General features: G+C 35.3%; 9 protein-coding genes and 1 pseudogene across 13 annotated transcripts; 5 read left to right on the forward strand and 5 right to left on the reverse strand.

Annotated features, from left to right (window-relative positions):
- Positions 1-16,586: 16,586 nt before the first annotated feature.
- LOC127809998 (uncharacterized) lies at positions 16,587-17,060 on the reverse strand. The gene has a single exon (XM_052349212.1). The coding sequence runs from the start codon at positions 17,058-17,060 to the stop codon at positions 16,587-16,589; it is 474 nt and encodes a 157-aa protein (XP_052205172.1).
- A 4,063-nt stretch (positions 17,061-21,123) lies between these two features.
- LOC127809999 (uncharacterized) lies at positions 21,124-21,561 on the forward strand. Its single transcript, XM_052349214.1, has one exon. The coding sequence runs from the start codon at positions 21,124-21,126 to the stop codon at positions 21,559-21,561; it is 438 nt and encodes a 145-aa protein (XP_052205174.1).
- Positions 21,562-26,680: 5,119 nt separating this feature from the next.
- On the forward strand, positions 26,681-27,958 carry LOC127810000 (uncharacterized). Its single transcript, XM_052349215.1, has one exon. It carries the CDS (start codon positions 26,681-26,683, stop codon positions 27,956-27,958), a length of 1,278 nt encoding a protein of 425 aa, XP_052205175.1.
- Positions 27,959-34,571: 6,613 nt separating this feature from the next.
- On the forward strand, positions 34,572-45,135 carry LOC127809737 (uncharacterized). The gene is made up of 6 exons (XM_052348769.1): positions 34,572-34,784; positions 34,872-34,934; positions 43,396-43,443; positions 43,550-43,603; positions 44,600-44,657; positions 44,777-45,135. The coding sequence occupies exons 1-6, from the start codon at positions 34,692-34,694 to the stop codon at positions 44,815-44,817; spliced, it is 357 nt and encodes a 118-aa protein (XP_052204729.1). The 5' UTR covers positions 34,572-34,691; the 3' UTR covers positions 44,818-45,135.
- Positions 45,136-45,953: 818 nt separating this feature from the next.
- LOC127810002 (uncharacterized) lies at positions 45,954-52,442 on the reverse strand (annotated as a pseudogene).
- A 7,325-nt stretch (positions 52,443-59,767) lies between these two features.
- LOC127810005 (uncharacterized) lies at positions 59,768-61,390 on the forward strand. The gene is made up of 4 exons (XM_052349220.1): positions 59,768-60,042; positions 60,123-60,255; positions 60,345-60,638; positions 60,935-61,390. The coding sequence occupies exons 1-4, from the start codon at positions 59,768-59,770 to the stop codon at positions 61,388-61,390; spliced, it is 1,158 nt and encodes a 385-aa protein (XP_052205180.1).
- A 10,285-nt stretch (positions 61,391-71,675) lies between these two features.
- LOC127809736 (uncharacterized) lies at positions 71,676-86,941 on the forward strand. Of its 3 annotated transcripts, none has more exons than XM_052348765.1 (7): positions 71,676-71,822; positions 84,605-84,727; positions 84,815-84,877; positions 84,972-85,019; positions 85,125-85,178; positions 86,470-86,527; positions 86,649-86,941. In XM_052348765.1, exons 2-7 carry the CDS (start codon positions 84,635-84,637, stop codon positions 86,687-86,689), a joined length of 357 nt encoding a protein of 118 aa, XP_052204725.1. In that variant the 5' UTR covers positions 71,676-71,822; positions 84,605-84,634; the 3' UTR covers positions 86,690-86,941. The 3 variants fall into 3 exon arrangements, with proteins under 3 accessions (XP_052204725.1, XP_052204727.1, XP_052204726.1); XM_052348767.1 differs by having other exon boundaries at positions 71,677-71,822; positions 84,619-84,727; XM_052348766.1 differs by having other exon boundaries at positions 71,692-71,818.
- A 739-nt stretch (positions 86,942-87,680) lies between these two features.
- LOC127809735 (uncharacterized) lies at positions 87,681-93,649 on the reverse strand. The gene is made up of 7 exons (XM_052348764.1): positions 93,315-93,649; positions 92,615-92,740; positions 91,595-91,795; positions 89,562-89,658; positions 88,604-88,707; positions 88,298-88,349; positions 87,681-88,147 (listed from the first exon to the last, which is right to left on the reverse strand). The coding sequence occupies exons 1-7, from the start codon at positions 93,536-93,538 to the stop codon at positions 87,923-87,925; spliced, it is 1,029 nt and encodes a 342-aa protein (XP_052204724.1). The 5' UTR covers positions 93,539-93,649; the 3' UTR covers positions 87,681-87,922.
- A 2,528-nt stretch (positions 93,650-96,177) lies between these two features.
- LOC127810366 (ATP synthase subunit beta, mitochondrial-like) lies at positions 96,178-99,025 on the reverse strand. The gene is made up of 9 exons (XM_052349805.1): positions 98,579-99,025; positions 98,237-98,312; positions 98,073-98,161; positions 97,854-97,971; positions 97,668-97,771; positions 97,421-97,579; positions 97,052-97,276; positions 96,646-96,957; positions 96,178-96,489 (listed from the first exon to the last, which is right to left on the reverse strand). The coding sequence occupies exons 1-9, from the start codon at positions 99,023-99,025 to the stop codon at positions 96,379-96,381; spliced, it is 1,641 nt and encodes a 546-aa protein (XP_052205765.1). The 3' UTR covers positions 96,178-96,378.
- A 2,607-nt stretch (positions 99,026-101,632) lies between these two features.
- On the reverse strand, positions 101,633-115,062 carry LOC127810686 (uncharacterized). 3 transcript variants are annotated; one of them, XM_052350282.1, is made up of 7 exons: positions 114,918-115,062; positions 113,960-114,137; positions 104,667-104,717; positions 103,152-103,396; positions 102,325-102,459; positions 102,162-102,227; positions 101,633-102,074 (listed from the first exon to the last, which is right to left on the reverse strand). In XM_052350282.1, the coding sequence occupies exons 2-7, from the start codon at positions 114,126-114,128 to the stop codon at positions 101,997-101,999; spliced, it is 744 nt and encodes a 247-aa protein (XP_052206242.1). In that variant the 5' UTR covers positions 114,129-114,137; positions 114,918-115,062; the 3' UTR covers positions 101,633-101,996. The 3 variants fall into 3 exon arrangements, with proteins under 3 accessions (XP_052206242.1, XP_052206241.1, XP_052206243.1); XM_052350281.1 differs by having other exon boundaries at positions 113,960-114,190; positions 114,918-115,055; XM_052350283.1 differs by having other exon boundaries at positions 113,960-114,194; positions 114,918-115,003.
- Positions 115,063-121,896: the final 6,834 nt, after the last annotated feature.

Raw genomic sequence — 121,896 nt, forward strand, 5'->3', positions numbered from 1 at the left:
GTACAGCTGTCGACTGGGCTGAGAAAATCGAATCGACGTTAGAGATATCTGAAAAGGTCAACGGAACGTGTCAAGGACTAATATTTTAAGTATAAAACAACCCTTAAGCGATTTCAGGTTAAATTAAATGGATTTAGGGTCAATTTAACCAGCCGGGGCTAAGTGCAGTTTTCTAAATCTGCCAGAGGGAGGTCAAAACGGTAATTTTTCAGGAATTTCGAGGGTCAAACGAGATGTGCTAAGCTTGAGGGACTTAGTGGTATATTTGGATTTATCAGGGGTGTTGTGAAAAGGGCAGAAGTGTCGTTTAAAGAAATTGGGGGCCAAAGTGTAATAAATGGAAAATGATGGTGTGAACGCGAAGGAAGGTGGCCGCCGCAAATCCACGCACATGGAGGCCAAATCTGGAGATTGGACGGCCGAGGGAGGTTCGGGGGAGGTCTTATACGGCGATGGGATGCTTGGGGTCCAAGTTGAGGCCGTTGATTGGCCGGAATTCGATCGGTTTTTGGGTATAAAAGGGGCCGAGGGTTTCGGATTTTGGGGCGTGAAATCGACCTTGTTTTCGAATGATTTTGGGAGATTGATTAAGGGGTTTCTGATCCTTGTGTCAAGGAGAAGAAAATGGGAGTGTTTTGAAGCATTTTGGATCAGCTTAGAGGCCAAACGAGGCTTGGCCGAGAACGGGTGGCGGACCGCCACTGGCCGCCTGTAACTGCCCGTTTGGGGCGTTTTCCGGTGACGTTTTGGCACGAAAATCATGCCATTAGGATCGATTCTCCAAGGGCTTCAAGGGGGTATCTTTTGTTTGGGCATCGGAGACGTCGACGGCGGCCGGAAAATTGGAGAAGATGGTGGCGCGTGGCTGCACGCGCCAGCCTTCACGCGCAGCCACGCGCTAGGCGCGTGAGAGCGCGTGCCAAAGGGTAATTCAGTAATTTTAATTCCAGTATTTTTGTTAATTTATTTGAGGATTTATCATGTTGAAACATTTTGGAAAATGTTTGAGGAAATAATTATTTTGGAATTATCAAGGAGTAAATTGGGAGAAAATAGAGAAAATTAAGGAAAAATTGAGGAAAATGGATTTTAATGCTTCCTCAATTAAATATGATATTTAGGAAGTATCTTGGCTGGAGGTTGAGCACAAGTTCAAGTATTTGGGGTTTGGCACGTAAATCGAGGCCGTGCACGAGGATCGAGGCGATCCGAATACGTTCGAGGTGAGTGGTTTGATTCCAACTTTTCCTTGTCTTAGAAGTGTTTTAGGTGCTTGTGGTGAGTTCTAGTGAGCGATTATACCCTCCTAGACATAAATTGTTGTACAAGGCTTTTACTTATGATCATTGTGTCGATATTTGCTTCATTGCATTAACTGTTTTATTTTAAAATGTTGGTGCATGGCGTGTAAATTTTCATATCATTTGGGGTCAAGTTTAATTGCATCGTTGGGTCCGTATGGGGCGGGATGGGGTCTGCTTGAGATTGGGACAATGTTAATCCAGGTGAACGGGTGTCATACTGGGGGCACTCGAGGGAATAATGTTAAACCAGGTGAACGGGTGTCACGACGGTGCACCCGAGGGATTAACGTTGGACCAGGTGAACGTGTGCCACAGTGGGACATTCGAGGGATTAAGTATGTCAAGGTGATATCTCGAGTTAGACATGTTTTGCATGTTGCCGCTTGTCTGAATGTGCCATGCTCGTGTGTCTCTCATGCATTGTATAATCTGTTTCTATACCGTCACTTAGATGTTTTATCATCTAACTTGGGCTATGCCCCTGGAACGTTTAATGTTCCAGCCAGGAACTGCTGCGAGGGCAAGGATGTGGCCGGTTGAGGCCCAATGGTGCTTAGTTTGTTAAGTCGTTGTAGCGTTTGGAGGATTTAATATGCATTTCAGGTTGTAAATGAACAGTTGTATAATAACAATTTTATCATTTGATCTGTATTACATATTTTGCTATGGAAACACAATGTAAGAATTATGGTGTTTTGGTATTAGTGTATCCGCTGCGTTGTATTAAGACTCGTTTAGTTTAAGATTATTGATCTTGATAGTTAAACGGGCAAGACTGGGGTTCGCGGGGTTTTGTTTCTGCATGTGAAGATTGTTCTTGAAATACCGCGCGTGTTGAACTTGAAGAGGAAAAAAAAAAGAAATCCCGAGAATACCCTTATAGTGACACGCTTGGCGAGACGGGGTGTTACAACTTGAGTATGAAATCATGCTTTATTTGCTAAAGGATCATCTTGCTTTTTGAAGTTATCTATATGTAATGATCCTATGTGATTACAAGTATGGCTAAAATTATCAAAAGACAAATGCATGTTCTTAAAGCTTATCCTTTAATATGTCTTGCATTAAATTTGCCATAACTTGTTTAGATTTATGTTTTTGGATGACCACTTATTCTTTGAACATATATATATGAGTGCATGTGGTTCATTCCTCAAATTTATAATCATTGTCATATTTTACTCTTGCAAAAATCATTCGAATTGAGACAAATTGCTATTCTATTTTTATATGAAAAATGTCTCTATATCTTAAAATTTCCCGTATAAGTTTAAAGGGGAGTCTTTTTCAAAAAGAGTCTTTCTATTTGCTTGAAATGATCTATTTCACTCCTATATTGATCATTTAATGTATGTGCCTCTTATATGATGAATGGCTATGCATTTGATCTAGTGCTTTGATTGTTTAAATATGAGTGATTACTTGAAAAGGTATAGATTGGCTCTAATATGATCATGAGTATGCAATATGGTATGAAATTTTTTCAATTTTTGGCATCTCATGAATAAGGCTTCTGTATATGGCATGTGCTAAAAAATCTTCTATGATATTAATAATGTCATCTTAAGGGGGAGCTATCTCTAGTTCTTAAAACTATCTTTACTTGATTATGATTCATTTCTATTGAAAAGATTTTGGTTTAAGGGGGAGATTATTTATTTTAAGATTTGTGAAATCGTTTGAAATATTTTTATTTAAATATGAAGTTTTTCAAACAATCATTGGGGGAGAGTTTAGAAGGGGGAGAGAGATTATCTTTTGATTCCAGGAAGAGTCCATTTTTTCAAAAGACTTACCTTTTGGATTTATGACAAAAAGGGGGGGAGATATATGTTGAAATTGATTTTAAGTTTTGTCATCATCAAAAAGGGGGAGATTGATATTTTACTCTTGTGTTTAGTTTTGATGATAAAAAATTTCAAATGTATTTTTTTCTCAATCAAAGCATATGGTTTGGAAACAAAAATCAATTTCAAAGTGCTTTGTTAAAATGATCTATGATCTTTTATATTATTTGGAGATTAGCATAAACAAGTTTTAAGATCTAAAAAGAATCTCCTTGAAATCGTTGGTCAAAATAATTCTAAGGCAAAAGACCAACTAGAACATGTTTTTGAAAGTGTGTTCATTTTAGAAAGTGTTCATTTTAGAAAACTATCTCCTAGTATTTTGATATCTAATATCTCTTGGTAATGAATGGTTTTGATAAATGACTATATGAAAATCAATTTCTACTATGTGGATTATATGAATGAGAAAATGAATTTTTAGTATATAAGTTTTGAAGCAAGATATGAAAACTTATAGAAGAAATATTGAGTATGGTTGAGAGTGATTTAAAAAACTTGCTTGTTGAGAGTGATTTGTTTCAAAATATACTTTTGATGATCTCAACTTGCTTTCAAAATAATCAAAATGAGGATTCAAAAGAATCAAATGAGGATTTGATAAATTTTCAATCTTTTCAAAAAGATAGTCGACTATGTTTTTTATTCTGTTGACTATGCCTCAAAATAGTCGACTATTTTGGTTGTTCTGTCGACTATTCAAGGCATCTGTCGACTATCGAGTAAGGATAGTCGACTATGACTTTTGGTCTGTCGACTATTGTTGTTCATAAAATTAAAAAATTTCTTCATATTTCTGCATCTGTCGATTATACAAATGTGTCTGTCGACTATTGTAAATTTTGTGTTATAAGATAGTCGACTATTCGTTTTGTCTGTCGACTATTTCTTGCTTTACTTGTAAAAATAGTCAACTATGCATTTCTTCTGTTGACTATTTCTTTTTGCATAAAGCTCCAACGGCTATTTTTTCAAATCCCAACGGCTCCAAACGGCTATATTTCTCTTCAACTTTGTGGGACACTTATATATACATGTCATAGATGATTAAGAGAAGGCTAATGGACGGGAATGAAATTATTTGAGCTTACTGTTATTCTCATTTGTATTTAAAATCGTCTGTGCTTTAATTTTCTCTCTTCAAGACTTCGATCTTCACTTGTAATTATTTACTTCAAGCCTTGTATCATTTTTGAGAGATCATTGTAACTAAGAGTTGTACTCTTAGATTCTCTATTCGATTGTTTGTATTTTTCCTATCAATAGCTAGAGGGCCCATTAAATTGGGAGGTTGTATTTCCTAACTTGTGTAGCTAGAGGGTCTACTTGTGTAAGTAAGAGGTTTTAGTGAATTGGTTTAAAATCCTTAGTGGGAGCTAAGGTAGTAGATTAGGCTTGGTTTAAGCCGAACCACTATAAATCCTTTGTGTCTTTTATTCTTCTTGCTTTACATTTATCATCTCATATGTTCTATGTTTTAAGTCACTAAAACCTCAATTGGGTCAAAAAGTTTTCAAGTTTCTACCAAGTTTTTAATTATACCAATTCACCCCCTCTTGGTGTGTGCCATAGCATCTCCCGTTCTAACATTACACGCTCAAGTTGATTAGATAATTAGATAATTAATAAATATAAATTATAAAAATTAAATATTTAATAAGTTATATTTAAAATTCAAGAAGGTGATAGAAATATAAAGTTTGGAGAAAAAATATGAGTTTGGCGGAGAAAATACCATCTATAAAAAGCATTACTGAGTGTCCAATATCTACAGCTAATTAATCTTTATTCTAATGAACTTCCAGCGCATTATATACATATAATATAATATGCAGGGGATGTTTTGCTGCATTTAATATATTTTATTTTTTTAATTAATAAATATTTTAAAATACAATACATTTATTACAAATTAATAAAAATAAAATTAATTAAATATACCTTAACTTATCTTAACAAATACCATATAAAAACAATCAGTAACAAAATCTCATTATAATACAATAAGGTCAAGCCCATAATTTTTTCATGAATTTTAAATCTGATATATTAAATATTTAACTTTTATAATTTATATTTATCGATTACCTAAACAGATTTAAAATAATGTATGAGTTATATGTAAGGTGAGTTAGAAATAAGAAAAAAAGAAAAAAATAATAATAAAAGAACCGATTGAACTGATGTTTCATTTTGCCATTCCTTTCGTCTTTGACTGTTGTCTTTGCTCTCATCTCCCATCGATCGGAATGGAAGAATTGAGTCTCCCATCAACCATTGCCATTTCGACCATTCCCGACCCTTCATTTTTACTCCGACTAACGATTGGCGAGTCTCAATCAACTTACCATTCTTTTTCTTTGATTGGTGACCAACGACCAATATATCATTCCCCGTTCTCTCTGCTCCGATTGGCAACTTATGAGTCACAATCGACCTACCATTCTCCTTGCTCTTTGCTTCGACTGATGACACGTAACCTACCCACCATTCTTCATCTTTTTTACTCTAAGTGGTAACTCACAACCTATCTATTGATGAGTTTATAAACGGGTGGTCGTTAGATGTGGTATTTTGTTACTTTATTTTCATATATTTAATGACATGTTTATTACACACTTAATATTAATTAAATAATTAGATAATGAATAAATATAAATTATAAAGGTTAAGTATTTAATTGATCAAATTTAAATTTTAAGAAAGTGATAGATTTTCTATGTAAAATTTAAAAATAAAAATTTGAATTCTACCTATTATAAATAACTAGTGTTCACCCATGTAATGCATGGGAGGTGTAATCACAATAAATTTATAAATTAAAAATGAAACTCAAAATTTTAAATGACTAACAAAATTAATCACTATAATTTTTTTTCTATACTTAGTCTCTCACCAAAATTTAAGTTTAATTAATTATCCGTTATTCAATGTCCTAATGGAAAACATCTTAATTCAATATACTATGATTCAATGTGATAAAGAAGAATTAATACATTAAGTAGGTTGTTACATTTTTTTAACAATTAAGCATCATGTTAAGTACGAAAATGATTGAAATAAATATTTTAATCTTAATTTGGTTTCTTAAATATTTTGTTGAGGGTAGTTTCTTAATATTTAATAAAGTATGATAATTTAAACTAAATAGGGTAATATTTATATAAGTTCAATGTATAACAAAACAATTATTGTATTTATGATTATATGGTAATACTAATTTGTTAATATATTATAAAACTATGAATATATAAATATTAAAATTATAATAAGTTCACGTTATGTCATTTTCATCTCATAAGTTCACTTTTATTAATATGTTATATAATTTACAATATATAAATATTATAATAAAAAAATATTAAGAATATTTGTTGTTCACTTTTATTAGAAGAACAAATCATTAATCATATTTTTATCAAAGCAAAAATACATTGGAACATAAAAGGTAATTTTGGGTATGATAGAATTAAAGTGATAGTGGAATTAAAGTGAGAGATAACATAGATGAAATCATCTTATATGAATTGTCAAAAGGCATCATGATAAATTTTTTTCAATTTTTTTTTCTTGCTTCACAATGTTTCTCTCTTGTTTTAAAAATACTTTTATTAAATTCTAGAACGTTATATAAAATAAAAAATCTTGACATAAACTTTCTATTTATACACAAAAACTATTATATTGGAACAATAAATCATTAAATATTTATATTAAATTAAAGATATTGATTAATTAATTATTAAAGTAAAATTATTTATTATATTATATATTTATTTATAAATTATAAATATAAATTAAAACTCCTAAGCGTAAAGAAGCACAGATTTTTCCAATGCATGGGTTTTTCAATGTTAATTAAAAATTCTCTTGAAATTTTTAATTTCTGCTATTGAAAATTAATTTCTACAATGATAACAAAACATTGAAAATATAGATTTTGACCTTTTTTTTTCACAATGCATTAATTTTATTCTATAGTTTTGAAAATATGATATATTAAATCTTAATTAGTGTTGAAAAATTCATGCTTTAGTTTTAAAAAATACAATATCTTAAATCTTAATTAATATTAAAAAACCCATGTATTAGTTTTGCATTAAATTAAAGGTAGTGATTGATTAATTATTAAAGTAAAATAATTTATTATATTATATATTTATTTATAAATTATAAATATAAATATAAATTAAAACTCCTAATTGTGAGGAAGCATGGATTTTTCAAATTCTTTATAAATAATATTTATTTAATTAGTAGTAAAACGGTTTAAAGTACTTTATTTTTCTGTATTATTATTATTATTATATATATTAATTCTTTATAAAAGATCTCTAATTGCTTTGGAATAATAATTACTACATGTAAATTATTTTTATTTTATACAAATGAACGATTTTTTATGACTTAGTTAATAGTTTAAATTATCTATTCATATTTCTCGAAAATAATATTTATTTTTGATTGATTGAGGAATTAATAAAAAATAATATTATAAATATTTTTAATTAATAATATTTATAAAAAATAATACTTATTTTTAATTAATTAAGAAATTAATTGATGAGAAGATTAATTGAGTTTAAAATTAAGTTATAAATGAATATTATAAATAGTATTGAAAACCCATACTTAATTTTTTACTTTAATTATTAATTATTACTATATTTAATTTCATGCAAGTTTTGGAGGTAAAAAAATACTTTGGCAGACTATTGGAGAAAAAAAAAATACTTGGCAAACTATTTAATAACTAAATATTTATATACACATAATAATGCATTGAAAAATCAATATGGAAGTGATCTTTTACTTGCAACTTGTGTAATTTCTTGATGTATATTCATTCTTGAGATTAAAAATGTAGTGGCCCACTACCGGATAGTCCCGCTAGCATAGGATATCCGAAAGGAGGTCATCACAAGTGTGATATAGAACAATAACATACAACACCATAATACTATCCTTAGATAAACTCAGCGGAAGCTAACATAAAGGTTTACAACATCTTAGACCATAGTCTAAACAAAATGAAATACAAGGGCACTAACAAATTTTACAACATAAAATTTCCTCACATTTGCCCTCATCACAAATGCTAACATAGACCATCTAATTTGGAAGGTCTCTGTACACTTCTAACCCTGGGCTTTAGCCCTACTGGGCTCGCCCTCAACCACTGCTTTACTTATACCTGGAATGACATGAGAGTAAACAAGGTGAGCCACAAGGCTCAGCAAGTGTATTTATAAAGCATGGAGATATAGAATCAAAGGCAGGGATAATCAAGATAGAATAAATAACTCTATGAGAAGATATTAGTATAACGCGACTCATAAGTTCTCTGTTTACATTAATTTCCCATGCCGTGATTATTACATATATTATGCACTCGTTCCCATGCTCATGCATATGCACCAATAGTAGGGAATTTTTCCGCATAATTCTCAAGGCTCTGACGGCCTATATATATATATATATCCATTCATGAATATATATGCATCATGAAAATACATCAACAAATGATAATAATTTGAGCCATGCCTTCTGGGTTGATGGCCACCTCACCCGCGTCAAGCGCTCATAGGATATCCTTTCTCACCCACGGACTTCGCCGTCGCGCAAAATAATAGGTGCGCAAATCAGTATAATCATGCATCACATATGCATATCCCAATTTCATGTCAATCCTCAATGATTAAGAAAAATCTCAAATCATGCTTAACATGCACAATTAGATAAATTAAAGTGTGCACCATCTTATGATCACATGGTAAATTTTAATACATTTATTTACTCATACTTATAGAAATGTCCAACCAATATTTACGGTATATTTTTACCCCAAAAATAATCTCAAGGAATCAAAATTTATACATGCAAGAAACACCAAATCTTGCATGACATTAGACCCTAATGAATAAATGTCATTCCTTAAGAAATGTAGGGTGACACAAAAACCCTATTTAGATTTTAGCAATGTTCATCAAGAAAACGAATTAATATTCCAAGATTTATCGAAATAAGGAGAATAAAACCCTTTTATCCAAAAATGAGGGTTATCAAGAATAATTCAAAAAAAAATGGAAGAACTATACAAAAATCATAATTTTAAACGTAGGGAGGATAGACTACATAGGAGGAGTTGAATAACAACATATTTTAGAAATTTTCAGATTTCAAGCATATTTTCAAAAATCCAATCCGGGCTCAATATTTGGTCAAATACCACAAACGATATACCAAATCAAATCCTAATGAGTCTAGTTTCTGGAACATCAACTGGATTTGAAATCGGAAATAACCACAAGGAGATATTCCACAAAAACCGAAACAAGGCAGAATTTGTATCAGTAATTTACAGAATTCTACATAGAATTCAACAAGGTTGTTATGGGTACAAATCATAACCAAAAATTTCAAATCTTATACCGAATCGAATCCCATGATGTCTATTTTATATAAAAATAAATGGATCACAATTTGGATATAACCACAGAGCATTATACCCCCAAAACCGAAGCAAGAACAGATTCTTCAAAAATAGAGCAGAAAATTTCCAGATTCTGGGCAAGAATTTACAAGGATACTGTAGGCTCAAAACGCAGCCAAAAATTCTAAAAAATTTACCAAATAAAGATTATCAAGTCTAGTTTATACAGAAACAAACGGATCTTGAATCGGATATAACCACAGAGAGTTATACCCTAAAGAGTACAACAAGGTCAGTTTACTCGAAAGCAGTAAAATTTCCAGATCTTAGCAGGGATTTACAAGGCTATAACATGATCAAATCTTAGTCAAAAATTTCGATTCTTGTATCTAAAATGAAGCTTAAGATGTCTAGTTTACAACCCAACAAACGGATCTCAATTTGGATATAAACACAAGGAGTTATAGACCAAAGAACATAACATGGTCAGTGAATTTGAGAAAAAGAATTTAAGAGCAACAACTTAAAAATGAAGGAAACAAGCCTTCTAAGATGGAAACAAGGTTGAAGAACTTGCATTAAAGATAAACAAGAGAAGAAGAACTTACACAATCATAAGGAGAAGAAGAAGAAGAAGAAGATCTTGCGTATGAAACAAGAAGGAAGGGAACTTACCTTAGATGGTTGCAAATCCAAAGAGATGAAGACATCCCTTGAAATTGAAAATTCCATGGTCTCCACTTAAAGCTTCAATGAAGAAGAACAATGGAGGAAGAAGAGACAATCGGGAGAGGGAGAAGAAGAAGGGAACAAGAAAGTAAGAAGAAAGAAAAGGAGGGAAAAAATGTGGGAGACTTGTCTCCCAACTCCTTTCAATCCATCTCCCTTTTAATTTTCTCTAATTTGCCCTTTATACTAACACACACAATTCAAATATCTCTTACCCATTTTGGTCATTTTACCATTTTCTTAATCTTTTTTTTCTTTTTAATTAAGATACCATTCTCTATGCCCATAGCCCAAGCCCAAGTCAAAATATATATATAGCCCAAGCCCAAGTCAAAATATATATATAACCCAATCCAACTAAGGCCTAATGGACTTTTCTTGAGATTTGGGTTCAACCCAATTCATTTACACTTAAGATTTAATTATTTATCAATGGTCTAATTCAAATAAGGCCCAAACCCATTTAGCCCACAACTTTGAGACTTTTTCACACCAAATATTATTTTCATTAATTTACCCCCATTAACAACTCATATAATATTTTTAACAATTAATTAATAAAGGCAACAACTCTAATGTGCAAACTAAAATACCCATAACACCTAGACCCACTAACGGGTCGTTACAAAAAATTACGTACATACATTTGTATATTAAACTACTTAATTGTGTCCATAACAAACTATTTATGAACTAAATATTTAATATACACATAATAATGCATTAAAAAACTCATAATTAGTATTAAAAAATTCATGTATTAGAAAATTCATTATTAATTTTATAGTAATTATTAATTATTGTTGTTTTTAATAATAATAATTTAATTATTATTTATGTAAGTTTTGGGAGAAAAAAATTCTTTTGCAAACTATCATACTCTATTATGTGTATATATTAACTAAATATTTAATATACACATAATAATGTATTGGAAAACCCATGATTAGCATTGAAAAACTCATGTATTAGAAAATTTATTATTAATTTTACAGGAATTATTAATTATTGTTACTTTTAGTAATAATAATTTAATTATTATTAATGTAACTTTTTGGGAGAAATTATTTTACAGATTATCCTACTTTATTATGTGTATATTAACTAAATATTTAATATACACATAATAATGCATTGAAAAACCATGATTAGTATTGAAAAACTCATGTATTGAAAAATTTATTATTAATTTTACAATAATTATTAATTACTGTTACTTTAAATAATAATAATAATTTGATTATTATTAATGCAAGTTTTGGGGAGGGAACAAATTCTTTTGTAGACTATCCTACTTTATTATATATAACATTAACTAAATATTTAGTTAATATTACACATAATAATGTATTGAAAAACCCATGATTAATATTAAAAACTCATATATTAGAAAATTTATTATTAATTTTATAATAATTATTAATTATTGTTACTTTTAATAATAATAATTTAATTATTATTAATGGAAGTTTTGAGATTTTTTTTTTTTTTTTTACATACTGTCCTACTTTTATATATATAAAGATAATATTTATTCTAAAAGTCGGTCCACAAAGATCACTTTTACACATATATTTACTTTGCAGGTAAAAATAATCTTTTGATCACTATCCTGTCATTTTTAAATTAATATTATATATTTATTGTTGGGTAAATAGATAAAAAAAATCAAATCTTTTTGTGAATTTACAAATTTATGTAAATGTTTTAATTTTAATAATTATATTTTAATAAATTTAATTAAGTATAATTTTATCTAACACCTAAAATTAATTTAAAAAATATACGTTGACATGACAAGTCACCTGTCATAAAAAAAAATATGAGTGGGACAGATAATGTACCGCATTAATAATAACACATGATTCTCAAATTAATTTTAAGTATTGGATAAAATTATATTTAATTAAAATATAATTATAAAAATTAAAATATTTAAATAAATTTATAATTTTGCCAAAAAAAATTAGGTTTCGTTTTGCTATTTACCCTTTATTGAAAGGGCACATACATTATTGCGGCCCCATTCTTTATGTCAAAATTGAATAAGAACATCATTTATATATATATTTCTTTATTTTCTTAAAAAGCCATAGCAACATTCTAACATGGAAATAGCCCAGGTGCAGACAATTTCCTATGCTAATTGACAAGCTTATTTGACTTTAATGCCTTGTACAATGCACAAGTGAAAAGTGAATGAATCAATCATGCACAATTAATAATCATTCTTTTCAACTTATGTAATCAATTTCAACACATTTATATTTCGACATCTTAATCGTGTATTTCGTGTTACGTTAAAATAATCATGTTCAAAAATATTTAAATTTAAAATTTATCAAGATATACAAATAGACTAATTATGACTTATGAGTAGAAGTCATACTTTATTCAAGTATATGAATAAAATGAAATGAAAAAAATTTAAATCTAAATCTAAATATGATTGTTGTATATATTTATATAAAGGTTTACTATAACACACCCTAAGGGTGGAGTAGGATTCAAATGATACATAAGGGTTATGGAAATTGTTATTTAGACACTTAATAAGTAATATTTATTAGATATATTATAATGTATTAATATAAAAGAGTCATACTAAATTTTATTTTTAAATGTTTACATAGCACTTTGGAAACGTTATTATTCTCTCTTGAAAAAAATGAAAAGTAAATAAGAGTAGTGTAAATTCACAGTGAGAAATTGTAATAATTGGTGGCGGCTTCACTTCATGACCACCCTCAAAGCATCTGTCTTTATAGAATTATTATAATATTATTATTAAGGGCAGTCTTTCGTATAATAGATAACATATAATAAAATATATTTTATTTTTAAGTAAATTGTATTTATTATTTTATTAGTTGATAAAATATTATAATAATGAATTTATTATCATTCAATAAGGGTATTTAGTAATTAAAATTAATGGGTGATAAATATGTTTTGTTTAAAAAGAATACATTTACTATACTATAATTATTGTGATTAGAGTAATGACTAACATTGTTTGATATATTATGCGCACTTAGTATACTTTTTAAAATATATTTACTGTATTTTATTTTAAGTAAAGTATGATAATTATATATTATTTTCACCACTGGAATATTCTTATTAGTTAGTAAAATATTTTAAAATATGATTATAATTAATACAATTGTTTAATATTAAAAATAATATATTATCATTTCACTTTGTCTAAAATAAAATATAATATATGATCTAAAGACAATCACTATTAGGTTGCACGAAGATGAAAATGAAAATAAAAAAATATTTTTAATATGAAACGAAAATGAAAAAATAAGGTTGCGTTCTCTCTACTGTTTTAAAGTCATTCTTAGTTTTCAATTTTCTAAAAAAATGAAAACGCATTTTCTTTACTGTTTTTAAAAATACATTTTTGAAAATAAAAAAAAATTGTAAAGAAAACTAAAATTAACAAAAAATTGTTTTGAGTATTTTCATTCAAAACAAATTCTAAATTCAAAACATATTTATTTATTTATTTATTCATATTTTATTATTATAATAAAAAAAATTATAAAATTTATTAACTTTAAAATGTATATATATTTTTAATAATTTATAAACATTAAATATTTTTAATTTACTAAATAATCAAATTTATTGAATAAAATATCATTAAAAAATTATTTTCAAAATTTTAAAAGAACGTATTTTCTAATTTTTTGTTTTGAGAAATAATTTTTTAAAATGACAAAGAAAACGCGTTTTTAATTTTTTAAAAATTGACTATCAAAACAGAAAATTAAAAATAAATTCAAAACTCAAAATTAAAAATTAAAAAGTAAAGAGAACGTAACTTAAATATTTAAAAAATAATAATAAATAAAAATCTGAGTAAAGTATAAATTTAAAAAATAAAAATACAATTTTTAATATAAAAAATAGTTGAATTTAATAAAGGAAGCAATTGGAATTGGAGGAGATGGTTCTCCCGCGTAGGCTAATTGGAAAAGTCGATTGGATTGAGAAAGAGACATGTGAGGGATGGGCTGTTGTAGAGGCGCATGATTGCGTCTGGGGGCTTGATTAAATCAAAGGAAGGGAGAAAAGTCTCCTCTTGGCCGCCGTGTTTTTCAAAAAAATATATATCATATGTATTGCGCTGGATTTCATGGACGGACAAAACTGCAAGATGAAGGGTCCGTTTGGCTAAGCGGTTTGATCACGTTTAAGCTATTAGTATAGCTTTTTCACTGTCAAACTTCTTTTATTAAATGTTTGGCAAACTCAAATAGCTTAAATGCTCAACAGCTTAAACGCTCTTTGAATAGCGTTTTCAAAAGTTCCTCCCCCTCAGCTTTTGCAAATCGCTGTGGGAGAAAACGCTACGTTGACCATGGAAATTACCTATTTATCCTCAACCAAAACATCTATTTCCAACCAATATCCTTCATCTTCAACCTCTGCAACCAATTTTCCACTGCCACTGTCGCCCGTCGCCATCCGCCTCACCATCGCCCCCACCGTCGCCTCCAGCTCCTTCGTTGCCATCGTCGTCGCCAAGCTCGGCCGCCGCAAGTCGGCTTCTTCACCGCCATCGCAAGCCCAGTTCGGCCGCCTCAGTCCCGCTACCGCCATCGCCACCTCTGCTTCCAGATCTGCCACCGCATGCCACCCAACGCCGTCGCATCTCTACCACCTACTTCACCTCCTCTCGCGGCCGTCTCCTGCGCCGTCGCCGTCCCCTCCTACGCCGTCACCCATCTCCTTCTCTGTTGACGACCTCCTTCTTCAGTTTTTCACTGTGTACATATATATATATAACATATAATACTATATATATATTATAGTTCGTATATAACATATATTATATATAGTAATAATTTTATACATAACATATAATATATATTAATTTTAATAAAATATATTTTTGAAGAATCTAATATAATATATATTTAGATTTTTATGAATTAAATCCAAATTTATACATAAAATTTAAAAATTATATATTTTTAATTATGTTTTATAATTTATTAACTGTAAGTATTTTAGCTATACATCAATTTAATTTTTTTTTTAAAAATTATATTTTTTAAATTTTATCTACATTATTTAATATCATATCTATTTTAGTCTTTTTGTCAAATTCTAGTAGCTTATCAGCTTTTAAAAACCAAACACATAATTTTACACTAATAGCTTAAAAGCATATTTATCCAAACATATTATTGGCTTAAACGCTACTTAATTTAAATGCTATTACACAACTTAAACACTACCCAACTTTTCAGCTATCAAACAAACGCCAAGCCAAACTAAGCCGAAGAAGACGGAAGACGGGGGGCGCTGGAAAATTTTGGGAAGAGGACGCATGCACAGTACAGTGCACTGGAGAGAGACGCAAAGATTAAGTTGCTTCATGGGGTGCAGCCGAAGATGCGCCGAAAGTTGGAGGTGGCGCGCGGCGAGGAGGTTCTTCGCACAACCTTCGGAGAAGAAGAGGAAAGTAAGGAGGGATGAAGTGAATCCGCAAGGTAACTATGATGCTAAGTTTACCAAGAATGTCCGCGGTTGGAAAGAGCTGCTTGATCTCACTGTCAAGAAATCTACTATTGTTCCAATTTCGCTTGACTTAGTAGTTTTGTCCTAAAAACAAGTTTTTGATAATTTTTTGTAATTGGTAAAACGCCTATAAAATGTTCCGCAAATTACAAAAATAGTTTAAAAAATATTTTGAGCCGTCTTTAATCGTTGTTTTCAAAACGGAAAACAATTCAGAAGCACCAAAATAATGTTTTTGAACTATTTTCGTGCATCATTACGATGGTTATACAAAAAAATAGTGATGTTAGTACCTTTAAAATTATGTAACACAAAGTATTAAAAGGACAAAAGCACCTTTATTGTTGCACTAATAACCATCATCATGATTCATGAACCCAAATAGAATCAAGAACGACAAAGAAAATCCTAAATATTGACTCTTCTTCGCAGGTAGTCTCCTTGTAAAGACCAAACTCAACAAATCAACAAAAACATATGGATTGAACAAACGAACCTGATTATATATATATAGAGAGAGAGAGAGAGAGAGAGAGAGAGAGAAGATAACTTGAGAATCCAAAACTCACTTGAGTTTTTGATTGAGTAGCTAGAGACTTTATGAATTCAATCCAATTTCAACAAATCAAACCTAACTCACTAGATGTTTGTGTGGAGCTAGCCAATATATAGAAATATATTCATGTATAGATCTCATTCATGTGTATATATATATATAGTTGCATGCACGATCTAATTGATGTGAAATCCAGGAACAAGAGCGTTAGCCATCTCCATGGCGTGGAACAGAAGCCAGTAGGCTGAAATGGGGACACTCAAAGCTACCATTGCTGCCATCCCAATGGCCAAACACGGCCTCGTATTCATCAGCATCAATTGCAGCCACCCCATGGCTTCACAAACATCTTCACTGTAACGCTGTGATCCATAGTATTCCTTCTCCCACTCCGTCCACCCCGGCGGCGCATGGCTCCTCTCCGCCCACTCCATCTCCTTAATCCGCATCCGCAGGACGATCATGTTCTGGTCCACCACACTTCCCCCGCGATGCCCGTCTCTTCCACCTTCCATTTCTGATCTTCTCGCGCTGACCACAACCCTTTTTCCTGGCGGGAAACTCCTCCGGCGAGCTGGCGGCTCCGAAGGAAACCGCCGCCCGAGGGGGGACCTTGAGGAAGGGAGGGGTGTTGCTGGAAATCCTTCCATGGCTGATGATTGATTGTGATTCCTTAAAGTTAATGGTTAATGCTCTGTGAGGTGAGGATAGCCATAAATAGAGAGAGGCGTATATATATACATATTTGTGTGTGTGTGTGTGAGTGCGCGCCTTTGACCCGTCAAGTAGTCGGTTCTGAAAAACCTAGAAAAGAAAAAACAAGGAAGTGGTCGGTTGGAATCTCTTGGTCTTAGTGTTATTTCAAAAAAATAATATATTTAATATAAAAATTCATATTTAGTATACTACTCTTGGATATATATATATGACACATTCAGAGAATCATTTATATCCAGAGATTTGATTAATTATTATAGATTAATTAAAGCACAGCAGCCATCAACTTGCAAATAATCAATATTAATATATGTATAGTAAGAGAGCAATTGACACAGACGACCCTTCCTTCCGGAATGTTACTGTAATTAATATTACATCTACTCGTGAAGAACTGATTAAGGAAGAATATTGACCAATTAATATTGTCTCAGGGAACCTCTTTTGGTCACGGAAATGGTATTTAGACATTTTTAATTAATGTGTAATAATTTATTAAATATTTATATTAGTATAATATAAAATATAATTATTGTTATCGAGATAGAACAATAAATTTATACTTGTGGAAAGTTTTTGTCAGACTTCAGTCTCCAAAAAACTTGTATAGAAGATAATTAATAGTGTGATATGTCTCTAATTATATATGCGGATTCTCTGATACTTAATTATGTTAGTTTTATTGAAAGAGTGTGATGTTTTAGCAGTAAAAGTGTAGTCTTAGCATATTTTGATTGGAATACTCACTTTTTATTTATAAAAAATACTAATGGACAGAAGAACACTCTCATCTTTTGGGATAATTTTGTTCTAGATTAATTTCTAAACGATGATTTCAAAGGTGAGTTGTCCTATATGTTGCGAGGCCATAATCTAGAGGGTCGCCTAAGGTATTTGGGAAAACCTCCCAAGTGGGTCTGCTATCGATTGCTCAGTGGAAGAGATCTCCCCTACCACCTTTTTTGGACTTCTTTCTTTTGAGTTTGTATTGGGTTTGGGTGTATTTTTTCAAGTACATTATAATAAGCATTGATCAATTTCAGGAGGCCTCCTATTTTGTATCTATACTCTTTTATAGTTAATACTTTTATTTATCCTGTAATATATTAGAGGGTGTTTTTTCAAGATAATATATATTTAGAGAATATTTGACATTTTTTATTATTTAGCTAACTTAAAAGAGTTTATAAGACAAGAATTACATTATAATTTATAAGCTTAATTTTTTAATAGCTTTTCTCAAAAACTATTATGATTTAAATTAATTATAAAGTGATCTAAATCAAATGGAATTGGAAGTTGGCCTTTCCCTCGTACTAATCGTCCATATAATTCTCTGATTATGGTTTACTAATGACTCCAGATTTTGCTAACCTCAATTTGACGTTAGGTTCAGTTTGACCTAATAAATTTTTTATCTGAAATATAAAAATATTATTAAGAGGGAGAGAGTAGGCCACTCAGCACGTGTCAAATCCTGCCTTCTCGGCGAAGAATATGCACGGGCACGCGCACGCGCATCAGCCGCGAATGCTTACAGTTACACGCATGCATCTCTCACAGAACCCTCATCTCACAGAAAAGGAATCACAGTGTTCAGCCATGGAAGGATTTCCGGCAACCCCCCTCGCTTCCTCAAGGTCCCTCGCTCGGCGTCGGTTTCCAGCTGCGCCGCCCGCTAGCTGGAGGAGTTTTCCGCCTGGAAAAAGGCTGTGGTCAGCGCAAGAAGATCAGAGATGGGGGGTGGAAGAGACGGCCGGGCATCGCGGGGGAAGCGTGGTGGACCAGAACATGATAGTCCTGCGGATGCGGATTAAGGAGGTGGAGCAGGCGGAGACCACCGGGGTGGACGGAGTGGGAGAAGGAATACTATATATGGATCACAGCGCTACAGTGAAGATGTTTGTGAAGCCTTGGGGTGGCTGCAATTGATGCTGATGAATACGAGGCCGTGTTTGGCCATTGGGATGGCGGCAATAGTGGCTTTGAGTGTTCCCATTTCAGCCCACTGGCTTTTGTTCCACGCCATGGAGATGGCTCACGCTCTTGTATCTGGATTTCACATCAAGTAGACCTTGGATGTAACTATATAATGTAACTTATTTTTCACAATAAATATTTTTTTAATTAATCATAAAATTATATATACCTTAACGTGTATTCAAGATAACCGTTACATTACTTCCTTTACTTTTCAATTACATGTTGGTTTGTCTAGGCCAGCAAATCACTAGGGCTGATCAATTTAACTAGATAGTATTATAATGATAATTCATTTTGTAATATAAGAGAATTCATTATTAATTTCTCTTCTATGAGGGGTTCTATTTGTATACATAATATACTATATATAATCACTAATCAAATGTAAAAATACTATTTAATTATACCTAATAGCCTAATTTCTTTGACAAATATTGAAGTTTAATTTTTCAAACAAGACTAATATAGTAAGACCCAATTACACGATTGAGTTTTCAAAATATAAGGATCCGTGTTCAGATTAATACGATACTGACATATTACTCAAGTTTAAAAAAATTACTAAATTCTCTAATCAAGCCTCAAAATATTATATAAAATCTTATGCAAAGTGATTATATGAACTTATCGCTTTGCATTAAGGATCAAGGACATGGTGACTAATAGTGTGAGCACTGACTTGGTGTACCTACTTGTAATTATGCATTGCATTTGGAGTATAAAAGTCTAATATCTTGTCACTTTGCATGACATATTATCCGGACCTAGCTAGGCTATAATATTTTCATACGTTAAAGTGTTTCGGCCACAATGATTACGTCCTAAATTGTCCCTTATAATCGTCATCGTCGCCGCAGTGGCCTAAAACTTTGACTCTTTTTGTCCATTTGGGTTGGCGACAACTATGTTGCTTTCACTGGCCCAATTCTTTTGTATAGAAAATGTTATTTCTTGAGAAATAATTAAGGCATTGTCCTTGGCACTTTATATTTATAAAAGTAGTATTGGCATATTGTTTTGGCAAAAGATTTTGTATTGTTTTGTATGATAATATATATTATTTTAGGTAATAGTATGTGAATAACATTTGTATACTTAATTTTAATCAGAATAATGTGATTTGTTAATGAAAATGTATTAATTAGAAAAAAAAACATTCACAAAAACTTTTGAGGGTTTGCTTGGTGATTAGAGATTATAGTCATGTCCTTTAATTAATTATGATTACCATTAAAATTTATTTGAAGCGGGGTCATGTACAAATTTTGATATGTTAATTTATTTGGTACGTGTGATTTATAAGAGCCACAAGTTTTTATATGAGTCGGCCATCTTTTAACACCATGGGGCTATACACTTATGTCATCTCAAAGCTCATAAGTTCTATAATCGAGTTTTGTGGCCCTTACATGTTTTGGTAACTTGTGCATTAGAGAGTCTATTTAAAAATAGTCCCAGACTAACACAATATTTTGTACGTTTGGTATGAGAATAAGTGGCATCAAGGGTGCGATTTTTTACACCATTAATATCATTTGCCCACTTCTTCAAATATGTAGATCGTATATATATAGGGCTTCAGAATATTAATTAAGTCATAATAAAGCTCGATTTTGGTGACCTAATTAAACTCATGATCTTGAACTTAATTACAAGATGCATAATATATGCTTAACACACACTCAATGCTACTTGGCATCCAAGAAATATCCACCAAGGTGCGTTGAGTTATTGCTTTGTGAACACGCGGACAAATTCTGATGCCTTCCTCTGTAAACTAATTGCTTCCATGGCGGCCTTCCTCGCTATATCACAGGCGCTCTACAGCAAGGCGTACACCGTTTGACTTCACATGGACAAGCCCTATAAAGCTTCCTCTGTAATTCAAGATCCTCCACCATCACCACAATCAACTTCCATATATTCTCTAGCAAATCAAAACCTATCCTCTCTAGATAATTTGCTCCACTTCTAATCACTAAAAGAGATAGAAAAGGGCAAAAACTTCTCTAGATGGAAGGAATCGGAGCAACCTTCTCCCCCTTCGGGAAGCTCCCCGGCCGGTGGTTTCCGACGGAATCCTCTCGCCGACCCCTAAGGAAGTTTGCCATTAGAGCGGAAAGGGAAATGGACGGCCGGTGGGACTACAGCGGCAGGCTGGTGGACGAGAACATGATCGTCCTCCGGATGAGGCTCCGGGAGATGAAGATATCGGAGTTGAGCCACCAGCTTCCGGAGAGCTGGACGGAGTGGGAGAAGAAGCACTACGCGCATTACAATGAAGCCGTTTGTGAAGCAACAGGGTTTCTGCAGTCCGTTTTGATGAATACAAGGCCGAGTTTGGCCTTAGGGTTGGTGGTTCTCATTGTTCTGATCCTTCCCTTTTCGACCTTTGAAGTCATTCTTCGTGTTCTAGAGCTGGCTGAAAGGGTTCTTTTCTCTGGGTTTTGAAAAGCGCTTTATATGGCCATGGAACTGGCTGAAAGGGTTCTTTTCTCTGGGTTTTGAAAAGCCCTTTATATGGCCATGGATTCCTTTCGTTCGTGTGAGAAAGCTGTTCAAATCAATCAATATTCTCCGAGAATAGCCGCCATATATATCTATCATGAAGATCAATTTCTTGTTTTCTCTGGGTTTCTATATCTAACCTTGGATCGACACCAGAAAGTCTTCTGCAAAAAATCTTCTGTGTTCTTACAGCTTTTATATATATGTTTCTCATAGAACCTGTATCTGTAACCCCATTTTTTGTTTTGTTCTTCATGTCTTCGTCTTCTTCTCTGCTTGTTCAAGGGCCTTAGGTTGTGGTGTTTTGGTGTTCCCTTCCGTTGGTGGGTAGTTGTGTTCTAGATGGGTTTACATTCCCCCCTTACAATTATGTATCCTTTGTCTTTAGATCTTATGATTTTAGGGTTTACATTCCTTTTCTATAATTATGTATTCTTTGTCTTTTGATCTTATGGTTCGCAGCCCTTAGATCCATGAGCTTCTATAGTGCCGGTTATCGTTTGGATGATATTCTTTCAGTTCTTTCCTGATTCCCTATTGGGCTTTTGTCCGTTCTTTCAATTCTTAATTAGTGCTTTAGATTAATTAACAATACGAACAAAATCGAACCAATTGAAAAAAATAAAAAAAATTAAAAATAAATATTATTCAAATAAAAATAAGGTTTATTACTAAATTAAAAATTTGTTACTCGAATAAAAATGATATTACTCGATTAATTTTTTTATTTGAGTAAAAAAAATATTTTGGTTGACTCAATTATTTTAATTTTTTTTAATAAGGAGATCAAACCAAATCGAAATAATCGAAAACTCAATTTTAGAAGCTGAACCAAACTAGTCTACAAATTCAACAGAATCACATCGTCAATTTTAACTTATTCAATTTGATTATTTCGGTTTAGCTAAAATTTTACTCACTTCCATTCAAATAATGACAAAAGTAACTTCATAAATAATTTGATATTGCTTAATCTTTTCATATTTAGAACTTCTCTTCTTAATTTACATGAAGTTAGGTGAAAATTAGGCAATAAAAACCGGCAAGACATGCTTTCCTTCAAAACGTAGTTTTTTTTATTGATAATTATAAGAAAAATATCAAAATCAAAGTCAATCTAAAAGATTGCACAAAAGAAATTAGCGAAATATGAGGTCAAAACCAACAAAACACAGTATTAACATTCCTCTAAAGACCCAAAACCTAACCTACAATGAGAACAAGCTGCCAAAACTTGGGACCGAACCTTTAATGAGACTATTGGGAGACTGTATATAAAGATGATGGAGTGATTGGACCCAACATCTAAGGATTCGAAGAATGTGGAAAAGAAGGTTAATTTAGGATTAAAAGAGAATTATAATACATCAATCAATCTTTCTTTTGATACCACCGTCCTTATCCCTCTAGAGACTTAATTAGAATGCATCTCAAAAGAAGGATAATTTAGGATTGAAAAGAGAACTAGATTACATCGATTAATCTTTCTTTTGATATAATATTTGCTTATTAAATGTATTATCACTTTAACAAGCTTTAATTATTTTTTTTTTCTATAAGTGAGTATTTTATAGAATAAAAACTCAAAGCATCAAGTATTATATGACTTTTGATGTGAATGTTAATATTTGTAATGTTAACACTTGATTACTCACCAAATAAAAATTAGAGAGAACCATAATCATCTTCACATATTATCTCTCACCAAGCATATATAGGTTTTTGATGTGAATGTCAACATTTGTGATAAATATACCCGATTACTCACTTTAAATAGTTAGAGAAGACAATCAACATTTTTTGCAACCGTTAATTCATTAATATCCCTAAGTATTATTTTGGTTTTTTACGTGAATGTTAATATTTGTGATACCAATCCCTGATTACTCAACAAAATAATTATTTAGAGTGCAAAAATAAATTATTTTTTATTTAATAAAGACTTACATATAGTTTAGATGTTGATGCTTTCTCACACGAATACTAATCATGACATCAGTTCGAAAATGAATGTTAAAAAAATAATTTAAAATAAAAGAAATATAATATAGAAACATTTTAATTTTTTTTTATATAAAATAATTTTTTAAAAATATTTTATTACAATTTTTAGTAAACAAATGGTGAAAAATCTAATTGGGTTTTGTTGTCTTATATTATTATATTATTCAAATTTTGAATATATATTGAATCTCTAATTTTAAACATTTTGCATAAACAAACATGAATCAAGTTAGGGGTGTGGCCGGCTAGGCCACTGTGGAAGAGTTTTAGAATCAATCAATATCTACTTGAAGACTGGATGGATCCTCGCTAATCACTCATGAGACCCTCGATGTTTAAGTCAATTTCGTGCCTGAACTATGAAGTGTGGAAGGAAATAGAGTAGTGAGCGTACTTTTGATGGAAAATGATTCTCCTTTTTATAGGGGGAGAAGATTGACAAGAGGAATTAGAGCCACAATCTTTAGCAAGCATTTCAGGCTACATTCCAAATTTATATGTGAGAATATCAAAGCATGAGAGTCTTCCAAATAGCAATAGTTGAGTAATTAATGAATTCTCGGCCGAAAGGTCTCTTAATGGCATGGAGAGAAGCTTTTAAGTGAGATCACTCGACCATACCAATTCTCAGGTGACCTTACTAGCCTCTTAGCCACATCAGTCCCTCAACCAAGTCTCTCACAGGTCTCTTGTGAGTCTCGCTTTAGTTTCTCACAAGCCTCTCATTTAGGTTTCTTGGTCACTTGGGGTGATCTCTCTTAGTCTCAATCACCAGATGACTTCATAATACTCCTTTGACTTGTTTATGTAGATTTCTTCTTCCAACAAGTTTTTGGACTTCTTTCTTTAGGTTTGGACTTACTTTTGTGTTAAAGTCTTAACGTTTGGTAGAATTGGTTTTTCTATCTATTCTTCTCATCAAGAGAAAATCTTTCTTCTCATCAGGAGGAAATCTTTGTAGACTAATATATATGTTTGTTACAGAGATACTATATTAAAGGATTACATCAAGGCATATCAATCATGAATCCTAAACTTATTCCCTTCCATACATATCTCCTATCCATACATATCTCCTATAATTTTGCTAATCACAAGGAATTCTTATACTCGCGCTAACACTTTGGGCGTGAAGTATATGTGGATAATATAGAAGTTCCCTTTTCCTCTCTCTATTTTGCACAAAGGAGGAAAACTCTTGTTCTTATATATACCACGGGTGAATCCTTGCTGTTTGCATTTAAGATTGCAAATAGAGTAATTTTTCTATCCCATTCAGGATCAATGACTTTGCATGGAAAAGATCCCATAATAACCATATTTATTTTCCAACATGTCATTAAAAAGTGAGGAGGTAATGGCTACAAGTCAAATCAACTCTGTGCTTGGGAGCATTGCTTTGAGGCATCAATATTTCATGCTTAACAGAAGGCATGTTAGCGGATAAATTCCAAATATGATGCAGATATGTTTCACTTAGTAAAGGGACTTGAGATATGCTGTTGTTTCCTAAGTTTTCCTTCTGATGTGGCACCAACTGAAATTACTAAGATATCCCTACGCGCTGATAGTCTCACCTGCCACACAGATCACCTGAGAGACCGACACGTGGCAAGTCAACACTCCGGAGCGGAGCCCTAGAAATTCGGGCCGAACCGCAAGACTCGCTCCAACCTAACTGGGATTATCGGAGGTCGTGCCCGCTCATCTCGGGTACCCCAAAACAGGTTCGCCTATAAAAGACAAGGACTCTCGCCAGGTATATTCAAGCTCTACAGCTCTCTCATTTACTACTACTCGCATTTACTCTACTGATTTGAGCGTCGGAGTCCACCCCGGGGGATCCTAGCCCCAGCCCTCCATTGTCTTGCAGGTTCTACACCCGAGGTCCGACATCACCAAGTCAGAGGTACCATTCCCGAGGTCCAGTCGCAGAGGTGGCACGTGGTGGTCGGTCCCAAAAACCATCATCATTTGGCGCCCACCACGGGGCCGACGTCCATACTCGCTAGCCTCTTCATTCCCTACCTCGCGCTTCGGGCTTCAATTCCTCACCTCGGACCTCAGTCTTTCCGAGAGTGTCAAACGACTTTCACTCCTTGCCACAACTAACCACATGGCTCCCCGAAGAGACGTGACTTGCAGTCAGGTCGGAGCCAATCTAGAAGCCCCGCAACAAGGAGAGAATCCACCACCTCTAGCCAATCCCATGCCGGAGGACCGACTCACCAGGTTGGAAAACCAGGTCCAAAAGCTAACTGAGTTGTTGACTGGTTATCTACACCAGACTGAACAGCATCGTTCGCATGTGCCCTCTCAGTGGGCGGAGCATCAGTCACCTCCTCCTGCTCGGGAGCCTAGTCAATCCCGCCAGACGGGTCAGGAAATCCACTCCTCTGAGGCGGCAGGATCCACTTCTGCCCCCTCGCGAGAAAAAGGGACTTCGTAGGAGAGAAGATTGCGTTTCTTAGAGAAGCAAGTCCAGGAACTCAAGAAGGGAAAGGAAGAGTTGCTCCACCTCGGCTCTAACCAACCATTGAGTAAGGGCATCATGGCAGAGGTTCCACCGGAAAGGTTTCGTATCCCATCCATCAAGCTCTATGATGGAAGCACAGATCCCTATGATCACGTCGAGCTTTTCTCCTCTCACATGCTGGTGCAATCGGGGTCGGACGCGATGTGGTGCCGGGCATTTTCGGCCACTTTGGGAGGACATGCCCGGACCTGGTACTCCTGCCTTCCCCATCGTTCCATCAACCGCTGGGAAGAGTTGAAGACCTGTTTCTTAGCCCACTACGCTCCTTTGAAGCGCCACCGAAAGTCTTCCATGGCTCTGGTGAACATCAAGCAGAACCAGGGTGAATCCCTAAGAGATTTCGTGGCTAGGTTCAACAAAGAGGCATTAAGTATCGATGAGTTTGACCAGCGAATCGCAATGGTGGCTCTTCAGAATGGCTTGAGAGCTGGGCCATTTGCTCAGTCCTTAGCCAAGACTCCACCTCGTACTTTCACAGAGGCCTTAGCCCGGGCTAATAAGTACATCAACACCGAAGAGGTGATGAAGGTGAAGCGGGCGGAACAACCTGACAGGAAAGAAAGAGAAAATGAGAAGAAAAAATCGTCCCCAGAGCAGAAGACGGACTATCGCCCCTCCCGAGCTCCCGATCGCTCGAGTTTTGGGGGTGCACGTGGAAGCCTGGTGAATTACACTTCCCTCAATACAAGTCAAGCAGAGATTCTCCTGGCATTGGAGGATAAGAATTATTTACGGCGTCCTCCCCTGCTGAAATCTCCACCCAACACTCGAAGCAAAAAGAAGTATTGTCGTTTTCACCGCGACCACGGCCATGATACTGAGGATTGCATCCAACTGAAAGAAGAAATACAAGAGCTTATCAACCGAGGATACCTCCGGGATTTCGTGGGTCGAGGAGGTACGAGCTCGGGTAGGGTAGAATCCAAGTCGGAGCATCGAGGGAGGTTTCCAACTCGAGATCGCTTTCGAGAGCGAAGCCGAACACCGCCCCGGAGAGAAGGAAAGCAGCCCGCCGAGGAGGGGGGACAGAAGTTTATCTTGTACACGCTGGCGGCAGGGACAGTCCCAGGGTCCCACTCAACTGCTCCCAAGAGCACGGTAAAGGAAGGGGTGGTCATCACTTTCTCTGAGGAGGATCTTCCGAGTTATCCCAGCTATTCGGACCCTCTGGTGATCACTGCTCAAGTGGGAGAGTGGGAGATGAGGCGAATCCTCGTGGATCCAGGTAGCTCTTCAGAGATTCTCTACAAGAGGGCATTCCTAGGGATGGGGTTCACGCTTGATCAGCTGAAGCCAGTCCGTGTCCCATTGGTGGGTTTTGATGGAATGGTGATCCATTCTGAAGGTTTGATTCGGTTGCCCCTGACAGTTGGTAGTGGTCCTCATAAATCCCGGGTGACGCTGGATTTTTTGGTGGTAGATGTGCCCTCGGCGTACAATATGATCCTTGGTAGGTCTGGGCTTAGTGCTCTGAGGGCAGTACCGAGTACGTATCACATGGTGTTGAAATTCCCTACTTCGGGAGGGATTGGCAAGGTAAGAGGAGACCAGCGGCAGGCTAGGGAATGCTACGTGGCCTCATTGAGTGCCACTATGGCCAAGGGGTCAGAGTTAAACTCAGGACCGAATCAGGAGGTGGTCCCTCAAGCTGGTCAGGGCCAGATGGAGACAGAACAAGTGAGAGACCCAAGTATAGGAGCAGGTCAGAGGTCAGTAAGGGAGGAGGGACAGAATTTCGCTGCCCCTCCCACTGTGGTTACTAGTTTCATCTTGGAAGGTCCGGAAGAGCCTAAGACTTAAGAGCCAGTGGATGAGCTCGAGGAAGTCCCACTGGGGGAAGAGCTCGATCGGACAGTGCGAATCAGCGCCAAGTTACAGGAGCCCTTGAGGTCCGAGATCCTTTCACTCCTACGCCGATATCAAGATGTGTTTGCATGGTCTACCCTGGATATGCCGGGGATAGACCTAGCGATCATGACACATCGCTTGGGGCTCTACCCGGATTGTGTGCCGGTAAGACAAAGGAAGAGGAAGTTTGCCTCGGAGCGGGCTAAAGCTATAAAGGCGGAGGTGGAAAAGCTTATGGAGGCTAATCATATTCGGGAAGTCAACTACCCAGAGTGGTTAGCCAACGTGGTTCTTGTCTCCAAGGGATCGGGAAAATGGAGACTTTGTATTGATTTTAAAGATCTTAACAAGGCTTGCCCGAAAGACAGTTACCCTCTGCCCAGGATTGATGCGTTGATTGACGGAACAGCGGGGTGTCAGCTAATGAGCTTCCTGGATGCATTCCAGGGGTACCACCAAATCCCACTACACCCTGAAGATCAGGAAAAGACCGCCTTCATCACGGATAAGGCTACCTATTGTTACCGAGTTATGCCCTTTAGGCTGAAGAACGCTGGAGCTACATATCAGAGGTTAGTCAACAAACTGTTCAAAGCTCAACTCGGTCGAAACATGGAGGCTTACGTGGATGACATGTTAGTCAAGAGTCTATTGGCTGAACAACATCTGGACGACTTGGAGGAGTGCCTCAGAACCTTACGCCAGTATCAGATGAAGCTCAACCCGGCCAAGTGTGCCTTCGGGGTTACAGCTGGTAAATTCTTGGGGTTCATGGTGCATTACCGGGGAATTGAGGCTAACCCTTCGAAGATAAAGACCATACTCGAGATGCCTCCCCCTCGAAGTATCAAGGAGGTGCAGAGGCTAACCGGGAGGATAACAGCATTAGGGAGGTTCTTGTCAAGATCTGCGGAAAGACAGTTGCTATTCTTTAAGGCCTTGACTCGAGTCCAGAATTTTGCATGGACAGAGGAATGCCAGGAGGCATTTGAGCAGCTGAAACAATGTCTAGTCTCCCCCCCAGTCTTGGCAAAACCACAGCCAGGAGATTCACTATATATTTATCTAGCTGCCTCGGATGAGGCTGTCAGTTCGGTTTTGGTACGGGAGGAGGACAAAATTCAAAAGCCGGTCTATTATGTGAGCAAAAGGTTGGCCGGCGCTGAGATTCGTTACACTCCAACAGAAAAGTTGGCCTATGCCCTAGTCATCTCCGCTCGAAAGTTGAGGCCTTACTTTGAGGCACATCACATTATCGTCCTATCAAGTCAGCCGCTAAGGCATGTGCTGGGAAAGCCGGACTTGTCGGGGAGGATGCTCAAATGGGCAATAGAGCTGAGTGCTTTCGACATCGACTATCAACCTCGGCCGGCCATCAAGGCGCAGGCTCTTGCCGACTTCATCGTGGAGGGTACCCTACCAGAGGAAGCAGACGAAGGGATTTCCCAGACTTGGACTCTCTCTGTAGATGGCAGCTCCAGTGTCGGAGGCAGTGGCGCTGGATTACTACTGCAGGGCCCCGATGGCAATGCTTGGCCGTATGCCCTCCATTTCGAGTTCAATGCCTCTAACAATGAGGCCGAGTATGAGGCGCTCATTGCCGGGCTCAGACTAGCGGAACAAATGGGAGTTAGGGATCTGGAGGTATATTCTGACTCGAATTTAATTGTGCAGCAGGTCACAGGAGAGTTCGAGGCCCGAGAGGACGTCATGGCCCAATACTTGGCGATAGCCAAGGATCTTATGGCACGATTTCGGACAGTGAAGATCAATCATGTCCCACGGGCACAGAATGTAGTGGCGGATGCTCTCTCGAGGATAGCTGCTTCTTCCTTCCCTAGGAATTCCCGAGCTGTTTACATAGAGTCGTTGCCCCAGAGGAGCATAGAGACTGAGGCAGAGCAGCTTTGCGTGGAAGGGGTTGAAAGTTGGATGGATCCCATCGTAGCACATCTGACCAAGGGATGGCTACCCGAGGAGGAACAGGAAAGTCAAAAACTCAAGCGCCAGGCTGCCAAGTTTCTATTGGTGGGATCAGACCTTTATAAGAAATCCTTCACTCAGCTGCTGCTGAAGTGTGTGGGACCGGTCGAGGCCGACTACATCCTAAGGGAAATCCACGAAGGGATTTGCGGCAGTCACATCGGAGCTCGGTCTCTCTCCCAGAAGGCACTTCGGCAGGAGTATTACTGGTCGACAATGATGAGCGACGCTGGGCATTTGGTCCAGACTTGTGAGAGATGCCAAAAAACTTCCAACCTGGTTCACACCCCAGCAGCTGAACTCACCCACCTGGCTTCGCCTTGTCTGTTTGCCAGGTGGGGAGTCGATATCCTCGGGCCTTTTCCACTAGCGGCTGGACAGAACAAATACTTGATAGCAGCCATCGACTACTTCACTAAGTGGGTGGAGGCCGAGCCTGTGGCAACTATTACAGGACGGAGGGTAAAACAATTCCTTTGGAAATCCATCGTCTACCAGTTTGGTATTCCAAGGGTGCTAATAATTGACAATGGCACCCAATTCAAAGACCGATCAGTGCAAGAATGGTGCCGAGAGTTGGGGATTAAGCAACATTTTACCTCGGTCGCCCATCCTCAAGCTAATGGGCAGGTAGAGCTTACGAACAGGACCATTCTGCAAGGACTCCGAGCTCGGGTTGAGAAGGCAGACAGTCAATGGGTAGATGAGCTCCCCAGTATACTATGGTCTTATCGAACCACACCGCGAACGGCTACAGGAGAATGCCCTTTCACATTGTGTTATGGCTCGGAGGCTCTCATCCTTGTCGAGATTGGGGTGAGGAGCTACCGAGTGGAGCATTTCGATCCTGAGATTAACGAGCAAGGGCTAAGGTGCAACTTGGATTTGATGGATGAGCTCCGAGACCTGGCACGAATTCGACAAGCCGCATATAACCGGCGCATTGCTAGGTACTACAATCGACGAGTCCACGCTAGGAGCTTCATGCCAGGAGATCTTGTTCTACGACGGTTCGACGTGAGTCATCCTCGGGACATGAATAAACTAACTCCGAATTGGGAAGGGCCGTACCGGGTGGTGGAATCCCTAAATATCGACTAGAAGACATGGAAGGCAAGACCCTGAAGCATACTTGGAATGTGCAGAACTTAAGGAAGTTTTATCAATGAGCAGGGGAATTCCCTGAATCTCTTTGTACTCTTTTTCTTTACGACTAATGGCAAGGCTTCATATTCTCTTCATCTAATAGCAATTTTCCAAAGGATTATACTTCGTCGAAGAAAAATCCAAGGGTCACGAGCCCTAGGCCGTCCTCATAAGTGGACTAAGGGCCATGGAAAAAACTCTAGCCAACACCCTCCTTCGCGTGGGAGTGGTTAAAACCCAAGGGTCACGAGCCCTAGGCAGTCCTCAAAAGTGGACTAAGGGCCATGGAAAAAACTCTAGCCAACACCCTCCTTCGCGTGGGAGTGGCTAAAACCCAAGGGTCACGTCGAAAAAAAATCCAAGGGTCACGAGCCCTAGGCCATCCTCATAAGTGGACTAAGGCCCATGGAAAAAACTCTAGCCGACACCCTCCTTTGCGTGGGAGTGGCTAAAACCCAAGGGTCACGAGCCCTAGGCCGTCCTCAAAAGTGGACTAAGGGCCATGGAAAAACTCTGGCTAACACCCTCCTTCGCGTGGGAGTCGCTAGAATCCAAGGGTCACGAGCCCTAGGCTGTCCCCAACGGTGGACTAATGGCCAAGGAAAAATTACAACACAGCACCCCCCTGATTGTTGACCTAGGGAGAACCAAGGGTCAAATTCACCCTCGTCAACTATGGAAGGGATCGAGGTTCAACTAGTCTCAGTCCATATGTTCGCAAGCAAAAGATGAACAGTCAAAGTGAAACGGCACTGTATAAAAACGAGATGATTCAATACATGATAATAGAGGAAGTACAAAAGGCCCTAGCTAGAAAAAAAAAAAGAAAAAAAAAAGAAGAAGAGCTCAAGCATCAGGAGGCGCATCACCATCGTCGGCCATCTCCGAGTCCTCCATCCCGGCCACAATCTCCGCAACAGACCGAACAGTGGACATGTCCAAGTCTGGATGAGCTCGTAATACCTCTGTCTCATGAGCTTGGAATCCCTTTGTCCAAGCGTCCTGCAGGTTCTTCTGGAGGAACTCCTCTACCTCAGGAAGCTTGATGGGCTCGGCATACTTGCGCTCGTATTGGCGAATGACTGAGTTCGCCCGAGATAGCTTGGAGCTCGTCCGAGATAGCTCTGCCTCTAGCCCCTGAATACGTAGGTCTGAAGCCTGCTGCTGGGAGGACAACTCATCCAAGTTCTTCCTGTGGCTCTCCAGTAACTCGTCCCTCTCCTACAGCTAGGTGTCTAGTTCCAAGGTCTTCTTGGAAGCTTGAGAGAAACGTCCGAAAAAGTCCGAAACGAGTGTGACCACCTACAATGGGCAAGGCAAGTAAGGACAACATAGATGAGACTGGAGGATGTTGATAAAGTATAGGTGATTACCTGGGCCGGATACTTGCACAATGTGGCTTCTATGGCCTCCGAGGACTGCTCGGCCAACACCTGACGATCGGCGAGAGTGGCAAAGTGGTGAATCATACGTCTTGCCACCTGAGTGTTCTGGCTGAGATCGCAGCCTTTCCCCCCGTAAGAGCTGGGGCGCCCTCGTCCTCCACGGGTCTCCGTTTGTTCTTCCCCCAGATGAAAGCTGTGCTCACCATCTCAGCTGCAAATGCGCAAACAAGATATTAAGGGCAAGAAAAGCAAGTTAGAAAAGTATGAAAATAGTGGGAAAATGACTACCCAAAGTGACATCAGGCTCGAAGCAAGTGTGAGTGGATAAACCCCCCAGGTACAAGGTACGATCACATATCAGAACCCGAGCGCTGATAGGGTTCAGCTCTCTCAAGATCTGAATATTGTGAAGCTCGTCATGCGTGATCCTGCGACTACGGACCTTTGAGGGCTGGAAAGCCCACTCAACTGGCACCCCGAAGCTGACCCCCCGGTCTTTCAAGCCAGCAAAGAAAAATCTACTCTTCCATCGTTTTACCGATGTGGGGTTATCGACTACGAACTGACGCTGGTTGAGGGGGGAAAAGGAAAATCGAGGTTCAATTTTGCTAATGGAAATTACTTTGAACATCCTAAAGAAAAGTTTAGCAGTGGGCCGAACCCCCCGGCCCTGGCCGACCTCGGCCAGGCCGAGCCAAGCGCTCGGCCGTGGCCGAGGGGCTCGGCCTCGCCGAGATCTGGCGAGGCCGAGCATGGCCTAGCCAAAGCTCGGCCAGCTCGGCCATGGCCGAGCGCGGCCGAGGTCGGGCCAGGCCAGACCAGGCCATGGCCGAGGCGGCCTGGCCAGGTCGACCTCGGCCAGGCAGAGGCGCCTGGCCGAGGGAAAATTTGATCCCTTTAAAAAAAAAAAAAAAAAAAAAACAAGCAAAAAAAAACCAAAGGGAAGAAAAGATAAAAAATAAATAAATAACAAATAAGGAAAAATAAAAGAAAAGGAGGATGGGAAAGACTAACCTCAAGGAGATGAATGCTTGTCTTGAAATAATAATTGTGGGGTGGGGCCTTAGGGCTTATATAGAGGGGACCTAAGGGGGGAAAAATTCAAAATGACAATGTTTCCCTCCAAACGAGTTTTTCCCTCCAATCAAAACCCATCCCTATAACCTCAAGGTAGTAAATGGGATTTTCAAGCACTAATCTCAACTTTAAAAACACTCTCGTGCGTCTTGGTAAAAATCAACAGTCAGGTAACCTACTCCTCGACCCAGCATGGTTTTCAGCTCGGCTCAAGGAGTGGGGGGCAAGTGATGTGGCACCAACTGAAATTACTAAGATACCCCTACGCGCTGATAGTCTCACCTGCCACACAGATCACCTGAGAGACCGACACGTGGCAAGTCAACACTCCGGAGCGGAGCCCGGGAAATCTGGGCCGAACCGCAAGACCCGCTCCAACCTGACCGGGATTATCGGAGGTCGTGCCCGCTCATCTCGGGTACCCCAAAACGGGTTCGCCTATAAAAGACAAGGACTCTCGCCAGGTATATTCAAGTTCTACAGCTCTCTCATTTACTACTACTCGCATTTACTCTACTGATTTGAGCGTCGGAGTCCACCCCGGGGGATCCTAGCCCCGGCCCTCCATTGTCTTGCAGGTTCTACACCCGAGGTCCGACATCACCAAGTCCGAGGTACCATTCCCGAGGTCCAGTCGCAGAGGTGGCACGTGGTGGTCGGTCCCAAAAACCATCATCACCTTCCTATTTCTTTTTTCATTTGTCCTCTAAACTTGCATGTTCTATCAATTTATCTTCTAAGTCACACACAGATGTTCATTGCCCATGTAGTTAAATAGTGATGTCAATAGCATCAGGTGGATTAAGAGTTCTTGTAAAAAGTAAGATTGACTCTCTTCTTTAAAGTGTGTTGATTAAGGTAATTAAGATTCTAAGTCTTCTAAATGTAGCCCTAAACTATAGGCAGTTATAGGATGGTGTCTGTTTAAATTTATTTTCTAAATAAGCAGTATCTAATTGTTTTCATAATTTGACTGGTAAGTGATTGGTGATTGTTGATCTTCTTATGCTGCAGCATTCATGAGAGCAAATGTTTAGGGAAACCAATGGTTTATACTGTTGCAGCTGCTATACAATAGGTTGCACAAGGACAATATGTCTGGTATGGAGGATGTCAAAGATCAAGAACGTGTGGGTGAAGATGTCCCAGAGGACTCTGAAAAGTCCATGCCCTCATCCCAAGAGGAGGTTGTTTCTATATACTAGCTTTCTTCATTTGCTTTGTACTGTTCCAGCAGTTTCTCATTTCTTGTACTGGAATGTTGTTTCCCATAGGATGAAGCTGTGAAGAAGAAGCATGGAGGAATTATGCCTAATAAACCACCACTGATATCTAAGGTAATATCTTGTTTATTTATTTTTAGAAGTCTAGGGTAGCATCCTAACTCAATAAATATAACAGCTTTTTTCTCACTATTAGAGCATAATACATCACATCTAGATAAAGGAAAAGTGTCCATTATTGAAGAAGGATGATTTCCATTTTTCCGTTATTTACATTTATGTTTTGCCAAGCTGTACAGAGGGACAATAATGTATTTTTCCTTTATAAGTTGTTAGAAGATTCTTTTTGTATTTATATATAAATGACTAAGTGTATAGTGTTTCTCTCCACTTTTTGGATATTTTCTTCTCTACATTCCTTGCTGTTCATTTTGTTACATAGTATCAGAGCCGCCCTCGATCCAAACTTCTCACCATGGCTAACGAAAGGTTTCTCAATTTCTCAGATCCTTTCAACCCATTTTGCATCGACAACGATAACAATCCCGCTGCTGCCTTGGTTTCAGATCTCTTGATTGCTGACAATTATGTCAGTTGGTCTCGAGCTGTAAGTCGTGCTCTTCGAGCCAAGAACAAGCTTGGTTTCATCAATGGGACCATTTCCAAACCTCAAGATGCCACTGATCCAATTTTTAAAGCATGGGAACGTTGCAATGATTTAGTCGTCTCTTGGCTTCAAAATTTTGTGAGTTCTTCTGTTAAATCCAGCCTTGCCTTGGTCTATGATTCTCGCACTCTCTGGCTTGAACTTCAGGACCGTTTTACTCAACAAAATGGTTCTCACATATTTCAACTCAAACGAGATCTTGCTAGCCTTTCTCAAGGTCAAGATTCCATTAGCACTTATTTTGGCCGCTTGAAGATTTTATGGGATGAATTGGCTATCTATGACCCTATACGTGTGTGTGATTGTGGCAAGTTGAAGGTCTTAAATGATCGATATGATCGTGATTGTGTCATACAGTTTTTAATGGGTTTATCTTATTCTTATTCCCCTTCCAGAGATCAGATTATGCTTCTTGAACCCCTACCCCCTCTTAATCGAGTTTTCTCCATGATTCAACAGCAAGAACGACAACGTCTCTTGCTTACCCAACCCTCTAACTCTGACCTCATGGCCATGATGGCTAAAACCAACCCATATTTTTCCAAATCTGCCCAAAAATTCCTTAACTCTGTGGCTTAGAAACCAACTCGTCCTTATTGCACTCATTGCAAAATACAGGGTCACACTCTTGAGAATTGATTCAAAGTAGGAAATGCAACCCCACCTTTGTGTACTCATTGCAATATGTCTGGCCATTCTGTTGAGAAATGTTACAAATTAAATGGATACCCCATTGGCCATAAGCTCCATGGCAAGAACAAGAAGTTTGTTGCTGCTACTATTGCTCCTTCTCGAGCATGTTCTACTGATGATCATGATGAAGAATCCTCTGAGACTATAGCTCTTACCAAGGGACAATATAATCAGCTTTTGGCTTTGTTGCATTCTAAGGACACCAGTTCAGCCATGGCCACCATGTTTGTTACTCAACCTTCCCCATCCTCACAGCATGTCACTAACTCTAAAGTCTCTGGTATGGTTCCTTGTTTATCAACCCCAATACACACCACCCCTTGGATAATAGACACTGGAGCAACATATCACATGATCTGTTGCCCTTCTCTCTATTCATCCATTACGGCCACTGTATCTTTTTTAGTTAAATTACCTAATGGTGCAGCTGTCCCTATTACTCACATTGGTGTTGTGCACTTATCCGAGAATTTAGTCCTTCAAAATGTGCTTTGTGTCCCCTCTTTCAATTTTAATTTAATTTCTGCTCAACGACTTGTTATTCATTCTTCTTGCTGCCTTATTTTCTTTTCTCATTCTTGTTTTGTACAGGACTTAGCATCTTGGACAACGATTGGGATGGGTGAAGTGAGGGATGGTCTGTATCATCTGTTGCGATTTGTTGTGTCACTATAACACCCCAATTCCCGGGAGGGCATTACGTAATGTAAGATTCTGGGAATATATATATTTTTTCCAAATAAATAACAGAAACTCAACATAAACTGTTCCCCAAAGATCCCGTTACATCTTCTCAGTATATCAACTATGAACCATCAATAAACTAAGAAAGGTTTACCAACACAAATGCGGAAGCTAAATCGAACCTTAACAGGTCATAACCGAAACCACTTTATTTATAATATAAAGTTGCACCAACGCTTACATGATGTTCTCAAAATAAACAACATAACTAAAAGGACATAATATAAAATATCCTCTAATCGCCATCACTCTTCGGCAATTCCTTTTCCCTTCGCACCACTGCCTTCACCTGGAACGTTTGAATATTCCAGGGACATAATCCAAATTAGATGCTGAATCATCTAAGTGAGAGTTCAAAATCACATTTTTCATGAATGAATGCAAGGCATGAAATAAACCAATACACACGGTAAGCCCTAGCCCAAGAGAATCCCACGCGCTTAACCCTACCACGGGAAAAGAGCAATCTCTCTAAAAGCTATGCCACCATACCGACTCGACGACACGACGACGCGATGCGATTCTAGCTTAAATGGGGCTGCCAACGCATCTCACCAGAATACGTTCCCACCTTAAGCATCTAGGAACCACCATGCAATCCCAACTCCAAAATTTTACATGGACCACCTAGTCATCCTAGTGCAACTTCCCTGGCCAAACAGCCTGGCACGAAAGACAAGGCGGCTATCCTGACATGCACACCAGTATCAGATACCCCTATTATTCCGTCACGCCCTTAGAGAATTACGGCTACACTATCCAGACAACATTCTAGGCTGACATCCCACATGAACAACACAGTATGGACCACCTAGTCATCCTAGTGCAACTTCCCTGGTCAAATGACCCGGCACGGAAACCAAGGCAGCTATCCTGCAATGCACACCAGCATCAAATACCCTTATTATTTCGTCACGCCCTTGGAGAATTCTGGCTATACTATCCAAACAACATCTTAGGTTGACATTCCATACGTACACACAAAACTCAAGACAATGCCATATTTCACAATTCAATGCATCATATAAACAATATTTTATAAAATGCAATGCACTAGTTTAAAACGTTTAGGGATGAACTTCCCTCATAAAAACCAACCGTCACCGGTTACCATTTCAATGCACAAAACCATTTTACATGAAACCACACACATGTTCAGATAGAACAAGCACAATAAATCAAGTTTTGGGGGCAAACACTCACCTTGAACAAAACTCAGAACACCTTAAATCTTGTGTCGAACCTCGACTTTTGTGTAACTCCTCAAGTCTTTTGACCAAACCACCTCCTTACACGCCCTCATGTGCTGCTCAAATGTTCTGTGCATGTGATGCTTTGCATATGCTTAAAAAGCCCTTTATTCACTAAATCCGAAGCACTCTTATCTTGCATGAACTTCTCAAAATTTCGAATGAGAGAATCCTTAGCCATGAACCCCTATTTATAGGTTTTGGAAACTTAGCCACCAAGAAACATATATTCTGCAATCATTTCAAATCTTTCAAAATCTTTTCCAATCATTCCAAATCTTCTAATATCTTCTGCAATCATTTCAAAATCTTCTAATATCTTTTGTAATCATTCCAAAATCTTCTACTATCTTTTGCAATCATTTCAAAATCTTCTAATATCTTATCCTTAAAGTTATCATAAGCCTTCATCTTATCTTTAACGTCATCATGAGCCTTCATCCTTATGAGGATTTTCTTGAATCTCCCAAATGCCCATAATAAAAAGGTTTTAATAATTACACTTTTGCCCGAACTTTTGGATAATTGCACTTAGACCCTTTTCAACATGATCCCTGAACTAATTTTTAATTGCATTTTAGTCCTTGAAGAATGGGTTAATTACGCTAATGCCCCTCATTTTTAGGTAAATTATACTTTTACCCGAATCTCAAAAATTACATTTTTGCCCCTGGCTCAAAAATTAAACTTTTATCTCCAAACATCCATAATCCCTTAAAACATCCTATTTACTCAAGTATTTGAATTTAAAAATCTCGAGTATTACATCCCTTACGATCATTCGATTTTCTCAACTTGATAGATAGTTGTACCGAAAACTGTTTCCGATCCCATTTCTTTCATCACCAAAAATCATAACTCAAATCACTCGTCAATACCATACCATTCTCCTTGGCTATCTAGGGTCTGGGGTACTCCTTTCGTCTAATTCGACAATTACTAAACTAAATTCTCAAACTAATTTTCAGTTCTTTGAACTTACTTGACACTTTGCAACATGGGGTATTACAGAACCCCTATTTATAGGTTTTGGAAACTTAGCCACCAAGAAACATATATTCTACAATCATTTCAAATCTTCCAAAATCTTTTATAATCATTCCAAATCTTCTAAAGATCTTCTGCAATCATTGTAAATCTTCCAAGATATTCTATAATCATTACCAAATCTTCTAAGATATTCTGCAATCATTCTAAATCTTCCAAGATATTATATAATCATTACCAAATATTCTAAGATATTCTGCAATCATTCTAAATCTTCCAAGATATTATATAATCATTGATATCCGAATCAAATTTTTATCCAAATCAAGTCATATCAAATCAAATCTTATCCAAATCTTATCTTATCCAATCAAATCTTATCCAAATCTTATCCTTAAAGTCATCATGAGCCTTCATCTTATATCTAACGTCATCATGATACTTCATCCTTATCTCTAAAGTCATTTATGAGACTTTTCCTGAATCTCTCAAATGCCCCTAGTAAAAAGGTTTCAATAATTACACTTTGGACTGAACTTTTGGATAATTGCACTTAGACCATTTTCAACATGGTCCCTGAACTAATTTTTAATTGCATTTTAGTCCCTAAAAATGGACTAATTATGCTAATGCCCCTAATTTTTAACTAAATTACACTTTTACCCGAACCTCAAAAATTACGATTTTGCCCCTGGCTCAAAAATTAAACTTTTATCTCCAAACATCTACAATCCCTTAAAATATCATATTTCTTCAAGTATCTAAATCTAAAAAGCTGGAGTATTACATCCCTTACAATCATTCGATTTTCTCAACCTAGTTGATAGTTGTACTGGAAACTGTTCCCGATCTAACTTCTTTTGATGCCTAAAATCATAACTCGTATTACTCATCCTTACTATTCCATTTTCCTTAATCATCTAGGGTCCAGGGTACTTCCTCTGGTCGATTCGAAAATTAGTTAACTAAATTCTCAAATTGATTTTCAGTTTCTTGAACTTCCTTAACACTTTGCAACATGGGGTATTACAGTCACCCTCAGCTTTGGTTGAAGTTTTACCAGTTTTTCTTCATAAAGACCAGCTTCTTAGTGCTTCTGTCACACACAAAGATTCCACTTCTAATTTGTGGCATTGTAGACTTGGGCACATTTCATTTTATAGACTTCTTTTAATTGATGATCCTCTTGTAAAACAGAACTTGAGTTCTTCCAATACATCTCCCTACTGTGTTTGTCCTTTGGCCAAACAACATCGACTTTCTTTTCCAATTTCCACCACTAAATCTCTTCATGCTTTTGATATTGTTCATTGTAACATCTGGGGTCCAGACCCCACAATTGCCATTGATGGTTCTCGATTTTTTCTTACCCTTGTTAATGATTTCTCAAGAACCACATGGGTCTACATGCTCAAACATAAATCTGATGTGAGATCTTGTATTGAAAGTTTTTACTACTTAATTGAAACTCAATTTCAGACCAGAATTAAAATGTTCAGAAGTGATAATGGCAAGGAATTCCTTATGATAGATTTTTTTAAATCTAAGGGTATCATCCACCAAACTAGTTGTGTTGAAACTCCCCAAGAAAATGGGATAGTTGAGCGAAAACACCAACACATCATGAATGTGGCTAGGGTCTTAAGATTCCAGTCCAATATTCCACTTAAATACTGGAGTGATTGCATCCTCACTGCTGTTTACATTATTAATAGAACACCCACACCATTACTTCATAATAAAACTCCTTTTGAACGTCTTTTTCATAAGCCGCCCATTTACCATCATATGAGAGTTTTCGGATGCCTTAGTTTTGCTTCCACCTTATCTCATGGAAGAAAAAAGTTCAATCCCAAAGGTAGGAAAAGTGTGTTTCTGGGTTACCCTTTTGGAGTGAAAGGCTACAAATTGTTAGATTTACAAACTGAACATATTTTTATTTCTCGAGATGTTATGTTTCATGAAAGACTTTTTCCATTCAATACAAGCATCTCACTTCCTGATACATCTCCTCTTCCCACTATCCCTCTCATCCCACCCACACCTTTTAATTTTCCCTCACAGAACTCATCTTCACCCCCTCCTGATCAGCATTCAAGTACCTTTCCAACTCTTTCTCCCTCTTCCTCATCACTTCACCAATCTGCCATTCCTTCCCCACCCCCACCGCCTCCTCCTTTCCCTCGCAGGTCCACCAGATCTAGGCATACACCCAAATTTCTGCAGAATTTTCATTGTCAACAGAAGGCCCTCACTTCCTCCAACCAACTGTTGCCCAAGCAGCTAAGTCTTATACAAGGTACTTATTTCCCCCTTGCTAATAACTTATCTTATCATGTTTTTTCTCCTTCTTACCAAGCTTTCTCCACTACCATTTCCACCCATTTTGAACCACAAACATACACACAAGCCCTCAAACACCCAAGCTGGTGTCAAGCCATGGATGTAGAACTGGCTGCCTTAGAAGCTAACAACACATGGCAACTTACAGATTTGCCACCAAGAAAAGTGCCAATCAATTGTAAATATATTTGCAAAATAAAGTACCATTCAAATGGGTTTGTTGAGAGATTGAAGGCCAGCTTGGTAGCCAAGGGCTACACACAACTTGAAGGGATAGATTATCATGAGACATTATCTCCTGTTGCCAAGTTAGTGACTGTGAGATGCCTCTTAGCAATTGCTTCAGTTAAGGGCTGGCATTTACATCAGTTTGATGTAAATAATGCTTTTTACATGGGGATTTACATGAGGACATTTACATGAAGAAACCTCCTGGTTATACCAAAGGGACACCTACTTAAGTCTGCAAACTCCTAAAAAGTTTATATGGCCTCAAGCAAGCTTCAAGATAATGGTACTCCAAATTTTCTCAATCCCTACTTGAATCTGGTTTTTCACAATCCAAGGCTGATTATAGCCTCTTTACAAAAGGAAATAATGATTCTTTCACAGCTTTACTAGTATATGTCAATGACATCCTTGTGGCCAGCAATGATATTGATTCTGTCAACCAGTTGAAAGTCTTCCTTGACAACAAATTTAAGATAAAGGACCTCGGCTCTTTGAGGTATTTTCTTGGCATTGAGATTGCACGCTCCTCTAAAGGTATCCACTTGTGTCAAAGAAAATACACTTTGGACATTTTAGCTGATTCTAGAAATTTGGGCAGCAAACCTACTAAGGTTCCCATGGAACAAAACATCAAGTTAACTCATTCATCTGGCCAACCTTTATCAGACCCGAGTGTATATCGAAGATTGATTGGTCGCTTCTCTATCTTACAATTACTCGACTTGAAATTTGTTATAGTGTGCAAACTTTGAGTCAATTTATGGTTGCCCCTACTGATATTCATCTCTGTGCTGCTCAGAAAATTCTCAAGTATCTCAAAGCTACCCCAGGTCAGGGGTTACTTCTCCCCAGCTCATCCTCACTTCAGCTTATTGCTTTTTGTGACTCAGATTGGGCCTCATATCCCGACACCAGACGTTCAGTCACTGGGTACTGCATCTTCCTTGGTTCATCATTGATTTCATGGAAATTGAAGAAGCAGTCCGTTGTTTCTCGATCTTCAGCCAAGGCTGAGTATCGATCGATGGCAGCTACATGTTGTGAGCTCACCTGGCTACGTTTTATACTTTCTGCTTTCCAGGTTTCTCATTCTCAACCCGCTACCTTGCATTGTGATAACTAAGCTGCCATCCACATTGCCGCCAACTCTGTTTTTCACGAGAGGACGAAACACATTGAACTTGACTGTCACTTGATCCGTGACAAAATTCAAGAGGGTAGTATCAAAACGTTTGATTTTCCAACTTCCAAACAGTTGGCTGATCTTTTGACTAAAGCTTTGCCATCTGTTGTTCTTCACTCTCACTTATCCAAGATGGGAGTTCTCAATCTCCACTCTCCATCTTCCCGGGGGGGGGGGTTGGTATTGGAGCATAATACATCACATCTGGATAAAGGGAAAGTGTCCATTATTGAAGAAGGATGATTTCCATTTTTCCGTTATTTACATTTCTGTTTTGCCAAGCTGGACAGAGGGACAATAATGTATTTTTCTTTTATAGGTTGTTAGAAGATTCTTTTTGTATTTGTATATAAATGACTGAGTGTACAGTCTTATATATATCAGATCTGAGAATTTCTTTCTCTCCACTTTCTGGGTATTTTCTTCTCTACATTCCTTGCTGTTCATTTTGTTACACAAAAGCACATTTGATATGAGGACCATGAACGGGCTTACTTTGACTCTGCTGATTGGGCTCTGGAAAAGGTAACTTTTTCTGTAACTCTACCCTTTTACTTTGCAGCTAGAGGCTTATCGCATTCGAAATGCCTGCGCCAATTTAATACCATTCAATCTCCCTGAGAATAACAAGAAGGTGGATGAGAAGCCCAAGGGACCCCTTGAGAAACTTCGACCTAAGTTACAGGTAGTCATGAAATTTTATTTCTTTTATTTAAAATCTTGGTTGTGCTATTTGCCTAAATTACCGGTATTTTTATGATTTTTCACTTAAGGGGTATTGATGTCTTGCTAACTGGCTGAAACTTGTTGCAATTTACACACCCTACAGCCAAATAATTTGGATATATAACAATCACCCTAGCGTGCCTTGAGAAAATAAAATGTCAAAATGATGGAGAATGTTATCCTGGAACTGGGAAAGTTGAGATTGGTGAAAGAGGACATAATTCGCTACCAATACAAAAGAAGAGGATAGAGAATGGCAAATAAGCCTCTAACAGTGAGAAAAGCATGATGAAAATAAAATAAAACATCCTCTTATACTCTCTCAAAGCCACCCAGACAAAGGGCTCCGGCTACAATGGGCTGTTTGTAGCCTAGCAAATTGAATTAGGACTTACAAAACCCAGAGCTAATTCCAGTGTATTTGCTTTCACTTTGCAATTTACTCGGAACTCATAAAATGCCATCAATTACATCGTTAGATCTTTATTTTCATTATCTCCGAATAAATAAAATGGAAAATCTCATCCACAAAATAATAATAATAACTAAATAACTAGATCTTCAAATTAACTCGTTGATCCAGAACATTTGGATTACTAAGTTTATACTTGGAACAAAAGTTTCTCAATCAAAAGGAAAATGAATGCCAGAAGGGCGTTTTGCTTGGGAAAAGGGTTTGGCTCTATTGAATGCTATTTAATTTTATCCATTGAATTAAAACAAAAGTTGAGGTTTAGACTACCACAAAAAGTAGTTGGCAGTCTGCTTATTCAATCTCTTTTAGCTTTTCGGTCAGAAGGCAATACAATCTTCTTTCCATCTGCTAGAATTAGAGCGTAGAAGTTGAATAGCTTGGTGCAGCATGCCTTTCCACCTGTTGATACATTAAATTGTCGAAATAAAACAGTTTCAGCCACAATCTTACGATTTGTTTGTTTGTCTCTCAATCTTCCAGCCAACACAGCAGCAAACGCAATATCGGAAATCGCCTTATGCGCCATCAGATGGCGAAGGTATGCGCAATGCTCAGGCTGTAGCTGCCATAAAAATTGTTCATTTTATCGAGCCTATAAACATAATTTTTTCATTAGAAAAGCAAAATGCTAACTGTAACACATCACCCGCCTCGTAGGAGGGAATGCTTCACCGGAGGATACAGCTGCAAATGAATGAGAGGCCGGATGTGAGTCCATTGACCTTTGCCTGGCGAACAATATTGATGATTCGTCATTATATCGGAATAGAGATATAACTTGTCAAACTTTTTTTAATTAAAATATGAGAATTCATTTGCAAATCGCCACAGATAATGTTATTGATGTAGAACAAGGAACACAAAGGGCCATTCCTGCTCACCTTCCACCATTTCCACCATCATTCATAAGGCCATTCCTACTCATCCACCTTCTCTACTATTATTATCTTGTGATATTGTATTTTTCCACTTAAGAGTATTTTATTTCCCTTATTGTAGTATAAATAGGAGATAACAACTTCATTGTAAGCATCTCATTTTCTCTTGAATCAGTTTGTTCAATACAAGTGAGTTTCAGAAAGTGTTCTCTCATGCTCAAATTCTATATCTTAGGATTAGCCATCCCAAATAATGTTTTAGATTAGAAATTCTTCATGGTGTGGTTTCCAACCTCACCAAAATTGGAGAGTTCTTCTATCCAATCCGCCCCTAGGCCAGTTATTTCATCTTTACCTCAAAGACCAAACCATATCCAAGTGATGGTTTGAGATGACAACTTAATAAGACAATAAATATATTTTTTTGTTTTATATTCATTTATTCAATAGTTAAAATTTCCATCATATGATATGAATCACATTTAGTATCATCTATGTACTGGACATTTTCCAGAAACACATAAGAAAAGAATAAACAAACCCATCGCACCTCGTAACATCACAATTCGGACACTGATGAAGAGTCCAAATTTGAGAGGCCAACAGCAGTCAAAAGATGTGAAATATGCCCATTTCAGCCCCTTCTCGCTTGGCCTGCAAAATTCTCAGATCATTATCCTAACAATTTTGCTTCTTCTCCAAAGCTTCCATCGAGTAATGAATTAATTGTTCTGGTAACACTGAAAAAACAAAATGCTTCAAGGGAAACAAGAACAAAGGATATGTTGGCAGGAACGACACCTCGAGAGAACACAACCAAACATGATCAATCCCAGTCATCTCGATCAGTAGGTGCCATAATATGAAAGAAACGCAAAACAACTATATATCATTTTCTCCAAACAAAGGTCAGATTTACAGAGCAGAATACTCCTTCAGCAGTGTTTCATTGACGGTTAGATCAGTTCCAAGAAATGCATCTTCATCTTGGGTAAATCAGAACCTTCTCCACGTTGACCCACTTCCTTCCATGATTGTTGTCCATACACAACTTCAAAGCATAACCGAACAGTTGAAAATGAGCTAACTTGACATGGAATTTCGGGATTCCAGTTCCTCATGAATGCTACAGTAGCAACACGTGATCCCACCGATCCTCCAAACATGAATGTTGGATACGAACGAACATAATCAAGGTAGCGGAATGGAGCAGGATCTCCTCCTGCCTCTTGGTCCCCCAAGGTCCCAGTTTGGGAGGCAACGACTTTTCTTTCATTAAAGGTGTCCACTTCTTGCACCAATTCATCTTTTGTACTATTACAAGATGTAATCACCTGCCAGAAGTGGCTTATTATTTCTTAATCCATTAAGCAGGACAATAGTACCTTTGCTATGATACAAGGCAATTTCAACTGAAAATTACGTTGTAACTTCAAAAAGGCTCAACTTGAAAGGTAAATGAATAGTTATTGAGATGCTCACTAATACTCCACCACCAGGTGCAACTAAACTTGAGACCGAATCCCAATACATAATCCTAAACGTCAAGAATAAAATCGATTAAATCAGAGGTGCAGTCTTTGATGCATTGTAGGTTAACGAGTGTTGTGTGAAAAACACTATTAAAAGGTTGAGAATAGAAGAAAACCTCCATGGGTCATTGGAGGGATATGCAAAGAAGAGACTACTTTGTTTTATGACTTACGTGTCACATCCAGCTAATACAATAAAATGGAATGGGCATTCATATGTGCTAGGTGAATGTGCAAATGCAAGCAGGATGCTAGTTGACCTTTTGATAGGGCCATCAGGATGCAGTCCAGTAGCATCTAGGGTCCCCTTATCCAAGACAAGTTAGTACTTCCTTTCTATCTTTGTCTCAAGAACATCATCAACCTGGAACCAAATCAGTAACCGCAAAATTACATTCATAAAAAAATCATATGAGGCATGGAATGACAAAGAAGGACCACAGGGAAGACTTGCACAATTACATCAGGAAAACTGGGCTGACAGAGAAATCAAATTGCTTACAAAACCTGAAACATGATTATCTATTATGACACAAACAAGCTTTGCTCTTGTGGCTAACAAGAGTTGAAAAAAGTAACAAATACCTTGTGTAACCCAAAAGGGAATTCAAAAATCAAAATGAAATACAGTAGCCAGCTTTTTAGCACAAAAAGACCAGCCTAACAATTTGAGAGCAAGCCAAGTATGATGTGACAACCATGATGATAGGCCTAGTTACTATTCATCATCATTATCATCACAAACCTTAATCCTCCTAAATGAGATTGGTTACATGAATCCTACCTCTCCACTTATCTCTATCCATAGCCATCTCCTAGTAAGGCCACTATATTGCATCCATATCTAAGGGCTTCTCTTCGGTCTTCCTCTATTTCTTTTATAACAAACTTTCCATTTCATCCTTTATAAGATCCTCATCTCAGTTAAGTTCATATTTTACAAGTAGTTAGCAGACCAACATTCTAAGCCATGGAATAAAGATTGTAATTCTAGTCGTCCCAAAAGACACTCATTTTACCATTAAAAGGATGTTATAATCACATAAATACTACACACTTTTCCATTTTTGCTATCAAGCCTTGATTCTATAAGTAACATCCTCAATAATCTCTCATTCTTATACAATAATTGATCCAAGATACCTAAATTAATCTTTTGTAAGCATAATTTGATCCAAAATACCTAAAAGCTGTCTTACCATGAACTTAATGTTGGTGAATCCATTACGATCAGCAAGGCTTCGAGCAAAGTCAATGGCACCTTCACTGTAATCAGTTCCAGTGAGGTCTGAGTACCTGAAACCAAAAAATCACAAAAATTAGTACTTTTGCAATCTTAATAGAAATGTTAATCAGAAAAAGGTAAGAATTGAAACTAGAAACTGGCCCGGGTGCCGGGGGGGAGGGGGGGGGGGGGGGGGGGGGATTGATTATACATCTACTTGGGGCATATACTTCGTAGACATATATAATCAGAATGTTGTTCTGCTAAAACTATTCTGTATGCCAGTAGAAGTTACTAACAATGTCCACTGAACTAAACCAATCAAAATGGAAAGGTCCTAGGGCGAACTCAGGAAAGTTAACCGTGATTCACATGCTGGCTCCATAATTTGGGGGCGGGAAGGGTAGGGATGTCAACTCAGTTTTATGCATCTAGTACCTGCTTTAGATAAGAGTGAGACTGTTTATAATTTAGAAGAATGAGCTAAAAGGAGCATGAGTCAGACTCACCTAGTGGAATTAATGCTTGATACATTGTTGGTTATTAATTACATACAAGGAACAAGAATATCATATTCTTGAATTTACCTAGAACTGATACCTATCTTAAGCAACCTTTCTCACATCTTTCCCTACCCAAAAGGAGAAAGCCATTCCAACAGAATGCCAAAAAAGATGCCTCCTATGAACTCTACCGGTAGATCCCTCCCTCAAAAAAAAAAAATAATAATAATAATTCAACCCACCAAGGTTGTGTCCAGTGTTCAAGGATTTGGAAGAGCATGGGACACCCTTCACTCAATTATTGATGTCACATAACCACTACAAGAAATTCTGGATTTAGCGACGGATTTTTAGCGATGGATATTTCTTTCGCTATTTTGCGACGGAACAGCGACGGAATTGCGACGGATTGCGATTATTTTTTTTTTCCACAATTAGCAACGGGTTTTAGCAACGGAAGAAATTCCGTCGATAAAAAAATAATTTTAAATTTTTTTTTGCGACGGAAAATAAAATCCGACGCTATTTTTAGCGACGGAAACATATTTCCGTCGCTGAGTATTAATTGTAATAAAAAAATGAAAATTAAATTTTATCTAGCGACGAAAAAATTTCCGTTGCTATTTTTAGCGACGGAAATTCTTTACCGTCGCAATATTTTAAAGTAAAAAATAAATGTTAATATTAGTTTAAATAATTAAAATAAAATTTTAAATTTAATTTATTTATTATTAAAATTTAACGACGGAAAATAATTTCCGTCGCTAAAAGTAGCAACGGAACAATATTCCGTCGCTAGAGTTTAATAATAAAAAATTATTTTTAAAATTTTATTTTAATTGTTTAAAGTAATATTAAAATTAATTTTTTTATTTTAAAATTTTGCGACGGAACCTTGTTCCGTTGCTACTTTTAGAGACGGAAATTATTTTCCGTCGTTAAATTTTAATAATAATAAAAAACATAAAAATTAATTTTTATAGAGCGACGGAATTATTTTCCGTCGCAAGATTTTAAAATAAAAAATTAATTTTAATATTAGTTTAAATAATTAAAATAAAATTTTAAATTTAAAAAAATAAAAATAAATAAAATTAGCGACGGATTATGATTTTCGTCGCTGATTTAGCCACGGATTGAATATTCCGTCGCTAACATTAATTTTTATTTTTTATTTTTTTAATTTAATTAATTTATAAATATTTAAATTTGGAATGAATATTTAAATTTACATTTAACCATGAGATGAATATGAAAAAATTAATTTATATAATTTAAATGAATATATTAATATTAAAAATCATAATATTGCTAAATTCTAACTATATCAATTAAATGTATAATAATTAATTATTTATAATATTTATTAACTGTGTGTAAAATGTAAACAAATATTATATTTGAAAAATAAATAAAAAGTTTAAAAATCATAATATTATTGAAATTTTTTTATTTTAAATTTTAGAAATCATAAAAATGAAAAAATATTGAGAGATTACATTATGTAGAAAGGAGTCTAAGAGTTATCTTGTCAATCTCTTTCTCTTTATAAATATGAGAATTTTTTGCAAAGTTAAAAAGTTTAAAAACCATAATGAGCATGTTTTTTGTAGCTTAAAATTAGCTGTAATTTTTAACTTCTAGTTTTAAAAAAGTGGTAATGTATTGTTTGTTTTAACTTGTAGAATTATAACTTATACCTTCTACTAGGTTTTAGAAGGGGTACAAGCTGACTTTTTCAAAGTTAGGATACTCCAACTTGTACATCTTTCTAAGAAGTTGCAACAAACAAGTTCACAATTTATTTTAAGTTTTAAAAACTATAAACTAAGAAGTTATGAGGTATAATTTCTTTAATTAAGCTATAACAAATAGGGCCAATATATGAACAACATTGTATCTTATACTTAATAACAGTATCATATGTCACTATCTAATATAAGTGTTATATATAAAACATTAATGTTGATCAAGAAAAAAAATAAATATATCTCTTTATCATTTGTCCTCTCTAATTTTGTCTTTGAATTATAGATGAAATTCAACAATCTGAAACCCATTGTGTTGATCAGATGGGTTCTGTCATTAGTATTGTTCTATTCTATAATTGAGAATCCTAAGTTTAGTTAAATTTTTTTTAAATATTATGTAGATTTCGTTTAATATAATTTTTATTTATAGAAAAAATAAATTTTTAATATAGCAAACTATTAATAAATATTTCAATATATTAATATAATAATTTAAATTATTTTATTATCACATTTTAGATAATTACAGTAAGATTTTATTTAAATTATTTAATAATAAAATTATATTTAAAATACATTATTTTTATCAATTAAATAATTATTATTATTATTTTTATAAGTTATATTATTTTTTATATAATTAAAATATTAAAAATAAATAAATTCAATAGGCGAGAATTTATTTTAATAATAAAAAAATAAAAAATACATTTTTAGATAGAGACGGAATTTATTTTCTATAGTTAATTAGAGATGAAAATAAATTCTGTCCCTAAAGTTTAAAATAAGAAAAATATATTAGTTTAAATTAAAAATAATAATAAATTAAATTTTGCAACAGATTTAATATTTTGGCACTACTTTTAGCGACGCAAAACTATTTTTGTCGCTAAAAAATTAAATTTTAATTGTAATTTTTTTGCTTTTCAAATATAGAGCCGGAAAGTTTTTTCCGTCACTAATTTTAAAAATAAAAAATTAAAATTTAATATTGATAATAAAAAATAAATAAAAAAATTTAGTAACGAATTGTCTGAGTTCATCGTTGATATAGAGACGGAACTTTCAATCTGTCGCTAACCTTAATTTTTATTTATTTATTTATTTAATTTATAAATATTTAAATATATAAATATTAAATTCTATAAGAAATTTAATATATTAATGTATATTTAATTAAAAACTTTTATAAATTTTTTTTTTAATTATCTCATGTTATTAAATATTATATCTTCGTTGTTTTGTTATGCATCGTTTGACCTCTTTGTTTGTATGATAGTATATCGTTAGTTTTAAATATTTATGATTTTTAATTTTATTTTTGTTGTTTACTACTTTATTGAATCAAATCAAATTAATTAAAATTCGATATAAACTCTTTGTTTGTATGACAATATATCGTTAGTTTTTAAAATGTATTATTTTTTGATTTCTAATTTTATTTTGGTTTTTACTACTTTATTGAATCAAATTAATTAAAATTTGGTATAATCAAATTCATTGAATCAAATTAATAAAAATTATCAATTTTTTAAAAAAATTTGCTTCTATTCAATTAATGTTTTTAAAAAAAATTAGTTTTTGTTTTCGATTATATTTTTTAATTAAAAAAATCGAATCGATTGGATTTTAAGACAATGATGTTTTTATGATAATAAAATGACGTCGTTTTTGGCCTATCATACAATTTTTCAGTTTATTTGATTTTTTAGCTTATTTGGTTTATCGGTTAATTAAATTTTAATTAATTTTTTTATGTGTTTGTTCGGTTTATTGAATCTGTTTAGTTTATGTAATCTATATTTAGTTTTTTCTATCTAATTTAGTTTATTGGGTTTAATCTGTCAAGTCAATTTAATTTAATTTCTCAATTCAATTTATTAATTTTTTGATTAATTTGATAATTAAACCGATCACGTTCCCCTAATAATGAAGGAATATGAAAGAGAAAATAATCAAAATTTTCTTTTTAAAAAAATTAAAGACTACTCAACATTCAAAATATATTAAGAATATTGTTACAATATTTTTAAATTTTTTTTATCTTTAATAAATTTTTTATTAAAATAGTATTTATAACATATCAAATTAATTTATTATAATTATTAGATTTATAATATAAGTATTTTTTAAATTAATATTAATTTAAAATGCAATGATTTAAATTAATTTATTATGATATTTTAAATGATTATAAAAAATTATTAATAAAATGATTTAATAATTATCATAATTTTAATAATTTTATTCATTATTATAAATTTTATTAATTATATAATAATAATTATTATTTTTTAATTATTTTAATAATTTATTAATAATTCCCCGCCTCTTTCACCAATCCCCGTAAAACCCCCTCTCACCCCCACATCCCTCCCCCCGTAAACCCGCCCCCTGCGACGCCGCCCCGTCTCCCTCTTTCCCTCCTCTGCATCGCCTGCGTGCCCCTTCTCCTCTCTCTCGTTCGATCTCGCACTCGCTCTCACCTCTCGCGGCTGGCACTCGCACTCGCCCTCGCCCTAGCTCACTGTCTCCCCCTCTTTCCCACGTACACTGCCTCTCGCTCTCCCTCTCTCTTTCTCTATCTCACCCGCGGCCGACCCACCATCGTCGCCCACGGTGCATCTCTCTCTCCCTCTCTTTCTCTATCTCACCCGCGGCCAAACTACCCACCCCATCGTCGCCGCCCCTCGCCCGCCCCCTTCTCTCTGTCTCTCTCCCTCTCTCCTCGCCGCGTAACCCACCCACGCCACCGTCGCCGTCCCTGCATCGTCGCCCCTGCTGCGCACCACCGTCGCCCCCCGCCACGCCGCTGCTGCCACCTCCAAAAGGTCCTCTCTCTCTCTCTCTGTCTATATATATATATAGATGGATTTATTTGCTTCATTTCTGTATTTGGTGTTAATTTAATTTAGTGTTAGTTTAATTTAATTTTGTGTTAGTTTAGTGTAAATTAATTTAATTTACTGTTAGTTTAATTTAATTTAATTTAATTTAGTGTTAGTTTAGTGTAAATTAATTTAATTTTGTGTTAGTTTAGTGTAAATTAATTTAATTTAGTGTTAGTTTAATTTAATTTAATTTAGCCTTAGTTTAGTGTAAGTCAATTTAATTTTGTGTTAGTTTAGTGTAAATTAATTTAATTTAGTGTTAGTTTAATTTAATTTAGTTTATGTATATAGATATGCGTGTTAATTTAGTGTATTTGATTATGTTTATGTGTGTATCTAATTTTGTATTTGATTATTCATTATGTACATTTGATTATGTGTATCCTATTATTTTGTGTATTTTTTATAGTGTTTTATGTTTTGTGTACATTTGTCAACTTTTGTGTCTTATTTACTTGGAAGATTTAAAAATTTGTCAACTTTTTCTTATAATATCACTGCAAGATTACATCCTTATCAAACCCATCTTAGAAGTTCTCGAAAGAGTATTCATTATGCAAGCATAAAAATTTGAGAAAAAAAGAATAATTAATACATCAAAAAAAGCATTAAGTATGTAAATTTTAATAGTATTATAGAATTAATACATAATTAAAAATTAAATGTAAAATTAATTAATAAATTTTAAAATATATTATAAAATTATTAAAAAAGTTTGATATATATATTTTTAATAATTAACACTTATTTTTCTCGAGTTTTCAGTCAAGTGTATATATATAATATGTTGTATAAAAATAAAAATAAAATAAAAAATGAGTATGATATAAAATGAAAATAAAAAATTATTATTTAAAAAATAAATATGTGAATAAAATTCATGAATAAAAAAAAAGATTTTTTTTTAAATATAATTTTTAATATAAAAATAATAAAAAATAATTATTTAATTCAAAAATAAACATAAAATATATAATATATTTAAATACATTTTTAAAAAAAAAAATTTGAGTGATAGACAAAAAAATATTTTATCTATTCATAGATAAAAATATATTTTTAAATTACAAAATGATCATAATTTTTTTTTAAATTATAAAAATAGTCTTAACGTTTAAAAAACAAAAATATTTTACAAACGTGGAAACTAGAAGTTTCCGTGTACCATACCATACGCATACATATTTTATGTTTGCAGTGTAAGTGATTTGATGGGAAGTATTTTTATTATTTTATTATGTGTGTATAAAGTTGCGTGTGTGTTAATGTATATTTGATTATGTATACAGATATGTGTGTTAATTTAGTTTAGTGTAAATTCATTTAGTGTTAATTTAATTTAGTTTAGTGTAAATTTAATTTAGTGTTAATTTAATTTAGTTTAATTTATGTGTACAGATATGTGTGTTAATTTAGTGTATTTGATTATGTGTATGTCTATATCTAATTGTGTATTTGATTATGTGTATCCTATAGGGTGTAGTTCATTTATAGGAGAGATTTTGTAGAATTTTTTCTAAAAATTATATTAAATAAAAAAAATTAATTAAATATTTTTTAGGTATTTAATTAAATTTGTTGGAACTTAACCTTAGATTCTCGTTCGGTGACTTCCTCGATGGAGCGAGGAGATCACTGAATTGTCCAGTTGGACAGTCTGGAAATTTGATGTCGTGTTGTGTGCCCAGCGAATACGCATTAATTTACTCATGCATGGTACGAAAATTCAGTAGCATTTCTTGTTATTCTCCGGTTGCATATAAGAATATGTTTTGATTCATGCAATTGACTCAAATTGAGTTTAACTTGTATGAATCAACACATAATCTTTATCGTGCATCTGGAGAACTGTGCTGAGATGCTGCCGAAATTTCGTATCGTGAGTAAATGCGTCCGCTAGTGGTCATATCACGATTCATTTCCGGATGGGATAGGTCTTAACCTTCAAATTTTAAGGAGGAGTTATAAGGAGTAGTTCAGTGGAATAATATTAAAACAACTCAAATAAAAAAATATTATAATTATAATTTAGTAATTTTTTATTATTTAATGGTACAGGAAAAAAATGAGATCAGATCGTCAGTGGATGTATATCAGGCGTAAAGAGGATGGTTATGTTTCTACGGAATTTATCAAGGGTGTTGAGAAGTTTGTTAATTTTGCTAAGAGTCAACCAGAGTGGATGGATGGGAATAAGATTAAATGTCCTTGTAATCAACCAAAGTGTAGGAACACGGCTTTTCGTGACCAGGATACCGTGACAAGTCACTTGCTCACCAAAGGTTTCGTACCGGGGTATTATGAATGGACACTTCATGGGGAAGTTATTGCTACGGTAGATTCGGTCGATATGTCTTACTTAACATCAACACTTGAAGCAGAGTCAAGCAACTTATTTGAGACTATGGTAATGGATGCTGCCAGGCCTGATTTCAATCCAAATATGGAGGAGGAACCTCCAAATCCGGAAGCTCAAGCATTCTATGACATGCTTAGTGCTGCAAAAAAAGAGTTATATCCTGGTTGTCAAGAGCATACGTAGTTGTCGCTTGTTTCTAGATTGCTTAGCTTTAAGTCAGAACACCATCTATCTGAGAGGGGATTTAATCAACTTTGTGAATTACTTAAGGAGGTTCTTCCTGAACCTAATACGGTGATTAATAATTTTTACAGTACTAAAAAACTGGTTCGAGGGTTGGGCCTTCCTGTTGAGAAAATTGATTGTTGTAGAAATAACTGTATGATTTTTTGGGGTGATGACAGTGATTTAACAGTCTGCAAGTTTTGTCATGAGAATCGGTACAAGCAAGTTGATCAAGCTGACAGTAGCAAACGACAAAAAACTTGTATTCCTTATAAGAAGATGCATTATTTTCCTTTAACTCCTCGGCTTTTGAGATTGTATGCATCTAATTCAACAGCAGCAGAAATGAGGTGGCACGCAGATCATGTGGTCGAAGATGGCGTCATGCGTCATCCGTCGGATTCCCTTGCGTGGATTCATTTTAACCAGACTCATAAAGAATTTGCTGCCGAGAAAAGGAATGTCAGACTTGGTCTTTATACTGATGGGTTTAAGCCGTTTGGTCAATCTGGGAAGCAATATTCTTGTTGGCCTGTCATTGTTACGGTGTATAATTTACCACCCTGGATGTGTATGAAGGATACAACAATGTTCTTAACAGTGCTAGTGCTAGGACCAGAGAATCCTAAGGCAAAACTTGATGTTTTCTTACAACCCCTTATTGCAGAGTTGAAACATTTGTGGGATGTTGGTGTGCATGCATATGATATCTCATTGAAACAAAATTTCCAACTGAGAGCGGCTTTGATGTGGACCATTAGTGATTTTCCTGCATATTCAATGCTCTCGGGGTATAGCACGGCAGGAAAGCTGGCATGTCCTTATTGCACGATTCACTCGGACGCATTTTACCTGTCAAAGAGTCGAAAGATTTCATGGTTTGATAACCATCGAAAATTCTTGCACCGAGATCATCCGTATCGACGGAATAGGTATGGATTTCGCAAAAATACTTTGGTAAAAAAAACACCACCTCCTGTACTGTCTGGACCTGAGATACTTGCTTCCTTGGACGAGTTGGGTTTAGTGAAGGCGACACAACCCAATGCTGCACAGACTAATGCGGATAACAGTCATGGTAGTGGTTGGAAGAGTAAGAGCATTTTTTGGGATTTGCCTTATTGGAAAACTCAACTTATTCGACACAATTTGGATGTTATGCATATAGAGAAAAACGTGTTTGAAAATGTGTTCAATACAGTGATGAATGTACCGGGCAAAACTAAGGACACAGTGAAGTCGAGAGAAGAGTTGAATCAATATTGTCGTCGCATTACTCAATCAACTTTTACTCTGAACAAGAAAGAAAAAGTTGTCATGTGTGCGTGGGTAAAAAACTTAAAATTTCCTGATGGGTATGTGTCGAACATGGCTAGATGTGTTGACACAAAGAAGCTTAAGTTGTTTGGGATGAAAAGTCACGATTGTCATGTGTTCATGCAAAGGTTGGTGCTCATTGCATTTCGAGAATTACTACCGCAAAAAGTATGGGAGACATTGACTGAGTTGAGTCTTTTCTTCAAAGATTTGACATCGACCACTATTACAAGTGAGCATATGATGAAATTAGAGAACGACATCCCCATCACTTTGTGTAAGTTGGAGCTCATATTCCCTCCAAGTTTCTTTGACTCTATGGAGCATCTTCCAGTCCATTTGGCTTATGAAGCAAGGATAGCAGGTCCAGTTCAATATCGATGGATGTATCCGTTTGAAATGTACTATTTATTAGATTGATAATTTTTTTTCCTATTTTATAAGAAACATATTTATTTTGTAGTTCACTTATCTAATTACTATATACATTTTATATAGATACCTTGGAAAGTTAAAGAAAACAGTTAGAAATAAAGCTCGAGTGGAAGGCTCTATTTCTAATTCATACGTTGTGGAAGAAGCGTCATTGTTGTGTTCTCATTACTTTTAGGACCATGTTGTTACAAGGCATACACGAGTGCCGCGCAACGATGCTGGTGTTGTAAATGAAGTGGATGACCAGGAGGGGAAGTTATCAATTTTCAAGCATTCTTGTCGACCATTTGGATGTAAAAAGTCACGAATGTTATTCGGTGAAGAATATGATGTTGCACACAGATATATTTTGATGAATTGTCCAGAAGTTGAACCGTATCTGCAGTAAGATTTTGCTAATTAATTGTTGTTAATTTCTAAATTATATTTAAATTGAATAGTCTAATGTAGTTATTTTCATTTTTCTTTTTAATTTTTCAAGAATTTATGATGCTGAGCTAAGGCAACGTAATCTCGGCATTGGCGACCACATCATTGAACAATTAACAAATAAGGAATTCCTTTCCTGGTTCCATAATTATGTGAGTTGATTAATTAAAATATTAATTTCACTCAATTTCTTATATAATTATTTCTTATATATCTGTCTTATTTAATAGGTTCGCGATCCTACGAACAATGTGACAAATTCATACATAAGGGATCTCGCAAAAGGACCTTTTAACACTGTTACAACGTACCCTGGCTGCTTTGTTAATGGATTTAAATTTCACACGATTAGCCATGGTTCGAATAAAGGCACTATGAATAGTGGCATGTGCGTTAAAGGATCCAACTACGATGATCCCAAGAAGGACTATTATGGTCGGATAACATAAATTATCGAGCTTGAGTATCCTTCAGTATCATCATTCAAGAAAGTTGTATTGTTCAAGGGTGATTGGTTTATTCCAACTTTGAACGAGGGGGTGAAGATTCATCATGCATATAAGATCATCGAGGTCAATGAAAAGAAGAAATGGAATACAAACGAGCAATTTGTATTAGCTTCTCAAGCGATTCAAGTATATTTTTGCGAATATCCAAGCTTGAGGCGTAACAAAAGCGATTAGTTGGTTGTAACAAAAGTCAAATCAAGGTTCATAGTAGAGGTTCCACAATCTTTTAATAATCAAGAGGCGACCCTTCCACGTGAAGCGTTGCCTTACCAAGAGGATGACGTGGAACTACACGATATCGCAGTTGATGATGCCCAAATCCTTGAGACAGTGAATGATGGTGACCACGCTGATTTAAATGATGAGCCAGTTATGGAATCAGAATTTGATGAAGCTCCAGAGTTGAATGATGAGCAAATTTTAAGATTTGATTCTGAAGATAAGTCTGAATCGTATGATGAGCAAGTCTTGCGATTAGACTCTGAATATGACTCTAAATCAGAGGATGAACAAGTTCTTTAATTAGATTCTGATGACGACTTAAAATCTAATGACACAGATGTAGACTTATATGATAGTGATTAGAGGTGAATTTTATGATTTAAATACTTATGTTTAATTATTAATGATATTGATTTTGTTAATTGATTTATTTCATTATAGGTACTAGTTCACCTCCCGTGCGATGCACGAAAGTTCATATATATTGAATTTGTTTAAAATTAGTAACCTCACAATCATAAATTCTATCTACAGTCTACAAATTTCAAGAACTACACATTTTTCACAAACTAATAACTAATTTAACATATGATAAATATAAATAGTTTATACAAAATAATAAATAATATGACAACATATAATAAATTAGTAACATAAATAATTAAAATATAAAATATAATAAATTTTTCAAAAAAAACATGACAACATATGATAAATATAAATAGCCTATACAAATATTAATTTTGTCAAAATAACTTAAATAATTTATTTAAAATAATTCAATTTTACCTAAATAACTAATTTAACATAACCTACAAACTAATTATTTTTCAAAACTAAGTAATAACTTAAACATATATAAGATTTGTATTTTTTTTGCATGGTTCTGAAATTAATTAAGGGTTTTAGAGTTTTGAATAATGGCTTTATTGAGAGAGAATGAGAGGTAAATTACAGGAAATAAAATAAAAAATTAAATTTATTTTTTTAAAAAAATTACTTGGTAGTCGGTATTTAACGGTATTACCTGATATCTCAAGATTTTTGTCGATTTAAAAAAATTTCATTTTTTTGTAATTTATTTTAATTAAAATTTTATGTTATTATTTAAAAATTAATAATATTGATTAGATCTTACTTCTTTATATACTAACATGTTTATACATTCTCCAAATACTATTTAATTATGAAAAAACTATCTACAGGTTTCAAGAACTACACGTTTTCCACAAACTTATATTTAATTAATGATTTATAAAAAATTTATTTTGGGTAAGAATGAAATAAATAAAATATAATAAAATATTGAAATAGAAAGTGGAAATGGGCGAGAAAAAATTTTGACGGCATTTTCGTTATAATATATATATAGATGACAGGTGTTAGAGGACGATATCGTGCAGGACGCAGTGGTTCTAGACCTAACTCGTCTGGGTTTACTACTGCTTCCACCTCATCTACTGCAGCACCACATATTTCGGGAGATATTTCACCAGCCTCCCTCCCATCAGCATCTCCTGTTGCTACTCCTGCAGTTACTTCTTCACCGACCCTTCCTGCAGAGTCACCAGTACATCCATCATCTCACTCGACTGCCAGTCATTTTACATCCGACCCATTACATGTTATAGAGCAAGATGGCGATGGGTAACTTTAATTTTTTTTAATTTTTTTTTACATTATGACATGTATTAATTTTTATACTAATTATTATTATTTGTATACAGAAGCATCTTTTGTCGTACAATAAATATCTCCCATATTATATCGACAATCTCCAAGAAACGTCTTCATAAGGAAGGTCATGTTTGGAAAGAAGTGCCTTCGGAGATAAAGGGCATGTATTGGGATGAATTTGTGGTATTAAATTCAAATTAATAATATATATATTTCAACTATTAATGTAGAAATGTTTAAATTATTTAATCTTTTTTTTTTTTGTTTTACAGAAAATTTTTCAGTGGGATCCTGCAATTGATGCATTAGTGAGAAGAGAGTGGGCACAAAAAGCAGCGAAACGATATATCGACAACATTCATAAGTGGCATGCCAATGGAAAACCGATCTTTGTGCCAGATGATGTTTGGGATAGCTGGATGCAGAAATGGGAACAAGATGAAGCTTTCAAGAAACGGTTTGCACAAGCATCGCTGAACCGTTTGAGTGAGACAGGTGGCCTTGGGGCTGGTCCTTCCCGTCATACTGGGGGTTCTATATCTTCAGCAGAGCATAAAAGACGAATGGTGAGAAATTTAATTTATTTAATTTGTTAATATTTAAATTTTTTTTATTAACATGGTTAATTTTATATCATTTTTTTTTTAGACACATGAGTTTGGGAGAGAGCCTACACTGATTGAATTGTTTGAACGAACTCATTCTAAAAAATCTGAGGAATGACAGATGGTGTATGTTAACAGACGTTCTTCGAGTGTCGCTGTAAGTATTTTTTAATTGTAAGTAATATCATTTTTATAATTAACATAAGTTTTAATATTCATAATTGGTTTATTTTATTTTCTTCATTAAACTGTTGTAGGAAATGTATGGACAGTTGCTAGAGCAAGCAACTCAACCAAATGAAGGGTCTGAGGAGCCTCAGCAGCCAGATTGCGATCAGATATTCATCCAGGCTGCTGGGGGGAAAAATAAGAAGAAGAGGATTTACGGCACGGGATCTTTATCCCAATCAAAATTTTCTGACGTTGGCAGCTCATCCTCTGTCTCATCTAGTCTTAATGAAAACCCAGTTATACAAGAAATGACAGAGAAATTAAAAGTGCAGTCAGACCAGATAAATTCGCAGGCGGAGCAGATAAATTCACAAGCAGAGCGGATAAATTCGCAGGCGGAGCAGATTAATTCGCAAGCTCATGAGCTGAGCGATGTTCGACGACAGATGTTTGAGATGCGATTTTTGATTGAACAACTTACTGCATCTACTCGTGGTATTGTTCCTTCTTCTTCTTCTTCTCAGCCACAATCGACTTATTAACCTGACTCACCTAATGTTGATTATGATTTAGATGATTAGTTTTTGCAGTTATTTTTATGTAACGATTGGTATGTAACAGACAATTATATTAGCATGTAATAGACAATTATTAGTATCTTGTTTGAATATTAATTTTTATATTATAAATATAAATTTTGGAATTTTTATATAATTTGTTTAATAAATAATTATAAATAAATTTTAAAATTAAATAATTAAATTAAAATTAAAATTAAAAAATGTATAACTTTTAGCGACGGAAAAAAATTGGGTCGCTAAAATTTTAAAAAAAATTAATATATTGCGACAGAATTATTCCGTCGCAATAAATTTTTAATATATTTTTTAATTTTTTTAATTTACTTCAGCGACGGAAAATTCCGTAGCTATAATTAATTTAATAAAATTAAAAAAATTAGTAGCGACGGAATTTTCCGTAGCTATAATTAATTTTAAAAAAAATTCGACAAATATTAGCGACGGAAACTTCCGTCGCTATATTAATTGAATAAAAATATTCTAAACTAATAGCGACGGAAAATTTCCGTCAATATAGTTAATTTAATAAAAAATTTAAAATATTATAAATTTCATAAAAAAATTCTAAAATATAGCGACGGAATAGTCCGTCGCTAAAAAGAAGAATTTCTTTTTTTTTTTTAAATTGCGACGGATATTTCCGTCGCAGAATTTAAAAAAAATTAAAAAAATTCTTTTTTTTAATTAGCGACGGAATATTCCGTCGCTATATTTTAAATATTTTTTTAAAAATAATAGCGACGGAATTTTCCGTCGCTAATAAAAAATAATAATTTAAATTTTTTTTTAAATATTGCGACGAAAATATTCCGTCGCAATTTTTTTAAAAAAATACATTTAGCGACGAAAATATTTCCGTCGCTAAGACGTCGCTAAAATAGCGACGGTTCCGTCGCAAAGAAAATTTAGTGACCCAGACTTTAGCGACGGATAGTTTCCGTCGCTAATCCGTCGCTAAAAATATTTTGCGACGGAATTTTGAATTTAGGGACGAAAATATTCCGTCGCTAAATCCCGGAATTCTTGTAGTGTTAACCTTTGCATCATAAGAAAAAGTTAGATGGAAAATGGTAAGGAATCTCCAACATGTTATGCTTCAAAACAGCATCTGCAACCACCCCACCCCAAGACAAATATAAATAGATAAACAAACAAAAAAAGCATTGCATACATCCTCAGGGCATCATGTTGTGGTGGAAAATGATACTAAAGCCAATTTTTGGTCATAACATATGGTGGAAAATTTGCAAAAATATTATTCTTCTTCCTCAGTCATCCCTAGCAGAAGAAGTTTGTCAAATTGCCAAATAGCAACAGGCAAGTAGATGTGCCAAGGTGTCAAATGGAATGGTCAGACAAGACAATAAACATATTCTAGGGCAAGGTTAAAAAGGCGTTGGTCAATAGACAACTACAATTCACTTTCTTAAATCATTTTTCTTATACATGGTTGCAACTAGCAATAGCTCTCTAGCCTTGGCTTACTAATCCAGTCTGGCAGACTCTAAGCCTTTAGCTTTATTATCTCTGCAATCAACAACATTGTAAAATACATATAGCCTTTAACTCCTTCACGATAAAATATATTGTTATCCCACTGGCCTAGTATGCGTGCATGCAGTAGATATATGTCCAACATTCTAATTGATTTTTACCTTTTAAGAGGCCAGGGTCCCCGTCAACCACAAACTCTCAGCATTAGTAAAGTTCATAACATCCGGTCTACTAAGCACACCAAATTTCCCACATCAGAATATATGGCGGTTATAGTTTCATACAAATTTTTGTTTAAAATTTGAGATAGATTTTGAAACGGATAAATTTTCATCTAAGATTTGAATGAGATTTTGAGACAAAAAAATTTACGTCTCAAATTTGAGATAGAATTTGAGACGGGTATGATTTTTAGACAAAAAATTATCCGTCTCAAATTTGAGAAGGGTTTTGAGATGAAAAGTATCCATTTCAAATTAAAGACAAATTTTGAGACGGATAATATCTGTCTTATATTATATATGGATTTTGAAGCGAAAAATTAAACATACTTTGAAATTAAACTTTAAAAAAAAGATTGAGATAAAAAAAATTTCGTCTCAAATTGGAGACGGATTTTGAGGAGGAAAATTTTATAAAGTTTGAGATAAATTTTATATCCATCTCAAACATTATATGAATTGAAAAAGTTATTTTATAAAAAATTAATTTTTTTTATAAATATACCCCAAAATTAAATATATTTATTAAAATTAAAGTCTAAATATGTTTATTTAAATTCTAAATATATAAATAAATAAATTTCATGTGCATAAAATATAAAATTAAATATATATAAATGTAACTAAATAAGAAAAAAATTAAATTAAAATATATATTAAATGTATAATAATTTATAATTGGTAATATTTATTAAATGTATAGAAAAAGAAAAAAAAAAGGAGAGGAGAGAGAGAATGGGGTATTTTTGCAATTTAAAAAAAATAGTGTGTGAATTATATTTTGTTTATAGTGAAAAATATACTAAAACTGAATTAAATAGTATTTAGATAATATATAAACACTATTTTTAAATTAAAAAGATTATATAAATATTCTTATATTGATGATAGAACTACGAAAAATACATCAAATTTTAAAATATTGATATATCACACAATTAACACTACAAAATATTAGATAATTTGCTTAATAATCAATTTTCTTTTAAAAGTTATTTGAGGAGAATTTGCTTTCGAAATTATCCTAAATAATAACTTAAATTCATATGGTCGAGATACATGAAATGTAAAAATATAATATAAATGAGTTTAAATTATTTTTTGAAATTGAATAAGAATATGAATGAAATTATACGTGCTCCATTATGATCATTAAAACAAATATTGGTTAATTATACATTAAAGTTAACATTTCATGTACTTATAAATCTACTATACTCACATATATTTATATGAATATTCTAAATGATAAATTAATTTTTTGATCATAAATACTTAATTCATGTTGAATAGATTTAACTAATATCATTAAATATTATAGATACATTATGATATTATTAATATTGCATAACAATTTAATTAGGCTTAGGCTGGTACTCTACTCATTGTTTTCTTCTATTGTTTCAATTTCGATTGTTTCAATTATAATTATAATTCATTTTATAATCTTATTAGTTGATAAAATAGAAAAAAACTATATGATTTGTTAGAAAATGGCATGATACCTATTTTTTTTCTGTATAATAGGATTATAATTAGTTATTCGTTGGATTTATTTAAATCATTTTCAATTAAGTAATTTATATAAATTATTAATTTTTCTTTCATGGAGTTTCTCCATTATTCATATCATTCCGTATTTCAAAAATATATGCAAAAATGGCAACAAATACTAGTATTTTCTTAGTACATCACACATTTTTAAATCAATCACCAACTAATTTTAAAGTGACACATATATTATTATTCTATTAAAGCATTTTAATTAATCATAAGAATTGTATATAAATTAAAACTTGGAGAGCTACTAGATTATCGGAATGACTTAGCATCACTATAAGAATTTAGGCTTGTTGTGATAAATTAATGTCACAATAACTATGAAAATTGTCACAATATATTTATTGTGACGAAATTGATTTGTCACACATTAGTCACAATAAACTTGTCTTAATAAGTATATTATGACAAAATCGAGTTTTATTATAATATATCATCAGTTTTATTTGTGACAGGAGTATTTTGTCACTTAAAATAACTTATTATAATAAATTATTTTGTTGTAAAAAAAGGTTTTTTTTGTCACAATAGGTACTATTTAGTCACAATAAATCCAAATGTTAGATACAAATCATATGTTTTATAGTGAGACAAAGTGTATCTTGTGACAAAAATATTTTGTCACAATTTAAATAGTGACAAAACTTATTTGACACAATTTTTAATGTGATAAAATTAATTTTGTCAATTATTTAATATTGTGACAAATATTTTTTTGCTAAAATAGAAATAATGACAAAATTAATTTATAAAAAATATTCAATAGTGATAAATATTTTTGCCAATGTCTCAATAGTGACAAAAATATTTGTGTCAGTAATTAGTACAAGTGACAATTTTTTTTCGTAAGAAAATATTAATATTGATGAAATTATTTTTCATAAAATCATAAAATGTGACAAAATATTTTTGTCAAAATTATAAAAGGGTGACAAATATTTTTGTCATATTTTCAATATCTCAATAGTGACAAAAATATTTGTGTCAATAATTCACACAAGTGATGAATTTCTTTAGTAAGAAAATATTAATACTAATGAAATTATTTTATCACAAAATTGAAAAATAATTTGTCACAATTTGACTAGCGACAAACCTTTTTTTTCTGTAAATTAATAGTAACAAAACTTATTTGACATAATTTTTAATGCAATAAAATTAATTTTGTCAATTATTTAATATTGTGACAAATATTTTTTTGATAAAATAGAATAGTGACAAAATAAATTTCTCAAAATTATTAAATAGTGATAAAATATTTTTGTCAATGTTCCAATTGTGAAAAAAAATATTTTTGTTAATAATTTACACAAGTGACGAATTTTTTAGTAAAAAAATATTAATACTAATGAAATTATTTTGTCACAAAATAGAAAAACGTGACAAAAATATTTTTGTCAGAATTATCAAAAGGTGACAAATATTTTCGTCATATTCTCAATGTCTCAATAGTGAGAAAAATATTTATGCAAGTAATTTGTAAAAGTGACAAATCTTTTTTGTAAGAAAATAATAATAATGGTGAAATTATTTTTTCCACAAAATCATAAATAGCAACAAATATATATTTGTCAACATTATTAAAGGATGAAAAATATTTTTGTCATATTCTCAATGGTGACAAAATTATTTGTATCAATAATTCTAAAAAGTGATTTTTGTCCAAAAAAATGGTAAAAGTGATGAATTTTTTGAAAAAAGTGATAATTTTTTTGTCAAAATTTGAAAATATAAAAATATTTTCCAATAGTCTAATAGTGACAAAAAATATTTTTTCCATTTTTCATAACTATAATAATAACAAGTAGTGACAAAATTTTTTTATTTAAATTGTTTTTAGTAATAAAAGTCATGTTGCTTAATTATTTTTAAAACAGATTTTGTTCATTCTTGTATCAATTTTTTGGGGTCTTTTTCTTCATATTCAAAGTATTTCTAACGTACCATCACAATACAAATGCAATTTACTTTAACATAAACTAAAAATTAAATAAAGGCTTAAAATATAATAGAATCAACAATGCTGAATATAATCAATAAAATCAACATTACACATAAAAAGAATCCAAAATATGAAAGTCATCATTTCTAAAATAAAATCAGTGCTCCAAAAAACTACTATTTTAAATCCAAAAACATAAAAATTAAATAAACTTACTTGGCACCAAACATCATTGATCTTCATCCACTTGTTGCTCCATAATTCCACTTGTTGTTACATAATTTCAATCTACCAAAAAAAAAATTTTTTATTAGAATAAATAAAAATTAAATAAAATTGAATTGAATAAATTACTTAATTAATAATTAAATTATATATTTGCCTTCATGAAAAGAAGCAGATAATGTATTCGTTTCACCACTTTGTTCATATCTTAACTCATCAATCAAAAATTTAACTTGATTATAAGATTATTATAGGCCGTTTATTTTAATTTATTGGCTTTGTATTTACTCTCTTAATTCACTATTTTACTTTTCAGATCCTAAAAGAGTTTCTAATTCTAATTCTTTAGATTTATTTGGTTTCTCCCCATAACCAAATTCACAAATATATCTAGATTTTAACTTCAAAACCTTTTCAAGAATATGACATCCAATCATCTCAATACCATCCTCCATTTTCTTTCACCTAAAGAGCATTCATTTGCTCCTATAAAAATAAAAATAGAAGTTAATTCAAATATAAAAATTTATATAAATTAATAGTTAAAATAATATATTATTAAAAATCAATAAAATGAAGTTACTTATATAGTTTTCTTGAGGGTCCAAGTACTATCATTTTTATTATGTGTCTCAAAGTAAAGCCTTACTTCAATAGGTCATCAACTTTGTCTTCTTGATTTTCTTCTAAATTCTCTTCCAAATTTTCCTCAATAAATTCCTATATTTAAAATTGGTAAAAAAAATTTATAAATATCAAAATATTTTGAAAAAAAAAATGAAGTACAAGGTAATTTAAATAATTATAGTTCAACTTATAATTAATTAAACGTACCATTTCATACATGCTTTGGCAATAAGATTTTGAATCTAATGTGTGTGAAACTTCCATCTTCGCTTGATTACTTGCATTTCATAAGTTGAGAAAATTTATTTATTGTGTCCCCAAGTTAAAAGAAATATGCAAATTTATTATGTGATAATATTAAGCAAATTTTTGAGATTTATGGTCTATGTTACTACTATACTTCTATACTAGTATAGTTCATAATTTAATAACTAATAATGTTAGAAATAAAATATTATCTTAAATTTTTCCTCTTCAAAATGTGTATATAAAGCTTTCCAATCATCCGATTCCATATGATCAACAAGATTTTTACGTGCTTCATCTGGGGTAGCAAATCTCTTGTAATACATATGGCATTGGTATTTGTAAATTATAAAATGCCTGACTATAATTTTATCCACTATTTTTTTTTTTGTATGTGGATACTCAATTTTATATCAAATTCACTCTATAAATATTTAGTTCAAAATAAATAATTTGTATATTATAAAATTTAATTAATGCATAAAAGTTCTTCTAAAAAATAAAAAATTATAAATATATCTCACCTCAATTTTTGAGAAAATAGGCTTCTTAAGAGCATCTATCATTTTTTTCCAATAAAACACCCTTAATGGTGCCAACAGTCAAGTGACAACTTCTATCTCCATTTTAAATATTTTTTCAACAGGGCCAATTAATAGATGTATTGATTTTCTAATGATAACTCCAATTTTTTTTACTCTCGTTCATCAGCTTCTTAACCTCAAATTCTCTAGTTATACCCCAACCTCTTTTCTTTGTATTAACAGTTGTAATTTAACCACATTGTACAAATGAGCTAAGTTTATCAAGCTAAATTGAAATTAAAATTAATAAAATAGAAATATCATTAATGGATAAATAATTAATTAGAAAGCTAAAAAAATATAAATAAAAAACTAATCTCCACCAATTGTTGACTCAATTGTCACCGTGTCATTTGAAGAAATTGATGAACTCCCAATCTCATTCAAAGTAGATGGTGGAATACTATCATTTATTCTTGATGGTGGCATGAACCATGGTTGGCAAAGTGACGCTCTTATTGGAATTATGTGTCAAAATAGTGGATTGTATTTGTGTACTAGAAATCTTTGATGGTAAAATATTGAATTTGGATTGCACACGTGTAATAGGAACATTTAACGGTACAATAATAGATTTTGCTTTCGAAGTAACTTTTTTTTATGATCAGGTGTCATAGCAATTAAATCTATTATATAATAAAACAAAAATATGTAAGTCATCCATAGTAATATTGTTTATCGACTACCAAGTGAAATTTTCAATGTATTTATTTATTAAATCAAACTATATTACAAGATAGATAGAAATAAAAAAAGAAAAACTAAAATGCCGTATTTTATTTATCTACCCATCCTCCCTCCCTCTCTCTGTATGTGTATGTTTACCTCAATGTGTATGCGTGTGCACAATATGTAAGTTGACATGTATGCCTATAAGACTCTGCATGCACAAATCAACTGTTAACTCGTGACATATATTTTCTTCCATTGAAAAGAAAAAAAAAAATTCAACTAAGTTAGAAAAAAGAAAAACAAATAGCTCTGAGCCCAATGTTAAGTTGTGTAAGCCTTATAAGTGTAAAAATTAAAAAATGCAAACTTTAATTAATCAAGTACTTATCTTAATTATACGACAATTATAAGAGGAGTAACAAAAAAATAAATTGTGAGCAATGAACTCGCACCCACCCCTAATAATGTTTTAGTGTACACAAAATAGAGGCAATTGATTAATGGAAAAGCCAAAATCAATTAGCCAATAAATCGATTGGCCAAGTGGTATAAGGCTTAATTACACCTAGTGGGTTTTCTATGATAGATAACATAAAAACTAAATTTGCTTAATCCGAAAAAAGACGTTGGAAACGGTTAAATCAAGAGAATGTTCAATCGTAGAAAGAAAACTGTAGATCACACCTCCTCAAAGAAGATGTAAATGGGGAAATAAAATGAATAAAGAGGATGAAAAGTCTTTAAGGATGTAAATGAGGGCATAAAATATTAATAAGGTGGAAAATTGTTTAAGAACAAATTAATAAGGAGTGAATCAAATCTGCTTAAGATGCCTTTAAATCAATTCAAAAATATTAAATAAAAAATTATAGACATGCAAAATAAATAAAATTAATTTTGATGTATTACAAATATAAACTTAATTTTTATATATGAATTAATAAAAAAATTGTACTTCCTATAGAAATGAAATCTTGAACTTGCAAGAATCAAGGGCCTTAACATGATTTTAAAAAATTATGCTTCCTATCCTACCCAAATATGATTTTAAAAAGTTAGTTCCACAAAAGTTGGTATGAAATCATTTTAAAAAGACTCTTATAAAAGAATTACTTCTCCTGAAAATATTAGGCTGCGTTCTCTTTACTTTTCAATTTTTAGTTTTGAGTTTTGAATTCATTCTCAGTTTTCTATTTTGGTAGTCTGCTTTTAGAAAATTGAAAACGTGTTCTCTTTGTCATTTTGAAAAACTATTTCTCAAAACAAAAAATTAGAAAACATGTTCTCTTTGAAATTTTGAAAATAATTTTTTAATAATATTTTATTCAATAAATTTGATTATTCAGTAAATTATAATTATTTAATGTTAATATATTATTAAAAAATATATATATATTTTAAAGTTATTGAATTTTATAATATTTTTTCCATTATAATAATAAAATATGAATAATTAAATAAATAAATGTGTTTTGAATTTAGAGTTTGTTTTGGATGAAAACACTCAAAACAACTTTTTGTTGTTTTGAGTTTTCTTTATAATGATTTTTTTTTTAAAAATGTATTTTTAAAAACATTAAAGAAAACATGTTTTCATTATTTTAGAAAATTAAAAACTAAAAATGACTTGAAAACAGTAAAGAGAACGCAACCTTATATTATTTGGGATAATTATCCTAAAGAAATGACTACAACAATAGTTATATATGTTAAAATTAGTGAAATAAATATTATGATTATGTAAAATAGGAAAATAAATATAATTAGCTTACCTTAAACTCACTCAAAGCATATAATTATTAATATCTTCAATTGATGTAATGGAATCAAGTAAATAATATAAAATAGTTGAGTCCATAATCAAATAAATTAATCACCATACAATATTTTTCCAAAATGCAAGTTCTAATGATAAAAAATTAATTTTAGAATTACAAAAAATCATTTATTGGATTAAACTTATTTTAAATATATAAACCATCACAGCTGAAGAAATTTAATGATGGGCTCTAATTATTGAAATCACTAGGTGGCTCAAAAGTTGGCAACAACAATAATTCTTATAAGTTATTAAATTGATTTTACTACTTAACCAAGTTCGACGAGGAAGATTGATATCTTACAAAATACACTTTGAGTAGTTAGTCTTAATAAAGTTGTTACGAGATTCTTTCGGAAGAATTCTTCCAAAAAAAATACATTTTTTGAAAATATTGTATTCTTTAGATCCCACTAATAATCACATATCTCCATATATTACAATACATATATCACATAAAGAATATTTGAACCGCGATATACAAGCGATTTGTTATTGTAATTTTACCTATATATAAGATGATATTCTTTTGTAATTTTTAACTTGATTATAGTAAAATAGAATTTAGGCGACGACAAGTGAATATAACTATTATATCGAAAGTGAATCATTATAACCCTTGTGTATTCTTCGTACTTGCTTTCATTATTGTTTTTTTTTGTTATGGTATTTAATAACTCGACAAAGAAAGGCTCTCTAGCCATTTTCAAACTCGAATTAAAATATATAATAATTAGAGATATATATACATATATCTATATCTATATTTAAAAAAAGAGAGAAGGCAGCGGACCGGGTAGAAGAGGAAGGCCGACCCGTGCCAATCGGGTCGGATATAAATAGGATGGGGTGGATGGTGGGAACCGAAAGTTCCCCCCACCAATTTTGCTCTCTCAATTCTCTCAAGAACAGCTTTCAAAATCACCGATTTTGCAAAATCCAACCGTCCGATCGTCGATCCGACCACGTTTTCACGGTGAAAGTGACCTCGATCTACAAGTAGGTAAGTCTTTCAGTTTCATCAGCACATTTTTTTCAGTATATATCCATGATATATATACGTATATGCGGGATTTGGGTGTTTGGCCAGAATTTTAAACATGGATCTACAGAAATCCGACGGTTGGATTTTGTTGGTTTTTGGGTATGTTGGTCGATGGGGGTAAGGGTGTCGGGTGCTTGCCTCTGATCGCCGGAAACGGCCGGATGCGGTGGCCGGCGGCGACTGGCAGTGTTCCTCTTCGTTTTCTGGAACCTTCATTGCTCGTGCAAGCCCTCTCTTTAGAAGTTTGAGAGCTTATGTATGGTTTATTTGGTTGTTTTTTTTCCTATTTCTTTTTGTGGGTATGTTGGTAGGAGAATGATTGGTGTTGAAACTCAAAACACGAGCGTTTTCATAAAAACAGTGGCGCTTGCAACTGTGAATTCTAGAATTCCCCAAAATGGCTGGACTGTAACCCAGAATGCTTGTACAATTGGTGATTGGTTTTGTATTTACAACTGCAAATGCTTGAACAAGGATTATTGTTGGTTTATTTTAGTACTAAATATGTTTGAACTTGGGGGAATTTTGGTTTTCTCCACTCTACTTCTTTTTATGTAAGTAATTATTTTTAATTATTCACCTACTAACTTTTCTCCTTCCACAAATCTAATTACTTTCTGTTTTACTTTTATTTATTTATTTAACATTGCGATCATGTAAATTAGGCAAATAATGGCTATTAAAAAGGACGGTTTAAGTTGATGAGTAGAGTGTAGCTAGTTGGTGACTAAAATTAGGTGGATGAAGAGTGGAAATAAAATATCAGTAGAAAAATATATTTTGATATTTTTACTTTTTTAAAATGAAAATTGTATTCATCAATGTAGTAAATGAATTTTTCTCTTTATTTTTTCAGTAAGTGAAGGAAAATAGAAAATAGAAAATTGAAAATGACTTCACACTCAAATGGGCTATTAACATAAGGCATTAGTTGATTGTCATAAAGACATTTTTTGTTGTTTTGTTGTATATAAGAGGGCAAATCGTAACAACATCTTGTAGTTTGTGTTGTTCGTAAAGAGATTATGACCGTTAAATAAATTCTGCTCTGCATACATTCAAGGGTTTCGAAATGAGAAGATAGTGATTAACTAAATCAATATTTAATTTACCATCCTTTAATTAATTTGTCGTAATTTTTTTTATGAGTTATTGAATTGCTTAGTTTTCATTTCTTTTTTTTTTTGTTCTTTAATATTAGGATAACTTGATGGATAGAAGTTGGATAAAACTCAAGAATAAATTTTGCCCCGCATACATTCAAGGGGTTCGAGATTTCTTAGATGTTGCGAAAGATCATCTTGACTTCGTTGGTAGAATCTGATGCCCATGCCAAACCTGTAACAATTGTATCTTGAAAAGTTTAACATAAGTCAAACAAGATATTTTTCTTTATGGGATGCTGGAAAACTATACTCAATGGATACATCATGGTGAGTCTTTTCAATTAGATAATGTTAATCAATGTGGTGATTCATATGATGGAGGTGATTTTGATGATCAAGTTCATGATCATAATGATGTTCAAAGAATGTTGTATGACATGCATAGAGGAAACCTTATGGAAGCTAATATAGAGGAAATTTCCAATACCCATTGCACATGTATGTCTAAAAGAGAACTTGAGAAATTTACTAGACTATTGAATGATGCTGAATATGAACTTTGTCTTGGTTGCAAGAAGTACTCGAAGTTATCTTTTCTTATCAAGATGTTGTACAATAAGGCAATAACTAATTGCAATAACAAGTCTTTTAGTCTAAATCTAGAGTTGTTCAAGGATGCTCTTCCAGAAGGTGAAACACTTCAAACTCTTATTATGAGATGAAGAAATTAATGCGCGATCTTGGCCTTAGCCATATGAAGATAGATGCATGTGTGAATAATTGCATATTATATCAGAAGGAGTATGAACATCTTGATCAATGTGCTAATCTAGCTTGTAAAGCTTCTAGATGGAAGTTTGGAAAGGGTAAACGTAAGAAGATTGCTCAAAAGGTGGTTAGATATTTTCCTTTTGAAACCTAGACTCCAAAGATTATTCATGTCCAAAGAAATTGTAGAAGAAATGAGGTGGCATAGAGAAAAACGTGTTGATGATGATACAATTAGGCACCCGACTGATGCTCTTTCCGATAAGTTACATAGTTGGTTTGCTCGAGATCCTCGCAATGTGCGACTACACCTTTCTAGCAATGGATTTAACCCATTTGGCAATATGAGCACTAATTATTCCATGTGGCCAGTTATTTTATTGCCCTATAATTTGCCACCTTGGAAACGTATGAAAGAGGCATTTATATTTTTGTCTGTGCTTATCCCTGGTAAGGATTCTTCTGGGAATGATATTGATGTATATTTGCAACCATTAATAGAGGAGTTGAAAGAATTATAGGAAGAGGGAGTTGAAACATATGTTGCATATTTTGGTGATAAGTTTCAATTGCATGCTGTATTGTCATGGACCATAAATGATTTTCTTGCTTACGAAATGTTATTTGGGTGGAGTATAAAGGGAAAGTTAGCTTGTCCTATTTGCAATGACTGGACATGCTCGCCTACTTTAAAGAATGGGAAAAAACAATGTTACATGGGTCATCGTAGATACTTGGATAAACAACATCCATGGAGAAAAAGTAAAATATTTAATGGTAAGCCAGAGTATCAGTCAGAACCGGAAAAGTTATATGTAAATGATATATTAAGACAACTTGCTTATGTTCCAGATGTGAGATTTGGAAAGCAATCTAATACAAGAAAATGTAAACGTGTTGAACAAGAGCTGAATTGGACAAAGAAAAGTATATTTTTTGAATTGCCTTATTGGAAAACATTGAAATTACGACATAATTTGGATGTGATGCACATAGAAAAAAATATATGTGAAAATATTTTGGGAACATTGATGAATATTGATGGAAAGACTTAAGGACAATTTTAAGACTTGTATGGATTTGGAAGTAATGGGTATAAGAAAAGAGTATTGAACATACTTTTGCTAGAGGAGGATTCTCCTTTTTATAGGGGGAGAAGACTGACAAGTGGAATTAGAGCCACGAGGTTCGGCAAGCATTTTAGGTTCTCTTTCGAATTTATAGGTGAGGATTTTAGAGCACAAGAATCTTCCGAATAGCAATGGTCGAGTGACTCATGAATTCTTGGGAAGGTCTCTTGATGGCATCGAGAGAAGCTCCCAAGTGAAATCACTCGGCGATACTAGTCCTCATATGACCTCATTGGCCTCTCGCGAGTCTCCCGCTTTAGTCTCTCGCCAGCCTCTCATTTAGGTAGCTCGGTCACTCGGGGTGATCCCCCTCAGTCTCAATCATCAAATGACTTCATAATACTCCTGTGGCTTGTTTATGTGGATTTCTTTTTTCAATACGCTCTTGAACCTCTTTCTTTGGGTATGGGCTTATCTTTGGGCATGAACCCACTTTATTGGACAAACAGTACCAAAATTAAAATAACATAGCAAAATAAATTAAAATAAAGAAAAAGATAGAGATGGAATCATGGAAATAAAAATAAATATATTTCCGACTGAGAGAACCAGATCTATTGGTTAACACCAACTCCTCATCTCCGCCACAGATCCTCCGTGCCCCCAAATGTTGGCTGCATTGGTTGTACCTTCACTTCATAAACAATAGCTTAAAGCAATGCATCACAAAAATAAATCCTACCATAACTACAGAGGATAATAAACCCAATCCTTCATCGCTCGTCTTCCACAACGATGCAAAAAGCCTCCCTCTCTCAAATTCATCTTCTCGATCAAAGATAGAAGAAGAGAACATGAATTTGAGATCTCATTTGGTAGGTACGTAAATGGATCGATATCTTTCATGTAATTTTTTGGATTCGATTTGTATGATTTGTTCTGATTTTGGTTTCGTCATAGATTTCTCTCTATGTTTTTATATGCTAATGTGTGTGAAAATCTATTGTGTTTTTGGATCTATTACGTTCTCAGGTTCATATTTCAATTTTAGAAATCTAGACCTTAGAAAGTTGTGGGACGTCAATTCAGTTGGTGTCAGATCATTTCATTAATGAGATTTCGTGTTCCTATGTGCGGACTTTGGTTTTTTCGTCATGTTATGCTCTCAGTTGGTTAATTGAGATGTGAAGTAGCTGAGCTGCTAAATTTTTTTATTTTCTTTAGCCTGTGTGTTATATCTAGGGTTGCTGGAACTAATTTCTTGGATAGAAATTCTACCACACTTACTCTCACACACTCACGGATTTGATCTAAGGAACAGATTTAATAGAATCAACAGAAAATAAAATAGAAAACAGAATTAAACCAAACAAGAAACACAAACCACACATCCACAAGAACATCAAGATTATTCTGGTTCATGCCATGTGAATGGCACTACATCCAGCCTCTAAGATCCTCCTGAGAGCAGTCTTTATTTCCAGAAAATGATCAGTACAGTAGCGGCCCTTCTCTCCCTTCTATTCCTGAGCGCCACAATTGTTTTCTCCCAAGATTGCAAAGCTAACAGCCCTAGCCTTTCTCTCAGAAACAATCAGCACTCGTTACAAACAGAAAAAATGAGAACTCTCTCTCCATTTGCTACCCCTTGCCCTCTATTTATAATAGGAGGCAGAACCCCAATGAAGACTTTCAAATATTTACAGTTTACACCCCCAACCTATAACTAATTACAATTTAGGTTTCAACTTCTATCTAAAATCTTCAAAAGGAACTCTAGCAAACTGACATCATTCACTTCTACCGCCATCATCTTCTTCTTATACCATATACTCGAGACAACCTTTAACACTGTGGCTTTAGCCTACAAATTGTGCAGATTATAAGGAGTGCTGTTTTGAAATTGACACGGTGCTTGGACATCCTGGAGCTTTTAGTTCACAATTTGGGAAAAGAAAATTGATGTTGGATAAGCCTTATAGATGTCTTAGGTTGGTTCCTAGATGTTTATGACATGGTCCGATTATTTTATTTGGGACAACACTACACTTGAAAAGGAAGCCAGACAAGGCCTCCTTAAACAACAAGTAATTTAGTTTAGAATGATTATGTGGGAGTGCAACATTAATTTAGTTCTCGACAATACTTTTTCTAGTTTAATTTTGTGTCTTCAGTGGCTGTACCACTGAAGTATCTCTTACTGGTATATGTTCATTTCTGTTTCATCTCCATGTGTTACACAACCTAAGATCCAATGAAATTGTGTCCGGTTTTGTAGGATGTAATTCTTGTTGGATCCATGGTGTTTTGAGCTGGCTTGCCAATTTCATCCTTCTCTATTTACTTTGAACCCTCAATAATTTCAGCCGTTTGTTCTGTTACAATTCTTTGCTGAGAGTATTAGTGTAATGGCAACTTTCTGTAATATGGATTTCAATATAATGCTATTTTTTGTGATAGCTACAAAATCAAAGGTCATTCCAAAAATTTACATCTCCTTTGTAATTCTCAGAAAGAACTTGCATCATAAGTTTGTTATAATTGAATTATTTCGTTCATTTTGTCACATCTTTAGATCCAATCCAGCTTCCCAAGGCGTCATGCAATTTGAGCTGCTCTAAACCAACTTTCGTTACATCACATACATCCTGAAGGATTTTCTTTAGTATTTGAAAGTTCTTTCGTTTGTTTGGGATGTAGGAAATTACACACCTATCCCTTACATTCTTAATTGGTGCATGCCAGCATAACCATTAGCATTTATTTTTCTTTCAAATTTTTGTTGGATTACAATTTGCTCCTTTTCTTTATTCTCTCTGGTTGCTTTATTCACAACTTAAACCCTGCAAAGATATCAGCTGGGCTAAGTCTTTCAAATAGAAATGTCTGTGTAAAATATTCTAATGAGAGGAAAACTTATTTTCAAGTTTTTAAGGATACGAGGAATCACCATTTGCTTTTTTTCTTCTTTGTTGATATTCAAATAGATGGGTGGTTGCCTTGGCATCTTTTCTTCCTGTCATACTGATATACAATTCATTAATTATATAAAAAAGAAGATATCATATAAGTTGTATGGCAAAAAGTAGAAAGGAATATCATATTAGGATGGTAACAGGTGAATTGTGAGTTAACTAAAAAGATCTTCAAAGTACAACTTCGTATCTCTGCATATCCTCTAAAATATGTTCTTGCTTTTCTGCAGATGGGGAGATAGGATTTTGTTTGCCATTCAGTGTAATGCGTTTTCTTAATTTTCTTTTTACAAGGTGAACTTTGAGTCACTAATCAATGTTTTGTTTGATATATTCTTCTACTATAAAACCTATTAGGCTGCAATCAGCAGTAAAGGTTGCATGAATAACAATGATGCTATGTTATGGTTAAACATGTTCAGCAAATGTTTTGCTGCTGACCTAGAAAACCATGTGGCGGATAGGTAGTGCTGTAGAAGTTGCCACTCACAACACTTTCATCTATCCTTTTATGTTGGCTAAAAGTCATTAATGACTCAATATGTTTGCCAAGTAGGTTCCTTATGGGGACCTGAAAACTTCTCTCTCAGTAACGCAATCTGACATTTGTTGCATGTAATATATTCAACTTTGGGTGATGATTTTGTGCACATTTTTATATAATTCAGTTTGTTGACAATCTTAGATCCTTTTCCCAAAACACAAGTTGTTATACTTGTCGCATTCAAATTACATAGTTTCTTTCTTTTGTAGGATAGGCATGAGATATCTGTGGATAATATAGAAGTTCCCTTTGATGGAATCCAACCGATAGGAAGGATCTCCAATGGATGAAATGGATTGAATTGTATTTCAGAATTGGAATTACAGAAAATAAAAGTAAGTACAGCAGCAACTGGGCGTTCGAGAGGCCCAGAACTCTCCTACAATTACTCCAAATTCTTCACACCCTCTACCTCTCTTCCTACCCCTTTTATATGTTGTTATTCCCCTCTCTGCATAACCGTATTTGGTTATGCAGGCGTGTCTGCTGGTTTGTTACACAAACCAGCCAAATATCTATCCTATCCCTCGCGCACATGCTGGTCGAAGCTTCCTCCAGCTGTACTTCCAACTCCCTTCAGCTGCTTGTGACGCCTAGAGTAAGTATGCAAAACCGGGGGCCTAACATCACTCCCTCCCCCAACTTTCACCTTGTCCTCAAGGTGAAAACCTGGAAACTGCTGTTGAATGAGGTGGAAAGGCTCCCAAGTGGCTTCCAATGGTGGTAACCCCTTCCATTGCAGTAGAACGTCCAAACCTCCCACATTATTTCCTTTGCCTGGTCTGACTCCCAACACTGCCTCCGGTTCAACCAGCATCTCCAGCTTTGCACTTAACTGATTGGGAATACCCACCGCGGCTTGCAATGCCCCCTTGGCTTCTCGCAGCTGGGATACATGGAATACTAGGTGAATGCTGCAAGATGAAGGTAACTTTAACCTGTAAGCCACAGGTCCAACCTCCCTCTCCACCTCAAACGGACCATAAAATCTAGGAGCCAATTTCTCATTAGTACGACCAGCCAATGACTTTCGACGATAGGGAATTAGTTTTAGGTAAACTAAGTCCCCTACTTCAAACTTCACTGCTCTTCTCTTCATATCAGCCCCCTTCTTCATAATAGCTTGAGCTCTTTGTAGCTGTGCCTTCAGTTCCTCCAGAATGTGGTCTCTCTCGACAAGCTGCTGTTCCACTATTGAAACCGGTGTGGAGCCCCTTTCAACTTTAAGTATTGCTGGCGGTTCACGTCCATAGACGGCCTGGAAAGGTGTAGTTCTAGAGGCTGTGTGGTATGAAGTATTGTACCACAATTCCGCCCACGGCAGCCACACAAACCAAGATTTAGGCTTGGAAGAAGCAAAGCAACGAAGGTATGTCTCCAATGTCCTATTCAGCACCTCCGTTTGACCATCCGTTTGTGGATGGTAAGCTGTGCTGCGCTGCGTAGGAGCCTGGTGCCTTGGAGACGAAACAGTTCCTCCCAGAATTTGCTCATGAAGATCTTATCCCGATCAGATACAATGGATCGTGGTAGACCATGAAGCCTTACAATCTCCTTGATGAAGACTCCTGCCACTTCTCCAGCAGAATAAGGGTGTTTCAGCCCAACAAAATGGCCATACTTGCTGAGTCTATCAACCACCACTAAAATCGAATCTATTTTTCCTGACCTGGGTAAGCCTTCGATAAAGTCCATTGCAAGGTCTTCCCAAATTTGATTTGGGATCGGAAGGGGTTGCAAAAGCCCTCCTGGCTTGAGTGCCAGAACTTTGTTTTGCTGGCAAATCGCACAGTGGCTTACATACCTGTGAATGTCCCTCTTCATTCCCAGCCAATATACACTTGCGGCAATCCTCTTGTAAGTCTTCAAGAATCCCGAGTGCCCCCCAACATTCCCATCATGACCCTCATGTAAGAGCAATGGGATGAGAGAAGAACCCTTCGGTAGATATAGCCTCCCCTTGTAGAAGAGAAAACCATCCACCAACTGAAAATGGGGTCTGGAAGTAGGATCCCGCTGGAGATCCTTGACCACCTTTTGCAGCCCTTCATTGTCAGCTATCTCCTTAGCTAGCTGATCTAGTTGGAGAATCTGAGGAACAGTTAAAGCGAGGAGGGCAACAGAGTGGCTGATGCGGGACAACCCATCAGCTGCTTTATTCTCTAACCCAGGTCTATATTGGATTTTAAACTGAAACCCCATTAACTTAACCATCCACTTCTGATACTCTGGACTCACCAATCTTTGTTCCATCAAGAACTTGAGACTTTTTTGATCTGTCCTGACCACAAATTTCTGTCCCAAAGGGTAGTGTCTCCACTTTTGCACTGCAAATACGATAGCCATAAGTTCCCTCTCATACACTGATTTCCTCCTTCCTAGCTGATTAAACGCCTGACTGAAGTATGCAATAGGTCGATGGTCCTGCATTAATACTGCCCCCATGCCATGTCCAGAAGCATCTGTCTCCACCTCAAATGGCTTGTCAAAATTCGGCAAAGCTAACACCGGCAATGACACCATGGCAGCTTTGAGCTGTTGGAAGGCTTGCTCAGCAGCCTCATCCCAAAAGAAATTACCCTTCCTAAGTCTGTCCGTGAGTGGCCATGCTATCTTGCCATAATCTTTAACAAAACGCCTGTAGTATCCGGTGAGACCAAGAAAACCTCGCAACTCCTTCAATGTGGCAGGGGAGGGCCACTCCAACATGGCTTTTACCTTGCTATAATCAGCCGAGACTCCTTCTTGCAATATAATATAACCCAAGTACTCAATTTCCAGTTGTCCGAATGAACACTTCTTCTTATTCGCAAACAAATGGTTAGCTGCCAATACCTCCAGAACCGAGCACAAGTGTTGTGCATGCTGTTCAAAATCTTTGCTAAAAACCAAGATGTCATCAAAGAAAACTAGCACGAAACGCCTCATCTGTTCTCTGAAGATATCATTCATCAGTGACTGAAACGTGGCTGGCGCGTTAGTCAATCCAAAAGGCATTACGAGGAATTCGTAATGGCCTTCATGTGTCTGGAATGCTGTCTTTGGAATATCCTCAGCCTTGACGCGAATTTGGTGATACCCGGACTTAAGGTCGAGTTTGGAGAAGACTTTGGCCCCATGAAGCTCATCCAGCAACTCTTCAATCACTGGAATTGGAAATTTGTCGGCCACTGTCACCTTATTCAATGCCCGATAATCCACACAGAACCGCCACCCTCCATCCTTCTTCTTGACCAGCAGAACCGGACTAGAAAAAGGGCTGGAACTGGGTTGTATGATCCCTGCTGCTAGCATCTCTCCTACCATCTTCTCAATCTCGTTTTTCTGTAGATAAGGGTAACGATAGGGCCGCACACTAACCGGAATGGTGCCTGGTAGCAGGTTGATGGCATGATCCTTCTTTCGGGAAGGAGGCAGCCCTTCAGGTGCTGAGAATACCTCCTCAAACTCAGCTAACACCTTAAGGAACGGTGGGACCTCGACCGTTTTGTCACTGTAATCAGCTGCCATTGTTCCCAACTCAAGCAACATTCCTTCTCCATTCTCCTTGAAAGCCTTCATCATCGCTTTCAGGGATACCAAGCTTTTGCTCAAGCTAGGATCTCCCTGCAAGGTCACGGCCAATCCCCCCACCTGGAACTTCATAGTCAAGGCTTTCCAATCCACTCTCATCTTTCCCACCGCAGCCAACCACTTCATCCCAAGAATTACATCTGAGCTACCCAGCTCCAGAGGTAGAAAATCTTCCACTATTTGCAAGTTTTGTAGATGCAACTTTACCCCCTTGCAAATACCGGCCCCTTGCACTGCCATCCCGGTTCCCATGATAACACCATAACCAGTCGTTTCTGTTCACGGCAACCCCAATTGTTGAACCAACTCTGTCGCTATGAAATTGTGCGTCGCCCCCCCGTCAATCAGAACTACCACTGGTTGCCCTTCTATAACACCGTGTAGCTTCATGGTCTGCGGTGTTGTTAATCCAACCACTGAATTCATGGAGAGTTCAATGATTTCGCTGCCTTGGCATACATCCTCTCCTTCCTCTTCTTCCCTCACTTCCGTGGTTCCCCGCCCTCTCTTTCTCTTCATCATAAATCATCATAACGTGCAGTTCCTTGTTCTTGCATCTGTGACCAATCGAGTACTTCTCATCACAACGGAAACACAATCCCTTCTCCCTCTTGGCTTTCCACTCAGCCTCGTTGAGTCGTTTAAAGGAAGCATTACTACCACTCTCGGCCACTGGTAACTTACTGCTCGCCTGATTCGAGACTCTCGAATAAGGAATCGGGCTTCTGGATTGAGTGGGAGAGATTCTAACGGTGTTGGAAGTAGAGTAGGTGGGAAATTTACTTCCCACTGGTCCGAACCCCCTACTGCAGGTTAGGATGGCTGCATTTTTATCCTCAATATATTGCGCCATTAGCATGACCCGATCCAACCCCCTGGGTTAAAGTACCCTGATCTCAGCCTTAATTTCAGGCTTAAGACCGTTGATGAAATGTCCTTCCAAAAACGCCTTAGAGACGTCCGACACAGGTACCGCCAACGTCTCAAACATCAGCCTATACTCCTTAACCGTACCTTCTTGTCGCAGAGCTAGGAACCTCTCTTCCAGCGACCCTTCTTGAGTTGGGCGGAATCGGTTAAGAATTCCTTGCTTGAGCCCTTCCCAGCTGCGGATCCCCCTGCGCCTAGACTCCCACTGGAACCAAGCGAGGGCCCCTGCCTCGAAGCACAATGCGGCTGACTCGATCTTCTCGTCCTCCGACAGCTGGTTGACCGTGAAGTATCTTTTCGCCCTGAAAATCCAGTCGTCTGGATTGTCTCTTTCGAAGGTAGGCATTTCCAGCCGCCTACCTCTCCCCTCCGGTCGCCATGCAGCGTTCATGCTTCCTTCCATTCTGTGACTCATACCCCCCCTGGTGTCATTTCGGAATCTGGGGTCAAATCCGGTGGCCAGTCGTTCCCATGAGCCTTAGCCTTCCGCTCCCGTTCCTGTTCGTCCCACCTTGTGCGCATGATAGCGAATTGCTCCAGCATCTCGGCTACGTTCCGATTTATGGTTTGAATCTCTCCCTCATCGTGTCAACCTTCCCCTCCAGGTCCCCACTCTCTCGGTTAAGTTTACCATGATGATCAAAGATGCTCTGATACCAAAATGATGGAATCCAACCGATAGGAAGGATCTCCAATGGATGAAATGGATTGAATTGTATTTCAGAATTGGAATTACAGAAAATAAAAGTAAGTACAACAACAATTGGGCGTTCGAGAGGCCCAGAACTCTCCTACAATTACTCCAAATTCTTCACACCCTCTACCTCTCTTCCTACCCCTTTTATATGCTGTTATTCCCCTCTCTCTCCTGCATAACCGTATTTGGTTATGCAGGCATGTCTGCTGGTTTGTTACACAAACCAGCCAAATATCTATCCTATCCCTCGCGCACATGCTGGTCGAAGCTTCCTCCAGCTGTACTTCCAACTCCCTTCAGCTTCTTGTGACGCCTAGAGTAAGTATGCAAAACCGGGGGCCTAACACCCTTTTCCTCTCTCTATTTTGCACAAAGGAGGAAGACTCTTGTTCTAATATATCCCACTGGTGAATCCTTGCTGTTTGCATTTAAGCTTGCAAATAGAGTAATTTTTCTATCCTATTCAGGATCAATGACTTTCCATGGAAAAGATGCCATAATAACCTTAATTATTTTCCAACACGTCATTAAAAGATGAGGAGGTAATGGCCACGAGTCAAATCAACTCTGCTTGGAGCATTGCTTTGAGGCATCAATATTTCATGCTTAACAGAAGGCATGTTAGTGGATAAATTCCAAATATGATGCAGATATGTTTCACTTAGTAAAGGGACTTGAGATATGCTGTTGTTTCCTAAGTTTTCCTTCTTGTTTCTTTTTTTCATTTGTCCTCTAAAGTTGCGTGTTCCATCAATTTATCTTCTAAGTCACACACAGATGTTCATTGCCCATGTAGTTAAATAGTGATGTCAATAGCATCAGGTGGATTAAGAGTTCTTGTAGGAAGTAAGATTGACCCCCTTCTTTAAAGTGTGTTGATTAAGGTAATTAAGATTCTAAGTCTGTAGCCCTAAACTAATAGGCAATTATAGGATGGTGTCTGTTTAAATTTATTTTCTAAATTAGCAGTATCTTATTGTTTTCTTAATTTGACTGGTAAGTGATTGTTGATCTTTTTATACTGCATCATTCATGAGAGCAAATGTTGGGGGAAACCAATGGTTTATACTGTTGCAGCTGCTATACATTAGGTTGCACAAGGACAATATGTCTGGTATGGAGGATGTCAAAGATCAAGAACGTGTGGTTGAAGATGTCCCAGATGACTCCGAAAAGGCCGTGCCATCATCCCAAGAGGAGGTTGTTTCTATATACTACCTGTCTTCATTTGTATTGTACTGTTCCAGCAGTTTCTCATTTCTTGTACTGGAATGTTGTTTCCCATAGGACGAAGCCGTGAAGAAGAAGTATGGAGGAATTATGCCCAAGAAACCACCACTGATATCTAAGGTAATATCTTATTTATTTATTTTTATAAGTCTAGGGTAGCATCCTAACTCAATAAATATTTTGGCTTTTTTCTCACAAGCACATTTGATACCAGGACCATGAACGGGCTTACTTTGACTCTGCTGATTGGGCTCTGGGAAAGGTACTTTTTTCTGTAACTCTACCCTTTTACTTGGCAGCTAGAGGCTTATGGCATTTGAAATGCCTGCTCCAATTTAATACCATTCAATCTCCCTGACAATAACAGCAAGGCGGTGAGAAGCCCAAGGGACCCCTTGAGAAACTTCGACCAAAGTTACAGGTACTCATGAAATTTTATTTCTTTTATTTAAAATCGTGGTTGTGCTATTTGCCTAAATTACCAGTATTTTTATGATTTTTCACTTAAGGTGTGTTTGATTGCATTACTTAGAATTTAATTTTAGGTAATATTTCCTAGAAAACAAAAACCACCCCACCCCCTTGGAAAATGAATTCCATGGAAAGAAGCTTTAAATGCTTGTACCATACATATTTTTTTATAGAAAAGTTAAGAGTGTTTGATTGTTTTTTATAGAAAATGTGTAATAATTATATATTTTTCATAGTAAATGTGTGCAATCAAACACACTCTTAGAGTATTGATGTCGTGCTAACTGTCTGAAACTTGTTGCAATTTACATACCCTACAGCGAAATAATTTGGATATATAACAATCACCCTAGTGTGCCTTGAGAAAAAAAAATGTCAAAATGATGGAGAATGTTATCCTGGAACTGGGAAAATTGAGATTGGTGAAAGAGGACATAATTCGCTACCAATACAAAAGAAGAGGGTAGAGAATGGCAAATAAGCCTCTAACAGTGAGAAAAGCATGATGAAAATAAAATAAAACATCCTCTTATACTCTCTCAAAGCCACCCAGACAAAGGGCTCCGGCTACAATGGGCTGTTTGTAGCTTAGCAAATTGAAGTAGGACTTACAAAACCGAGAGCTAATACCAGTGTAATTGCTTTCACTTTGCAATTTACTGGGAACTCATAAAATGCCATATCAATTATATTGTTAGATCTTTATTTTCATGGCCTCCGAATAAATAAAATGGAAAATCTCATCCACAAAATAATAATAAATAAATAACAAGATCTTGAAACTCGTTGATCCAGAACATTTGGATTACTAAATTTATACTTGGAACAAAAGTTTCTCAATCAAAAGGAAAATGAATGCCATTGAGAAAGGTCATGTGAAAAGGGTTTGGCTCTATTGAGTGCTATTTAATTTTATCCTTTGAATTAAAACAAAAGTTGAGGTTTAGACTACCACAAAAAGTAGTTGGCAGTCTGCTTATTCAATCTCTTTTAGCTTTTCGGTCAAAAGGCTTTACAATCTTCTTTCCATCTGTGCTAGAATTAGAGTAAACTCACTTTAAATCACCCTAGAGCCTAGAAGTTGAATAGCTTGGTGTAGCATGCCTTTCCACCTGTTGATACATTAAATTGTCGAAATAAAACAGTTTCAGCCATAATCTCTCTCTCTCTCTCTCTCTCTCCAAATACTTATCTTCCTTCTGGCATTTTACGATTTATTTGTTTGTCTCTCAAACTTCCAGCCAACACAGCAGCAAACACGATACCGGAAATCGCCTTATGCGCCATCAGATGGCGAAGGTATGCGCAATGCTCAGGCTGTAGCTGCCATAAAAATTGTTCATTTTATCGAACCAATAAACATCATTTTTTCATTAGAAAAAAGAAAAATGCTAACTGTAACACATAACTCGCCTCGTAGGAGGGAATGCTTCACCGGAGGATACAGCTGCAAATGAATGAGAGGCCGGATGTGAGTCCATTGATCTTTGCCTTGCGAACATTATTGATGATTCGTCATTATATCAGAATAGAGATTATGAGAGTGCATTCCTGTTGTTTCAATAAATTTGGCAAAAAGTTTTTAATGTTTGGGGGAAGGAAAACAATCGACTGTAGCTCTGCAACTGTACTTTGGACAGTTAGCTAAACCTTCTTGCTCCTTTCCCTACCGAGGGAGAATGGATGTCTCCTGGTTTATGAGCAGAGAACTTACAGCTGACATTTTGACTTTTTCTTTTTTCTTGTTCATTTTGGGCCGTGATTTTGCTGCCAAACTGGGGAGCCGGTTGTGCAAACAAATGAAACTTTAATCTTGAATATAAATTTATAGAATTTAATTAAATTTAATATTTTGAGTTGTCATACCACGAACTTTTTTTTAATTAAAATATGAAAATTCATTTGCAAATTGCTGTAGATGATGTTATTTCATCTTTACCTCAAACATCAAACCCTAATCCAAGTAATGGTTTGAGATGAAATCTTAACAAACAAGAAATATATATATATATTTTTATATTCATTTATTCATAACTTAAAATTTCCATCATATGAATCATATTTAATATCATCTATTTACTTGACATTTTCCAGAAACAAATAAGAAAAAAACAAACAAACCCATTGCACCTCGTAACATCACAATTCGGACATTGATGAAGAACCCGAATTTGAATTTGAATTTGAGAGGCCCACGGCAGCCCAAAGAGGCGAAATATGCCCATTTCAGCCCCTTCTCGGCCTGCCAAAATTCTCAAATCATTATCCTAACAATTTTGCTTCTTCTCCAAAGCTTTCATCGAGTAATGAATTGTTCTGGCAACACTGAAAAGACAATGTTTAAAGGGAAGCAAAAACAAAGGATATGTTGGCGTTCACTCTGATTGCAGGAACGACACCTCGAGAGAACACAACCAAACATGAATCCCAATCATCCAAGGAAGTACCATAATGAAAGAAACGCAAAACAACAATATATCATTTTCTCCAAACAAAGGTCAGATTTACAGAGCAGAATACTCCTTCAGCAGTGTTTCATTGACGGTTAGATCAGTTCCAGGAAATGCATCTTGGGCAAATCAGAACCTTCTCCACATTGACCCACTTTTCCATCCATGATTGTCGTCCATATACAACCTCAAACCATAACCGAACAGTCGAAAATGAGCTAACTTGACATGGAATTTCGAGATTTCAATTCCTCAGGAATGCTACAGTAGCAACACGTGATCCCACCGATCCTCCAAACATGAATGTTGGATACGAACTAACATAATCAAGGTAGCGGAATGGAGCAGGATCTCCTCCTGCCTCTTGGTCCCCTAAGGTCCCAATTTGGGAAGCAACAACTTTTCTTTGATTAAAGGTGTCCACTTCTTGCACCAATTCATCTTTTGTACTATTACAAGACGTAATCACCTGCCAGAGGAGGCTTATTATTTCTTAATCCATTAAGCAGGACAATAGTACCCTTGCTATGATACAAGGCAATGTCAACTGAAAATTATGTAGTAACTTCAAAAAGGCTCAACTTGAAAGGTAAATGAATAGTGTTATTGAGATGCTCACCAATACTCCACCAGGTGCAACTAAACTTGAGACGGAATCCCAATACATAATCCTAAACGTCAAGAACAAAATCGATTAAATCAGAAGTGCAGTCTTTGATGCATTGTAGGTCAGCGAGTGTTGTGTGAAAAACACTATTAAAAGGTTGAGAATAGAAGAAAACCTCAATGGGTCATTGGAGGGATATGCAAAGAAGAGACTACTTTGTTTTATGACTTATATGTCATATCCAGCTAATAAAATAAAATGGAATGGGCATTCATATGTGTTGATGAATGTGCAAATGCAAGCAGGATGCTAGTTGACCTTTTGATAGGGCCATCAGGATGCAGTCCAATAGCATCTAGGGTCCCTTTATCCAAGACAAGTTGGTACTTCCTTTCTATCTTCGTCTCAAGGACATCATCAACCTGGAACCAAATCAGTAATAGCAAAATTACACTTATAAAACAATCATTTGAGGCATGGAATGACTAAGAAGGACCACAGGGAAGACTTGCACAATTACATCAGGAAGACTGAGCTGACAGAGAAATTAAATTGCTTACAAACGACTTAATTCTGTAAGCAGAAACCTCATTAGACACACTCATGTCAACCCAAATCTCACCTAAAACATGATTATCTATTACAACACAAACAAGCTTTGCTGTTATGGCTAACAAGAGCTGAAAAAAGTAACAAATACCTTGTGTAACCCAAAAGGGAATTCAAAAATCAAAATGAAATACAGTAGCCGGCTTTTTAGCACAAAAAGACCAGCCTAACAATTTGAGAGCAAGCCAAGTATGATGTGACAACCATGATGATAGGCCTAGATACTATTCATCATCATTATCATCACAAGCCTTAATCCTCCTAAATGAGATTGGTTACATGAATCCTAGCTCTCCACTTATTATCTCTATCCACGGCCATTTCCTAGTAAGGCCACTATATTGCATCCATATCTAAGGGCTTCTCTTTGGTCTTCCTCTATTTCTTTTATAACAAACTTTCCATGTCATCCATTATAATATCCTCATCTCAGTTAAGTTCATATTTTACAAGTAGTTAGCAGACCAACATTCTAAGCCATGGAATAAAGATAGTCTTCTAGTCATCCCATAAGACACATTTTACCATTAAAGGATGTCATAATCACATAAAATACTAGACACACTTTTCCACTTTTGCTATCAAGTCTTGATTCTATAAGTAACATCCTCAATAATCTCTCATTCTTATATGATAATTGATCCAAGATACCTAAAAGTTCTCATACCATGAACTTGATGTTGGTGAATCCATTACGATCAGCAAGGCTTCGGGCAAGGTCAATAGCACCTTCACTGTAATCAGTTCCAGTGAGGTCAGAGAACCTGAAACCAAAAAATCACAAAAATTAGTACTTTTGCAATCTATAATAGAAATGCTAATCAGAAAAAGGTACGAATTAAATACTAGAAACTGCCCCCCCGGGGGGGAGGGGGGTTGTTTACATCTACTTGGAGTGTATACTTTGTAGACATATATAATCAGAATGTTGTCCTGCTAAAACTATTCTGTATGCTGGTAGAAGTTACCAACAATGTCCACTGAACTAAACCAATCAAAATGGAAAGGTCCCAGGGCGAACTCAGGAAAGTTAACCATGATTCACATGCTGGCTCCATAATTTGGGGGTGGGGAGGGCAGGGATGTTAACTAAATTTATGCATCTAAGCACCTGTTTTAGATAAGAGTGAGACTGTTTATAATTTATAAGAATGAGCTAAAAGGAGCATGAGTCAGACCCACCTAGTGGAATTAATGCTTGATACATTGTTGTTTATTATATACAAAAAACAAGAATATCATATTCTTGAATTTTCCTAGCACTGATACTGATCTTAAGCAACCTTTCTCACATCTTTCCCTACCCAAAAGGAGAAAGCCAAAAAGATGCCTTGTATCAACACTACTCTCTCCCCCTGCCCCCCCAAAACCAAAAAAACAAAAACAAAAAATAATTCAACCCACCAAGGTCGTGTCCAGTGTTCAAGGATTTAGAGAAGCATGGGACACTCTTCACTCAATTATTGATGTCACAGAACCTTTGCATCATAAGAAAAAGTTAAATGGAAAATGGTAAGGAATCTCCAACATGTTATGCTTCAAAATAGCATCTGCAACCACCCCACCCCAAGACAAATATAAATAGATAAACAAACAGAAAAAGCATTGCATGCATCCTCAGGGCATCATGTTGTGGTGGAAAATGATACTAAAGCCAATTTTTGGTCATAACATGGTGGAAAATTTGCAAAAATATCATTCTTCTTCCTCAGTCATCCCTAGCAGAAGTTTGTCAAATTGCCAAATAGCAACAGGTGTCAAATGGAATGGCCAGGCAAGACAATAAACATATTCTAGGGGAAAGGTTAAAAAATCGTTGGCCAATAGACAACTACAATTCACTTTCTTAAATCATTTTTCTTATACATGGTTGCAACTAGCAATGGCTCTCTAAGCCTTAGCTTACTAATCCACTCTGGCAGACTCTGAGCCTTAGCTTTATTATCTCTGCAATAAACAACATTGTAAAATACATATAGCCTTTAACTCCTTCACAATAAAATATATTGTTATCCCATTGGCCTAGTATGCATGCATGTAGTAGTCATATGTCCAACATTCTAACTGATTTTTACCTTTTCAGAGGCCAGGGTATTGCCCGGTCAACGACAAACTCTCAGCATTAGTAAAGTTCATAACATCTAGTCTACTAAGCACACCAAATTTCCCACATCAGAATATATGGTGGTTATAGTTCCATACAATGTGACAGCATTAACTTATAAGATAGTAAATAAACATGGATTAGCTAAATAACAAAATGATCTTGAACGATAGGAGTTAAGTGATCTGGTTGACCATATCAATGGTAACTTTGTTCTACATCATCGTTAAACTAAAACCAGTATCTCTTTGTGACTCCAGGCTAAACCATAAATATATGAATATTGTCTCCTGATATCCCATCATTTCCTCTTTTGAAATCTTTGGTGTTGTTCCAGATGAAGGCCATATATATCAGCCACAGTAATACTGTTAACAACTTTGGAGAATAAATCTTTAAATATTAACCTAATTTAATGGCCGTACAAAAGATATAGTCATGGATATGGATGATTAAAGAGGTGAGATCCATGTTGCTGACCTCACCTAGTGGAATTAAGGCTTGTAAGGATGATTAATTTTGTAATTTAACAACCTCAGATATGACAATTTAGTTGTATTCCAGTGCAGAAGACATGACCAGTGGTAAAAAATTACCCCTGCTTCGCAAGCTCTTGTAGAAGTAGACCATTGCCAGTACCAATATCAAGGACACTCCAACCGGACAAATCTTTGTCACTCTGTTCAACAGGCCCAGATGTGTCATCATCAACATGATTCACCAAGTTGACCTGATAAATGCTAGTACACAAGTTTTTAGTCCAAGAAGCAACGGTCTCCATAACATCAGCTCCAAACCTGCAGAGTGAAAAAAAAGTTAGAAGAGTGAGTTTCAAGGACAGTCATCCTATGCAATAGCACTCTCATGAAAAAACAGTGCCCATTTCCTCCAACATTTGCCCTCTTCTCCAAGGGAAAGAAGGGCGAGGCAGACAGTGAGAGTGTTTGCGCATGCACTTCCCTGCATGAATGGTTATTGTTGTTGTTTGCATCGAGTGTAAGCCCTAGAAGAAACCAGTGAAGTCCATAGTATCAAGCGGCAGATTATTCTAAGTATAGTTATGTACTTATGTATGAGGGGTATAATAGGAAATGTGTAGTCTTTTATTTCCCTTGTAATATCCACTCATAATGTTTATAAGTAGAAGACATAAGGCAGCCATTTCATAGCGATTATTCATTCTAAACGTGCGAGTGCAGTGTGTGAGAGGAAAGCTAGAAGAAAGATAAGACTTTGTAATCTCCAAGATTGATTGTACTTGTGTGTGTGAGAGAAAGAGAGAGAGGGACTCTTGTGTATTGGTTTCATTACTTCTTTAGTGGATTTCTCTCAGATCTTGAAGCGGTCTGAACCAGGATAAAGTTGTGCATCTTCTTGATTGGTTTGGTTGTTTCTTTCATTGTTTTAAAACTGTTTTCAATTCAGTTTTTCATTTCTGTGTATTGGATTGATTTCTGGTGAGGGTGTGAATCATATTGGCATATGAATTGAGTGATCCTAAGAGCTCCTAATCCCAACAGTTATCAATATTTTATATGACTAGATGTGACTAGTCCTTGAGACCGGAGACTGAAGAAAGTTAATAGATACTTCACAATGGTCAGCCTTAAACTTACCAAACTTCACCAGCATGGCCATGCTCACGAAAATTTGCCAATTCATCTGCATACGTGGCATCCCAGTAACTATGGAAACCCAACATTGATGTAACTGCTTCGGCATCTGGTACATCCTTGTCAGAACTGTTGACACAAACAAATTAGAACTCAAAAGGCCATTTTGGATTCTGCTAAAGCATCTTATGCAGTAGAACATAACAAATATAAGCCTCCCAGAAACACTACAAACCCACTCCAGGAGTTTAAACACAACAATAAGCTACCAACATCTTAAGTCTGAACCGTTCCCAATACCATAAAGCTCCACAAGCAACATAAATCAGCAGTTCGTAAAAAAGAAGATAAAAAAAGCGAGCGCTCACCAAAATTAAAAATTAACCAGATCCAACAGTACAGATGGATATGCATTTCAAGATCCTAACGTATTGCATACTGGCTCCTCGTAACATCTTATCATAAAGTGTACGAAGTTTTTTAGGCCGCTCCATAACCAACAGTTCGAGAAGAATTCGTTGATAAAAGCCCGAGCAAGAAATTAACAATCCTAGTTCAAGACCTTCTCGTCGAAATACATTAACAATCTGTCTGATTTAAAAAGAAGGAAAGAGAAATAAACGCGTGGAAATCTAACCTCACTTTTCGGCAAGCAAAAAGAAATGGAGAAAGAATATCTATCCAAGAATTGTGGATCGCGAACCTGTAATCGGAGGTGGCAGTAAGGGTGGCGGAGGCAGCAGCGAGAGCTTCGGAGGCGTCGGCGTGGCGCTGATCGTCGTCGACAGTGCTACTCCCGTAGTCACTTTTTATGGACCACGAGTCCGCCGCCACAGACCGGTCGTCGTCGGAGATCAGATCGGCGGCGGCGGGAGGACGCGCCTGCGACACGTCGGAGTCCTCCGGCTGCAATCTAATCCCGGCCATAGAAGCCCTACAACGTAAAAGCCCCAACACAGAGAGAGAGAGAGAGAGAGGGGAGAAAATTGAATTTGGGAAGGGTTTTAGAAGAGGAGAGGAGATGGGTGGAAGAAGCAAAGATACAGCTGAGAAGGGAGTGGACAAATATCAAAACGACAAATTCAACGTGTGCGCGTCGTTCTCAATCTGTACGGGCACTCCACTTTTTATTTATTTATTTATTTTTATTTATACAATAATATTAACCCAACCCACTTAAAAATAATATTTACATATAAAAAATATTTAAAAAATATAAAAATAGTCTTCTTCCTTTTCTACCCTTCCTCCAACAATTATTTTCTACCACTTTTTATTAAATTCGATTTTGATGTTTAAAAAACAATTTTGGGTTTTGAATTTGTTATTAAATTTTAAAACTAATGTTTCAATGTATGACTATTTTACAAAGGAAAAATATCAAACTGCCCCTCAACTATTTGATTTTTATCAATTTAACTTGTCTTTTTTCTAGCTCAAATTCATTTTTAAGATAATATTTATTAACCAAAATATAGATAAGAAAAAGTGAGATATTGAAAGTATTTCAAATAAAAATATTTTTTATTATGTTTGTTAAATTTATTTGAAAAAAATTATAAGCTTTCTTCTCTTCAAATAAATTTATTTCTTTCACATTCACATAAATTATTTTAGACTTTACAAATAAGTCATCTTGACGCAATCTTATCTTACCCATTTTAACAAACGTTATCTAAATTGTTTTAAATGATTTTGTCCTTAAAATGCTACTTTTTTTTGTTTACAAAACTTATCAAATGTTAATTTTTGGTTCAAATTAACTCATAAATTAAACTATTTTAAAAGTTGAAAAGTGAATTCAAGTTAAACTCATTGAGGTAACATAAATGGTTTACCATACATATTTAGAAGCTTGAAATACGAGAGATTATGGGTTCAAATCTGTTTATGGGTGAAATTATATATGTATAATTGTCTGTGTTTATCTAAGGAACCAGGTCTGTCAAGGTTTCAGCTTACAAAAAATCTATCTATTTATCTACGACTACGAAATAAGTGGATACTTTTGTGATCGAGAGATTTCTTAAATTTTTCAGGCTTCAAAAAAAAAAAAATTAAAACAAAATTAAAAGCAAAATTTAACCATAATAAAAAAAATAAGCATCCAATTGATCTTTCTTCTTTTTACAAAAATACCAATAAATTTAGGTTATTTACAAAATTATCACTATTACAAACGTTGATTTATGTCGATCACAATAGTCACACTCATCAAGATATATTAAATTCATATTAAACTTTCTCAACATTAAATATTTTGAATATAATAATTGTTATTTTGATTATTTCAATTAACTCAGTTTTTTGAAATTTCGATTTTGTTTTATTATATAAATTCAGTTAGTTTAGTTTATTTTGGTTGTCAAATCCATCTGTAGTTGTTTGAAATAATCAAATGTACATAACCATCCCTTTCTTACTAATGTTTTAAAATTAAATAAAACAAAAAGAATTGTATTTTTTTATATGTATACATAAACAAATTTATTACTTACCTAACCCAATCGGGGCATCAGGGGGTGCAAAATCAGATAAGAATGAGATTACTTAAGTACCATAAGATATGTTATCGGATTAAAAAAGTTTAAAAGTTCAAAATAACTATATAAGCTAAAAATGTAAATTTTCACTTGATGAGGTCCTAAATAATCGCAAACAGAATAATTCTGATATTTAAAAATCTTTTGAGAGTTTTGCGACAATGATAGATGAACATTTATTATAAAAAATATATGTTTTTAATATTGATTTTAATATAACATTCAAGTTTTCAATGTTTAACTTAAGCATCAAAATATTTACACATAAACTATCATGTGTCCTCTAATTATTGTCTTTCTTGCAGAATTCAAATGACTTGACGATAATATTTTTAATTAATAAATTTATTATTGTGTTCAAACGAGGACGACACCATAAATTACTTGCCATTTAATTCAGAAGTTTAAACTACTAAATTAATATTGTTACTTATCCAGTCTATATAATCCAATATGATGGTTTCTTGCTCTTATTCAGTATTATAATAATAATAATAATACTTTGCCATAATTGGTGGAGATTGTTGGCAGAGTTACAGCCAATAGCTTAAACCATAGATAATTTGTCTATTCATAACAATTTGCCAGTGCTGAACCATTGCAAAACAGTGAAAAGTGATTTGAATTTCAAGAGGGCTGAAAGGCCTTGATGCAATTGCTGGGAAAGCCTGGGCCTGGGCCTGGGCCTGAGCCTAAGCCTGAGGTGAAGCCACTCATCTTGTCAATCTCTCATTGTGTTGATCGTGAATCCGTTCCCAGTTTCAAGCATTCTTCCAATGGCTTCAACATGCTGTTTAAGGGACTGCCTCATGATAGGCAAGAAGATCATCTATTACTGCTTTTGGGTTGTTTTCTTTTCCCCCTAAAAGCAGGTTATCTTGATTCATGCTGTGTAATAGTGGAGGATTATCAATGATTTGGAATGAAATTGCAGAGATTCCACTTCCAGTGATAGAATTAATTTCCTCGTCGGATCGAGCAACAATCCAATTATAATGTTATTGGAAGCTAAGAAACTTGCAGTAACGAATGCGGGTAGTTTGTATTTATCCAACTAAAGTAAGGAAATAGCTCAACAAAAACAAGAACAAAACCAAAAATTTGCACTGTAAGTGACAGTCATCTCCAGGAAGGAAAACTTTAGCAGTGTGGCCAGTTCACATTGGCACCACCACCCAACAAAAAAAATGTATAGCTCTTACCTACCAAATGAGAAAACAAAAATCATGCATTCTCCTTAGCGATATTCTCTGCCTTCGCGAGCACGTCTTCGATTCCCCCAACCATGTAAAACGCTTGCTCGGGAAGCTCATCGTATTTCCCATCCAGAACAGCCTGCCAAATCATGAACAGAAGAGTTTCTAGCTCCATACATTGTGTGAACAGAAGAGTTGTAGTTCTATACATGCATTGTGTGTGTATGTTACACATTTTGATGGATTAGTTCAATGTTGTACATAGTAGGAGGCAACTGTTTGTGATTGTGATTACCTGGAAACTCGTGACAGTCTCTTTCAACTCGACGTACTTGCCAGGCGAGCCAGTGAACACCTCTGCAACTTGGAATGGCTGGCTCAAGAACCGCTGAATCTTGCGAGCGCGAGCGACAACGAGTTTGTCGTTTTCACTAAGCTCATCCATTCCCAGAATGGCAATGATGTCCTGAAGGCTCTTGTAATCCTGGAGGACCTTCTGTACACCAAGAGCAGTGCCATAATGGTCTTCTCCTAGAATGCGAGGAGAAAGCATGCGAGATGTTGAGTCCAGGGGATCCACAGCAGGGTAAATGCCAAGCTCTGAGATCTGATTTCAATAACAATGGCAAAGTCACAAACAGTACGATTTTAAGCCCGATTTAGGGGGGGTGATGGATGTGTGAACTCGGTGCAAGAAGAACCTGTCGGGATAAGACAGTTGTCGCGTCTAGATGCGCAAAAGTGGTGGCAGGGGCAGGATCAGACAAGTCATCAGCCGGCACATACACAGCTTGGACCGATGTGATCGAGCCTTTCCTAGTCGTAGTGATTCGCTCTTGAAGGCCGCCAAGATCTGAAGCCAAGGTTGGTTGGTAACCAACAGCTGATGGAATGCGACCCAGCAAGGCAGACACCTCAGAATTAGCCTGTGAAACAACCAAGAACCGGGGGGCAACCAAGTTAGTGAACTCTTCATATGGTACGACAATAACAATATGGTAAGCCTTTATCCCGCCATGCCTAATTTCTAGTTGGCCAATCATTTTTATCTATAATTTTATCGACTTTACCTGAGTGAAGCGGAAGATGTTGTCAACGAATAGGAGCACATCCTGGCCTTCGGCATCTCGGAAGTGCTCGGCGACTGTCAGTCCAGTAAGTGCAACGCGAGCGCGAGCGCCTGGAGGTTCGTTCATTTGGCCGTATACAAGAGCGCATTTGCTCTCGCTCTACAGTTTCATGTTGTAACAAGTTAGCCAAAGTGAACCAAAGAGGCATACTAATCCAAGTTACAGAGTCACAACCAAGTATACGTACTAGCTTGTCACCAAGCTTGATGACACCACTCTCAACCATTTCTCTGTACAGATCGTTGCCCTCGCGGGTTCTCTCGCCGACACCAGCAAACACAGAGAAACCGCCTGATTAAGGTGAACGATGAGAAGAGGAAACAGAAGATAAAACGAATGTTAAGTATCTTCCAGGATTGAATTGTGAACAAACCATGAGCCTTGGCAACATTGTTGATTAGCTCCATAATAAGCACTGTCTTCCCCACGCCGGCACCACCAAACAGCCCAATTTTTCCACCCCTTTGATATGGAGCAAGGAGATCCACAACCTATGGAACATTACAAAATATATAATCATTCTAAATGGGAACGAAAGGAAAATAAAAATAGAAAGAAAATTTGCTTCACATGAATTCGGGGCAAAAATAACCTTGATTCCAGTAACGAGGATTTCTAGTCCAGTCGACTGCTCGACGAAGGCTGGAGCTTCTCTATGGATGGGAAGATAATGATCGGATTCTTTGAAAGGAAGAACAGTTAGAAGTAAGAACAAGAGCTAGAAGAAGAAGAAGAATCAAGAGAAGTGAATCTTACTGATTTCAGAACTCCCATCAACAGCCTCTCCGATAACATTCATGATACGGCCAAGTGTAGCCCTGCCAACTGGGACCTGTAAGCAAAGTTAAGAGTGACGAATAGATAATTAGGAAGCAATAAGCAATCTAGAAATACATGAGGATGAATGTGAATCACAGAAAACAAACAGAAAGTGAATTATTAGTAACATTATTCGAAATCTTTCTATGCAAACACGAACTTATATAGTCCTTAGATAAAAACATTCATCCGATCTTACTTTCACCATTGTTTCATATATAAATATATATAGATCCATGCATGAAGAAAGAAAGTAAAAGTAAAAGAGATTATATTTACCGTAATAGGAGCGCCAGTATTGAGGACCTTCTGGCCTCGAACAAGCCCTTCAGTGCCTTCCATGGAAATAGTCCTCACCATGTTCTCGCCCAGATGCTGCGCCACTTCGAGAACCACCCTCACCGGGAAATCCTGAACCTCCAGCGCCGTCATGATCGGCGGCAACCCTTCGTCGAATCTCACGTCCACCACAGCGCCGATCACCTGGCATACCTTCCCGATGGCGCCGGCGCCCGTGAACTCATTCGTCACCTTCCCGCCGCCGGACCCAGGCTTCACAGGCGGCGCCCGCGCATCCGCCGGAGCCGCGGCGGAGGTGGCGTAGCCCACCCCGCGCCTCAGCAGAAGCCCCGCAGGTGAAGGGCGAGACAGAGGCTGGCGCCCGATCACGGCGGAGCGGCGGAGGGAGTTTCGGAGGACCAAAGGCAGGAGCTTTCGCGAGGCCATGAGGTGGGGTTTAGGTGAGAACGAAAGGCAATGTCTGGTGTTTTAACGACAAAGAGAGAGAGAGAGAGAGAGAGAGAGAGAGATTCAGCGGGTTTGTTAGATATCTGAATTTTCCGATGAAATCGCTGAAAATCTCGGCTTGTGAAGAGTTCAAACTTCGAAGACCCACCTCACTGCAAATTCATGCCTTTGTTTTTTCTTCACCAATTTACTCTTTCAAAGAAGCATTTAATATATTATATAAATGGACATTCTTTCCACCTCTTTGGGTTAATTACTATTTAATCCAAAGCAATTGGGATTCTTGCTGGTGAAACTTCAAAAATCAAAATCAAAAGAATCCATGGATTGCAGGGAATTTGGGTGACATATTTGAGATAATCAAATATATTGTGAACAACTTTAATTAATTTTGCAAAGTATAAAAAGGATAATTTATCTCAAAATTCAAAATAAATCATTGTTGTTAGTGATGTGACATAGACAAAAACTCATTAAAATGTTAAAAAAATTAAATGTCCAAAATAATGATTTGGACTAAAAATATAAATTTTTCTTTAACCAGGGGTCTCAAATAAAGTGCAAATAAAATAATTTCGACATTTAAAAATCACTTCAAGGATTTTGCAAAAATAATAGATATTATCTAAAAAAATTATAATCTTAACAAAACTTAAGATACCAGGATGAGCATTATATATAAAAATTTTAATTTTAATAGATTTTGAATTTTTTCATATTTTTCTATAAATATACGAGCCCTCAATTCAAAAGAGGTAGTCTTTGATATTGATTTCAATACGATGTTTAAATTTTTAATGTTTGACTCAAACATTAGAATATTTATTCAGATATTTTTCTATGCATTCTGATCGTTCTCTTTCTTATAAAGTCTAAATGACTTAACGATAATTTTTTAAATAATAAATTTATTATTATATTTGAATGAGATATTACTAAAAAGATAGACTATCTATGTCTTGTATGTTATGATGGTGAGTTGTTTTGAAGCATTGATTACGTCTTAAGCATGCTTTTTGGCATGATTGATCTACCCATGTATATACGTGTTAAAATTTTAATATATATATATATAATTTATCATATAAAATATAATATATGTATAAGGTAAAATGGTACATAAACTTGTATAATTTGGTCAATTTGATACATAAATTTTTATTTTTTTGTTAATTTAATACATAAGTTTCTAATTTTGATCAATTTTATACAAATCAAATAGGATAAATTATTCCCACACGTCCTTTAGTTTAAGCCTTTTGCTCAAACACCCCCATATCATATGTTTTTTTGGCAAACAAGTTCCCGTATTTTTTCTAAATTGCCATAAAGCCCCTTTGTTAGATTTTGTACAAATACCTTGAATAAAATGAGATGAATTAAAATTACTCAATCTTTTTTCATATGGAGGGCCAGCTAGACCATAAAGTCATTTAGGCTGTCGCCTAAGACCCCATATTTACTAAAGTTTCAAAATTTTATAATTTATATATATTTTTATTTTTTAATAATAGATATTTTATTAAAAAAATAATTCAAAATAAAATTTAAATTCCAGTTTGAATTTCCATGGACACCCAACCTAATAATAATTTATGTTTTATCTTTTCTTCTCAATTTTTAAGTTCTCTCTTTCCCCTCTTTCCAATTTTCACTTCTTAAGTTTTAAGATTATAAATTTATTTTTAAAAATCTCATTATTCTCAATTTTTTCTTCTCAATTTTTATCATTTTTTTGTTTATTGTAATAGTTTGTTTGAACTTTTTTAATCTCTTAGATATTATATTTTAATTAAAAATTTATTATCGTTAAGAGATTATCTTATTTTGTAATTAATTAATTTTTAATTTTTTTATTTAATAAAATAATAAAATATTTTTATAAAAATATATATTATTTATTTTTTTATAAACAATATAAATACTCTTGAGAAGATCCTGACAATTTTTTTTTTTTTGCCTAAAGCCATGTTGGTTGAGCCGACTCTCTCCATATGTCTACCTGATTAAACAATTAAAATCAAAAAAATAAAATATGATGAGACTCAAAGTTGGGAGATTTTCATCTAACGGCATTGAACCCCCAAATCTCCCTCCCTCTACATTTAATTTTGGATTTTCCTGTAGTTTATCGTTGGGTTTGGTGTCTTTTAACCAATTAAACTCCCATTACTGTAACTGGTACTGGTATTTATGGAAAAATATGAATTAAAATTCTAAAAATAATAACATTGATCGATATGTTTAGTGTTTAAAGGTGATTCCCAGTAAAGTACCTTAAATTCCAAGAATATTCTTATGTGCATAATAAGCAATAAGTATTAATAATTTAAAATTTCATATTTGAATGAATATATAGAAAAATAACATAATACAAAAAATCAAAACAACATACTAACATATTATCATAAAAAAAGAAGAAGGATATTCTGATAATCATGTAATTCTCACTTGATATTGGATATTGAAAACATAATTATCAATATATATTTTTTAGCATCTATACAATTAACATATAGATATTAATATATCATCTTCCCCTCTTATGAGGGAAAAGAAATGTCACCAAGAAACATATCAACCGCATAAAGAATAGTCCACAAGCTTCTATAAGACACAAGAAGGCGGCCCCCCAGTAGTGTTCCCTTTTTTCTTCATTAAAACAAAGCCAAAATTGTATATTACCAAAAATGTAATTCTCGCTGGACTGGAAGGAAGCAGAAACGGATACAAAATTATGAATCCAGATTAGGGTAAGGGAATAAAAGCAATAGGATGATAATAATATAATAGCCGTCAAACTCCTTTGCACGCAAATAAACCAATAGTTAGCACCAAGTAGTACCACTCACTCATCTCTTAGCCGGTCAGAAGAAGCTATTCCTTTGTTTCGTTCTCGCTTTGTTATCTTGCGTTCCAACGCAGAGGGGGGCGAGCTTTAATGCACGCTTCAACTCTCACTTTTCCGCCTTCTCTTGGCTGGACTCTTTGTTGATTGGCCTGCTTTATCTAAATCTTTGCCCTTTTTCTACAGTGAACATGAGAAACAATTTAGGCTTCACACTGTGATGTCTAAAACACGAGGCAACACTTAGTATTTTGGTCATATTTTTACCCCTTTCTTTGACCTTTCCCTCTGCCTCTGCCGCCCTCTGTTTTTCTTCTGTGCACTAGCCGAACTCTGGTACAAGAACAGATAAAAGTTTTAATTATGAAAATAAATGAACCTTCAATCTACTCAACCATCTCGGCCGGGATCTTAGACCAGAAGAACCTACCTGTGTTGTTGCGCTGGCAACTGTTCGAGCATGCCTCTCCGCATGAGTCTCTCCGTCTGCCTCCACTTCCCCGTCACTGTTGAGCATGACCTTCAGCCTCCCTTGACTAAGCAATTTTTCTGATCGGGCATGCCTCTGTTATTGAAGTGCAAAGGTGTCTCAGATAGATCATCAATTAAGAGAGGATGTACAAGTTGTACCCATTGGCTCCTCACAATCAATCATTTTTCTCTTTATCTCTTAAGTCATGAGTGAGGCTCACAAAGGGACAAATAACCAAATTCACTTTTGAGCAGGAAGATAGGATAGACTACCCAGTGTTCGATGTGGGTAATCAGAACAAGTAGAGGAATTACATAGGCCAGATGAAAAATAAATGACATATAAGAGGCTCACACTAAAGGTAACTAAGGACAATGAACAAAAACCTAACTTGCAGCAGACAGCCAATGTGAATTCTCTCCACTGTTAGCAATTTCCTCAACAAATGCACCAATCCACCTTAGGAAAACAGCAGTTTCTTGTGCGCCTACCTGGGCAATAATTCAAATTGCGTTTTCTATGTCCCAGGTGGATATGTAAATATACCAACTCAAAAACAAGAGTACACTTTGATCATTAATTTCTTGGAGAAGATTCAAAATATATAAAGTTTAAATGAATATAAAGGAGGGAAGAGTGAGATCCTTAGTTTGAGTATGTAATCTAATAATTCACACGGAAATCATAAAAGAGGGTTTCTGCAGACACCACATTTCACAGGATGAGAATCTGGAAGGTTAATTAGGTTTTAAATGGGGCCAGAAATGAGAGAGATAAAGTTTTACCTTGGATTGTAGGTGAGCCTTCAAAGTCTCCTCTGTCAAGCAAACAATTCTTGGACATAGCCTGCACTTAAAAACTGATTTACATTTCAAGATACATCCTACGTCAGCTGGGACTGACTCCTTTTCACCCATACTCTTGGATAGCATATCAACAATTTCATCCTCATTTTTACTAGACAAGTGTCTTTCAGCAACATTTCTTCCATCATGTCCAGCTCCAATGTCATCATCATTCGTCAGTAAGCCTGCCAATTTCAAGGCAGTTAAATATCAGAACATTGAAATTTTCAATGGTTAACTACAAGTGTGCATCCAAAGGTGAATCTCTGGAATAACAAACATGGTCAAAGTAAAAGAAGGCTACCACTTGCAGCATTGTATTTTTAGCAGTAAAATGTGATACGATGATACTATCATACTGTCATACAGGGAATAAAATAGCACAAATATAGCCATTCAAATTCTTATATGTCCCATTATCCGATTAATTAATAATCTTTGCCTAGGAAAAAACTCTTATAATCAAAGTAAAGAAATGGCAGACTAATCAAAAGGCAAGTTTTGTAAAGAACAAACCAACAGTAAATATTTCCTTGCCATTCCCCCGCTGCAGACTGAAAACGTGGCAAAACAGAAATGGCACTCATGAGGTACAATACAGAAATGATACTTGTCAAAACGAGAGAGAGAGAGAGAGATCCCCCAATGGTATAAAATAATTAACCGAACAGGTATCAACTACAGACAGCTTAATATTCAACATTTGCATTACATGAAAGCACATTATCAACTTTTAACAAGGTCATAACTATAAACAACATGGAGATTCAAATCCTTAAAAGTGGAGATACCATTTGGCCTGTAAAGTCAATTTTTGAGCCTCATTAAGGATATTCCATATGATGACCTTGTGCTATCCACAAATTTCTTAGCGTCATTTGATAGGCCTTTCATTTTCATTATTTTGAAAATGAAAAATAGTAAATGGGGTTTAGTTGCTTGTTTCCATTTTCAAAAACTTTGAAACTTCTCAAAAAAATTGAAAACAAGAAAAAGATGTTTTCATTTCATTATTTATGCTAAAGTACCTTAAGTCTCTCCTAACACAAACTTTGGAAACAATTAGGCTAGAGCAACAGCATTTGTAGATGTGTTGCTTGTCACAACCCAAATGCTATAATGAAAACACTAAAACAGTTCCAGAACCATGAGAATACCTCTCCTTACACAAGAGACACTAATATGCCAAAAGTCCAAATGGAACAAGGTATAATTTTTTTAGCCAACTTCATAAGTGCCATTGCACCATCATATTTAACAGATCTAATCATGATTTATCAGTCATAATAGTTTAATAAAATATTTAAAGTCTCAGTCAAAGAACTAGGCTGTTGACCAAAACAAGTTGGGAAAAGGTTTAGCCTAGTTGCGTTGAGTTGACTCAGAACAATGCATTAAATGTCAACAAAAAATACAGAATAAGTAAAAAAATTTAAATAGTACATCAAGTCCTACCTGTTGAATGAGCGTCAACTTCTTTTGCTGAGCTATCCTCACTCTCATATCCTGAAAAACACAGTATGCAGCAAAGATTTGTATTCCATCTTTTTGTAATCATTAAGAAAAGACTCAAAAGAGTAAACATCCCATTGTTCACAGCCAAAACAATCTACAGCACATGCAGAAAGATGAAATCAATATCATTTCCAATAATTTCTGGTGGTGATAGAAGAAGAGGCAAACACTCAAATGGGATATTTGACGCTCAAAAGGAACAGAGGCCTGCAGCTCTCAAATATTCGGAGAATACAAACAATTTTACATAAAAACAGTAACAAGTAAAGGTTAATAAAAATAGAATACATGAAATTTATACTATAGTTCAATTAATATAACGAACAAGAGTAAGATTAAGAATGATTAGAAAAATTCAATCCTCCCCATCTGAGCAACAAAGCAAGAAAAATACATCTGGATCCAAGTAAAGCAATACAAAATTACTCAACTTGAGCACTGTTTCATTTAAACAACCAGGCAGCATTTTTTAGCAAACGTGTATGTTTTCCAAGGCAAATGATTTTGATGTTTATAAGCATAAAAGAAATGCTTTTTTTATGAACTTATAACAAGACCAAATGCAACCAAACCAATGTAACCAAGTACAAAACAATGCAGAAAATATAGGTCCACCATGCTGTATACAACCAAATGAATTAGCCTTAAACATGAATATGGACTAAATATTGACTAGACAATACCTACAAATCCTTCACTGTAAAACAAATTAAGAACTCAAATACGCCAACTGTCTATGAAAAGCCCAATACTATTTCACTTTATATATACAACCATGGTGTCACGGAAGGCCCTCTGGAACAGCGAATTAGAGTAGCAAAACTTTGATTTTCTTTTTTACTGCTGTAATTCCTTTATTGCTGTAATTCTTTTTTTCTTACTACTGTAATTTCACTATTAGTATTAGCTGGTTAAGACAGTAGGATTTCCCATGTGGAGGGGCTGGAATAGGACAAAAGGTTTGTTATAACCGAATGAGCGGAGGGATCTGCTGTGGCAGCACCTACACCCTACCGGTTGTATATATTCTCCTAAGCTATGCTGGAGGGAGTATCGTTGAATTGAATATCAAAAACTTCTTCTTCCTTCTCTTACCTTTCTCACTCACTTTCTTCCTTCTCACTCTCTATTCTCCCTTGCTCTGTTCTATTATGTTCCTACCAAAATCATCTCCTAATCCATTCCAGACTAGGAGCGTACCAAATTCACAAAAGAGCCGTGACATTTTGGTATCAGAGCCACCATTTCTCAGCTGGTGACCGAGAAAGAAAACGATGGCAGAGGGGACACGAATGAAGAACTTAAGAGTCCCAACTACAAGAAGCCAGCTCGGCCATGTCCAAATGCCAAAATCGGATTGATCAGTTGGAATTAGGGGCCACTCAAAGTCACAAAGCGATCATGGCATTGGACCGCCGAGTGAAGAGCACCATGGATGGATTGGAGCAAAGGCTGGAAGATTCCATCGCAAGGGTGCAAGATGAACTGAATGCACAAATGCAACAGCTCATGATCATGTTTGCTCGCCAAAACCTGATAAGATTGTCCCCTGATTTCTCACCTAGAGAGCGTAGAAAACCAATTCTACAGAGGAATAGGATGAACAGGGGACAGGGTACCTCGAAGATTGAGGGGGACCCTAAAGAGGAATTAGAAGGTTTGATGGATAGGGGTCGGGATGGCCTTGTAAATCCTCAGCATCTCGGGTTTCCGATGCCCTGGATGGAGATTCCCACGTTCAAGGGAGTCAATCCTCGATGGTGGCTGAGGAAATGTGAAAGGATGTTTGAGTGATATGGTATTCCCAAGAGGCAAGAGAATACCACTAGTTGCAGCCTATTTTAAAGAGGTGGTTGACGCCTGGTACCAAGGGAGGATTTACACATGGGAGGAATTTTCTGAAAGGTTATGTGAAAGGTTTGGGGAGAGAAGCATGGTGAACATCATAGAAGAGTTCAACAAACTAAGGCAAACCGGTATTGTGGAGAGCTACCTAAAACGTTTTGAGGAGTTGAAATCTCTCATGATCCAACATAATCCTCTCCTCTCAGAGACCTACTTTGTGTCAAACTATCTAAATGGTCTCAATGATGAGCTCAAGCCAATGGTCAAGGTGTTGAGGCCTCAGACGATGGAGCAATCTTCAGAGAATGCTAGGCTACAAGAGTTGGTGGTAGAAGCCTTAATGAGGAAGCAGAGGCAACAAACAAGGAGAATGGTTGTAGGATCATCCAATGTGGGTGGAAGGAACCTTAACCGAGATTTGGTAAAGGGAAATAGGGGGGTAAAGGGGGTGGTAGGCCCTAATCCAGCTCCTTTTGGAGAGCAACTAAGAGAACGGAGGAGATTAGCTGATTTGTGCTTTCAGTGTGGAAAGAAGTATCATGCAGGACATCAGTGTAAGAAGGAAATACTACTGTTGGAAGGGGATGAGGAAACTGACCAAGAGTTAACAAAAGAAACGGATTGTGAGGAAGGGGCAAAGGAGGACAATGGGGAAATATCCATTCAGGCCTTAAAGGGGGTAGCCAACAACAAAATAATAAAGGTAGAAGGACAAATTAAGGGAAACGGCCTGACGATCTTAATTAACAGTGGGAGTACGCACAACTTTCTTGATGAAAGCACAGCCAAAAGATTGAAGTGTCAACTCACAGGGATACCAACCTTGAGTGTGACCGTAGCTAATGGCCAAAGGGTGATGAGTACCTCGGCTTGTAATGGGTTCTGTTGGGAGATGCAGGGGGAGAAATTTGAAGCAAACCTAAGGTTGTTACAGTTGGGGGGTTGTGATGTAGTCTTGGAGGTGGATTGGATGAAAGGGGTAAGCCCAATTAGCTTTTGACTTTAATCGGATGGAGGTATCATTCGAAAAGGAGGAGAGAAGGATGACATTAATAGGGGGTAAAGAGGCTAGGACATGCAAGATGATAATAGGGAAGAGGGTGCTTAAAGGAAAATGGAGTCAGTTGGCTAGTCTGTTTTCCATCGTAGCAGCTAGGGAATTACAAAGAGGCATAGGAGATCAAGGAAATGCCTACCTGACTGTCAGTTCACCCAAGGAACTCCCTAACCAGGTAAATCACTTGGATTGTATTAATGAATTGCTACTAGAATGTGAGAACCTTTTCATAAAACCCAAATCCCGACCTCCTACCAGATAAATTGACCATACAATTCATTTAAAACCAAACACCAAACCCGTTAGTGTGAGATCCTATCGATATCCTCCACTTTAAAAGAACAAAATAAAGAAAATGGTTAGGGAAATGCTCCAACAATCCATCATTAGACCTAGCCAAAGCCCATTTGCTTCTCTTGTCCTATTAGTCAAGAAAAATGATGGATCATGGCGATTTTGTGTGGACTACCGCCAACTTAATACCATGACCATCAAAGACAAATTCCTTATACCTTTGGTGGAAGACCTTTTAGATGAACTTCACCATGCCCAATTCTTTTCAAAGCTTGACTTGCATTCGAGATACCACTAAATTCGGATGAGCTCAAAGGATATACATAAGAAAACTTTTAGGACTCACCACGGGCACTTTGAATTCTTGGTGATGCTATTTGGGCTCACCAATGCCCCAACCACTTTTCAATCCTTAATGAACAAAATATTCGAGCCCTATCTTTGAAAGTTTATGCTTGTGTTCTTTGATGATATACTCATCTATAGCCCTTCCCTTAGCCAACACCTAATTCACCTTAGGACCACTCTTGATATCCTCAAATCTAACCATATTTTCATTAAGAAATCTAAGTGTGCATTTGGTTAAAGGTAGGTAGAATATTTGGGGCACATCATATCCAAGGAGGGAATTAGCACTGATCCAAAAAAAGTGGAAGCCATGGTGTCCTAGCCGAGGCCTAATTCAGTAAGAGCTTTTAAGGGGATTCCTAGGACTTACTCATAGTTGTTAAAGGCGCGCCTAGGTGCAAGGCACCAGTTCAGTGCCTCGCCTGGGCCGAGGCGAGGCGATTTCAGTGAGGCGCCGAGGCGAGAGGCGCGCCTCATGAAACCTAGGTATGAAACCTAGGTTTTAATTAAAATCTAGGCAGCCCAATTCCTCCCCTCTTCTCAGTTCCAACATGTATACATTACAACATATTTACATTTATTTAGTTTAAGTAAATGTCCACATTTTCTTTTATTTATATTTTACCTTCCATTTACTTTAATACATAAATGTAAATAAGAAAGTACTCCTCATTTGGATTCAATAAAAATATCTAAAAAATCAAAATCCATAAGAATAAGAAAATAGAATTTTGATTTTAGTACAAACTCAGGATTTAGCAATTTTACCACCCCCAAAATACATACCTACTATTTCTTGAAAAATTTATTAAAAATCATTTTAACAACAATGAATATTAGCTATCAAAATATCGGGAGATAGTTTTTCAAAATGAAAACATTTTCTTATATGTCTTCTTATAATGCGTTAATCTTCCAGACTTAGAAAAATAACTTTTTTCAAAATGAAAACATTTTCTTGATTGGAGGGGATGATGAAGATATTGACCTTGATGTTGATGATCTCCTTGATGATGATTGATTAAAACTTTTTTATTGATTGTGGACTTGTAGTGTTTATATGTTTGTTTAGAACTTTGCATGATGATCATAGTTACCTGGTTCGTGGAACGTCCGGTAAGCAAAACGCGATACGGGAACGTGGTACGTCACTTTTCCTGGAACGCGGTACGTGGGGGATAGGCTTCTTTAGTTCGCTACTTAGTTTTTTAAATATGTTAATAATAATAAAAATATAAAATAAATAAATATTAATATAATAAAAATAAAAATATAAAATAAATAAATATTAATATAATAATTATAAAATCATAAAATTTAAAAAAATAGAATGAGATGTGGAGTCCAATAAAAAGCTTTAGCCAAAAAAATGAAATCACAACTCACGAGAGAGGCTAAGCTTTATTGTCTCCACCAGCTGATGCAACTGGGAGTCTCCACCAACTAATGCGATGGAGTGAGAGAGCCAGAGAGGCAGCAAGCGAGAGACCGAGGGGAGAGCTGACGGCCGGCGAGGGTGAGCGACGATCGAGGGCGAGGCGACGCAGGCGAGCGACGGAGCTAGAGAAAGGCAGCAAGGAAGAGCAATTGAGCGAGGCGAGCGACCGAGGAAGGCGAGCGAGTCAGCGACGGTCCGAGTCATCCGACGAAGGCACAGAGGCCGAAGTGAATGAGAGCGAGAGACAGCAGCCCGCAACCGGCAACGAGCGAACCAAGAAAGGGAGAAGGGCAGAGTGGGTGGGCGGCGGGCGCTTGAGCGAGAGGGGGTCTGAGAAAGGGTTAATGGCGGGCCTGAGTGTAGACCAAAATTAATGGCATCAAAGATCCGGGTCTTCATTACAGGGGAACTGGGACGCGTCCCCAAGCATTCCAAGAAGCAAACGCACTGCGTTCCAGTGCGCGCGTACTGGAACGTGGTTCCCGGGGGGGAGGGGCGTATTAGGTAACTATGATGATGATTGATACTTGTTTGAGTTTGAGACTTTAAGTTTGAACTTTGATGATATTTCTAGTTTAGAATTTGCATGATGAATGAATCAACTTTGATGATATTAGTTTAGAATTTGAAAATAATGAATCATTAATGATATGTATGTGTTATTATTGATAATTTGATAGTTTTTTATGATTTTACAAGATTTTGAGTTTTTTTTCTAAAAGGCGCACCTCGCCTCGTGCGCCTTGTGCCTCAGGCTCCAGGACCCTTTGCACCTCGCGCCTTTCAAAACTATAGACTTACTGGATACTATCACCAGTTTGTAAGAAACTATGGGATCGTTAGCAAACCCCTAACTGAATTGCTAAAGAAAGGGAGTTTCAATTGGGGACCTGAGGCAAAAAGAGGCCTTTAAGAAGTTGAAGGAAGCTACGAGTGGGATACCGGTATTAGGGATGCCTAACTTTAGTAAGCCATTTGTTATACCTAGGGTCGCTGGAACTACTTTCTTGGACAGGAATTCTACCACACTTCCTCTCATATACTCACGGATTAGATCTTAGGAACAAATTTAATAGAATTAACAGAAAATATAAATTGAAAGAGAATTAAAACCAAACAAGAAACACAAACCACACATGCACAAGAACACCGAGATTATCATGGTTCATGCCATGTGAATGGCACTACATCCAGCCTTTAAAAACCTCCTGAGAGTAGTCTTTATTTCCAAAAATCGATCAGCACAGTAGTGGCCCTTCTCTCCCTTCTATTTCCCGAACGCCCCAATTGTTTTCCCCAAGATTACAAAGCTAACATCACCTAGCCTTTCTCTCATAAACAATCAGCACTCGTTACAAACAGAAAAATGAGAACTCTCTCCTCATTTGCTACCCCTTGCCCTCTATTTATAATAGTGGGTGAATATCCCAATGAAGATATAAAATATTTACAATTTAACCCCCAACTTAATACTAATTATAGTTTGGGTTACAACTTCTATTTAATACTTCATTGGCCCTCAAATACAATGTTATAACTGATCTTATTAACCTATACTCTAGACAACATTTTAACACCCTTTGTCCTTGAGACAGATGCTTGTGGGGGTGGTATAGGGGCGGTCCTAGCTCAAGAAGGAAGGTCATTAGCATTCTTAAGCCAAGTTTTGAGCCTTAAACATTTGGGGCTTAGCATATATGAAAAAGACTTCCTAGCAGTGTTGATGACTATAGATAAATGGAGGCATTACTAGAAAGTATGAAGGTTTATAGTAAAAACGGACCACGAAAGTTTGAAGTTTCTGTTACAGCAGAAACTACAAACACGGTTGCGAAGAAAGGGCATGGCCAAATTGATGGGCTTGAACTACTCAATACAGTATAAAAAGGGAAAATAAAACGTGGTTGCAGATGCACTCTCAAGATGTCATGAGGAGGGAAGTGCAGCAACCATAACCACTATCATTCCTGAGTGGTGCCAACAGGTGATAAAGAGTTATGAACGAGATGAAAAGGTGAGGGAAATATTGGAGAAGGTAGCCTTAGTGGACGGAATGTTGAGATATCATGGCCGGATTGCAATTGGGGATAATGAAGATCTCAAGAGAAGAATCCTGCAATCATTGCATGAATCTCCAATGGGGGGACACTCGAGGATCCAAAACACTTACCTTCGGGTGAAGCAACTCTTTCATTGGCAAGGGCTTAGGGTAGAGGTAAGGAAGTTTGTGTTAGGATGTGACATTTGCAGGAGGTGCAAGAATGAGAATGTGGCCTAACCTGGGCTCTTACAACCCCTGCTAGTGCTTGAGCAAGCTTGGTCTAGTGTCTATGGATTTCATCGAAGGTTTGTCAGTCAGAAGGGAAAGATAGCATATTGGTGGTTGTAGACTGATTCACCAAGTTTGCTCACTTTATAGGACTTGCACATCCTTATACAGCCCAAGAAGTGGCTAGGATCTTCATGGATCAGGTAGTAGCTCTGCATGGGGTTCCTAAGACAATTATTTCAAATCGTGACAGGATTTTTACAAGCATCTTACGGAAGGAGCTTATGAGGGCATTGGGAACTAAGTTGAATATGTCTTCCACCTATCATCCCCAAACAGATGGAAATACTAAGCGAGTAAATCAAGGCTTGGAAACTTATTTAAGATGTATCTGCATCTTGCAACCCAAAAGCTGGCATAGATGGCTCTCCTTAGCCCAGTGGTGGTACAACTCTAACCACCACTCCTCCATAAAAATGTCCCCATTCGAGGCTCTCTTTGGATACAAGCCTCCTCTATTGCTGGCTATAGGAGAGCACCCCACTACAGCCTCAGTAGAAGAATACTTGCAACAGAGGAGGATGGTATTGCAATAGCTGAAGCAAGAGCTAGCCTCAGCTCAAAATAGGATGAAGCAATTTGCAAATAAGAGGGGAAGTGGTGGGGAATTTGAGGTGGGAGAGAAGGTGTACTTAAGGTTAAAGCAACTCCACTTGAAAGCTATTACTCAAAGGCTGATATGCTCCCAAGTATTTTGGTTCGTTTTCCATATTGGAAAGGGTGGGAAAAGTGGCTTATCGTCTACAACTTCGGAAGGGAACCCATATCCACCTAGTTTTCCATGTCTTCTTATTGAAGAAGACAGTAGGATCTGAACAGGTGAACCCAGCAATGCCCACAATTCCTAAGGAGGCGAGTAGGGTGGAAGAACCGAAAGCAATTTTGGACATAAAGGTGGTTTACAACCAAGGAATTCCACTCATCCAAATGCTAGTTAAGTGGCAGGATGGAACAACAAGAAGCAACACTTGAGAATATTTGATTTACTCAAACAATACCCAAGGACTGCCAGCCTCCTCAGCATTTCTTGAGGACAAGAAAGGTATAAGAGAGGGGGAATTGTCACGGAAGGCTCTCTAGAACAACGAATTAGAGTAGCAAAATTTTGATTTTCTTTTTTACTGTTGTAATTCCATTATTATTGTTGTAATTCTTGTTTTCTTACTACCGTAATTTCACTATTAGTATTAGCTAGTTAAGACAGTAGGATTTCCCATGTGGAGGGGCTGCCGGGCTGGAATAGGACAAAAGGTTTGTTATAACCGAATGAGGGGAGGGATTTGCTGTGGCAGCACCTACACCCTATCGGTTGTATATATTCTCCTAAGCTATGCTGGAGGGAGTATCGTTGAATTGAATATTAGAAACTTCTTCTTCCTTCTCTTACCTTTCTCACTCACTTCCTTCCTTCTCACTCTCTTCTCCCTTGCTCTGTTCTATTCTATTCCTACCAAAATCATCTCCTAATCCATTCTGAACTAGGAGCGTACCAAATTCACGGAAGAGCCGTGACACATGGCAATATCACATAATTAATAATTTTCTAAGCTGGTGTCAGATAGCTTCATATGGATATATTGAGATAGTAGATGGTAGAAACCCAATAATGTGCCCACAGAGTGGAGTGAAATAGTATCTCAATGTGGGGCAAGGCACCATGAATGCCAAAACAGGTGGAAGAAAAATGAATTCAGTGTTTAAAAATATGACAGAACTGGACTGATTCTCTCAGCTAACCAGTTAAGTAAACAACCTCACGTCAGAAACTATCCCATTAACTGATATTTTTACTACCACTCTATGTAATTAACAACAGAGCTGTAATAAAAGCCTCTGGGGGAAACTATTCGATCATGCACTTCTGAGCAACAAAGATAAATTTGATGGCATATAGCATGAACAACTAAGTAGGATAAACAAACCAGAGGAAGAAGATTCATGATATTCTCTAACTCCAGCAACAGCATCTTTATCATCCTCTGCCTCTGTCTCTTCTGTGGCTTCTGCCTCTACTTCAGAATCTGAAGAAGAGGAATCCGATGCGCCATCACCTTCACCTCGTTCAGTCCTGTAGAATCTCCTTTTGATCATTTTGCTTTGCTGTTTTCAGTTAGAGCCAAGGAAAAGAGTGAAACCAGGGCGTTTAAAATTGACTACCTTGCAACAATCAAGTAAACACCCAGTGAATTAGCAATACAAAGTCATGATCCTCAGACAGTATTGAAAACCAACAAAACACGTCATTACCTGCATGTTGAGATCCTAATAATCAGACGTGTAGCAAGATTATTGGACAGGTACCTCACCTAAATCTAGTCTATACAATTAAGACCACTATCCTTTTCAGTTGGCATGATTTTATTAGCTCAGGTATCATGTTAGCGTGATTATTGGTGTCAAAATTACATCAGATATGCTCTCACCGCGTTAAAACAATTTGAACATTTGCATAAAGTTAACGAACTCACGAGAAAAGCTAAAAATAGCTACCACTGAAAATAAATTTTCACGAATGACGATCAAATTTTTATCAGAATCCACCAAAAAAAACGGAAAGAAATATTGCAAACGAAACTCAACGTCGTTAAACAAACGAAATAGAACTACGAATCGCCACTAAAGTTAGGGCTCTGAAGCGTCCATACATCATTGGAATCACCATATTTATTCATAAGCCGACTCAAATGAGAAAAAGCTTTGGATTAGGATCCAATGCCTTAGGTTCGAGTCAAAATTCGTAAAACAACTTCAAACAAAAGAAAATACGTGATATAATAGGGGCTTGCTACTCGAACAAAACGTCCGAACAGAAACTTCTGATGCACATAGGTAGGCGCATTCAGACAGAGAGCGAGACAGAGCGGGAGAAGGAGAAGAAACCTGGAGAAGCGAAGCGTCGACTGTGCGATCGGGAGTAACGAGGCGGCGGGGGAGGGTTTTTTCTGCGGCGAGGGAAGCCTTCCACCAGCCAAGAGTAACGCAAACGGGAACTCACATCTTACAAAGAATTACACATTTACTACTTTTTTTGACTAAATGGTATTTCCCCCCCCCCCCCCCCCCCCCCCGGTTTAAATAAGGGTAAATTACGCTGTCATTTTTTTATATTAGGTGAAATTCAAAACATCTTTTTTCCATTTTTAAAAATTACAATGATCTTGTTTGTGGTCATGTCATGACGTTCAGTTTGAATGATGTTGTTTTTTCTGCTGTATTCTCCATTTCCGAACAATCCCTTATTTTCAACTATGATTCTTTCTTTTTGAAAGACACCTCAGCAATTTAGCAAGATTTAATATATATTTATTAATGAACAGTACCCCATTAAATTTATTAGGGTTTATAATTAAATCTTAAGAGTATAGTTGTTTGCCTTTACTTAGAAGGTTAATAACTAGAGTTGGCAATAGTTCAGTTTGATTTCAATTTTTGTTAAAATTATAATTAAATTAAATTTAAATTATTAAAATTAAAATCAAATTATTATCTATTAATTTTAAAAATTAAAAATTATAATCATAATATTTAGTTTCAGTTTTAACCATAGTTTTTTTATTTTGATCCATAATCTCTAACCAGATTTTATTTTTTTAATATTCAATTAATTTTTTTATTAATAATTATTTAATTAATAAAAAATAATTTCAGATTAGATTTTATTTTTATTTATTAATTACTTTATAAATATTAAATATTTTATATATTTATAATGCATTAGTTAAAATACTTATAAAAAATGTACTAGTCAATATATATGTATTATGTGTATATATAATTTATTAAATAAATATTATATATATATATATATATTCAGTTCAATTATCTATACATTCGATTCAGATTTTGATTTGAATTTAGTGAAAACCATAACTAAATCATACCTATTGAAATAGTATTCAATTTTTTTCCAAACCAAGCAATTATTCAGTCAAATGATTTTTAACCGCGTTGACTGATTCGATCTTGGTTAGATTTCCTACGATTTTTGTTGCAATTGTTATTTCTATTAATAACCTGATTTATTTTGAAGTTTTTGTTATTTTTTAATTTTATTTTATTCTGTTTTGAGAATTTTTTTATTTTATGCTTAATATTTTAAAATTAATTTAAATTATATCTTAATTTATTTAATACGTGTCGATCGATGAGATCGCAGGCTGATATGTCAAATTGTTGACCCAGCAATGAAATGGCCTCGTTTTAATAGTTCTTGCTCACACGTCATTTCACAAAATCGCGTTTAATCCACTAGTTTTCTCTTCCCTGTTGTAATTTCAAGCTCCCGATTGGTTTAATAGTTTCATGCTTGCGGCGATGGTTTTCCAGCAACTGGCGGTGGTGTTCTTTGGCTGTTTTGGAGTGGGTTACGCTAGCCGCTAGAAGCGACGGAGAACAGCGAAGCGCTGCTATCGTCATCTGATCATCTTCGTCATCGAATGACTGCGATCTGTCCGTTGGTAGATCGAGAATCAGGTTGAGTGATGGCAGGCACTTGGCTTTCAGAGAGAGATATGAGGGCCAGAGAACAAGTCCAAGTCCAACCACGCATCACCCCGCTGTACACCTTATTTCCACCCAAAAAGCCACCCTCAAAGCTATCCTTGCTTAAATTACCAATGTACCCATTGTGTGTAATTACTAAAATGGCCTTTAGCCAGACTTCATTTCTCTTTCTCTCACACCAGAGGCTGAATCTCCCTTCCAGTCAACGCCTCTCTCTCTCTCTCTCTCTCTAGTTTCGACCGTGCAACCCTTCCTGTCGTTTCGATTGTCAAGGTCATCATTTCTCGTCCGTGCAACCTCATCTTTGACATTCCTAGGGCTCGCTTCGACCTTCTCCCTATCTCTCCCATTTTTCGCACATCTCCATTGACTCTGATCTATAAAGAGATAAGCCTTTTAAATATGGATAATGCTATTCGGCCAGAAATAGAGCCCGAAGAAGTGCCATCCCAGAAGGAAATTACAATTTCACCCATACTCCAATTGACACAAATGCCCATGTTCTAATTTCAGTATTCCCTCCCTTCGACGCTCAGTCTCTCACTCTCTTCTCCCTTCTCTCACTTTCTCTCTCTGTGTTCTCTTGTTCTACCCTATCCATTGCAAAATATCTCACTCTTCTCATTATCTTCTCCCTCACTTGCTCCCTCTTGTTCTCTCTAGCTCGAAATTTCCCATGGCTGAAAGACAAATCGGTCATAGTGTGAGCCTTCTTCTCGGATCAAAAAGGGTCGTCGTCTTCCGCCCGTGTGACTTCATCTCCGGCCCTCTCTCGGTCTCTTTCACTCTGAGGCACTCTCACGTCTCCATTAGCTCAGATCTACAGGGAGAGAGGTAAGTCTTTTAGACATTTTAGTCATTAGCACATCTACGCGTTTTTTGGGTTTGGCCGAGACTTTAATGTTAGATCTAGAGAGATTGGGTCGTTGGATCTTGCTGATTTTTGGGTATGTTGGTTGATGGGCCCTTAGCTATCGGGTGGTCACCTCTGATCGCCGGAAACCACCGGTGACGGTGGCCGGTGGTGGCTGTCAGTGTATTTTTAAATTTGGCCAAAAATTAAAAATCATATCTACTAAAATCTAACCGTTAAATATATCCTATTTTTTTGTATGTTATCTCTCTTGACTTAGTGTTTGTGATGGTAGGCTATGATCGTAGTAAGCTTCAACCGGCAGTGGTCGACGGCGGCGTTGGTGGCGGCGGATACATACATACATATTTTTACATATTCTGTTTTGTAATTATTTTAATTTATATTGTAAATATTAATATTGATATTTAATTATGAATTTGTATTGAAGATGTTGAAGTTAATATTGAATTTGTATTTAATTTGTGATATTTGAATATTGTGAAAGTTAAAATTAAATTGATTTGTATTTGTTCTGTAAATTTTTTAATTAAAATTATTAAGTTTATTGAAGAATTGAATGGTAAGTAGTTTTTGTTAATTTTATTTGAAATTATTAATGTGTAGATATATTTTAAATTTATATTAAATAAAGTTTAATATTGAATTTGTATTGAATTGGTGGTATTTGTTTTGTGAATTTTTAAATTAAAATTATTAAGTTTAGTTAAGAATTGAATGGTAAGTGGTTATTATTAATTTTTTTTGAATTTAGATATTTATTAATGTTTATATATATTTTAAATTTATATTAAATAAAATTTTTAAAAAAATCAAATAATTTCATGTGATGCATAGAGATTGAGTTGTACCTTTTAATTTTTTTTTAACTAAATGGAGAAACACCACGGGAAGTACTAATTGTTCAAAAATTTGTTCATTTGAGTTTAGTTTTATTTTAATTTATCAAACAAATTATGCATTTCTCTTAATTGAAATTTTCATTCTTTTAAAAATTGTATTTAGTACTAAGATTCAAAAATCATAGATATATATATAATGAGTATTATTAAATCATAAAAAATATAAAATGAAAGACTTTTTGTAAATAATAGACTTACCAACTCATTCCCCACTTTGATGGTAGAGTAAATGAAAAAAATATTCTTTACAAATACCTCTTTTGTTTTGGTAAATGAAAAAAAAATTAATTAAAAACATCTTTTTCTTGATTTAAAGTAAGAGAATTAGGAATTATTTTAAAAAAAAAAAAAAAAAAAGATGAATCCAATTGGTGGATGTGAATATGAATTGAGCCAAGTTAAGTGATTTTTTTTTTTTTTTGTACGAGTAAAGAATTTTTTTAAAAAAATGTATAATACATTAAGTGTTTATTTACTATATATAATTACATCATTTACATAAAAACGTTTTGACTGTTAATTTTCATATTAATAAAAATTTAAATTTAACTTCATACACATTAATAAATATAAATTTAAATTTGATATTAAGCTAATTTTAAAATATATATACAAATTAATAAATATTTAAATTTAAATAAAATTAACAATAACTACATAGCATTCAATTCAAATATTCACAAAACAAATACAAACTAACTGAATTTATTAACATTTAAATTTAAACCAATTCAATTTAATTTTAACCTTCACAATATTTAAATATCACTAATTCAATACAAATTCAATATTAACTTCAACATCTTCAACACAAATTCATAATTAAATATTAACATTTACAATATAAATTAAAATAATTACAAAAGAGAAAAGAAAATATATGTATATATGTAATAGTCGCCACCAACGCCTCCGACGACCACCGCCAGCCGAAGCTTCTCATGATCAGAGTCTACCATCAGAAACACCAAGTCAAGAGCGTTAACATACAAAAAAATGGGACAAATTTAATGGTTAGATTTTAGTAGATCTGAGTTTTAATTTTCGGCCAAACTTAAAAATATATTGCCAGCCACCACCGGCCACCGTAGCCGGTGGTTTCCGGCGATTAGAGATAATCACCCGATACCCAAGGGCCCATCAACCAACATACACAAAAACCAGCAAGATCAAACGGCCGAAACTCCGTAGATCTAAGTTTAAAGTTTCGGCCGAACCCAAAACCCATTTAAACACACTGCCAGTCACCACCGGCCACCATGGCCGGTGGTTTCCGGCGATCCGAGGCAACCACCCAACACTCTTATGCCCATTGACAAACATACCCAAAAACCAACAAGATCCAACGGCCAAATCTCGATAGATCTAAGTTTAAATCTTCGGCCAAACCCAACACTCACATATACTTTTGCTGAAAATCATTTTTTTTGTAAAACTAGAGACATACCTCATTGTAGATCGGACAAGGATGGAGCCAAGGGATGCTGGAGATACTGTAACAGAGGCTGGAGAGCAAGAGATGGTCGTAATGAGCCCAAGGGAGATCGGAGGCTCGGTCAAACGTGCAGGAGAGAAAGAGAGAGAGAGATGGCCTTAACAAGAGGAATGGATGAACAAGCCTCTTCGAAGGGGAGCATGGGTTAGGCAGAGAATATGAGAGAGAGAGAGAGAGAGAGAGAGAGAGAAAGAGAGAGAGAGAGAGAAATGGGGTTGTGAGAGAGAGAAATAAGAAAATGAGAAGAGAGTGAGAGATTGGGCCAAATCTCTGGGAAAAGTTGGGATGGGTCAGGCAGAGCGAGAGAAAATAATTTGAAATTTGAAATTTCAACCACCCTCATTTCATTGAAAATATCGTGATATTTTGGAGGTAATTTTGCGATATCTATGGGGTGGCACTTCTTCGGGCATCACTTCTAACCGAATAGCATTATCCTTTAAATATATTACTCATAATTTTCAGCAGACATCCATCATATATATATATATATAAATATTTTTTTAGATTTGGTCGAAACTTTAAGATTAGATCTAGAGAGATTGGGTTGTTGAATATATCTTATTGATTTTTGAGTATATTAGTCGATGGGTCTTTGGGTGTCGGATGGTTGCCTCTGATTGTCGAAAACTACCACCACGGTGCTCGGTGGCAACTAGCAATGTGTATATATGAGGTATTTGAATTTGATCAAAACTTTAAACTTAGATCTACAGAGATTGGGCCTTTGAATCTTGTTGATTTTTGGGTATATTGGTCGATGGGCCATTGGGTGTCTGGCAGTTACCTTTAATCGTCAGAAACCACGATCACGATGACTGATGGCGACTGATAGTGCATTTTTAAGTTGTGCCCAAAAATTAAAAATCGGATCTTCAAAAATCGAATCGATAAATCTTGCCTATTTTTGTGTATGTTAACCCCATTGACTTAATATTTTTAATGATAAGCTTTGATCATAGAAATTACCGGCCAAAAGTGGTCGCCCGTGGCCACTAGTGGCGATGGGCTGTTTTTGCTAAGTAAATATATATTTGTATATTTTTCTTTTTTACACTTTAGTTTTTATTGTTTGCTTATGTTGTTTTTTATGGTAACCAATTTATTGTTGAAATGGAAGATGATTTTGTTGTTGAAATGAAAATTAAATAATGTGATTTGTTTTGAGTTATAAAAAATCATGATTTGTTCTTATATTGTGTTTGTGCATGTAGATATTAAGAAGGAAGTTTGGGTCTTGTTGGCGAATGAGAGAGAATAAGGTTTATATATCAAGGCTGGTAAATGGAATTCATTCACTGGCGATGCTAAAGGAGATAAATTACAAAACGGTGTTAAAAAGAGAACGATAATTTTTTTATATTTTTTTGTGTTGATATTTTATGTTATGTTTTAATTTTTTAAAAATAAAATTTTAATGTATCATTTGATAATTTTAGATTGTTTAGCTTTATTTATTTATTTTAATATATTAAAAATAAAATAAATATGATTTTATTTGAATATTGTGAAGGTTAAAATAAAATGATTTGTTAAAATTTGAATATCAAAAAATTAAATTGGTTTGTATTTGTTTTGTGGATGATTGAAGTTAAATTATTAGTTTTAATTAAAAATTGAATGATAAATAATTATTGTTAAATTATTAAGTTTAATTATAGTTCCAATGATAGAAAGGCACTTTATTATGATAAAAATCAAACAAGTTTTATTTCCCGAAGCAATTAGCCTTGTAGCGTTAATAAGTGACAGAAAAATAAATAACGAAAGAAAAATGAACCAATAAAAAAAAACAACATTAAGCAAACAAGATAATAAATTAATGTAGAAGAAAAAGTAATATGTAAATATATGTATGTATGTATGTATGGAAGTCACAATTGTCATCATCAACGCTCTCTATAAAAAATGTTCACGATCAAAATCTATCATTAGTAACACCAAGTTAAAAGACTTAACATGAAAAAAAAAAAAGATCAAATTTAATGGTTAGATTTTAATAGATCTGAATTTTAATTTTTGGTCAAATTTAAAAATGCACTGTCAGCCACTTCACCAACCACCGTAGCCGGTGGTTTCTAGTGC

This window comes from Diospyros lotus, chromosome 9, assembly GCF_014633365.1.
Source record: "Diospyros lotus cultivar Yz01 chromosome 9, ASM1463336v1, whole genome shotgun sequence".
Classification (NCBI taxonomy): Eukaryota; Viridiplantae; Streptophyta; class Magnoliopsida; order Ericales; family Ebenaceae; genus Diospyros; species Diospyros lotus.

Bases quoted from the DNA above. Each gene is read 5' to 3' on its own strand.
- LOC127809999 (XM_052349214.1), top strand. From the start codon at position 21,124: ATGGAAGGAATCGGAGCAACCTTCTCCCCCTTCGGGAAGCTCCCCGGC.
- LOC127810005 (XM_052349220.1), top strand. From the start codon at position 59,768: ATGACAGGTGTTAGAGGACGATATCGTGCAGGACGCAGTGGTTCTAGA. The intron at 60,043-60,122 runs GTAACTTTAATT...ATTTGTATACAG, and splicing joins ATAGAGCAAGATGGCGATGG to AAGCATCTTTTGTCGTACAA. The intron at 60,256-60,344 runs GTATTAAATTCA...TTTGTTTTACAG, and splicing joins TGTATTGGGATGAATTTGTG to AAAATTTTTCAGTGGGATCC.
- LOC127809735 (XM_052348764.1), bottom strand. From the start codon at position 93,538: ATGGCCGGGATTAGATTGCAGCCGGAGGACTCCGACGTGTCGCAGGCG. The intron at 88,708-89,561 runs GTATGAGAACTT...ATTTGGTTCCAG, and splicing joins TCACCAACATCAAGTTCATG to GTTGATGATGTCCTTGAGAC. The intron at 88,148-88,297 runs GTGAGCATCTCA...CTCCTCTGGCAG, and splicing joins TTGCACCTGGTGGAGTATTG to GTGATTACGTCTTGTAATAG.
- LOC127809998 (XM_052349212.1), bottom strand. From the start codon at position 17,060: ATGGAAGGATTTCCAGCAACACCCCTCCCTTCCTCAAGGTCCCCCCTC.
- LOC127809736 (XM_052348765.1), top strand. From the start codon at position 84,635: ATGTCTGGTATGGAGGATGTCAAAGATCAAGAACGTGTGGTTGAAGAT. The intron at 84,878-84,971 runs GTAATATCTTAT...ATTTGATACCAG, and splicing joins AACCACCACTGATATCTAAG to GACCATGAACGGGCTTACTT. The intron at 85,179-86,469 runs GTACTCATGAAA...TCAAACTTCCAG, and splicing joins AACTTCGACCAAAGTTACAG to CCAACACAGCAGCAAACACG.
- LOC127810686 (XM_052350282.1), bottom strand. From the start codon at position 114,128: ATGATCAAAAGGAGATTCTACAGGACTGAACGAGGTGAAGGTGATGGC. The intron at 102,460-103,151 runs GTAAAACTTTAT...CTTCAATAACAG, and splicing joins AGGCTCACCTACAATCCAAG to AGGCATGCCCGATCAGAAAA. The intron at 102,228-102,324 runs GTAGGTTCTTCT...TTCTTGTACCAG, and splicing joins TTGCCAGCGCAACAACACAG to AGTTCGGCTAGTGCACAGAA.
- LOC127810000 (XM_052349215.1), top strand. From the start codon at position 26,681: ATGAAGGTGAAGCGGGCGGAACAACCTGACAGGAAAGAAAGAGAAAAT.
- LOC127809737 (XM_052348769.1), top strand. From the start codon at position 34,692: ATGTCTGGTATGGAGGATGTCAAAGATCAAGAACGTGTGGGTGAAGAT. The intron at 34,785-34,871 runs GTTGTTTCTATA...TGTTTCCCATAG, and splicing joins TGCCCTCATCCCAAGAGGAG to GATGAAGCTGTGAAGAAGAA. The intron at 34,935-43,395 runs GTAATATCTTGT...ATTTGATATGAG, and splicing joins AACCACCACTGATATCTAAG to GACCATGAACGGGCTTACTT.
- LOC127810366 (XM_052349805.1), bottom strand. From the start codon at position 99,025: ATGGCCTCGCGAAAGCTCCTGCCTTTGGTCCTCCGAAACTCCCTCCGC. The intron at 97,972-98,072 runs GTTATTTTTGCC...AATGTTCCATAG, and splicing joins TCCTCGTTACTGGAATCAAG to GTTGTGGATCTCCTTGCTCC. The intron at 96,958-97,051 runs GTTCTTCTTGCA...TATTGAAATCAG, and splicing joins CAACTGTCTTATCCCGACAG to ATCTCAGAGCTTGGCATTTA.